The sequence below is a fragment of the Choloepus didactylus genome, chromosome 4 (genome assembly GCF_015220235.1).
Source record: "Choloepus didactylus isolate mChoDid1 chromosome 4, mChoDid1.pri, whole genome shotgun sequence".
Taxonomy (NCBI): Eukaryota; Metazoa; Chordata; class Mammalia; order Pilosa; family Megalonychidae; genus Choloepus; species Choloepus didactylus.
The window spans coordinates 53,833,018-53,936,215 of NC_051310.1; the positions used below are offsets into that span (position 1 = coordinate 53,833,018).

The following is a 103,198-nucleotide window of genomic DNA, read 5'->3' on the forward strand; positions in this document are numbered from 1 at the left end:
GGGAGTCATTTAAAATGATGATGTAGAATAATTATTCATTAATGTGAAAAAGTGTTCATTCCCTATCGACAAGTGAAAAAAACTGGCTTTAAAACCAGTGTACGACATAATCCTATTCATGTTTTAAGAAGTTAGTATGTTTACATGTGAGGTTTGATATTTTTATACACACAGCAAAAGACTTGGAAGTATACACACCAAAATGTTAACAGTGGTTATTTCTGGATGTTTATAGTTTTTAGTTTAAACTCACTTTTATAGTCTAAATTTTCTCTAATTAAAATGTATTACTTAAAAACTTGAGATGCTATCTACAGTTATATTACTATAACTCAAAATGAAGAATTGTGTTCAAACCAAAAAAAAAAAAATCTAGTTCAGTTAAATTAATGTTACTGAAATACTATGGAAAAAAAATTAATACATTGCCTGAATTTTACCACTGTCAACCAACAGTTGTGGTGTCACTAAATATTATCATGATAGATTTTGAAAAGAGCAATCAGAAATGGAAAGTGACGATGGATGAAAAGATAAAACTGATGATTTCTCTTTCTCCTCAAAATTTGGTACTCACCAGCACTCTGACTCATAAAAGGTTCTGGATGAGAGATTCAGTCTTTGGTCAAAATATAAACACTGCTCCAAGGAAGCAGAAGCTTCTTAAGACAGCACAGATGTAATCGAACACACATTGAACTTGGGAATCATAAATAACAGGTTTGAGTCCTAATTCTGCCACTTACTACTCCCTTGACCATGGAATGTTTTTCATGTATCAAAACAAAATACTACTTCTTTCATAGGGTTGAGATAATATGAATGGACACTGATCAACTGATAGGGTAATACTACCGATTATTTTCACCTTATTATGAAAGAGTTCATTGGGTGTTTTTTAATTATGAAATATTTCTAACACAGTAAAGGATAGAGAATAATATGATCAACACTCAGTTTATCAAATCTTAGCATTTTGTCATATTTGCTTCAGATTCTTTTGAACAGAATAAATGCCCCTTTGTATATCCTTCCTCAATCTTTCCCATTTCCTCCAAAGAGAATCATTATCCTGAACTTAGTGTTTATCATTCCCACTCATGTTTTTATACTTACAATTACATAAACAAAACCAATATGTTGCATTGTTTTGCATTTTCAAATTTTGTAGAAATGGTATTGTATTGTATGGATCATTTGGCAACTTGCTGTTTTCACTTGTTTATTTTTGAGATTCATGTTTATACATTTAGCTCTAGTTCATTCATTTTAACTGCTCTACAGTATTACATTTATTTACTAGACCACAATTTATTTATCCATCATTCTGTTGAATTTAAGGTGTTTCCCCCTTTTTTTGGCCAGCACAAACCATGCTGTAAGTAGTAGTCTAGCATACTAGTATACATAGATTTTCTCCAGGTTATACGGAACTGTTGGGCCAAAGGGTAAACTCATCTTCACTAGATATATTAATTTACACTTGCACTAGCAGTGTATAGAAGTTCCCATTTCTCTACACACTAACTCTGGAGACGGCTAGATATTAAAAATTCAATGCATGACATCATTAGTCATGGAGGAAATGCAAATTAAACCATGGTAGAATATCACTTCATACTTATTAGAATGGCTAAAAAAAATACAAACTGACAATATAAAATGAAGATGAGGATGCAGTGCAACTGGAATTCTTGTATATTGCAGACAGAAATGCAAAATGGTATAGCTTTACAATTCAGCAGTCTCACTCCTAGGTATTTACCCGACAGAAATGAAAACATAAGCTCACAAAAAAAAAAATATGAATATTTATAGTGGCTCATATACAAGTTTTTAATTTTAATGCAATCAGATTTGGTTAGCAGGTATGGATAGAAATGAAAGTTGAGAACTTCTGAGGGCAGTTTGCATTGATGAGAAATATGCTCGCCTCAGCAAAGATCACTCCCAGAAAAATCGGAGTGCATTCACAATTATCTTGTAAAAGCTTAGCTATTATATTATAGGGCAAATCCTGGAGATGATGACTACATCAAGGATATGATTAATTCTAAAAATAACTTACAGATTCCCCAGGGACATTTATCCTTGGAAACCAGGAGAATCTTCAGCAGTTTTAAATCCTCCATCAGTGACCAAGAAAAGGTTCTTTGGAGGACAATAAATATATGCCTTGGAATACGGCAGAAGAGAAATTACTGTAGTCATATAAAATGCAGGATGGCCAATTAAATTTGAATTTCAGATAAACAATGAATAATTTTTGCATAGGACACAGTTATACTAACATTATTATTTATCTGAAATTCAAATTTAAATGGATGTCCTGTATCTGTATTTGCTAAATCTGGCAATCCTAAACTGGCAAGACTTTTGAATTAGATTATCTTGTTCGATTTAACTTAGCCTTGAGAAGAAATTCAATTACTTGAGCAGAACAATCATTTATTATATTTCAATGGAAGTTCCATGGGCTTTTCAAAATAGAACTTTTCAAATTGAATTCTGCATGATACAGACTACAAAATGAAAACAGCTTCATAATTATGTTAATGACAGATATCAAAATTACAAACAATGCCCTTCTTACTCTGTTGAAAAAGATACATAATGGGTCTACATGAATAAAATTTTTTTGTGCTTCTCAACATGAAAAACATCATTTGATTTTATAATAAAATTTAAAGGATAAAAAACTACCTTCCTACTCTGGGAAAACACTAAGCACGTATTTGTTAGAAATTTCTCTTTAGTGCAGACAGTGTTCTAAGAATCACTCAAACTTTACTAATAAAGAATGCCATAACATATTCTTCTTTTCCTGTAATGAGATAAAATCTGTGTGTAACCTCATGAAATAATGGGAGAGGAAGAAGAAACAGGGAGAGAAGGAAGAATAATTCATTGGCTTAAGAATATTTTAAGTTGGGGATTATACTGTTAAATCTATTTTACAATTTTCAAATGATACTTTAATCTTATCACTTGTGAAAAGAACTCCAGGAAGACTTCTCTTAAATGTTTAGCTTTGTACCTGAGGATCACTCATAAAAAACATACAGTAGCAATTCAAAAGTAATTTTTCTCAAACACCATTTTTGACTACTATGTGTTTGATACTGGATGAGGCACTTCATGGGATACACCTATGACCAAGGAGCACTTAAGTAATCCTCTGTAGGGTAGAAAGATAATGCACAGGTAAACACACTGCAGGATAAGTTGTCAAATAAAATAATAATAGATTGAAGAAAAATGCTATGGGAACATAAAAGAGGGCAATATTCTGTTGGTGGTTACAAGTCAGCAAAAGCTTCATGGGAAAGTAGCTTTTGAGATAGCTCTGGACAAGCAGGAAGAAGAGTGGTGGAAGAAACAGAAGGAACAAAAGGCAGAGGTGGACAGGTGCATGGTTTGGGCAATGCAGGAATCAACCTGCTTGACCTGGCTCCTGCCTCATGTCTACTTTTGCCCTGCTCATTTTCACCAATCTCTGCCCCGCCTCCCCCCACCACATCCTTAGAACACTATACCCTCCTTTGCTTTCCTTCCATTTGCCTAGCTAATTCCTAATTTGTCCTGGGGTTCAATCTGTCACTTTCTCTGCAAAGCCTTCCCAGACCACCTTTGCCTTCCAACTAGCTGTGCTCTGTATCATCTCATGACACACCATAGTTTCATATGCTTATCACACACATGCAGTATTAAGAACTGCTTAAAAACTGTTCAACATCTACCTCATTGGGTTATACATTCCATGAAGGCAGAAGACAAAGACTCGTTCTGTTTTGTTCACAGTTGTGACTCCTTGGCCTTAGTATAATGCCTGTCACATAGAATATATTCAATAAATTGTTTATGAATGAATCCTGGCAATAGGTTGTATGTATGGTTCAATACACATCTGAATGCTTTCACAATGTTGACAATCACATTAAATTACATAGCTTAATCTGTATAGATTTCCATAATTTAGAGCAGTTTCATAGAAGACATAGTATGCATTAGTCTTTAAAAAGTGCTGAGTACAAACATTCTTTCTTAGTGAAGGAAAAGGAAAACCAGAAATTTAATACAAAACAAACAATACAAGCACATCTGAAAAACTAAAAGAGAAAACTCCATAATCTTTAAATAACTTAATTTCATAGATAGCACCTTCCATTTTAGACAGCACATATTAAAGACTATCTTTATACTTTTAATTTTCTTGATCACATGCAAGAGCTATCGTTTCAAAATATTTACTTACTAAACTCAAAATTACTTACTAAACTCAAAATACTTGTTTTATGAAAATGTACACCCTTTATGACTAATATTTAAATTGTAATAGCTAGACCATATTCACTTAATTTCATAATCTTACCAGCTACAAAAATAAAAGGATTTTAACAGTGCTTATATTTCTATTCAATGAATATATAATTTTAGCTCCCTGTAGCAAGAGCTCAATACTTCATTCTCAAATTTATTATATCAATCAGGAGGGACAATAGTCAAGGTGACAGTTATCCCAAATTTATTGACTTGTTACTGAAATAAATCATTAAAATATCAAATATATGAATCTAAGCTTGCCTGCTAGTTCCAACTGGATTCAAATGACACATTTCATTCCATTTTTATAATTAAAAACTGTAAATATTTTATTTTTTATTTAAATAAAGACTGAAGAATACACTGAAATGTTGTCTCATGAAATCTGGTTTTCCAACTATAAGTTACTGGCACTTAAGACAAAAACAATCACTTAAATGAAAACTAAAAATATAAAGCCTATGTTTAAAACATGGCCTTTATTAATACTATCTGCTGAGCTCCATTTTTATTTTACATTGTTAACACTTCTGCTTTGCAAAGAAAAGACAGAAAAGTGCATTTTACAAGAGTACTTTTTTGATTTTAATTCTCTGCAAAAATGGAAGGAATCTGAATCACAAGTTCACAATGTGCTAAAATAAAATTAAGAAACAATGATTTCAGTAAGCTATGCCATCACCAGTGTTTAGCTCTGGCTTTGTTCTTGTAAATCAGATCCTGATATACAGTCTAGAGCATCTAGGTTTTTAATCTACAGCATATTAAAGACAGAAAAAGAGGTTTAAAAAACCCCTTTCAATGTACAAACATGAATTTAAAAATTGATTTTAAAAAATCACCTTTTTACATAATGTATATGCAAAACTGCTTTAAATACATGATTTTGGAAGAATTATTTACAAAATGTATCAGTCTGTGGGACAATTCACAGACAAAGCACACATAGTTGCTTTACTTAGTTGTTGCATCTCAACTTTGGGAGATATAAATTTATTCGGCAGTATAGCAAACATAAAAACTGTGACAAAGTATCTTAAGGGCAACCAAAAATTTGATCCTCAGAACAGTTTAAACACTAGGACTGCCAAAGTTTCTAAAGGAGGACATGCTTTAATGATCCAGATGCCCATTTATAGTTCTAAACTGTCTGAAGGACTGAGACAAGCCCCCTTCAATCCAGGGAAGGCTGCTGGACACAACCTCCTGTAAAAGGGACAGCTGAGAGCTACTGTCATCCAAAGAGTGAATTAACCTAGAATTTTGTTTTTTTCAGTTTTATTAATATTTTTAAAAATACATAAAAATACAACATCCAATGTCTGAATAAATATATTTAACAAGTTGCAAGATAATACCTTATTTTACACAAAATTTTCAGCTTTAGAAATTTTGTTAAATAACTTCATTGTTGTTATATATTTCATTTTTGTCTTTTTGTAACAAAATAAAAACTCTGAAATTACATAGAAAAAAGACAAAATATTTTTGTCAAGGGATAAGATAGTCCACTGAAAACTTATTCACAATTCCACTGTAAACATTAATAAACATTAAAATATTTGCATAATTGTGTGCTCAAAAATCCTATAAAAAGTGGAAGACTTATTACAACTGTAGTTTTCAGTCAACTACACTTCCTTTCACAATTTATTTTGTCCCATTTACATCTTTAAAATTGGGCACACTGCTAAACAAATACTTTGGCAGTTCTAAATAGCAAGTGCTTCCACAAAAATAAAAAACAACAACAAAAATAAAACACAAAATAAACCCCCTACTCACCAAGTGTTCAAATACATCTTAGTGAAAGTGCAGCAATAACTATTCAGCTGGATAATATTTTGATGTTTATCATGTGCACCTGCTTGTCTATGATTTCTATAACACCTGAAAGCTTTAATATACAATTTCAAATTTACTAAGTGCCCTTTTACTATATTCACAAAAAAATGAAAAAAAAAAAAGGGAAAAATTATGACAAAATGGCAGGCTGCCTAACCTTCAATTATTAATCAGCTTATTTTTTGCAACAGGAAGAAAGAAAAGAAAAAGGAATAGATATAATCCAGCCTGGAAAAGTATACAGGATGTACTTGGCAATGTCAAACAACTGAGTGTTTTCTGTGGTTGTATTTCAGGGATTTGGAATTTATGTCCATGGCAGCAAACTGCTGGGAAGGCAGAGAAAACATTTATCACCTGCATTCTACAGCAAGTACATTTTGTGGGGGAGATGATGATGAGGGACTCATTCCAGTGTCTGATGAAGCAGATGACATGGAGGCTCCTGCATGAGACACTGTGGAATCAAAACAACTATGTTAGACTCACAAGCTATTGCACAAAGATACCAAGTCAATTTCATAAAATAAAATTCTTAACACATTATTCACTTCAATTATAGGCCTCTTAAAATGTTGCATGAAGGAACAACAAACTGCCAGCAAAAACTATGTGTGCCCCAATTAAGTGGGATCAGTCTTTAGTCAGTAAGTAATTAGTAGAATAATCTATTACTAAATACTCAAAAACTCAAACAAGGGACCATAAAATATAAAGTCTAAAGAGATCTAAATTCTTAACTCCTTACTTGGAAGGTCCCAAGAAGGAATTCAGCTTGTCCCAAATCAGAAAGAAGGGCAACCTGAGATAGGACCATAAGAGAATTCACTTATCCAGGAGAACTTCCTATAACCACCTAACCACTGGCTTCCTATCTTTATTCTGCCCCAACCCACCAGATGGACACAACTTTCCCAATAAGCAACAGTACTTATTCAAGGCAGGTATCAGAATCAGGGGGATCATGTGAGTAATTGAGAAGAAATCCTCAAATGGCTTTAAAATTAACTTGTCAGGAGGGCATAACACAAACTAAGGAGAACTACTCTATGCAGTAGGTGCTTTGCCATTTCAGTTTTGGTTTTTTCTTTCTTTGGAAAGCTCTCCTGTGTTCTGCTAACATTTTCCAAATTGTCCTATTTTACTTAAAGTTTTAATTTTTGTTCATTAAAGTACATCTATATGTGATATGTGTATACTACCAATATGACATGTAACTTCTTACATCAAACTCTTATATGTATGCCAGAAGTCACTTAATGTCTCAAATAGTAACTCACTTCATAATACAAAAAATTAAGAATATAAAAAAGGGAGTAAGACTACAATAAAAATCTTTTTAGTCATCTGAAACTCATAGGAAACTGACCCCAAAGCAGTTGAGCGTTCCCTGAAGACATTTAAATGCATTAATTTGCTCTTTTCTTCTTTTCATGTTTAAGAGTTCTATAAAGACTTCTTGCAATTTACAGTTTTTAAAGAAAAGGACAAACATGGAAAGTCTAATCTCTTTCCATTTGTCCCATCATATTTTCAGGAAACAAATGTTGGACCACTTCTCATCCACTAGGATGACTATTATTTAAAAAAATAGAAAATAAGTGTTGGCAAGGATGTGGAGAAATTAGAACCCTTGTGCATTGTTGGTAGGAATGCAAAATGGTTCAGCCCCTTAGAAAGCTTGGCTGTTCCTCAAAAAGTTAAACAGAATTAACATATGACCTAACAATTCCACTCTTAGGTCTATACCCCAAAGAACTGAAAATAGAGATGCAGAGAGATATATGTACATGAATGCTCATGGCAGCATTATTCACAATTGCCAAAAGGCGCAAGCAACCCAAGTCTCCATCAACAGATGAATGGATAAACAAAAAGGGGTCTACCCATACAATGAAATACTGTTCAGCCATAAAAAGGAATGAAGTTTTGATACATGCTACAATATGGATGAACCTTCAAAACATTATGCTAAGTGACATAAGCCAGATCAGATACAAAAGGAAAAATATTTGATGATCCACTTACATAAAATATCCAAAATATATAAACTCATAGATACAGAAAGATTAGAGATTACCAGGGAATGGTGGGAGAGAGGGAGGAGTAAGTAGTTATTATTTAATGGGTATACAGATTCTGTTTGGGGTGATAAAAGTTTTGGTAATAGATGGTGCTAATGGTAGCACAACACTGTAAATATAATTAATGCCATTGAATTGCACATTTAAAAATGGTTAAAATGGCAAACTATGTTATATATATGTTACCACAATAAAATAAAAAAAAAAAAAGAAAAAAAAAAGAACTGTTGGACTTGTAGTACAATGGTTTGAGACCATGTATGACACCAGTCATTACAACAGTAATTCATTCCCCAAATCTCTGCAAGAAGCAGAAAACTCCTCTCAATATGATCAAGCCTATCAGGTAATTATCTGTTCCATATATTTTTTTAGAGGCATCCTTCCTGGAGCCCTATCTTCCATTTCATCCTATTCCTGGACTAGTTGCTTTCTAGGCCTGATATGGAATGGTCATTGCTAGAACTTAATTTTATCATCACCTTGAGATTTCCTTAAAAATTGTGATCTGAGAAACCTTTTGCTGTCCTAAGTCCCATCTTTTTCATAAGTGCTTTTATATGGCAAGCCTTTAAAACCATCTCTTTATCCCTAGGGTTCTGAAATTTCATGATGTGCCTTGGTGTGATTTTGTTATATGGGATACAGCGAGTCCTATCAATCTTCCAGTGTTTATCCTTCAATTCTGGAAATTCTTCTTATTTCTTTGAGGAAACCTTACTCCTCTGCTTATCCAGTGCCCTTTTTATCCTTCTGTTCTGGAAATTTTTCTTAAAATATTTCTTTGAGAAAATTTCCTCCTCTGCTTATTCAGTGCTCTCTTTCTAGGAATTCTGATTCAGAAGTTAGACCTCCTGGCCAGATCCCATACCTCTTATGTCTTTTCTCCTATTGTCTTTCTGACTTTTTATTGGGATTTCTTCAGCTATATTTAGCCATCCCTTAAACTGATTTTTGTTTTTATTCCTGCTATCATATTTTTAATTTCTAAGAGATCCTTTTTTTTCCTAATTTTCTAATTTTTCATATCTTGTCTTAAGCTTATATCCTTTCCTCTATCTCTGGATATTAAAGTTTGGTGTTTTTTAAATATAGTATACTGTTTCTGTTTTTTTCAAAGTTCCTTTTAATTCTCTTCTTCCACCTTGATTGTTGTCTTTCATGTAGAGATTTTCCTCAAATATATGGTCATCTGTGGCTTCCACATTTAAGAGAGGGAGATTAAAAATCTGACTGGAAGCTGTGTGAGTCTGCGGAGCTTTTCAAATTTGGGCAATGCATATGCGGTGACTGGTCAATATCTACGTAAAGGTCATTTCTCTTGGTTGATGAGTTTCTCCAGAGTAGAATCCCCCAAACTCTTCCAGAAATGAATATAAGCCTGGCTGCCAGCTTTCAAGGTACAAGAGGATCAAGATCTTGGGTTGAAAAGGGATAGATTCAGTGTACAAACTTTCATTCAATCTCATTATTTTTGGTTTAGCATTCAACCCTTATCTTCATCCATAACAGTCTACAAGCCTACTGATTCACCCCACCCTCTGGTAATATAACCTCCTATTATCGGCAGGAGTTGGGAACAGGATAACCTAAGATAGGAGTAGAGGATACAATTGCTGTTTCCATTTTCAAGGAACCTCCATTTTTCAACCTGACTAAAAAGGTTAAGTGTGCCTTTAATTCCTGAGCCTTTCTGGGATCATATTAATTGACTTGCTTCTGGTTTTGTCCCACGGCAACTTAGGTTTTAGTATTCTCTCATCTGCTGGGACATTCCCTCTGCTTCTCAGCTCCCAGAAACAAATGCTGTTGGCATTTCTTATATGCTATTTATAGTCTGCTGCCCCATTCTCTTGTCTTTATGAGTACAGGCCTTTTAATTACCTTTATTGTTATTTTAGTGGAGTTTGGGATACAGTAGTTATGAACATGTCCGTATTTAACTAAATGTCAATCCTATACATTTTTAAAGTCTATGTCAGACACTACTCTCTCATTCACTCTTTGATTAACCCAAATTAATCTCTCTTCCCACTGAACTCCTTTACTTGTTAATTTCACTCTTAGGGCCCTCTTCACACATTGTCCCACTATACATTAAGACCACTGAGAGTAAGGTCTATATCTTACTCATCTCTAAATTTCTGCCACTTGGCAGAGGACCTAGCATATGGTAGGTACATGTTAATGTGTTGAGCTGAACTATCTTATATGGTAGTTATTCATTAAATCACTTATGAAACCAACAAGATAACTGCCTTGGGGATAAGTCTATGCCTTATCCATTATGGTGAATCACAAAACAACAAACAGAGTGCCTGATAATAGGAAACCAGTAAGTGTTTGCTGGGCAAACAATGAATCTCAGAGACAGTAAGCTCTTCTTAAGAACATACTACATTTAGTAAAATCAAATATTTCGTAAAAAAGTTTACATTTCTTTTCAAGGATCTCATTCTGCTTAATTCAACTGTTGACCCACTCACATCAACAATACCAACAGAACAAAACCTAAGAATTTAAAAACAACAATTAACAAATGTTTAAATGTACTATATTCAGTAGACCTGGCATCGTGGGACGGAGAACATCTTCTTGACCAAAAGGGGGATGTGAAAGGAAATGAAATAAGCTTCAGTGGCAGAGAGATTCCAAAAGGAGCCAAGAGGTCACTCTGGTGGGCACTCTTATGCACACTTTAGACAACCCTTTTTAGGTTCTAAAGAATTGGGGTAGCTGGTGGTGGATACCTGAAACTATCAAACTACAACCCAGAACCCATGAATCTCGAAGACAGTTGTATAAAAATGTAGCTTATGAGGGGTGACAATGGGATTGGGAAAGCCATAAGGACCACACTCCACCTTGTCTAGTTTATGGATGGATGAGTAGAAAAATAGGGGAAGGAAACAAACAGACAAAGGTACCCAGTGTTCTTTTTTACTTCAATTGCTCTTTTTCACTCTAATTATTATTCTTGTTATTTTTGTGTGTGTGCTAATGAAGGTGTCAGGGATTGATTTGGGTGATGAATGTACAACTATGTAATGGTACTGTAAACAATCGAAAATACGATTTGTTTTGTATGACTGCGTGGTATGTGAATATATCTCAATAAAATGAAGATAAAATAAATAAATAAATAAATGTACTATATTCAGAGTGACAAACCCTAAATTTTCTAAAATTATAGAATATAGATTTGACAAACAAGGGGAGAAATTATAATACAATTACCTTCTCTGTCTTTCTTTTTTAATCGTTTTCTCCTCCTGTCTATTGTTGCAACTTCAGACTTCAAAGACATGTAATATTTTCTGATTTCCTGTAGTTTTTCTTGGAGAAAAGAGATTCTTTCTGTACTGTTCATATTATCTAATTCATCTAAAAGGGAAAAAATTAATCTGGATTTTTAAAAAATTCTATGAGAAAAAAACATGTCAGTTCTATCAAAAGCCCAACTCATAAATCAACAACAGCCTTAGTTGATTAGAATCTGCTTTATTAAGCTAAAGAAGGTTCAACACACAGGAAGTCTTAAATTTATGAATAAGAGTTCTTTACATACCCAATATTTTCTATACAGAACATGTTACTTAAGTGATCAGAAAAAACTCAAGAAAACATAAACACGAAGCAACTGGATCTATAATTGTGGTATTTATCCAGTTTCTTTATAATGATCTTTCTTTATATATTAGTTATTTCTAATTGCCAGTACTAGAAAGGATGCTTCAGTTTCATTGATTTTTCTAAGTCACATCTTACTTCTTAACTGGGGGTCTTCCTTCATCAACAATGATGAAGTTAGTGTTATCAAAAGACACAGATTTAGTCTTGAAGGCCCCACCTTAATCAAGATGGCAGCGTGAGAAGCTTCAGGGCTCCATCTCCCACAGAAGCTTCGAACAACCAGCAACAACTGGCAGAAACATCTTTCTCAAGGCTCCAGAAACCAGTTAAAGGACTGCAGTAACAGGAAGAGCACCGTTATCAAGAAAAAGGCTACTTAAAAGCAGTAGGATCTCACGGCACCCTGGCTGGCCTCTGCCACACCCCTTTGGCTGGCACAGAGGCAGCCCGCTTTCCCAATGCAGATCTCTGGTCCAGGTTCCAGAGAGGGCAGAGGAACCCATGTGCACATGCTGAGAGCATGTGTATATCTGGCCCAATTTGTCTGGTGGTGGCCCGAGGGACTTACCCTCCCTGAAGTGGCCTTATGTATATAGAAAGTAGCTCACAAAACTCTCCTATTAGTGGCTGTCTGAGGCAAGTGATTGCTGGCTGTAGGTCATACAGTACAGTGCCAAGGACTACCCAGGCCCAAGATAAGGCACATGCTGAAAGGGGACAGGAGCGCTTCTCTAAATTCATTGCATAGATAAGCCCTGAAAACAGGGAAAGATGTTTTCTTTTTGCCCTCCTTTTTGGGGGGGGGTGGGTTGGCTCCTGTCATTCAAAGAAAGATCTGTCAAAAACACACTAGCTTGACACACAAGCTAAAGGAACAGATGCCTCAGAGTCTAAATTTCAGTAATAACTCACTAAAATATCAAAATATGCAGGTTCAAGAAAAGATTACAAAACATACAAAGAAACTGGAAGCAATGGCCCAGGCAAAGGAGAAGATTAAAGCATTAGAAATCATCAATAAGGATGACCAGACCTAGGTCACATCAGATAAAGACTTTTTAAAAATGGTCCTAAATATGCTCAAAGAGGTAAAGGAAAACATGGACAAAAAACCAAATCAAATAAGGAAAACGAGAGATGAATGCAAAAAGAATATCAGTGAGAGATGGAAATTATGAAAAGGAACCAAACAGAGCCAAAGACCACAGAAATAGAAATTAAAAATTCCTTAGAGGGGTTTGCTGGTTTGAATGTATTATGTCCCCCAAAACGCCATTATCTTTGATGTAATCTTGTGTGGGCAGATGCATCTATGTTGATCAGATTGTAACTCTTTGAGTGTTTCTGTGGAGATGCGCCCCACCCAACTGTGGGTGATGACTCTGGATAATTTCCATGGAGGTGTTGGCCCGCCCATTCACGGTGGGTTTAAATTAAATCACTGGAGCCATATAAATGAGCTCACAAACAGAAGGAATCAGTGCAGCTGAAAGTGACATTTCTGAGGAGGCGCTGCAGCCTAGAAAGGAACGTCCTGGGAGAAAGCCATTTAGAAACCAGAACTACAGAGCAGACGCCAGCCACGTGCCTTCTCAGCTAACACAGGTTTTCCGGACACCATTGGCCATCCTCCAGTGAAGGTACCCGATTGCTGATGTGTTACCTTGGACACTTTATGGCCTTCAGACTGTAACTGTGTAACCAAATAAACCCCCTTTTATAAAAGCCGATCCATTTCTGGTGTTTTGTATCCTGGCAGCACTAGCAAACTAGAACAAGGGGTTCAATAGCAGATTGAAGCAGGCAGAAGAATCAAGGAATTGGAAGTAAGACAACTGAAATCATCCAGTCTGAAGAGCAGAAAGAGTAAAGAATAAAGTGAACAGAGCCTAAGAAACCTGTGGGGCACCTTCAAGTGCACTGTGGGAGTCCCAGAAGGAGAAGAAAGGGGCAGCAAGAATATTCAAGAATGTTCAAAGAAATCATGGCTGACAACTTGCTAAACTTAACAAAAGACATGAATATACACATCCTAGATGCTCAGCAGACTCCAAATAGGATAAATCCAAATAGACCCACAAGGCGCAATGTTATAATCAAACTGTTGAATGCAAACGATAAAAAAGAGAATTCTGAAAGCTGCACGAGAAAGGCGGTGTGTCACGTACAAGTGAACCTCAATAAGATTAAGCACCAATTTCTCACTGGAAACCACAGAGGCAAGAGGGAACTGTAATAACATATTTAAAGTGGTGAACGTAAAAACTTGCCAACCAAGAATTCCATAACCAGCAAAAACGCCATTTAAAAATGAGGGCAGGATTAAGACATTCCCAGATAAACAAAAGCTGAGGGACTTTGTCACCATTAGAACAGCCCTACAAGAAATGCTAAAGGAAGTTCTGTTGGTTGAAAGCAAGGACACTAGAAAATTGACTGAAGTCACATAAAGAAATAAAGATCTCCAATAAAGATAATGACATGGGTAAATATAAATACCAGTACTATTATATTTTTAATTTATAACTTCCCTTTTTAGTTCCTACAGGATCTAAAAGGCAAAGACATAAAATTTGATGATAAATCAATGGTTTGGGACTCATAATATATAAATATGTCATTTGTGACAAGAACTACATAAAGGTGGGGTTTGAAAGAGTATAGGAATGAAGATTAGGTATGCTGTTGAATTCAAGTTGGTATCAAAGCAAATGAAATTGTTACAGATTTAGGATATTAAGCTTAAGCCCCATGGTAACCACAAAGAAAATATCAGAGAATATGCAAACTCATAGAGACAGAAAGTAGAGTACAGGTTACCAGGAGTGGAAGGCAAGGGCAATGCAGAATTAATGCAAAATGAGTATAGGGTTTCTGTCTGGGGCAAAAGGGAAAGTTCTAGTAATGGATGGTATGAATGTGATTAATCGCACTGAAGGGTATGCTTGGGAGGGGTTGGAATGGGAATTTTAATTTTGTTTATATATTTCCACTATTAAAATAAAAAAGAAAGAGATATGACAATTATATGCAATGCATGATACTGGATGGGATTTAAGAATGGAGAAGAAAAAGCTCAAAGGGACATTGGGAGAGAAAAAATTGGGAAACAGAATGTAAGTTTTATAACAACGTTAAGTCTCTGGAAGTTGATAATTGTACTGGAGGTGATTACATAAGTGAATACCCTTGTGCATAGGAAAGGTACACGGAGGTATTCTGTGTTCAAGGATTATGATACATGTAACCTTTTCTCAAATGTTCAGAAAAAAGGAAGGAAGGAAGAGGAGGAAGAGGAGGAAAGCAAGGAAGGGGAGAAAGGGTAAAGGCGATAAAAATGTTTAAATTTGTGGATCTGGGTATCTAGAGGGGTTGGGGTATGTTGGAGTCCTCTGTATGGTGTTTATATTATTTTTGCAACTGTCCTGTAAGTTTGAAATTATTTCAAATTAAAAAGTTAAAAAGATGCAGATTTGTATTTAAGGTAAGTGCCAATTATTAATAAGAAAATATTTGGGATATCTAAATACATGAGTTTGTTAGTCATTATTTCCTACTTATTAACATTAATCCAAGTTGATATTTTAAGATATATTCCTCTTTACAAATATACATTCAAGTTTTCTAGAAATTTCTTACTGAGTTGAAAGCTCCACTTATACGTCCTAGGGGATGAATTTGGGTGTTTTTCTCGGTGTTTATCTTTTTCTCCATCTTTGATGTGGGGGGATATTCTTGCAGGAGATCGTGCAAGCTTCTGTGGCTTAGATACACTAAGATGCTTTATTGGAGTACATTTACTTGAATTGTCTAGGACAGGAAGATCTTCACTATCACTGCTTTGTCCTATAATAAAAAGAGTTGACTCAGAAATTATAAATGATTAAAATCTCAAATACCAAAATGCAACATATCCAGCAATTATTTCTGTAGGACACCAAGAAGTATAAGTGCACAAATGTGCAAAGTTTATAACAGTAAACAAATTAGGAGACAACTAAATGCCCACCAATAGGGAAATGGTAGGAAAAAAAAAAAATTATATACTACTGAATATTTTGCTAAAGTTGGTAAAAGGAGTGAACTAGAGTTCATAAGAACTGGCAAAATACCCAATACATAGTTAAATGAAAAACAAAATTATACAATAATATGTATAGAATTCTCATTTATAGCTTAAAACATAAAAACAACCCATAAACCATATATGTGAAAAAGCTAGGAAAAGATTCTGATGTAAACACATCCAACTTTTCACATATAATAAAATTCAAGGAGCTATTTATTTGCAATTCTGCTCCCCCTTGTCACCAAATTAATACTAAGAGATACTGTGGGGTTTCAATTAATACAAAATCAGAATTCTCTTTCAATTTTATGTCCTTGTTTTCAAGCCCCACACCCTATGTCCCATCCTGTTCACTCTCAAAAGCCAACTTTGCCTTCAATCACAAAGGCAAAGTTGAGGGTTACATACTCAACATCCCAGCCCCTCCCTACCTGTACCTGTCCTAATTGCCTTTTATTTATTTATTTTGGTCTCAGAGGAGATTCTGTTTTAAGCATATTAATCTCTTCACCTATGCTCTTGAAACCTACTCTCACCTCCTCTGGAATATCCCACTGTTAATTATTGATGTTCTTTTATCTTCAATTTATTCTTTTCCCAGAAACTACCAACATGCTTAGGTCTTTTACACACTCAGAGAGAAAGAGGGAGGAAAGGAGAGGAAAGTCTTTACTTGGCACATCTTTCTCCTTTTTAGGGTCAAATTTCTTAACAGAGAAATCCCTTGCTACCCTGACTTCTATATATGGAAGTATTTAATGTATAGAAGCTTTAGACTCTCAAACACTTATTACTGGTCTAATTTGACAACTGTATTTTAATCGTACTTGAATATCTTATAGCATTTGGAACTTCTTTCTTATTCAAATTAAATAATGTTTACTATTTTAATTTATCTCTAGTCAGTTTCTACTCTATTCTTCCTGGCACATATAAAGGGATATCTCACATTACTGTATTTTTGGTCCTTTTTCTTCTCACTTTTCAACTGTTGCAAGGCAATCTCATCTTCTTACCAACCTGCAGCAACTGTCTTTTAAAAACAGACTTCCTCAAAACTCCAGACTCCTATTTCTGCTGGGAACCCAAAACTCAACATTCCCCAAATTATTCTTCCAACAACTGCTGCTATTCCTATATTCTATATTTCAGTTAACCAACTTCTCATATCTAACTAATAAAAATAAAGTCCTAGTGATTTTATTTCCCAAATCTCTTTAATTTGTCCCTTTTTTCATGGCCTTACTTAAAGCAAAGACTCTTTCCAAAAAGTAAAACTGATCATTTCCTTCCCCTGTTTAAATATTATAAAATCATACTACCTGGTCCAGCATTTTACAATCTGACTCCTGCTACTTTTCTATCCCTCTCTTTCTCTCTCTTTTTTCCTTTCTCTGTTTTTCAATCTTTTTAACTTATTTTGAAATAATCTCAAGCTTAGAAAAAAGTTGGAAGAACAATGCAAAACCTTTTTTTTTTTTCTGAACCATTTGAGGGTAAGTTGGCATGATGCCCTGTCACCCTTGACTACTTTAGAGTATAATTCTTACAAACAAGGACATTCTCCTTGTGTTAACTATCTACTGCTGTATTACAAATTAGCCCAGCACTCAGCAATTTAAAAATACAAATGTTAACTATCTCACACAGTTTCTGAGGGTCAGGAATCTGGGAGCAACTTGGCTGTGTGGCCTAGCTCAGGAACTCTTGGTGAGGTTGCAGTTAAGCCTTTCGCTGAGGTTGTGGTCTCTGAAGACTTGACAGGGGCTGGAAAACGTGCTTCCAAGATGGCTCACTTGCATGACTGTTTGTGGGACACCACAATTCCTCACTGGCTGTTGGCAGGATTGCCCTCAGTTCTCACCATGCAGGCCTTTCCATAGACTGCTTGAATGTCCTCACAACATGGCAGCTAACTTCCCCCAGAACAAGTAATTCAAAAGAGAGTAATGAGGAATTTTCAGTGCCTTTAAGACCTAATCTAAGAAGTCATACATCATCACTCCACTTTTTATGTTAGAAGTAAGTCACTAAGTCCAGCATACACTCAAGAGGAGAGAACGTAGGCTTCACCCTTTGAAGGGAGGAGTATCAAAGAATTTGTGAATATGTTTTTAAAACCACCACACTTATCAACCCATGTAATACAACCATCAAAATCAGGAAATTAGCAGATAAATTACTACCACCTAATCCTCAGATCCCACTCAAATTTCTCCACTTGATACAATGTCCTTTATAAAGCAAGCAAAAAATTTCAGGTAAGAATCATGTACTGCATTTAATTTTCATATCTCTTAAGTCTCCTTCAGTCTGGAACAGTTCTTCTGTCCTTCCTTTACAGCCCAATTACTTTATAGAATATCCCTCAGTTTGGATTTATCTGATGGTTCCTCATGATTAGATTCAAGTTACACATTCTTTTACAGGAGCATCACAGAAGTGACGCTATGTTCTTGTTGCATTCTGTCAGATGGTACATGATTTCATTCTTCCCATTACTGATGAAGTTCACGTTAATCATTCGACTAAGGTACTGTCTGCCAGGTTTATCCACTGTAAAATTATTTTCCCCCTTTGTAATTCCTGCTACCCTTCTAATCTCCCATTCTCTAGCTCTGCATTGTCTAGCCACTAGTCACATGTGCCACTGAAAACTTAAAATGTGGCTCCTTTGAAATGTCTTTTATATAAATTATATGCTCCTTTCTTGGTAATACATGTTCATGGTAACTTAGGATTTCCCTTTCAGCCTTAGAAGTTCTCTGCATATTTTGGAGGTAAAACTTTAATTTGTTAAAATTAATCATATTTATTTCTACTGTATTTTACTACTTAATTTATTCCTTACTGTATAGAAGTTTACTATGTAATCTATTCTATTCAGCTAGATTTAATAATTTCCTTTTCTGTTTCAGTAAGAATTGTCTTTATTTCCTCCGTTTTATAATGGTGTATCATCACCATGATACTGTTTAGAAACCAGCCTTTCAAACTTAAAGAAAAATTTTTCATTCAGAAATGTAAACTTTATGTGCTTTTAACCCACAGCAAATATTATTTTTCTTATATTCAAGATTCCCAAATATATACTTTTAATGGCAAAATAGCTACTATCAGGCCAAAATAAACCAAATTTATTTCAAAACTGACAAAAGTTATCCAGCCAACAAACTGCTGAAAATACTAACACTGCATTAAAGCTAGTGTTCAAAAGCACCAACCTGTTCCATTCTTTTCATTTTTGGCTACAGTACTCGTTCGCTTTGGGGTACGCTTTTGCTTTTTTGCCAACAATCCACCATTTCCATCACTTGGCCTTTTCTGACCTGAAATAAGAAGGCGGCGAAAACTTGAGAAAATAAATAAGGCAAGCCCATTTATTCACCTGTCTACATTTACTTTCTATATGTACATTAAAAAAAGAAAGAAAAGAATCAGGAAAAGCACTTTCCAGATCAATAGCTCCTAAAACTCATAACTAATTAATTTTTGGTTTCAATAGAAAGGCTAATTTTTTTCCTAGAAAGTCCTTACCCTTTTCTCTGGTCTCTCTTTCTTGTACAATTATACTACATGCACTCGAAGCAATGCTGGCTTCAAAACCATTTGCTGATTCCCTCTCACAGAGACCTTCTTGAGACTCTTCAGCAATACTATCAACTTCAATCGTTATGTCACTCTCACTTTTTATACTTCGAGATTCATCTTGACTGAGAGTAAGTGGTGAAGATACTGAAATGTTATGAAGTACTACAGGAGGTAGGGCAGGTGGGATTGAAACAAGAGAATTAGACTCAGAGCTTTCTACCACTACATCATCAAAACTGGTCTTATCCTTTTCATCTAAATCGTCCAAATCTACCTCATGACAAACCAAAGTTTCAGGCCCAATCAGAGGCATTGTATCCTCTTCTTCTTTCAGTGGAGTATTTACAGTTTCTTCAGCTGGACTATCAAATTTTTCACTAGTCAATTCTTGAATGCATTGGTTTGACTCTGCTATTAATGATGGCATTCCCTCATTTTCTGTTTCGAAGTGCTGTTCAAAATTTAAATTTTTCTTTCCCTCAGATCCAATACAATCACTGGTCCTTTCTTGAGATACATTATTTGTCATGTCCATTCCATTCTCAATTCTTGTTTTCTTCTCTGGTGATGACTGCCCTAGTATTTTCCGTTTCAACTTTTTTTCTTTTGCACATTGGTCAGTTTCATCTGCAGTGGTAGAAGAAAAGTCTTTCCTACCTAATGAAGGAAATTCAAGACTCTGAGTTTCTACATGAGGTTCACTTCCTGCTTCATCCTGGCTAAATGATGAAATCTTTATAATTTCTAAAGAAAGATCTTTTGTTTTGTTTCTTCTTCCTTTTCCTTTAGGAGATTTTTCTGCTTCTTTCTTAACTTCTTCTACTTGTTCAACTTTGTTTCCAAAAATTTGTACAATTTGTTCATTCTCTCCAACTTCTAACTTCAGGGTTTCTAAAGGCTGCAATTGAGTCCTATCATTTTCTTTTAATAGATGTGCAATCTTTGGATTTTCTTCATCTAGTTTATCATCATTTAAATTTTCATTTTTTTCTAATTCTTCTTTTATATCAGGAGAAAGTTCTTCATTCATCAAATTCTTTTCTAAAGGGTCTTCTGTTTCACTATCAGATGAACAAGAGTCTGTAAGAGGAAATATTGTTGTATTACAAAGATCTCTATTCTAGTTACAAATGTAATTACATAACAAAAAAATCCTATCCCAAAAACAAAACCCTTAATTATTCTCTGTAGGAATTTCTGATATAAAATAAATCATACATTTTTGCCAAAAATCTGGGAGGAAGGGATTCAAATTAAACTCCATGTGAAAATACATTACAGAGCAAATACAACTGTCTTGATTCTGTATAAAGAGCTATTTTGTAATTTTCGTTAGTATCCTATTTAGGCTACAACAGCTCTTAGAAAAATCAAAGAACTAGTACCAAGATAACAGAGTTAATATGTTAAGTGATTTGACCTGAGATCTAGTAGGTACTGATCAATAAATACGATGACCACTTTTATGGCCTAAGAAAGGATATCACATTTCACTTAAAATAAGAAAGAGATAGGCATTTTGAATTCTCAAAACTTTAAATATTCTTTTGATTAATAGACAAGAACATATAGGCAAGATACCTTCTTGGAAATTATTCCCTGTAAGACAGGAACTATTTTAAATAATAAAGTATGGTTCTAAGATTGTATAGAAGCTCTAAAATATAAAAATTGTGCCCACATGGTACTCATATCCTAAAGAAGTTCAAAAAGGCAAACAAATGAATTTAAGTGAAAAGTTTCATAGACAAAGTTTTATTTTGTGGCTTTATCATAAACAGAATATAAATTTAATTTGTTCTGCATTAAAAAAACACACTCCCTTTTATCTGATAGTTTAGAAGGGCTACTATTACAGTTTTGTAGGTTGTATATACAGGCGGGAACCCTTCACTTTATGGACTTCTTGCATTTGTGTACTACGAAAACCTTCCAGCAGATGGCAATAAAGAGCAGAAAGGATACCTTTTTTTTTCATTTGCACACAAGCGCTATACAGGATAATGGCAATCCTGTAGTTCAGAATAGTTTTTTTTCTTGAAGGGAGGGAAATTTTTGTATGAGAATCATATTTCTTAAATTACATGGAAAAACATACAAAGGTGGAAAAGAAGTAAAAGCAGAATAAAATATATTCACCTACACCCCACAAAACAGGCCAAGTATTAGTTTGTGATGTCTTTGAAAATGGTCTCAGCTTTGTGGAAAGATCCTGGGTGAACAGCAGTGTATTTCTATGAGACACTGGTACACACTTAGAAGGACAGATAGTACAGCACAAACTAGGGTATATGCCTTGTCAACTCACCTCTATTAAAACAGAATATTCCTAAGATGTTTACAAGAAAAGGTACTTCTAAATTAAAGAAAAACATCACTAAATTTTAAATAAAAATGATTTGGTAAAATAAACATTATCTTCAAATCAAACTTTGTAGTTTCAATCACATGGGATTAAAAACCTAGATGATTTACTATGAATCTCCCACACAATTGGAGTTTTATTATTTATTTGTATTATTGATTTTTTTAAAAAATCAGTGAGCCTCAAAATTGAGCACTTTCTATTTTATTTGACAGAGGTGAGCTGTTTGGCATATTGGTGGGAGCACTTCTGGTACCTGATTTTCCTTCGCTGTTTGGTGTCTTAGACAAACCATATGGCATGTTCGGTGAAAGGGCAGATTTTAAAGGAGGTCGTCCACGTTTTGACTTCTGTCTCTCCTCATCCCTCTTTTCATCATCTTCTTTATTCTGGGCAAGAACAACAAAATGTATGAGGGGGGCCAGTGCTTACAAAAATGAACCTATCTTTTCGCCAAGGTAAACTAAAACTCAAAAGGTTAGATATTTTATATGTCAACTTCTAATCTGAGCTTATAGAAAAAGTAAAAACATTTTTCTAACATATTTTATATTTATATTACAATTTGTAATTCTGCAATTATATTGTATATTAGAAAGCTGTATAACTACTCAGCACTCCCCCATGTTCCTTACTATCCTATGGAAAAGAAAGATATCTGGAGAGACAAAACACTAGGCTAGTCTATATGGCACAGGCTGAAAATTGAGAGTGTGGGTGAGGGTACAATACACCAGCAGACATATAGCTTCAAATTTCAGTATTAGTTTCTAGAACATTTAAAAATCAGAATTCACATTTTAAAAATCCAGACATCTCAAAAAATCCTAAGATCTGGCAGCCCTGGGTCTGTATTCCCACAATGGAGCTGGTTGGTTCCACCCTCTCTAGATGAAAAATCCATGTCCTCTAGTTTGTCACTATCAGTCTTATTTTACCTTTTTCCTATATAGCCTTTATAGGCATTTGAGCTTGAAACCCCTGACCTAGGATTCACTGTTTTTCATCTTTTCTGAGAATCTGGTAATATGGTTTGAAATTTTAGCTCTTTAGCTTCTTCTGGGTTACAACACAGAAAATCACAATTATCTTAAAAGAGTCAAGATGATTATTACAATGAGAAAACAAGGTTTATAAAAACATACAATACCATTTGAATAATTCCTATACCTATCAAATAAAGGATATGAATCTATGAACATACTTTAGCTTTTTTCTTCTGTTTTTTCTTTGGTCCACCTTTGTCCAAAGGCCAGATTATCCTATCAGCTTTCACCCACTCATCATACCTTAAAATAAAGAATATGTAAAGATTTCACAATAGTATTCTGTTGAAATATATTTACCAAATAAAAACAACAGTGCGATGGACTAAAGAGTGTGTTTCTAGTATTGGCAGACATGTGAAAGGCACAGGGACTGGTTTGCTAGTAATGTGTGCCAGCCACTGCATTAAGTGCTTGGTATACCTATTGCCAAGAGGGCAAAGGTAGAGAATTCCTTAGTGTAAACAGGCTTAGAGGAGAAGCTGAGCAAAAATACTGTTTTAACAGATTCAAGACTATGTGAGTTGCTTCCAACCCCCACCCTCACCCCCACCCCCAACTCCTACAGATCTGAGCTTATGGAAATAAGCTGACTCTTAACTGGGATTCATTCTATTGTTCAAAATAATGCAAAGCTAAGTCAGATAAATTCAAATTTGCAGTACTGTCAGTTCTAATCACCCAGATTATTTTATCAAGTCCTCTTCAACTCTCTTTTCCTCCCTAGAACTTTCTCTAGCCTCTAATATTTCTAATCAAATTTTATTCTGAACTATGTCACCTCTGAGATTTTAGAGGTTTAGAGTTTTCAGAGATACTTCATTTCCTTTAAGTTTATTCTGTTTGGCTTGAGATACAAACTTGAACTCCTCACTTTCCCTGTACCTTTTCCCAAAAAGTTGACCTCAATTTTGAATTTCAATATAGTAAGTCCAAGTTATTAGTCAGAGCAAATAAAAAACTAAAAATTAGCCAGAGAACTAAAAAACATTTCTAACATTATGTAAATATATAGCTTATAGAGCTCAATCAAAAATAAAAATCCGAATAAGTAAAAAAACTACAGGTGGTCCTCACTTTTGATGGCACTGTGTTAACAGAAACTCGTGCATATGGAAACCTTGCCCTTGTTTTGTATCTTGGTTACCAACTGAACCGTGCAAAGTGAGGACAGAGTTCTAATATGTGGGGGTTTCAGTTAGCACTGCACCATGACTCCCTGTACTATGGTTTGAAAATTGTCTCCTCCTGGATTAACCCAATATCCCAAACTGCTAAAACAGAACCATCTATGAGCATTTTATCAAGCTTTTAAGCATCTGAGTCTCTTGCTTACCTGATTCAGAAATATTAATTCATTTGGAAATTAATTATTTTGCACTGAGGGCCTACTAATACAATAGGCACTGCATCAAGAAATATGTTGAGAAAAATAAAGAAGACAAAACCCTTGACCTGAAGCAACTCACAGTCTGATGTGAAAGACAGATATACAGTAAGATCAAGTATAAGCTGATGAATACAATAAAAGTTTTGTATCTGGCCAGAGCTAAACAGAAGAAATAACTCTACTCAATTCCAGAATTCCACAGTGAGTGATGGAGAAGCACAAGCCTGATCTGAACCATGCCTGGTCCAGGCTACACTGTCCTGGTCAATGCACTACCTCACACAGATAATTCAATCTCAACTAGAGACCAGAACTCCCTTTACACTTGCAAATGCTCTCGTTTTAGAAATCAGACTAGATTTTCTAGAAACTATAATGGTACTGTCTCATTGAGCAGGTCAGAATTATATTTGCTTTTAGGGGGACAGGAAGACAATGAAAAATCATGTGAGTAACCAGTTGGGGAACTAGTTAGGAAGGTAACTAGTTAGGAAGAACCAGAGCATATAATAAATTGACTGTTGAGCAGAGTCATAGAGCAAAACATGAAAAAGATAACAATGATGTTAGGGAGGAGAAATCCTAGAAAGCAGAATGCAGGCACACACAAAGATGGCAAATAAGAGTGGATGGCTGTGGGCTGAATAAAATCTGAGACAAAGGGAAGGCTCATGTGCTGCCACTAATTCAACAACATAATATAAAGAGAAAAATGATTTTAAGTTCAGTAAATTCACAGCCTTTAAAATGATGAAAGAGAAAAGAAACCAAATTCTCCCTCACTAAAGAAAACAGTTAACATTTACTGAGCACTTTACTAAGTGCCAGATGTTGTTTCTATGCACTTGACATGTTAATACGGGTGTCACTATTTCTCACAACATCTCTAAGTAGGTACTTTATTTTCCTCAATTTAGAGATAAGGAGGAAATTGAAGCATAACAGCACAGCTGTAGCATGGAAGGAAACCTTGGAGCAGTCTGGCTCCAAATAAATACAGAGATATTTAACACAAAAGACTTTCTGAGGGAGAGAGAGAGAAGTAGCCCCTGACATCCAGGAGCTGGCCTGGTACTACCAGCTGGGCCTCGGTGTTGCTACAACCTGATCTGGCTCTCTCAGCTTGGCCGTGATGTTCTCCTATTGAACAATTTCACAGAACATCAACATCAGACCAGGCCACTCCATGACCATGATGCATCAAGACAAAAAGCAAGAACACTCCCTAATCACGTCTAAACATAGAGAAGCGGAACATTGTCCAAGCCCCAAAAATGACCAAACACTCTCCTTTCCTGACTAATATGAGTGAATGCTGTTTCTCTACCTATTACAATGCTAGCCTTGATGTAGGCTTCCCTCTTCCTAGATAAAATTTATTAAAATAACCAATCATAGAAGTACCTGTTTCCTGATAGCATCCAAAGCCTCACTTCCCCCAAATCACCTAACAGAAGCTCAAATCTAAGTCCTAACACTCTTTTTGTATGAATCAACCTATTTAGATTTATTAAAATGCTTGACACAGTTTTGATTTATGGTAAACAAAACAAAAATAATTTAAAAAACTGTTGGAATCTCTGGTCCCAAGTTCCTGCCCGTGTTCTGCTGAAGGTTTCTGCAGAATCCTGGGCTACTGCTGCTCTTCAGGTGGTGCCCCACACATTCACTGCTTTGTCTGAGACATACCAGGGGTCCCCATGGTGTATGTTTTCTCATACTGAAAATGAATAATAAACTCAATTTGTTCAACTATAGGTGTGCTTCTGGTGGAATACAGCTGGAAGAACTGTCATAGCTAGTAAAAGAGTGAAAATGTAGAGGACTTGTAAAATTCAGAATCAAGGTGAGCACTGCAAATGTATGCTATCTGCTTTAGTCCTTCACAACATTAACTTGATCTTTTTCTCACCACTGGAAGAAATTTTCAATGGTAAGAACATACTTTCTTGCTTACCTGACATTCCATCCATAGTAATGTACCAAGTATAAAACTTCTCCATCATCAATTTCAGTGCTTTTAATACTGGCTTCATAAATTTTCTGCGTTTTTCCTCGTCCATATTTTACTTTTACTTTGGTTCCTGTTAAGCAGGGTTCCATGTCTTCCTCATCTTCCTCCCCTTCAGAATCACATTTGCTTTCAGTTTCTTCCCTGCAATAAGTTTTAACATTGATAATGCCACTCATAACTTAATGGAGAACAAAATAATATATGATAACCCAACGTGCAGAATATTCACAAACTAAGCATTACCTCAATAGCGTGTCAGTGGAGGAGGAGGAGAAGAAGGAGGAGAAGGAGAAGATTTTTATGGACTACTTACTAAGGAATTTATTTATTATGTAATGGTGCACTGTACCAAAAATAAAATTCATACTTCTTAAAGCCCAATCACAGTCACAGTTAATGATGAGGTGAAGTCTCACAAATTACTTTTGATAAAATAAAATGAGTACAATATTCTCTGAAAAAGTCATTAGGATTCATACCCAAGTGCCACCGTATAAGTGAAAATGATCTACAGATATTTTGTATCCTGCCACTAAACTGTCTTTAATCCAATTAATTATTACTTTCTGCTCAATTCAGAATGATTCTTAGTAAGAGTCTAGTTTTATGGTGGGCAAAATAACAAAAAGGTCTATCTACATTATTAAACCATGTCTTTTAAGTTAGTTTATATTTCATAGGTTTCCCCATCCCCCCTACAAAAAAAACAAAAGGAATTTGAATATTAGTCACTTGCTGAAACTGTAGGAGAGCACTCGGATTACAAAGCTTTACATATCTTGTGTTGGTTACTAGAGTTTTTATTCATCTCTCAGCAGCTTTTCTTTGTTTCGATAATCAAGTATAAAAAGATTCATGCAGAGAGGTCTAACAATATTTTTAAATATTTTTATGATAAAACATTCTATATTAACCCTGCAAAGATGCAGAACAGATCATTCTTGTGTCACAAGAATTTCAAAAACTTAACAAGAGGTACTGTGTTCTAGAGTAAGTACAAATTATTTTGGTGACCACTATGGGACCTAACACGAAGAAGCTTTGACAACCCACTGGGAGTGGGTATGTTTTCTCTCCAAGGGCACCTCCCAATTATAACCTCATGTGGTCATCTCAAAATACTGTAAGAAAAACTATTTATAACAGAAATATATATAGATTAAAAAGTTTCCTCATTTCCATGATTCCTGATATAGAATAATAATACAGACTATGTTTGTTGTCTTTATATTCACTTCTTAATTAACAAAAGAGAATACAGATTTTCATACTCAAATCTGTGAAATTTTCTCTCTAAAGCCATTCTTTCTCTTTATATATCAATTATATAACTTTATAAATTGTGTTATTTATAGATATACATGCATTATATACATACTTTGATGCTTATTTGTAACAACACTTCAACTATAACTAGCCCCTACGTTTTACGTAGTTCACCTTTGCTTACATTTATTGTCCAAATATTTAAAATTCTATACCCACATCATTATTCTTCAATTATTGCCTCTACCTAATCCTAATTATATTTTACTACAGAACTTTCTTTATTCACTAACCTAGTTCAAATGTAATTGTGATAGCTCTTGTACCTATTGGTATTGAATCACAAAATAATCTCTCCCACCCACTAATCATTCTATTTTTCCAACTACTTTCTCAATGATTAATTTTGACACTGGTATCAACCACAAGTTGGTTGCAGCAAGCCACTTTTCCCAAATTTTAACAACTCAAATATCTAGAAAATGTAGCATCATATAATAACACAGGTGAAAAGTAATTATGGAGGATAGTTTATATCACAAGTAAGTGTGTTACGTTGTTGCTGATTTAAATTCATTTTTTTAGTAGTATCTCAAAAATTAGTAAGTCCATTTGACAACACTTATTTACAGAAATGGCCAACTAAATAACAAGGTCTGACATTACACTGATCTAGCTAAACTACCTAATCTTTGGTTATTTTTAAGTCAATTCAGACCATACACGTACAATACATGGGGTAAAAAAATACAGTTTTAACTCAACAGCAAACAGATGGACACTAAAAAGCTGAAATTTCTTGGTGTGATGTGGGGCAAACTAGAATCAGGGGTGCATGCCACTTACTCAAATACAGTAACTTGAAAAAGAAAAATGTCTTAGATAAAGCTAACACACAGAAACATCTGCTAGTACTGTGCACCCATGTGTTTGTTAGCTTTCCCACATTGTACCTTTTTTAAAATGGATTTTTTGCTGTCGCTGTTTCCTCTTGTCCACTTCCTCCATTTTTCTCCAGCTCCCTTCCCTGCTGTCAACTGCAGGACCTTTCTTTTGACTGGGTGGCGCAGCCTTCTTTGAGGCCACTGTTTAGGGCACAAGTGCTATTAAAATGGTGCGACCAGTATATTCTCCAATTCCGAAAGGCGATACACATCATCTTCACAATGTGTCTCACCTTCATTAGACAAGAGGAACGGAAGTCCCAATAAGAAAACATTCCCTCAAACCTGAACCTCTAAGCAGGAACAAAGCTGCTGCACCCCAGACAGATGACTCTGGAGAACAAACGTAAGATAATATACCTCTCTTGGCTTTTCTCTTCCTCTTCATCTGAGTCTTTGTCAGAATCCTCCTGCTTTTTAATCTTCTTCTCTTTTTGCTTTGGTGTATTTTTTCTCCCCAGGAGGAGCTCATTTTCTTTTTTCTCTGCAGTTTCATAGTCATCATCTACATCCCTATTTTCTGTATCGTCATCTTTTAGTTTGTCTTCTGTTTTCTCCTCTTCAATTTCCTTTTTAATAGAATTTGCATCTCGAGCAATTCTCCTTCGTCCCTAGCAGAGGGAATAAAAGCTTTGAAACAGCAATCATCACAAAGAGAAAAGAAGCAGAAAAAGGTAATTTTTTAAACTTTCACAGCAATGACAAGTCTTCTCTCTCGCTTATGATATGACCTTGACAACCAATCAATGCATATGTACTTTTCTCTTCCTCTCTAAAGTATGAGAATAACTAATATAAATTATGTCCAGGTCTACTAAGATCTTTGCCTATACATTGCAAAAGAAATTAAAAAAAAAAATTCTCCAATGTTTACTACATTGTTTTATCTCACCTTTAATACTTGACTACAATAAAAATTTTAAAAGAATAATCTAAATGTCAATGATAAAAGCTGTTAATAATAATTTTTTAAAAGTTAACTCACTAGGGATGAGCTTGGCCCTGGCATCGTGGGATTGAGAAAGCCTTCTTGGACCGAAAAGGGGAAGAGAAATGAAACAAAGTAAGGTTCCAGTGGGTGAGAGATTTCAAACAGATTCAAGAGGTCATTCTGGAGGTTATTCTTATGTGTTATATAGATATCCCTTTTTAGTTTTAGTGTATTGGAATAGCTAGAAGGAAAAACCTGAAACTGTTGAACTGCAACCCAATAGCCTTGATTCTTGTAGAATCAACTATAGCTTACACTGTGTGACTGTGAAAACCTGTGGCGAGACTCCTTTTACCCAGTGCATGGACAGATGAGTAGAAAAATGAGGACAAAAAGTAAATGAATAATAGGGAGGGAAGGAGGGTATGGGATGCTTTGGGTGTTCTTGTTTACTTTTATTTTTATTTTTATTCTTATTCTTGTTTTGTGTGGTAATGAAAATGTTCAAAAATTGATTGTGGTAATAAATGCATTATATAATGGTATTGTGAACAACTGACTGTACACTGTGGATGACTATATGGTTTGTGAACATATCTCAATAAAACTGAATTAAAAAAAAAAAAGGTAAGCAGCTAAGTTGGGGACTCTTTAAAAGCTCTGTGGTCACTTCTGGTTCTACTGTTTATTAAGACAAAACTTACATTATTTGCTATTACGTAATATTGTAAAGGGATTCAATTGCATCAATGGCCAAGAGGTAGGCAGATTTTCTGGGATGAGTATTTGGGGAGCTCACTGGGCCAACAGTAACTTTTATCTCTGGTATGTTCTATTCAGCCTCCTGCCAAAAACTCAATGGACCATGAAACAGGTGTGTCTTCTCCCTATCTCCTAAATTCTTCTTCAAATCAACCTCTACAAAGTGGCAGAATTCCCCTCTACTTGGAATAAAGTAAGGGTAAAAAAATAATAATAATAAAATAAAAGAGAGCCTGTGGCCTAGGAAGCACAGAATACTTCATAATTAATACCTCAGTATAATAAATGTTTCCCTAGTTCCCATGTGCTATTTATACTTCAAAGGCCAAAAAAAAAGAAGAAATTTATATTCCTTATTACAAAGCACTAGAATGGGAGTTCTATGAGGGCAGGGACTTTGTCTTATTCACTTCTGAATCCTCAATCTAGACTGTGCCTGCCACATAGCAAGTGCTCTTTAAATACTTGTAGGTAAATGAATGAAAGCAATTGTTTTCTATCAAAATTTGAATTTAAGTCTGTATACTTTTGACCCAAAAATGGCTTATATATTCACATAAATTCATAGGATATTTTATGAATTTATATTTTACATTTATGACAACACTTTTTGCAATATTAAAAAATTGGAGCAAATCTTAGGAAGGTAAATCTGTGGTACATCCATATTATGAGTACTTTCAGATGTTTTACATAGGATGAGGTAGATCTTTATGTAGTGACAAGAAAGTGTGTCTACAATGTACTCGCTGAATGAAAATAGAAATAGAATATAAATAATACAATTACTTTTTTAAGTAAAAAGAAAACATGACTAGCATACCTGTTATATAGATAGAAAATATTTAGATAGATGATAAATGAGAGGGGGTGGAAAGAAAGAGAGGGACAAAAAAAGAGAGACAGAGAGAGAGAGGGAAAGAGATAGGGGATGGTCAGGTCATTGCCAATAGTTAGACCTCAGGGAAATGAGTATGGTAGAGAGAAGGAGGGGCACACTACCACTTTTTCCTTTATACCTGTCTACAAAATTTGCAAAAAGCACACACTTCTTTAAAAAAAAATCCAATAAGACTGTAGATATGTTTTTAAAATGCATTCTGCTACTTTTTTTACTACTCAGGTAAAAAAAAAAAAGAATAAAATATATCGAAATATTAACACCGCAGTTCACTCCGGGATGGACATTATAAATGGATTCTTTTTTATTCTTTTCTGATTATACTGATCATGTATAATTTTTTAGAAGAAAAATGCCAATTTTTAAAAAAGCAATAAACTTATTAAACACATCATCTCCCCTCACCTATTCCTATATCTATTATTTAGTAATAGAAAAGCTAAAACAACTAAATATCCATATTTAATCACCTAAATAATACACATACATACTTCCAGAGATTAAAGGAAAAAATGCTGGGGATGACTACACTTAATAACATTTTTCCACATAAAGTTCCAGTTACTGGTTTTCACTTGCCAACTTACTTTAAACACCGAATTTTATAAAAACAGACTATAGGTATTGAAATAGATTCTAGCACTTCAATTCAGCTATATATATACGGAACTTTTTGAGTATGGAATTTACAAAGATTTTATCTACTGTACTTGTTATAAAATGGAGAGTTAAAAGAAAGGTTTCTGAGCAATTAAGTAAAGACAAGAAGCAATCACTAGGACCCAATATGCTTCCCTTAAAAAAAAAATGAATTTCTTCTTTGAAAAGGTGAAATATTTTCTTTCTCTTTCTAATTTATATAAGTCTTTCTACTCTTTTGGGATATTTTAATATTTCTTTTTTCTTCTCCTTTGAGGTATCCTCCACAATCTTACAATTCTAAGATTCCCTTTTCCTTCAAGCTGATAGCTAAGTAAATTTCTAGATTATATGACACTATTTATAGTGTATAAGAAGATATCCATCTCAGTCTTTCATAAACTTTAGTATTGACACTAAGGAGCACACATTTCCAATGTACTAAAAATACAGATTCAGTGCTGACAGAAGTCTATAGATTTTTGTTTCTAGGATACTTTTATGATAGACATCCAGGTTTTCCTTTAATCTCAGCATAAACATACTGATCAAACCACACTGCTTTCTGTCCATCATATAATCAAAAAACTGCAGAACTTTCAAGTTAGAAGAGATTTAAGAGATCACATATTTCCAAATTAGCTTACTCAGAGAATTTCAATCCAAATTGCACAGGAAGCTAGTAGCAGAAGATACATAACAAAACCCTTAGAAAGGTTCAAAGCCTTTGACCCAGTCATAGCAAAGTTATAGACAGAGGCATGGTCACCCCAGCATTATTAGTGAAAAATCGGAGGCAATATATAATGCACAAAAACAAAGAAATAAACAGCTTGATACTCTCGTAAAATGATATATTCAACAATTATTAAAATAATTTTTTCAAAAAATTGGCACATTATTCTCATGAGCATTCTTCTACTTAAAATATAAAAATCTGACTATAAATACTATACTGTTACTTACATCACTTAAAAATTGAAATCAAACTCATTAAAATGTTACTTTCTAGATCGTAGGTTAAGGATGGTGTGCCAGTTTGGATGTATTATGTCCCCCAAAACGGCATGTTCTTTGATACAATCTTGTGGGTGCACACATATTAGTGTTGATTAGGTTGGAACCTTCTGATTGAGTGTTTCCATGGAGATGTGACCCACCCAACTATGAGTGGCACCTTTCATCAAGGTGTGACCTCTTGATTGAATGTTTCCATGGAAATGTGGCTTTGCCCATTGAGGGTGGGTCTTGATTAGTTCACTGGAGTCCTATAAAAAGAGCTCACAAACAAAGGGACCTCAGAGCAGCTGAGACAGACATTTTAAAGATGGCCATTGCCTTGGGAAGACTGTTGCTCCAAAGGAGAGGCTAGGCCTCCCTATAATTGTGCCTAAGAGCCTCCTCCCAAATGCCTCTTTGTTGCTCAGATGTGGCCCTCTCCTAGCTAACACAACTTGAAAGGTGAAATCACTGCCCTCCCCACTACGTGGGATCAGACATCCAGAGGAGTGAATCTCCCTGGCAACGTGGAATATGACTCCCGGGGAGGAATGCAGACCCTGCATCGTGGGATGGAGAACATCTTCCTGACCAAAAGGGGGATGTGAATGGAAATGAAATAAACTTCAGTGGCAGAGAGATTCCAAAAGGAGCCGAAAGGTCACTCTGGTGGGCACTCTTATGCACAATATAGACAACCCTTTTTAGGTTCTAATGAATTGGGGTAGCTGGTGGTAGATATCTGAAACTATAAAACTACAACCCAGAACCCATGAATCTTGAAGACAATTGTATAAAAATGTAGCTTATGAGAGGTGACAATGGGATTGGGAAAGCCATAAAGACCACACTCCCCTTTGTCTAGTTTATGGATGGATGAGTAGAAAAATAGGGGAAGGAAACAAACAAACAAACAGACAAAGGCACCCAGTGTTCTTTTTTACTTTAATTGCTCTTTTTCACTTTAATTATTATTCTTGTTATTTTTGTGTGTATGGTAATGAAGGTGTCAGGGATTGATTTTGGTGATGAATGTACAACTATGTAATGGTACTGTGAACAATCGAGTGTACGATTTGTTTTGTATGACTGTGTGGTATTGAATATATCTCAATAAAATGAATATTAAATAAATAAATAAATAAATAAATAAATAAATAAATAAATAAAGATGGCCATTGGAAGCTGACGCAGACATTTTGGAGTATGCCATTTTGAAACACCACCTGGGAGCAAGCAGACACCAGCAATGTGCCTTCCCAGCTAACAGAGGTTTTCCGGATGCCAATGGCCTTTCTCCAGTGAAGGTACCCTATGGCTGATGCCTTACCTCAGACACTTTATGGCCTTAAGACCTTAACTTTGTAACCAAATAAACCTCCTTTACAAAAGCCAATCCATTTCTGGTATTTTGCATAACGGCAGCATTAGCAAACCAGAACAGATGGTTTTTAAATTTCCTTGTTTATACACTCCTCCCTCTCTATAGTTTCCAAGTTATAAAAAAGAAGTTAGTAACACAGCCTTGAACCCAGGTCTACTGTCAGTGTTCAGTGTTCCCTGTACCATACTATGCTATCTTTAAGATGAATCACTATCTTATTTTAAGCATCAGAGGAAAAAGAAAGCTTTTTATTGCTCTATAAAGAGAAATAATTTAAAAAAATTGATTATCCTTCATAAAAAATATCAAATACTTAATTTTGTATTCACTTTACTATAAGTGAATAAAGATACTTATTTTTCTAAAATGCCTCCTCAAAGTATGTTTTTTTATTCCAGTCAGCTTTCTGATTCTTTAAAAAGAGGAAAAAAAGACAGATTTGCAACAACGTTTAACTTCAAAAACAATTTGGATATTTCGTGAAGGCACTAGAAGTTTCCACTTACTACACTTAAAAGAATAATAATCAGAACAGAAAATTTTTAAAAATGGTTTCTGAACCTTCTCTTTCACTAAATGACCTCACTAAAAATAAATATAATAACTGAACTTCTTTGATAGTTCTCATTCTATTTAATAAGTACTATCATTTGACAATGATCAGAATGGTGGATGACAATTCCTGCAAAGAAGTTACATCCTAATAGAAAAGAAGAATAGAGGAAGAAGATAAAACCAGTGTATCTATGACTAGAAAATAAGACAGAGCATAAAATAACTGCCACAAGAGCTGAACAGTGAGTGTAGTGGTTTGAAGCTGTATGTTCCCAAGAAAAATAGGTTCTTAAATCTAATCCATTCCTGTGGATGTGAACCCATTGTAAGTAGGATCTTACAATGATGAGGCTACTTTGGTTAAGGTGTGACCCACCTGTGCGGGTTTGAATCTTTTATGTACCCCACAAAAGCCATGTTCTTTTAATCCAATCTTGTGGATGCAGACTTATTGTGGGTGGGATCTTTTGATTAGGTTGTTTCCGTGGAGATGTGACTCACCCAGTTGTAGGCGGTACCTTTTGATTAGATTATTTCCATGGAGATGTAACCCTGCCCATTCAAGGTGGGTCTTAGTTTACTGGAGTCCTTAAGAGAGCTCAGGGGGGAGACAGAGAGAGAGCTCAGAACCAACACAGACCCAGATGCTTGGAGATGCAGGCAGAAAGACGTTTGGAGATGATAAGCTAAGAAACGAAGCCCAGAGTTTGCCCCGGAGGAACCAAGTGAGAACCCACAGACACTTAAAGAGAAAGCCACTGGAGTCAGAAGCTGAAAGCAATGCAACCTGGGAGCAAAGGACCAGAAATACCAGACACATGCCCTCCCATGTGATGAAGGTGTTCCAAATGCCATCGGCCTTTCTTTAGTGAAGGTATCCTCTTGTTGATGCCTTAGTTTGGACACTTTTATGGTCTTAGAACTGTAAATATGCAATCTAATAAATCCCCATTGAAAAAGCCAATCCATTTCTGATATACTGTACTTTGGCAGCTTTAGCAAACTAGAAACACCTCACTCAGGACAGGTCTAAATCCTATTACTAGAGTCCTTTATGAACAGAAGCAAGACAAAGAGAAAAAGCCATGGAAGCAAGAAGCTGAAACCAACACCTGGAAAAGAAGGGAGAAACTAGCAGGCACCGCCATGTGCCTTGCCAGGTGTCAGAGAAGCCAACGATCGCCGGCAACCAGTCTTCAGGAAGAAAGCATTGCCCTGATGAAGACTTGATTTGGACATTTTCTCAGCCTTAAAGTGCAAGCTAATAAATTCCCATTGTTTAAGCCAATCCTTTTCATGGTATCTGCTTTAAACAGCCTAGGAAACTAAAACAGTGTGCTATGGCATTATAAAGTCAAGATACCATCTGGTTGGGGTCATAGGTACTAATAGTATAGAGGGGAGGAGATTCATTCATTCAGTAATATTTATTAAGGACCTGCTAGGTGCTTAGGATCTGTCAACATAATAAACAATCGTGCTTGCCCTCATGGAGTATAATTCTAGTGAAGGGTGAGAGGAATGAGAAAATAAATAATAAGCAGAATAAATAAGCAAATTGTAGATAAGATGAGTTAACATTAGCGGGACTGAGTGTGCTGAAAAGAGGAAGTTTCGATTATAGATAAGGTAACATTTGGCAACAGACTTGAAGAAAGTGAATATTTCAGACTGATCCCAAATGAGAATAATTTGAATGGACATAAATAGAAAATAATAGGAGGAAGGGTTTTTTGCAAAGAGGAAATAATGTGTGATATATTTAGAAAACAGCAATAAGGTGTGTCTGACTGAAGCATACTTAACTACTGAGAAATGAACCAGAAAGTTAGGCCATGGGCCATACTGTCAAGGGCCTGAAATATCAGTGGGCAAAATTACCCTATGCTTGGCTTTAATAACATAGGTTTATATAGGTGATGGGCACATGGGGATTCCTTGTAATACATCTGTGTATACCTGGTAATGTCCACAATAAATTTCTTTTTTAAAGTAATTCTGAAAATAAACCAGATAAAACTAGCACTAATGACTTACCCTTGGAGATTTTAATTCTGTTTCTTCTCTTTCACTTTCACTGTTTGAATCAATATTTTCATCAGGTTCACTCTTTACTTCTACTAGAGGCATTTCTTGATCTACTTTTAAAGCCTCTTCCATTGATTCTTCTAAGTCTTTTTTTTCTTCTTTTACTTTTGGTTCATGGTGGTGAATAGTTCTGAATTGAATATTTGCTGAACGGCAGTACTCTTCAAAACCATAGAGATACCTAAACAAACAATATTTCAAGAAATCTTACACACACACTATTAAACATAACATACACATATTAAAAGTGCTTTATCTATGCTATTAATGTCTTGATGTTTTACACAGTTATTAACAAAAATACCATTCATAAAATAAAATGTCTTCCTAAGAAATGTGAGCTTGTGATAACCGAACACAACTATCATAGCTTTTGATAAGAAGGTTGTTCACTGTAAAAGATAGAGCTCTTTAACATATATCATAATATCACACTGTAAACCCTGCCTATATCCCTGATTTTGAAAAAGAAATCAGGACAACATTAGAAATGGGGTAATGCAGACAATGAGCTGAATCGGTTTCAATTGTAAGTATCTATTAACTAAATCTGTTTACAGACTCTCTAATGTTCTATGATTGATGAATTCTTGTTCAATTGTTAACAAATTAAATGGAAAATATTCTTAGTAAATATGTATTCTTTGATAAACAAACTATACTACTTACTTTCTATAAGCAGTTTTTACATTGTAGGAAGCAGCTGAATTCAAAATGGGAATGCCAAGGTCCATATAAATTTGCTTCCATACAGCACCACTATCAATCTGGAAAATTAAGTTTTTATTTATTAACATCTGCAAAGGGAAATAACCTTTACACTAATATTCTATACCCACTAAGAAAATGTATTTATTACCTTGCATAAAACAAGGCAATATTAGGCGATTTAACTTTTCATTACATTAATACACATTTCAAGGAGAAGTGTTACACTTACATTGTCACATCCACCCTGATGATAAACCAGTCGGAAGAGTTTGAAGAGATTGAGATCTTTATAGCCCAAAACAGGTGGTTTGTTGATTGGAGTACCTTTTTAATATCAGAGGGTAGAAATAAAACATTTATTCAACTGAAAAATGCTAATTTGAAAAGAAAGCTATCAACTTGTACTTTCCCAACTTCCATTAATTAGATGCATATAGCTCAAGAATTTTAAATTATATAAGACAACATAAAATAGTCACTATATTCTTTATACAGCTTTGCGGGGTTCATTAGATTCTAGGTGTTTTACTTCTAGAACTAATAAACTTACCTCTCTAATTTCCACTGAATTAGGTAAAACTGAATTAAACCTTGGGCCTGCAAGGTGTGGCCAACAATGTGGCTGGTTCAAGAAGCCTAGGCAAGAACCACCACACTGGGATGCCATGGCTTAGCACAAATGTTGAACCATTAGGAGTAATTTGAAGGATGACTTCTGAAGGCCACAGTATGAACAGGACCAACATATCTGAGAAGTTTTCAAGACTAATATAATGTCAAGAAGTATGATGATACATACACCAGTCCCTTTCTATTTCTAAAATATTATTATAATATTTTTAGTTTTATAAGTCCCAAGAAGACTAAATTTAATTATATTAAAACTATTTTTCTACACATTTCTACTCAAAATAGATAGCAATAGTTTGTTTTTATTCCAATATTTAACCATTGTCAAATGTAACTGATCCTTAGGGCTTTACTTGAAATTTACATCCATACACCCATGATACAAACAAAAACAGTGAATAAAGCTAAAATGTAAAACTATAAAAGTAACTACTTTTATATAATTAGCATGGAAATACCTCTGTCTTCCATAAACTTATAAAGCTGTTGGAGGAAGTTGTCCCTCTCTTCAGGATCAAGTTCTTCCTCAGGCTGTAAAAGTAAAACATATAAATGTATAGCACAATGAATAGGAAGAGATAAAATTTCTTTTTTTCTTTTTTCTGGGACCCAAATACAAGGGGTCAAATTTTAATGAAACTGCCAGTTCTGAATTTTCTCAAACTCCCTACACTGCAAGAGATGAAGCTGTATTTTGATACAGCTGATTTGATGAAACTATCATGATATACAATCTCTACCCTTCACCACATTTATTCCTCTAACCCTACCCCGTTCATACCAACATAGGGAAGGACATTAGCCAATAAGAAAAGACAGGAATGAGGAAGGGTATTAAGTTTTTCCTTACTTGGTATCTAGAAAAACAATCTATCAAAATATGTAGCCCATACAAATACACTGGAAGATGAGCAAAATAATAATAAAAGTATTCATTATATAGAAATAATCCATATACAAACATTATATTTTTGCTGTGGTTGAATGAATATAAACCAGGAGTTGCAAAGTCACAATGGTAGTGCTTTTTTGGTTTGGATGGCACAATGCTTTAAAGAAATTTAAATGCATTTAAGTGAGTCACAGAACTTCTATTTTGCTCCAAACCCCACTACTCTCTCTTGCCTCACACCAGCCTGCTTTTCTCATTTTGCCTTTCCCACATGGCCTCTGCAGATGACTTTGCAACCACTGAAAAAAACAGCAGTGAGAATTACTTCTCAGGGAAGGAAATTAGATACATAATTCTTCCTAAGAAAAACTCCTAATTCCTAAGAAGAAAGATTAATGGAAACACTCCTGTAAAAACAAATATTTCTAAAACTACAAATTACTATTTTTAAGTTTACTATTTTTTATATATTTTATGCAATTTTACTATTTTTTATATAAATTTTACTATTTATATAACCCTAGAGATTTCTTCCTATACTGTCAAGGTCTTGCTTTTAGGTAAAAAAATAAATAAATATATATATATATATATATATATATGGGTTATAGGCTTTAACAAAATATTCACTTTTCTGATAGACTCCTTCTAAACTAATGTTTGGGGAAATTCTTGCTTAATGTTTAGCAATTGTATAGAAAAACAAACACTGATATGTTTCTTCCATATAAATCATTAGAATTTAATTTCAGAGTACTACTTTTCTATGTTCTAAAAGAAGAATTCAGATTTTTATCTTTACAAAGCCATGTCTAAAGCAAAGGCAATAAATACTGAGTGTTCATTGTCCAGAGGCAATAGGCACTTTAAAATTACCTATCCTTCAAGAATTTTAATAGCTAATAACACAGCCAGGATCAATAAATGTGAAGTCAATTAAAATATACAGTAATAAAAAGCATGAGGCAATCAAGGGAAAGGAAGTAAAATCTTTTAGGACATCCTCTTTTTTTTCTTTTTCCTCTAGTACATTCATTCAGAATGATTTAGAACAATGGAATACTTCCCATTTTACCCAATGAAAAGAAACTTCAGACAAAGCTCTCATAAGCTTCAAAAATCAACAATTTACTGAGTTAATAATCACTACAAAATTAGTAGATGTCACTACTTAATGCTTACAAGAGACAGCAACTTTTTCCCCACATGCATTTAAAAATTCTTGCTTTTACACAGTTATGAAAACAACTGCCAGTGAGTTAGATCAAGAAAAACAATAAGCCAATAGCTCAAGAATCACCTAAAATATTAATTCAAGGGCTTCTCTAGGGGAAAACAAAAAACAAAAAAAAATGAAAAAAAAAACAGCTGTGCCAGACTGGCTCTATGCTTTTGCCTGTCCCTGTAATCACAATATTCATTCCTCAATCTAGAATCTCATTTCCAGTTTTTATGATCTTACAAATCAAATAAGACTATTGTATCTAACGCATGCAAAAACAATTTTTAAAAAGGCTCTGATTTAAAATCGATGTTTCTTTCAAAAATAATTAAACAAAATAAATCCATGAATTGCAAATTAGGTATATATTAAGATTGTACTAAATAAATATTTGATAAATTCTTAATGACTAAGACTATATTTTCATAGACAAAAATTGGTGGTTTAAGTGCATTTTCTTTAAAAAGTAGTGAATATCCAAGAATAATTTAAGTCCCATGAGAAACTATGTCCCTAAAACTTTTAGGTGCAGTTATCAGAAGTCAGAAAGGAAGGAAGGAAAGATTGATTCTGCTTACAAAGAAATGCGTGCTTGAGGAGAAATTTATTTTCCACAAAAAAAAAGATGAAGCTATGAACAAAGTTTTAAATTCACCTGATGGTGTTTACAAAAATTAAAAAATAGATTACAAAAATCTCTTATAAAGATAAGCAATTCTTCAGAATTATTCTTGGAAAGTAGCCCTGTTGCGAGTCACTTTAAAGTAAAACTGCGTATATTAGAAAACCCCCACAACTAGAAGAATCTGCCTTTCTGACTCTTGTTTGGGGGCTCATATTCGGTATCACTGCTTTCTCTGTCCATGGAATTTTCATACCCATAGCATCTCTCTCCTGGTCATGGGCCACAGTGTTTTGCATTACTGAAGGTGTAAGAGTGGGAGAGTGTTGTAACAATGGGAGGTAGAGGATCTACTACACTGCGCTTTAATAAGCCTTCTCCCCTTCATTTAGTCAAGCATGTAAAGAGTAATTATGTACCCAGCAAAAGGTCAGGGCAAGGAAAAGGATGAAAGACATGGGGATGTAACATGATCATAATTTCAATATATTTAAATTTTAGTTAGAATCAGTACACACTGCCTAGTATTATAATCTATCTATCTAGTTACATTATCAAATTATGAATTTTCTGACTTCAAGCACTTATGTCTTCAAATTAAGTTCAAACACTTACTGATGGCTACCATGAGTAAGGGACTGTGCAGAAACATTGTGGATTAATATAAGAAACACATGGTGCCTTCTACTTTCGGCTCTCTGAATCTAGCTGGGGGGAGGGAGAAGAAGAAATATAAAATAAACCAATACAACACAAGGTGACATGTTATAGTGAGGGAATGAATAGTTCTTCTGGAGATGGAGCGATGGCAGTGATATTAAAGAAAGCCTCAAATTGTGAATAGTATATAGCTCTGGAGCTGGAGCAAACATAAGCATGAGACTGCAAAGGCAGATTATGATTAGGAAAGGACTTTGTAAATTATATTTACATATTATTCTTCCTGCTAAAGAATGTGAACTTGATACTATGGGTAGATGTGACTTTTGAGAGAGTTAAAAAGGAATACAGATGTGTGTTTTAAAAAATTATCTGCCTATTTAGAATGTAAATAATTATAAATTTTAGATGTATATTGTTATCTCTTAAATATCTATATCAAGATTAGTGGAAAAAACAAACAAACAAAAGATTAGTGGAGCAGACCCATATACTGCAGAACATCCAAAAATGCCTATAGGATTCTTTCTACCTCTGTACCCCTAGGAAAGGTGAATTAAATAGAAACTGTTACTTTTATTTTTAAATATATATATTAACATGTTTAAAAAAAAAAAAGTTATCGGGCAAGAATGAGTTTGATGGATTGGAAGAGAAAGTGAAGCTACCACAACAGTCTAGAAGGAGAAACATGAAATAGTCTTGCCATTTGGTGATGGAAAAGTCATCTCTCCCCCTGAAGGAGCAAATGAGAAAGGGAGAGAGAAAGAAATGAAAGTAGTTAATGTGGGATTTTTTCATTTAAGTCTTAAGTATGTTTCAATCCTCAAAGATACAACACATTATAAGCATTCAGTACATTCTCTAAGGTTAAGAATCATGCCCATTTTACTCACAATTTTATCACTAATGACTGGCAACTAGTTTAAACACTATTATTATTATCATGTGAATGAAAACGAGGTCTGTGAAATGAACTGGGGGGGGAGGATTTCCTTCAACTGTTTCACATGCATTAAGTTTAACTGATAACATTAATGAAAATTAATATAAATGCAATAGGAGTCAGAGAGAAGAAATAAGAATAGCTGAGGATGTTCTAAAGATACAGGTAGTATTCCTTTCCTAAATACATATCTTTAAATGAACGGTCATTCACTGAGAAATGGCACAAATTCTAGTGAATGGACTTCCTGCCATTTTGCTGGGATGGGAGATGAATGCATTTTGTTACTTATTTTTTTAAATAAGGCAATATCTTGTTTATGCTAAGTTATTAACTTACAGAGCTAGCAACTTTACTATCCAAAACACAAATAAGGAATGTGTACAGAAAAAGGTGTCCAAATTGTCAAAACATATGTCACTACACAAAGCTCCTCGGACCCATGTAACTTGTACATAGTTCTAATGAGTGGCTTGCAGTAGCTGTTAGCACAAAAACTGACACTTTGAGAGTAGAATGGGTGTAACTAAATTCGATCTTTGTTATTTCCCTGCATTGTGCATTGTATATGAAGATATACATCTTTTATTGATAAGTATCATATCTTTCAAGAACCCCTACAGGTATCCTTAAGAAGTTATCCTTGATACAACAAACCCCCCTCCAATTTCTCTTTTTGGTATTTCAGTATATCATGCTTATTTTTCAATACCAAAATACAGGTTTTGTGAAATAATGTTATTTTGTGCAACAGAAGTGTCATTCACCCTCTCCAAACCTCTCTGTTGGCTCCCCTTCTCACCACAACCCTGACGCTCCATCACAAATCCTCCCAACTCCTCTATCATTCATCTCTTACAATTCCTTTGATCTCCCCTTCCCCACCCCACCACCTTCAAAACAAAGAGGTTTAGGATGGAGCCAGCAGTCCTTTTAAGTGGGCAAATCTCTCTGTTGGGGAAGACCCAACTCCTAGACTGGTATAAGCACTTCTGAGTAACTGGCCAGAGTCAGTGCACTGAAAGCTCCACTCAGGGAGTAAGGAACGGTAAGAAGTACAGCAGAACTGGCAGCTCTTAGGACACCTTTGGGCTGGAGGACTAACATGAAGGAAGCAGTGATATCAGTAGCTGTTCACTCTTTTAAATTGTGATTCTGAAATGTATTAAATAATCTCATGGATTTTTTTTTAATGTGAAAAAAATACCAAAACAACTTACTAAGGTAAGCCTAGAACATTTGTGAGCCATACTTAACCACTTTTATTCAGAGTTCTCTTACATAGTAGTCTCCTTGACTTTTTAAATCCCATTTTCTTAGTTTTTTTTAAACTTTCACTTCATTTTCCCTATTATATTTAATACTTATTATGAGATTAGGTGACGCAAAGGGATACTCAAAAAATTATTCTGTGTGGTCATCTTTACTTCTTTATATCTCTTACAAGAGCTAAATATTTTAGCAGTGGTATAGAGAAAGGTACTCTTACTAACTAGTGATATATGCATGGGTTTGCAGATATATTTTGCTGTCACAACACCACAGTGAAATATGCAAATAAAAGTTTAAATTTAAAAAGTAAAAAAGTAACACTAAGTCTGGTAACTCAGGTGATTCAAAGGTAAAAGTGACTCCCTAGGGTATCAGCAGGGTCAGGCCCAAGTAGAACTCTGAACAATGTCCAGGAAAGGTATCATACGCAAAAACTGACAGCTGGCATCAAGATTTTAGAAGAAACAGGAAGAAAAATTCTCCATCTTAATTTGATATAAGAGCTAAGTTCCATGTCAGCACTGTATTACAAGAATGCAATAATTAAATCTTGAGTAAATATGAAGTCAAATAATGTTCAGTACACTACTTTGAGAAAGGGATGGCATCATACAATACATTTTAGAAGCATTCCAATCCAAAAGAATAAAAGTTACAACCGCTTATATGCTCTAAAATTATTTTATTCCTAGAGGAATCACATTTATGTTTTCAGTTAAAAAAAAAAAATCTAAGTCATTATTGTAGCATTTTGACCTACTACTTAATTTTTTCCTTATCTTCTAAATAATCTGAAGTTTTAAGAAGATGATATCATCCAACTTGTTTTTTAAAAAACTACTTTAGTTGCAGAAGAGAGAACAGATTGGAGGAGGGCAAGCATGGGCATGGGATGACTAGTAAGGATGCTACTGCATTCATCTAGGTAAAAGAGAATAGTGGTTTCAATTACAGTGTCAGAGTATAGAAACCAAGAGAAGTAGACAAATCTGAGAGCTATTCAAGTAAGTAGAAGAGATAGGATTTAGTGTCTCACTGGATATGCGAGTAACAGAGGGAAGAATCAAGGAGACTTCCATGTATCGGTCTGGGCGACTGCACAGATGATGCCTCTATTCAACCAAATTAGGGACAACCAAAGAATGGACAGAGTTGTGGGTAAAAATGAGTGCAGTCTTGCACATACTGAATTTGAGAACTTAAAAGATAAGAAGAAATTCTCAACAGGCAATTTGATATAAGTGTCTGGGGCAAAGAAGAGTTATCTTTGATACACATATATATCTGGCATAATTATATTAAGTTAAGAAGAAAAAACAAAGTAATGGCATAGATGCCAAGTGTTTTAAGAAGGTAGGCATATCAAGGGGCACCTCCAGAGACCTCTTTTGTTGCTTAGATGTGGCCTTTCTCTCTCTAAGAGCAACTTGGCAAATAAATCCATTAAACACCCCCACCCCCCAAATGGGACAAGACTCCCAGGGGAATCAATCTCCCTGGTGATGTAGGACACGATGCCCAGGAATGAGCCCGGCCCTGGCAGCAAGAGACTGAAAATGCCTACTTCACCAAAAGGGGAGAAAAGAAAGGCAACAAAATAAGGTTACAGTGGCTAAGAGATGTCAAATAGAGTTGAGAGGCTATTCTGGAAGTTTTATGCAAGCTCCAGCTAGATATCCCAAATGGCCATAGTATGCCATGCCCTTACCAACAGGAGTCCCGAAAAATCTAGGTCCCTATCCAAGATTCTATACAAGATTCACTCACTAAGTTTTCACTCTCAGAAACTTAAATCCACCAGTGTTCCTATGCCAGACAAGTCCTAAAACCCAGAGACAACAGCCTCTTTAAAAACAGTGATCAGACTTCTGGAAGATGGTGGCTAGGCAAGACAGGGCAAAAAAACACCCCTGTGAAAAATACTAAATAACAGCCAGAAAGTGACCCAGAACATCAGTTCCAGTGATGAACCAGCTGGACAAGGTCTGCTAAATCCACAGGGACCACGCACTTGGTGAAACCGGGAGCCTATGTTCTGAAACAAGTGAGTAAGCCTGCTGAATATCTGGCAGCCAGGCTGTGGTGTGGGGAAACCATGGGCTGGCATTTGGAGTCGGACTAGTTCTTTTTTAAAAAAACCCAAAAGCAGCTGTGGATATGGCAGCGAGAACTGCACAGTGAAGCGCAGCAGGAATGGGCTGTGCCAATACCTCAATATCTGGTGTGGACGATAGCCTTTCGTGCACCCACAGCTAATTGTCCTGGAGCTAGGAAGGCGGAGCTGTGTGAAAAGGGAGAAATTAACAGGCCCCATACAGTCATCCTTACAGCAGGCTGGGAACGCCCCTACACGGCCTGGTGGCCCAGAACTTCCCTTGAGGGACAGGGCGCACTTGTGACATAGCACAATCTTCCCTCAGCAGAGGCCCTGGGAGGGCATGGCTTGGAAGAGGGACCCACTCAGAAATCCCAGGGACCATATGCCAATACCAAGGACTTGTGGGTCAGAACCAGAGACAATCTGTGGTGAGACTGAACTGAAGGTTTAGACTCTTGCAACAGCCTTAAATCTCCAGGAACACCTGGGAGGTTTGATTATTAAAGTCGCCCTCCCTCCCTATCCGCTCAGACACACGCCCCACATTCAGGGCAGACAGCACCAACAACACACTCAAATTTGGTGCACCAATTGGAACCCCACAAGAATCAGACCGCCACATACCACAAAAACAAAACTGGGGAGAACTGGCTTGAGGGGAATAGGTGGCTCACGGATGCCACCTGCTGGTTAGTTAGAGAAAGCGTACACTACCAAGCTGTAGATCTGACAAATTAGAGATCAGTTTTTGAATTAGCCTACGTATCTTAAAAGAACCCTATCAAGTTAAGCAAATGCCAAGAGGCCAAAAACAGCAGAAAATTTTAAAGCATGTGAAAAAAACAGACAATATGGATAACCCAAATACAAATACCCAAATCAAAAGATCAGAGGAGACACAGTACTTGGAGCAATTAATCAAAGAACTAAAGACAAACAACAAGAGCATGGCACAGGATATAAAGGACATGAAGAAGAGCATGGCACAGGATATAAAGGACATGAAGAAGACCCTAGAAGAGCATAAAGAAGAAATTGCAAGGGTAAATAAAAAAACAGATGATCTTATGGAAATAAAAGAGACTGTTGACCAAGTTAAAAAGATTATGGATACTCAAAGTACAAGACTAGAGGAAGTTGAACAACCAATCAGTGACAAAACGGAAAATGAAAGAACAAAAGAAAGAATGGGAAAAAAAAAATCGAAAAAATCGAAATGGACCTCAGGAATATGACAGATAAAATAAAACGTCCAAATATAAGACTCATTGGTGTCCCAGAAGGGGAAGAGAAGGGCAAAGGTCTAGAAAGAGTATTCAAAAAAATTGTTGGGGAAAAATTTCCAAACCTTCTACACAAGAACAATGATCAGATGCATCTCCCTTCCCCACACTGTCAACACCCCCTTGCAACATGAACAAGTTAGGGTGGTAACTGCCTAGACACTCCTGAAGATCGAGAAAGTTATTAAACAAGAGGAAAAGGAAGCAACATACAAGATAGGATTTAACAAAGGATTATGAATACTGAAACTTAATATAAATACATATATATTTTTGTAGATGCTAGGGTATTAGAATAGCTAGAAGGAATTAACTGAAATGGTGGAAGTGTAACCTATAACATTCTTTGAAATCTGCTCTATAGCTATTCATTGAATTGTACTTTGAAAGTTTTCACCTTTCTGTATATTCCCTATATATCACAATAATGAAAAAAAGCAAACTGCGGAACTGTAACCCATAACATTTTTTGAAATTACCTATATAACTGCTTGTTGAACTATACTTTGAAAGTTAATACCTTTCTGTATATATTTTACAATAATGGAAATAACTGAAATTGCGGAACCGTAACCAAAACATTCTTTGAAATTTGCTAACTACTTGTTAAACTGTACTTTGAAAGTACTGTTATGTATATATGTTAAAGTTCACAATAAAAAAAATGCCTTAAAAAAAAAAGTGTAAGGTGACACTCCCCCCACCCTGCCAAAAAAAAAAGATGGTAGCCATTTCAAAAGTGCTAATGTTACTAAGTAGTAAAATGAGATCACAACTAAAATTTGTTGGATTTAGCCCCCAAATTTTTGGAGGTCACTGATGATCTTAGTAAATTTGTTTTAGCTCTAGTGGGAGTTAGAAGCCCACTACCTTGAATTAAGAGGGAATGGGAAGTCAGGAAATAGAGCAGTGTCTATAACTCTGAACAATCTGGCCATGAAGAAGAGGAAAGGGAGTGTGGCATTGCCAGAAGGCTGGGAGAGATGTATTTATTTTTTGAAAAGCTAATGGGAATGGTACAACAGAAAGAAAGAGGTTAAAAATGCTGAAAGAATAGGGATAGCTGACAGTCTAAAGATTTCCTCAAAGACAGAAGGGAATGAGATCCAGAGCAAAAACTGAGGGATTGGTCTTACAGAGGAGAACAAAGAATTTTCAATTGTACCGTGAGGGAAGGAGAGCAGGCAGGTGGGGTTTAGAGCATGTTCCCCTCTGAAACTCCTAGTTTCTTTCTGAAGTTATAGTGGAGCAGCAGCAGGACTGTGGTTTAAGAGGAGATAATAATCATTTGATTTTAAAAACTGGAATTGACAAATAGTGTCAAGGCCCAGCAAATTTTGGTAATCATAAAATTTAGAGTGGTACCATTCTTCCCTGCTGTACATATACAAAAAATCTGAGGGATCATATATCATGACAGCTTATATATTATGTGTTAAGATACTGTTTTATAATTTCAGAAAATAGCTTAACAACAACCTGCCTGAAATAAATTATTACATGACTCTTGCACTACATCAGAGTTAACTGATACTGATAACATTATTTTCCCCATTTGAAAAGGTACACACACCCTACTTTTAGTTGTGACTTGGATTCTACCAAATCCAAGTTTTTAAAATCAGTCAATCCTCATACTACCATAACAATAAAATACTTTTGTATGAGAAGTGTTTTCTTAAGATTCACTAACATTTTTAAAACTTTTTAAAAGCATATCTGTATTTGTACATACAAATGTGCAATCCTCATTAACCTGAGTAGGTGACTACAAATTGGCTAAAGTCTTACCCTAACACTGTGAAGAAAGATTTTGTTAAACGCATTGAGACATTTTTGTTTGCTTGTTTAATAAGCTAAACTTTAGCATAAGTTGTTACATGTAAATGCAAGTTAAACTCTCAATTATTCACTGAAGTTTTATAGGGCCTTCTTAAAAACATATGATTAGCAGCTGGAGTTATTAGATATACCAGTATTTTTTAATTATATATATATTTTTAATTTTATTAACTTAGCATGGTTTTTCTCAGTTACAAAGCATATTTAATGTGTATGTACACATGCACACTGCATGTTCACTCCCAAAATTATCCTGAGTGATCACTGAAAAATGGCTTTACAAATGATCTACAAAAAGGCATAAATTACTGGGCAGAAACAACACTTGATTTAGACATCAAAAAAGTGATATTCATGTTCCCATCAATAAAAAACAAACAAACAAAAAACTCAAGCACATAATTTTTTTTTAATAGTGGAATATAGCCATAGACATTAAATTTAATGGTGACCCACGGAAAATTCACCAGGTTGGAAAAATGGGTGACAATACTTCTAAACTAAAAATTTTTTCTTATAAAATTCAAAAATTCTAACTTTCATTACTACACATGAAATTAGTAGAAATTTTTGAAAGGGCCCCAAAACATAAAGCATACTTATAGAAAACCAGAAAGGTAAAAAAACTAAAATTAGACAAACTCCTCCTGAAATTCAGTCCTCTAAACAACCATCTATTTATTTTACCTTCAGAGAACTCTTTTATATTCATCCAAAGTTAATACAAGTCAAGAGTAAATGAATAATTGACATCTTTCTTATTTTTATACAGGCATTCCAATCAATTTCAAAGCTCAAAAAAATACAGTAATATTATTTCTAATATAAAATTTAATTAGAAAAGAAAATTTAAGAAATATCATCAAAATATTCTCCAGGGCTTTTTTCAATATAATTACTGGTTAGTTAAAATTTAAAGTCATCAATATAGATAGGGCCTACTTCCTCTCAGAATCCCAAGTCTTTCCTACTCAGTAACAGTACGAGATTTATTTCTTATACTGAAATCCTGAAATACTAATACCTAGAAATTCAAATACTAAATAAAAGAGATAGTCCTCCATGATGAAGCCATGTAACCTCAAACTCCCTTATTAAGGCTATGTTAGGGTACCTAAAGTATCAAATATAAAAACAGTGTCCACTGCCCATTAACATGACAGAAGTATCTAACACTTGTATGATTCTACTGCATAAAATCTGCTTGCTATACTACAAACACTAAATGAGAGGCTAAATATTATTATAATGGTTTACAGAATGTTATAAAAGACCTTTCTGATCATTGTAGGCAGCATTAAATCTTCATGAAAAGCAGATCATCATTACATTTCAGAAAGAATATGATCTTCTATAATGTAATATAACAGCTTAGCCTCACTTCTGTAGTAAAGGCCTGTAATGACTAAGCCAGGTAGGCCCTGGATTAACAGATTTTTATTCACTTTATACCATATTCTTTTATTTTCCTTTCCTGTATGTAGATTAAAGTGGTTTTCAGTTTATCAATGTATTAAATTTTAAAAATATTATTAAGACAAGTTAGAATGATTCAGCAATTGAATCTTAAATCCAAGAGCAAGAAATACAGCTCATTTCTTTCTAAAACAAACAAAATCCCACTTAAGAAAATGTACATGTATGGTCAAAAGAAAAAGAATTAGTTTCTACCTAGTAATTCAATAAAGTATATGATACGAAACCGACCATCTGAAAAATAATTAAAAATAACCATGTAAATCAGTGCCTGAATTTTATAGTTTTGCTGTTATTTTTTAGTAGATGAAAAGCATCCTGGTTCACCTATTTAACAGGTTCATAATTTAAGTAATATATTACAAAAAGATACTTTCAAAAGAAGGGTCCTTCCCTTTTAAAATTTCTTTACTTATTACCTACAAACAATAGGTAACAGAGCTTTGCCTCTGTTCTTCATTCTTTTTTTAAACTAAGGTTTACTCAGCTGGGATAAAACATTGTAATATTTATGGAATTAATATTTGTAATAAAAGTACTATTTACTTAGATTTTATATCTACCCTCTCCAACCTTACTACAGAGCTCTTTTTACCTTCTTTGTTAAAAATTTCAGGGTTTTTAAAGGGTTTTTTTGGGGTGTAGGGGGAGGGTAAGAAACATGCATTCTGAAAGGGACACCAATTAAAAGTATTAGCAAAAATAAACAGACTAATCTTTTTTCAATATTTGGCATTACAGGATCCTAACTAATGTTAATTAAAAAAAACAAAAGCAAAAACCAGACTGCCAACAGTTCACACCCTGAAAATGTGGCCTGTTTACCTTGAAAACATGATCAATAAGTAAATACAGATAAAATACAAAAATCACATTTAGTATTCAGATTTTAAATCCTGAATTTTGACAAACCGTCTCGTCGTTTTCATTTCAAAATCTATCTTATGTCTCAGAAAAATAGCCTTCATTTTGGTATCCTAAAAATAGACTCCTACTGTCTTCTATACAAGAAACAATTACGCTTGATTATGAGTACTGCCATATCAGCCACATCAATACATAAAATTCTTATTTAACCCCACTTTTGGCAATCAAAAAGGTAACTAGATATACCATAACAACAAAAAATTCTTACCTATATGCTGCATTTTCTTTCAAATGCAAAATGGTTAGATTCCCCTTCTACTTAATCAGTACAGTGTCTGGACATTTTTCAGTCTGACTTGCAAATATTTGCTTTCCCTCTTAGGGCATAGCATCCGCAGGGTTATACAGCATTACTTACATTCTCTTTCACATAAAAATCAGACATTACATGAAAGGAAAAGAAAGACAGCCCATTTCAAAGCATCTGGCAAACCTCCATTGGCAACCTGCCAAGCCTCTGCTAAACCTTCCTGCCTTTCCGAGCATGCTCACTTAAAACCACCAGCGTGTTACTATGGCAACTCTGTAGGCAGCCTGTAAGTACCAACCGCCATTCTGATTTCTGAGTGCAAAAAAACCAAATACTGCAGGGGAAGTAGAAGGAAAGAAATATTATATGCCCTTTATCACATATACAAGTATACTCATTTTATTTCATAAATTCATATTTGTGTCAGTAAAACAGAAACAATCATCCCCAGTTTTCCAAAGAAATGTTTTCCATATTCAATACATACCCTTTTTCAGTGAACTCAATGTCTTTGTCTTGCCCCTAAAACCTTTTACCCCATAACAAAAAAAAATATAATGGACACTATATCCCATATGACAAAACATTTGTGAATAAACAGACAATATTCACATAACCAATTACATGGTATTCAATGGATTATTTCCTACAATGTTTTATATATATATATTAAATGACATGGCAATATTACAAAGAAAACCATTAATATTTATAAAATACAATCTAAATCTTTTCTACGAATTATACTGCCAAATGAAATATTCTTTGGGTTTGGAAAAGATTTTGTATCCCTATTATCTTTGGAATATTGTGAAATATTTCAAAAGGGTGAGGTTTTTTAAGTTAAGACAGGCCAGACCTGAGTTCAAATCCCTGTTCTCCACATTTTAGCAAGCCACCTTTGGAAAGTTATTTCATCTTTTTTGAGCCTCACTATCCTTACCTTTAAAATGAGGATAGTAATAGCTACTTTACATGGTAGTAGTTTTAATGTCACACCTAAAAGTGATATTTCTTTCCTCTTTGATTGTTTTGAAAAGACCCTAAAAAATTCTATTTGCACTTGTTGATTATTTTACCTGAAAGTTCATCTTTGTAACTTCTTACCCACTAAAAATTGGCTCTGATTTTCCCACTAAGTTACAAGCCAAAAAGCTTCCAAAAAATCAAGTAGAGCTAGAAAAAGACAGAGGAAAATAACAGAGAATCTACATAGAAGGGAAATATATGAAGATACTATTTTTACTAAGGAGTATTAAAATGTCTTTGTTACAAACATGAAATTTCACCTACCACCTCTTCTTCTTCCTTTTTAGCCTCTTTTTCCTTCTCTTCATCATTTTCTTCAGCTGGGCCAGCTTCATCATCACTACTGGATGACTCAAGGATTTCACTTATATCCATTTTCCAATTATCAGGAACAACTCTTGTTTTTATGAAGATACTTGCTTTCTGCAGCTCTAGGAGTGAAAATACACTTCACTAGGTGTTATGGAATTCACAGCATAGAATAATAGAAAAAGCATGACATTCAAGGCCTAGATTCAAATTCAGCTGTCACTTATTAACACTGCCCTCCAACCAGGACCTTTGGTTTCTCTCCTCAGTTTCGTATTTCAAAAATACCAATGCTAATAATACCTATCTCAGAGAGTTGTTTTAAGGATATAATGATACCATAAACTTGACCGTATTTCATAAGTTACTCTAGGGGATATTGTCAGAAGCCTTATGGTAAAACATGAAAAGTTAAACTTTTCTAAAAATTACAAATAAAATATCTCATCTAGACATTTAGAAAATGACATCAAATAAGAGTGTATGTCAACTCCAAACAGTTAAATGGCAGTCTTTAGTCACTATTCAGTCTTTAGTCACTATTCAGTCTTTAGTCACTATTTCCCAAATACAGTCACATCTTGAAATGATGGTCTGATTTATCCTTATTTTACCTGGTTTCGCAGAGAGGTCAGATTCGGGTAGATTGAAAATGTCTACTTCCTTGATGTCCTTTCTTGCTATTGAGTAACTAATTACGGAGAAAAATAATGGGGGGAGGAGCCATTTACTTAATAAAAATTGTTACTAAAATAGTCTACATTAACACACAGAAAAATATAAACCTAAAAATCAAAATTATTTTGCTCGACTATTTTTTTTTAAAAAAGAAGACCCATGTATATCCTAATACTTAATAAAGGGCCAGAGATAACCCATACAAAGCTAATGTTCTAATTATGAAGAGTCACATATTCAGAAGTACACTAACACCAGGGTTCACAGTCACAATATTTCAATGTATACAATTCTCCTATAGACAGTATGGGATAATTTATATCCACATGGTATTTTCAATATTCATAGACAACAATGTCTATTTTGATGCTTAAAATCTCTTAAATATGTATTCATTTCAGCAAAAAAAATTTACTGGAAGGTAAATATTTTAAAATCTATCATTGTCAGATATATTATGGTATTAAAATTTTTTTTACAGAGAAATACAACTCAATGAATTTTTTTTTATTTTACATTGTTTCTTTTGGAAACAAAGCCAATATGAGGTTAGAAAAAGTTTATAAAAATCTAGTTTTCAATCAGAATAAAGTAAAAATAATTATTCTAGTAATATAAATAATATGAAAAAATAAGTATGAATTCATAATAAGAGCACACATGAATAAAAATATAGAATTTTTATAATTAAAGAGAAAATCAATACTATGCCTTATTTTTAACAAACCCTTTTTTTATTGTTTTCACACATTGTTCACAGTTTTTATATAAAATTTATCAGTAAAAAATAATCTACATTACAAAAAGTCAAAACATTAGAAAACTTCTCAGTTCACCAAATGATTCGATTTCTAAAAATAATAACTTGGAGGGGTCTATCATTGTAATTCAAATTTTTTTCCTCCCATGTAACACTATTAAATAGTTCATTACTCACAATTTGGAATCAGTAAATGATCGAACCAAACACTGGTCTTTTTTCACTGTGATGTCATCATTACAGCTGGGAGATATTACCTGAAGTAAAAAATAAGAACAAATTTATTCCTATTTAGCTTGCTCAGAAAAAGAATATATTTTTAAAAAGAACAACTCTGGGTCCTCTACCTCCTCAAAGGGATTATATTTTACAAAGAATACTATCATTATCAGTGGATGATTGCTTAAAATGGTCTCCTTATATTTCTCCTTTAACACTGGTATTCTAGATATTTAATCTATCCACAGTTATTAGATTATAAAACGAGTAATGAAATGTAAGTTACAATGTCAACACTTTTTAGAAAGTCAGGATTCAGTATAAGCTAAATAATAATTAATATATTGTTCAAAAAATAAAGTGTATGCTCTGCAATGAAAGTTTGGCATATTACAATTTTTTAAAATATACTTGAATCACAGCATTTTGTAATCTGGCTATTTATTTAAAATAAACACCCAAGTTTCCTTTATTACCACAGTATGTACAAATTTTAGTAATTAAAACAGATCAGAAAATATCTGAGCAAGGAACTTTTTAATTTTTTAACTTCTGAAAATAACCAATATCTTAACAGTATCATTAGTAAATAACTAATCCCTGTATACCTTTAGAGGACTTGGTATTTTTTAAAAACTAAAGTCTATTATAAATTGCTGAACTGTTGTTCCTGCTCATCACCACCCTTAACATTAGCTCCTCTGCTACAACCTAGATCAGCACTATCAACATAACTTCGGGCACAATGGAAATGTTCTAAATTTGCACTGTCCAGTACAGTTGCCACAAGCTACATGGGGCTCCGCACATGAAATATGTTTAGTGCAACTGAGAAATTCAATTCTTAATTCTATTTAATTTTAATTAAGTTGCATTTAAAATTAAATGAGCACATATGTCTCATGGTTATGGTATAGGATAGCACCTATCCAGATAATTAACTATTCTTGATAGTCACATCAGCCATCTTAACACTTGATGGAAGTAAATGTGTTTTTGTCTGTCTGCTAGGTGCTAGTAATTATAAGACTGTCATAATTGTCTTTGTCCTAACAGTGTAATGGAGAGGCAAACACAAAAAGATACTTAAACACAACGGGGAGTAAGCATAATGATACCACTGGACACAGGATAATATGAAAACACCTAGGAGGGAGATTTAATCCACTGTAGGAAAGGAAAAGGTGTCACAGCAAAGGTGTAAGGTAAGTCTTAAAGGATGAGTAGGCACAATCCAAGACCTAATTACCTGTGAACTATCCTTATGGCCTCCAAATTGATTCCTGCCACCACCAGTCTTTCCAACAACAATCCATCCAATATACTACAATCTCATTAACATTCCTAAACATGCAGCTCAACTGTTGTCACTCTTCTGCCAAATTCTCTACAGAATTATGCTCCTACTTCTACTCACATCTAATACTTTAGTCAAAATGAATTCTCTCAACAAAAAATTCCCTAAACAAATCCTTGCTTTTCTACTTTTATTCTAAGGACTCCTCTAGTGAAACTCTGCCCCACTAACTTTATATCCATCAAGCCTTCTTCATGAAGGCTTCCTGGCTTTCCTTCAAATAAATGTAATCTCTATAGCCAGGAAGTCCCATTACTGGACATGTATCATTTTATATTATAGTTACTTGGATTATTCTCTGCATTAGACTATGAAGTTGTCAAATGTAAGAATCATGTCTTTCTCATCTTTTATCTTCTACATCGTCTGGAAAATGATTAATCTGTTAAGTAAATAAAGGCATTTGTAAAAATACACACACACACACATCTCTGGGCAATCTATGGTCTGAACATACTGAATCCAAACCCATTTACCTGTCTGTGCAGCTGAAAAAGTTGAAAGACTTTTCAGAATGCAAACAAATCCACAATATAGGAATTGAATAACGTATTTAACATGCACATAAGGACCTAAAAAAGGGCCTCAGCTCTATAAGGGATTATAATCAAAGTAGGGACATATTTTGTGCCAAAATTATTAAAGATAAGTGATATCAAAACTCAGAAAAGAGGGTATGTACTGATGTACTTATGTTAGAGTGGTTAGGGGAAGCCACACAGAGGAAGTAAGATGAGCTAAACCTTAAAGAGATATGTAAGAGATGGCAAATAGGTGTTATCAAATACTACATATCCTCTTATGAAATAACTCTCTTGCCCATCTCTTTTTACCATTCCTTCCCAATGAAGCAAGATTAGCTTTCTCTACCAAACCACCTAAGACATGCCATTTCCAAAACCTTCTTTAAAATTTAGGTGCACTCTTCCTTTCCCCAATACTCCCTGTTTTATTCCAGTGCCTGCACCACACATTTTTTTACTTATTTACTATTAAATCTTTTAGATGTACTTCTTGAGGGCAATGTATTACAAATATACTTCTCTCTCTTCTAAGGAATCTAATAAAAACTGAACTCACTGTAGAGCTTTAGTAAATACTGACTAAATGATTTAAAGCAGGGGTAAAGGCTTGGAGGAGTAAAGTGTCTTACTTACATGGCAGTTAAGAAAGAACCTAAATAGAGAGTTTATGCTGAAAACGCTAAATAGAGCTAGCAATAGCCTCAAATATCCACCTGAAGAATGCATACGGTTTGATCCATTAAGGAGAGTCACTGAAGGTTTTTGAGAACAGGGCTATCGTGATTAAATGAGCATTTTAAAAATATTTCTCTATAAAGGTTATTCCTGGAAAATTAGCCTGCATTAGGAAAGAAAGAATTCAGAGTCAAATTAATGAAACCTGGGGTAGTTACTATAGATCAGGTATAAAAGGGTAATGGGAACCAGAGAATAAAGACAGACCATTGGACACATTCTGAAGGAAGAATCGAAAGATCCCAATAAATGATTAATTACAGAGAATTAAAGAAAGAGAATAACAGAAGAAGACAGTGAAATATTCTGGACCTGAGTATGACTGCTCAATCCTTTAACAATCTGTAATGAGGTCCAAGTTAAACTTGTTTAATACTTTCAAAACATTTTAAATGCTTTATATTTAAATGGTTCATTAATCCTGCAAAGAACCTTACTTACCAAAGCAGGATACCATTCATTCTTCTCAGACGTAGATATCACACTTACAACTTTTCCTAATAATTCATCGTTGAGACGTCTCTTATCTTCATCTTCCTCCTCACTACTTTCTTCTTCCTTTTCATCTTCCGTACTAAAAGTTAAAATAACATTATCATGATCCTATCACAAACCAGTATAATACAGAAAGGGTGGTGTGAATTTAATATGTACAGTTCAATTTCTAATCTGGATTCTCCTAGAACAGTAGCCTCTACATACTTTCCCAGCCCCACAGAAATAGTCCTGAGCTGACCATCTTCACTAGATTAATGAGTACTTGAACTCTGGCTCTCATGACCATCACAGACTGAGGCAGAAATGCCTAATTATACTACCATCAAGTAGTTATTCTGCCAAACACATTTTTAAAAAAGACAGCCCTTCTCCTTTATATGGCAGACATCAGATAGTCTAACTTCAATTTCCTAAAAGGTTATAAAAAGATTTCATTTAAACACATGGGGGTTTATATAGGTAACTATATATATATATATATATATATATATATATATATATATTGATCTGGATAACAAAGGTTACCCTTCACTGACAACTATATACACACACACACACACACACACACACACACACACATACACACACATATATTCATTTTAAACCTATACTATCATTTTTTAAATAAAAAATGATTATATATTCCCATGTGACTTCTTGAGGAGTACATACATAAATAATTTCACCCATTCTTGAAGACATCCTGCAATTTATAGATACCTTCAGGGTCTACTAGGGTATGCAGGTTTATAACACCTCTACACTAGCTCAAACCCATTTAGTTTATCTTTTTTTTGGTTTTATTCCTTTATTTCATTCCATAGGTTTATCAGCTGGCAAACTCCACCGTGCTCTTTTATTGTCTGTGTCTACTATGTCTGTGTGTACTATTCCTTCTGTTTTTCCTTCTGACTCCTCTATTTGTTTTTTCCAATCTGTTGCAGTCTAAAAAACCACATGACTCAACTTGTTAAAATTTATGCAAAATATATGTATAAGTGAGCTTTCAGTAAAAGTCTATGTGGCTAGCTTATGAATAAAATCATTATGAGGGCTAATGATTTATTAAATAAATACCATATACTGAGTACTTCTGGCAAACTGATAAATGTACACATATCATCTAATCCTCACAAAAACTTGCAAGATATTATCATTCCCATTTTCCTCAATCTAAACTGGGATTAATATTACCTTGCCAGTTTTTGTGAAGACTAGATATATTATATGTAAATGATCTATTTAGTAAGTGATTGAGCCCAGATTTCCATTTACGGTCCATTTATGGCCCTTCCATTTAGGGTTTTTCCTCAAATTTCTGGTTTGTCCCAAGGTTTTTTAATCAACAGCGTTTTGCCATAAAAGTTAGGAATTATTTTTTAATTTGGATTTCGCCTTTTTAAATCTTTTAAAAACATGTACCTCCTGGCAACAGTGAGTGCATCTAATACCTGGATCTTGGTTTCTAAATATTATCTGCTACTGAAAGGAACCAATGTCCCTTGGAGACATGGCCAGTTCCAAGGCTGGGGGCAGGAAAAATTTAAGATGAACCTAGAACACCTTGTTGTGCCAGAAAGTAAGAAAGTGCTCAAAAACTGGTAGGCACGTATCAAAAGAGCATAGAAGCCAGCCTGAAGAGGCTCCCACTGGCTAAATCTGGGACAATTTGAGCACCAAAATGAATAAAGCAAATAATAAATGATAACTCATTGAATATGTAAGACTCCACGAATCAATACTGATAAGAAGGAAAAGATTTTCCTTAGAGCTGAATAACTAATAAATGTAGAAGGAATGAAAAATTAGAAAACCATCAGAGTAATAATCGATTCAGGCAAGAATTATTAGTGAATGCTAAAAACAATGAATGAAATTTTGGTAGTAAATAGGATACTTAAACAGTCTCAAAGTATTTCCAAATTGATTATTTATAAATCATTAAGAGAAAAATAACTATTACTTTAAAATGGGAAATCTGATAGCTCACCTTGACTAGGTGATCAAAGTTTTATCAGTTATGAGACAAACTGATAAAATCCAATTCTTGATGTGCATGCACTGAAAAGGACACCACATCACTCAGACAATATTAGTGTCAAAAATGTATAACATGTGAATCTAATAATGACGAACAATCAAACAAACCCATATTGAAGAAGAGTCTACAAATAATTGGCCTGCACTCTTCAAAAAGGTTAGTGTTATGAAAAGTTTAAAAAAGGCCAATAAGCCTTTCCAGACTGAAGGAGATTTAAGAACCATAGAAACTAAATGCTATGTGTGATAGTGGGTTGGATCCTAGACTTAAGGAAGGGGAGAAGATATGCTATAAAGGATATTACTGGGACAATTAACAAAATTTAAAACACTGACTACATATTATTAGATAACAGTATTTTATCAATGTTAAATATCCTGAATCATGTTTTGGTTATGTAAGAAAATCCTCGTTCTTAGGTAGAGCATTCAGGGGTAAAGAGTCATGACATTTACAATTACCTCTCAAATGGTTTCACAATAATTATTAATATGAAACTTAAAATAATTGTAATCTGTATATTTAAAGAGAGGGACAGGTAAATGTGGCCAAAGTATGTTAACAACTGGTGAATATAGGTGAAGAGTGTATGAGAGTTCACTGAATTAGTCTTGTAATTTTTAAGTTTGAAATGTTTTATAAAATCAAAAAGGGTAAAAACTAAATAATATAGTCACTTACAATAAGAAAACCATCACATCATTAAGGAATTTGGCAAAGTAGTTTAAAACAACCACCTTTTTAAAAAAGGAGTTGTGATAGTTCTTGGCAAATTAATGAGAATAATTAAGAACAAAGTCTTCTCAAAGTAAAATGTCTAAACAAGTACAAGATTCATGGAATGGTAACACAAACTTAGCCATCTCATAGAAATCACTTGTTTAATGTTATAAATTATAATTTTAATGTTACCAGTATATGAAAAAACTCACACAGGAAGAGAGGACCTCCTTCCTCTGTTTGTCTTCTTTGCAATTACTGGAGTTCCAAAGTGCTCTGGATTTGTTAATGGAAGTTGGTCAAGTGTCTAGGTAAGAAACAGATGAATTTATACTACATTTACCTGTATGTCAGTACATGTTCAATCCAAATAATTTATTCATGTTACCCTACCTCACTCTCTGCAAAATGTCTCTCCCCTTTCAGGCAAAGTGAGGTGCGTCTCAATGTTCTCTCATCACCGTCATCAAACACTACAATAAGCAAAAGATACCAGAGAATTTATGCACACCAAGCAAATAAAAATTTAACTACATGGAATGCTATTACTGCTATTATTTAGGACTTAATATTTAAAGGAATCATTATTAGTCATTTTTCAAAACCTTTTAAAATGTACAAACTACATGTTTCACTCTGTTAACCACCAAACAAACACAGACTAAATGGCTGGCCCCAACGAATTGTCACTCCTCTCTTTTCCAATTTCTATCACAATAGAACCATGTTCTTAACCCATAAGCAACCTAGTCAACATACAAATACTAAATTACCTTCAATCCTAAAAGAATGACCACATACCTAGTTTTAAAAAAAGTATTAGGGGTTTTTTCTTCAATGGTTATCAGTGGAGTACCTCTAACCTCCAGAAACTCTTTACTTCCTAGTAATGTTGTTGGATTATTTTATTGCTTGTGCTTCTTTGCATAATTACCTACAGTAGTGGAACTACTGGCTGCCAAATTCTAAAGATACAAGATTCAATTTTTTTCTTTTGCTAGAAAAGGATGTAAGTATTTTAGAAATAAATGTTGAAACAAGGAAATATCAGGAAGAATTTTTTTTAAAACACTATAAAAAAGAAGTCATAATTGCACAGAAGATTTCTCAAAAGTATTTTACTTTTACTAGATTTTTAAAAATTATACTACTTCACATTATGTTTAAATCTTTCAAGAAATGGAGCTGAGGAATTTGACAATATATCACTAATATTCTCCATATAACTAGCTATATCATTTTAATAATTTTTATAGATTTAATTTTTCAGAAGTATACTCTGGTTTTAGCATTTAACATTTACTAAGTTTATTAAAAAGAAAATCCTCTCAGAAGACACCTAATTGCCTAGGATTATGAAGAAATAAAATATAAGAAGAAAGAAACCTTACCTCAGATACTTGAAATGCATATTCATTCAACAAATATTTATAGGTCTTATGAAAATAAAATATATACAGGAAAGCATGTATACACAAAGAAGATTATGACTGAGTTTTTAATCTTAATTTCCATAATTCTAGATGCTTTTTCATTCTAATAGAATATATTATTCTTACTGTTTAAAAATTCTACACTTTAATAATATCTTCGGATCTTTTAACTGGTTGCCTAAATAATTACAATCCTGCTTTTTTTTTTAGCAAATATTTTGCCTTCGAATCATAAACTTATTTTTTATGCTAGAAACTTAATTACATAAAAACATTCAACTTCTTCAAAATTTATTTACTTCCATCAGTTCTTCCTCTTAAACTAAAAGTCATCTAGCTTAAATTCTTTTACATGAAGGAGACAACACAGAGAAAATTAAAAGCTCCTGAAACACACATTCAAAGAACTGTAGCGATTTCACAAAATCAGCTCTGCTACACACTGTCAGTGATCCAGAAATTAATGACTACCTAAAGACACAATAACAGGATAAAACACAACATCCTACAATAATTATATCACTGATTTGTACTTGCTTAAGAGCACCCTAAATATTTGTATCAAAATTACAATTCAAATAGCATTAAGTGTAATGAATAAAGTTCTTATTTTAAAAATTTAAAATCACAAAATTATAATAAACCAAAGTTGAAATAATTTTTCATTTTGTATTAATATCCATAAACATACTAAGAATAAAGCCTCATAGGCTCTGGTTTTCCTTAATGCCTACAATACAAAGATAGTGACACTGGACACACACACATAATCATACACTCATAAACACACTTAAATGGAGGTATGAAGAAGGAAAATGACAATAAAAGACAAATTAATACTATCAAATTTATATAATAAAATTTTGTCCATGGTGTTTTATCATTAATCAACAGCAACCCCAAATCAAAATGTTCTAAGAAATTTCAACAATTGGATTTCTTAGTTTTTTAAATAGTCACTTTGAGATAAAATCAATAAGATATTTGAAGAAAAAAATCCCTTTCACTTACATACTTTATTATGGGTAAAAATAACATAAAAACCAAAGGAATTTCCCAAAAGGAGACTATGATACAAACAGAAATTTTATAGTTTTACCTAGGAACCCTCCATCCTCAATTTCAAAGATAAATTGTTTAAGATTTTTTTTTTAATTTACAAAACTACACAACTGTCTGTATTTTAGTGAGTACCTTATACAACTTAGGTAAGCTAAGTAACTTTTCAAGATTTTCTAAACAAATAGAAAACCTATTAACATAGCAGACATAATCATGACATGTCTGATTAACAAAACTATGAAGAAGTTCCTTTTATAAGTTTCCTCAAAAAAACAGGCACTGAAAAGCAACTCTGGCATTTTGGTAAGGATGAAATAAGTAACTAATATATACAGTAAACAGCTTCTTTTTAGTATAAGATCTACACTATGGCATATTAAGAGAAAACAGACTATAAAGATTTAGTAATTCTGTGTAATGTCTTATACTTGCCAACATGGCATTTGAATAGATTATATAGTATAACAGAAAATACATATGACCAAAGTAGTATTTCCATTATTATAATATTAGATATGAATACTAAAACCTAACTTGAGGAAAATGATAAAGCTGACACTTTCATAGTAACATTTATTCACACAAGACAAACTAGACAAAATAATACAGAATGCAAACAAATATAAAAACCGAAGTCCTAATCTGTTAGAATTCAAAGACACAAAAGCAACAGGGATCTAATGAACTACTAAATACAAAATATATGTCTACCTGTTATCAAAGCACTGTTAGATGCTGGAGGAAAATCAGATAATAGTAAATTAAGTTTATCTACCTAAAGACATAACTGCCTATCACTTATGGAGCATCCACCATATCCTGGCGCTCACAACAGCCTCAGCAAGGTAGGAATTGTTACCTTCCTTTCACAGATAAAGAAACTGAAGATTAGAATGTTAACCGATGAGCAACAGCTTAGTTAAAGGGAATGGAAAGATAAAACAACAAACAGGTATGAAGCAAAAGTACAAAGTAAACAGTGAGGAGAATGTCAAAAATTCTGACTTTGGAAAAATAAGTATTGTTGTTGTACCTGTGCACCACAGTTACAACAAAATTATATTAAGTAAAACATTAAAATAAAAAATAATTACACTCTAGATAAAACCAATAGTTCTTTTATTCATAGAATCATTTGTGTTAATTAGAGAAGTCCCCCAGCAGCTATTGTCAAAAATTTGAAGGATTGTGGGAAGATGGCAAAGTAGGAAGCTCTGGTAATCAGTCCCTCCACCAAAGCAACTATTGAATGGTCAGGAACTATCTGAGTCAACTATTTTGAAACTTTGGAGTCTAGTGGAACACTGGGCAGCATCCAGGAAGAGTTGGATGAAAAAGCTTGGAAACTAGGTTAAATATTGGGAATTTTAACTGTCATGCTGTGGCCACCATATCTCATTCCCAACAGCCTGACCGGCAGCAGGGGGGCTCCTGATGCAGCTTTCTGGTGTCAGGATGGGCTATAAGGACGTAGATCTCTAAAATCTGGGGGTATATGATCTGATCGCTGATCACTGCTTTTGATCAGCTACTTTGAGTCTCTAGAGCTAGCTGTTGTTCCAACTTCCCTCAGGCAAAAGTGGCATAGTCATCTTACATAGGCAGTACACCTATATATCTTCCTCTTTTCTCTTTCCACTCCCTGACTGGGAACAAAAGCAGTTTGAAAAAGTTACAAAATGACAGCTTAAGCCCTCAACAACAACATAACACAAAATACCTAGCAATACTAGAGGAATGGGAGAACTAGATCTCCAGAGTTAAAACAACATAATACTTAGAATGCCAAGTTCTCAATAAAAAATTACAAAACACACAAAAAAATAGGAAAGTACAGCCTATTCATAGGAAAAGAAGAATTTTCCAGAAACCATTCCTGGGAAGTTCATACAGTGGATCTATCTGTCAAAGACCACAAACTAACTGTCTTAAATATGTTCAATGAGCTAAAGGAATCCACATACAGAGAACTGAAGGAAATTAGGAAAACACTGTCTGAACAAAATAAAGAGACGGAAATTGTAAGAAGGGACCAAACAGAAATTTTGGAACTGCAGAGTACAGTATTTAAAATGAAAAACTCAAATGACAGATTCAACAGTAAATCTGAACAGATGGAAGAAAGGATCAGCAAACCTGAAGGCAAGAGAATTGAAATTATCCAGGGTCAAGAGCAGAAAGAAAATTATGAAGAAAAATGAAGAGAGACTGAGGAACATATGGGACACTATCAAGTGTACTAACATACACATCATTTGAATGCCAGAGATAAAAGAAAGATAAAGGAGCAGAAAAAGAATTTGAAGAAATAATGGCCAAAACTTCCCAAATCTGACGAAAGACATGAACAGACATGCTCAAGATGCTTAAGGAACTTTAAGCAGTGTACACTTTAAGAGATCCACACCAAGACACATTTATAAGCAAAACTGTAAAAATACAGACAGAGAAAGATTTTGAAAGGAGCAAGAAAGGAGAATGATCACATATAAGGAATCTCCAATAAGAATAACAATGGATTTCTCATCAAAAAACCATTAAAGCCAGAAGGCAGTAGGATGGTATATTTAAAGTCCTTAAAGAAGAAAACTGTCAACCAAGAATTCCATATCCAGCAAAAATCATCTTTCAAAATGAAGGAGAGATGTACAGACACAGGGGAGAAGGCCATATGAAAATTGAGGCAGAGAAGGGAGCGATGCAGCCACAGGCCAAGAAAAGGCTGGAGCCACCAGAAGCTGGAAGGGGCAAGGAAGTATTCTCCCCTATAGCCTCTGGAGGGAGCACAGACATGCTGACACCTTGATTCCGGACTTCTGGTCTCAAAAACTTCTAATTTGAGGCAAAGAAGACAAATGTTTCATTGCAGCAGAAAGCTTTGCTCCCAGCCACTTGAGTCATCCTCCAGCCAGGTCCCAAGGGAAGAGCCAGCTGAAGCTCTAACCCTGATGCCTTGCCATGGTGTGGGTACCAGGGCTGTATACCTCCAAAGACAACAATGTATCACTAAAGCCAGGAGAACTTTTGGGTATAAGTACAGATGTCTGTTCATGATGCACAAACACCTCCCTTACCAGGTAACAGGAGCGTAAAGTGCTTGAGGCTCAAATGGGTGTCTGAAAAGAACAATATTCCTACCTTTTGTCGTACTGCACTTAACAGTGAGATTTCTCGTTAGGCCTCACAACTCTGTGAAGCAAGTAAGGAAATTATCACTTCCATTTTAGAGATGAGGAAATTGAGGCTCTGCAACTGGAAAACACTCTCTTTGGGAGACACAGCTGGTCAACGGAGTTGATGGGACATGAATACACAGACCTTCTTAGCTCAAAGCCATTGTACTTTCTCCTTACAGCACAGCTGCTCTCAGTATATCCTTGGAGTATATGATATCTCGACTCCAGGACAGCAAGGACTTGAAGGTGATTTCACACCTTCCCTCCCACCCCTGCAACTCCATGGAGAGAAACTAGCATCCTGTCCTCAGACTTTGCAATTCCTTTTTTACATCCTCTTTTAGGCCACCCTGGGGGTGCCAGAGAAAAGGGTCTTGAGGAACTAAATCACAATGAACCCTCCGTATAGCAACAACTCAATATAATGATTTACTATTTGTGGGATTTAAGGCAACAGCAAGAGATATTTTGGAAAGAGCTTCCCAGAAGCCCTCAAATTGTATTCCATCTAGATGTAAGGTTAGTCTTTGAAGTCAGAGACATCTGAAAATAAATTCCAGTATCATCACTAACTAGCTGTGCCCTTAGGCAGGCCACTTAATCTCTCAAGACCTGGGCTTCTCTCACTGTTTGGTTTGCTAATGCTACCATTATGCAAAATACCAGAAATGGATTGGCTTTTATAAAGGGGGTTTATTTGGTTAAAAATTTACAGTCCTAAGGCCATAAAGTGTCCAAACCAAGGCATCAACAAGAGGATACCTTCACTGAAGAACAGCCAATGGCGTCCAGAACAACTCTGATGGCTGTGAAGGCATGTGGCTGGCACCTGCTGGTCCTTTGCTCCTGGGTTGCCTTTCAAAATGGTGTTCTCCAAAATGTCTCTGGGTCTCTCTTAGCTTCTCAGGAGCAAATTTTGGGCTTCATCTCTTAGCTTCACGTCTCCAAACATCCTTCTATCTGAATCTCCAAGTATCTCCAAGAGTTAGAAAGCATCAGCAAGCATCTGGGTCTGTGTTGGCTCTTAGCTTCTCTCTCAAATATGCCAGTGAACTAATTAAGACCCATGCTGAATGGGCAGGGCCACACCTCCATGGAAATAATCTATTCAAAAGTATCACCCACAGTCGGGTGAGTTACATTTCCATGGAAACACTCAATCGAAAGGTTCCCACCTCAATCAAAAGACTAATAAATCTAGCCCCACTAGACTGCACTAAAGAACAAGGCTTTTTGGGGGACATAATATATCCAAACTGGCACACTCCACCCACTGGGCCGCAAAAAGACATATTCTTTTTTTTTTTTTTTTTTTTTAATCATCATTTTATTGAGATATATTCACATACCACGCAGTCATACAAAACAAATTGTACTTTCGATTGTTTACAGTACCATTACATAGTTGTACATTCATCACCTAAATCAATCCCTGAGACCTTCATTAGCACACACACAAAAATAACAAGAATAATAATTAGAGTGAAAAAGAGCAATTGAAGTAAAAAAGAACACTGGGTACCTTTGTCTGTTTGTTTCCTTCCCCTACTTTTCTACACATCCATCCATAAACTAGACAAAGTGGTGTTTGGTCCTTATGGCTTTCCCAATCCCATTGTCACCCCTCATAAGCTACATTTTTATACAACTGTCTTCGAGATTCATGGGTTCTGGGTTGTAGTTTGATAGTTTCAGGTATCCACCACCAGCTACCCCAATTCTTTAGAACCTAAAAAGGGTTGTCTAAAGTGTGCATAAGAGTGCCCACCAGAGTGACCTCTCGGCTCCTTTTGGAATCTCTCTGCCACTGAAGCTTATTTCATTTCCTTTTACATCCCCCTTTTGGTCAAGAAGATGTTCTCCGTCCCACGGTGCCAGGTCTACATTCCTCCCTGGGAGTCATATTCCACGTTGCCAGGGAGATTCACTTCCCTGGGTGTCTGATCCCACGTAGGGGGGAGGGCAGTGATTTCACCTTTCAAGTTGGCTTAGCCAGAGAGAGAGGGCCACATCTGAGCAACAAAGAGGCATTCAGGAGGAGACTCTTAGGCACAAATATAGGGAGGCCTAGCCTCTCCTTTGCAGCAACCGTCTTCCCAAGGGTAAAACTTATGGTAGAGGGCTCAACCCATCAAACCACCAGTCCCCTATGTCTGTGGTCATGTTAGCAACCATGGAGGTGGGGTAGGCGAATACCCCTGCATTCTCCACAGGCTCCTCAAGGGGGCACTACATCTTTTTTTTTTTTTTTTTTTTTTTTTAACTTTCCCTTATTTTTTAAAATCACCTGTATGAAAAAAAAATTTAAAAAGAAAACAAACATACAATAAAAGAGCATTTCAAAGAGACCATAGCAAGGGAGTAAGAAAAAGACAACTAACCTAAGATAACTGCTTAACTTCCAACATGTTCCTACTTTACCCCAAGAAAGTTACATAATATAGCAACATTTCAGTGAACTTGTTCCTACTACAACCATCAGAAATTAACAGACCATAGTCATTTCTGGGCATCCCCAGAACGTTAAATAGCTTATCTGTTCTTCCTGGATTATTGTTCCCCCTTCCTTAATTGCTCTCTACTGCTAGTTCCCCTACATTCTACATTATAAACCATTTGTTTTACATTTTTCAAAGTTCACATTAGTGGTAGCATATAATATTTCTCTTTTTGTGCCTGGCTTATTTCGCTCAGCATTATGTCTTCAAGGTTCATCCATGTTGTCATATGTTTCACCAGATCGTTCCTTCTTACTGCCGCGTAGTATTCCATCGTGTGTATATACCACATTTTATTTATCCACTCATCTGTTGAAGGACATTTGGGTTGTTTCCATCTCTTGGCAATTGTGAATAATGCTGCTATGAACATTGGCGTGCAGATATCTGTTCGTGTCACTGCTTTCCGATCTTCCGGGTATATACCGAGGAGTGCAATCGCTGGATCGAATGGTAGCTCTATATCTAGTTTTCTAAGGAACTGCCAGACTGACTTCCAGAGTGGCTGAACCATTATACAGTCCCACCAACAATGAATAAGAGTTCCAATTTCTCCACATCCCCTCCAGCATTTGTAGTTTCCTGTTTGTTTAATGGCAGCCATTCTAACCGGTGTTAGATGGTATCTCATTGTGGTCTTAATTTGCATCTCTCTAATAGCTAGTGAAGCTGAACATTTTTTCATGTGTTTCTTGGTCATTTGTATTTCCTCTTCAGAGAACTGTCTTTTCATATCTTTTGCCCATTTTATAATTGGGCTGTCTGTACTATTGTCATTGAGTTGTAAGATTTCTTTGTATATGCAAGATATCAGTCTTTTGTCAGATACATGGTTTCCAAAAATTTTTTCCCATTGAGTTGGCTGCCTCTTTACCTTTTTGAGAAATTCCTTTGAGGTGCAGAAACTTCTAAGCTTGAGGAGTTCCCATTTATCTATTTTCTCTTTTGTTGCTTGTGCTTTGGGTGTAAAGTCTAGGAAGTGGCCTCCTAATACAAGGTCTTGAAGATGTTTTCCTACATTATCTTCTAGGAGTTTTATGGTACTTTCTTTTATATTGAGATCTTTGGTCCATTTTGAGTTAATTTTTGTGTAGGGGGTGAGGTAGGGGTCCTCTTTCATTCTTTTGGATATGGATATCCAACTGTCCCAGCCCCATTTGTTGAAAAGACCATTATGGCTCAGTTCGGTGACTTTGGGGGCCTTATCAAAGATCAGTCGGCCATAGATCTGAGGGTCTATCTCTGAATTCTCAATTCGATTCCATTGATCTATATGTCTATCTTTGTGCCAGTACCATGCTGTCTTGGCAACTGTGGCTTTATAATAAGCTTCAAAGTCAGGGAGTGTAAGTCCTCCCACTTCGTTTTTCTTTTTTAGAGTGTCTTTAGCAATTCGAGGCATCTTCCCTTTCCAAATAAATTTGATAACTAGCTTTTCCAAGTCTGCAAAGTAGGTTGTTGGAATTTTGATTGGGATTGCATTGAATCTGTAGATGAGTTTGGGTAGAATTGACATCTTAATGACATTTAGCCTTCCTATCCATGAACATGGAATATTTTTCCATCTTTTAAGGTCCCCTTCTATTTCTTTTAGTAGAGTTATGTAGTTTTCTTTGTATAGGTCTTTTACATCTTTGGTTAAGTTGATTCCTAGGTACTTGATTTTTTTAGTTGCTATTGAAAATGGTATCTTTTTCTTGAGTGTCTCTTCAGTTTGTTCATTTCTAGCATATAGAAACATTACTGACTTATGTGCATTAATCTTGTATCCCGCTACTTTGCCAAATTTGTTTATTAGTTCTAGTAGGTGTATCGTTGATTTCTCAGGGTTTTCTAGATATAAGATCATATCATCTGCAAACAATGACAGTTTTACTTCTTCTTTTCCAATTTGGATGCCTTTTATTTCTTTGTCTTGCCGGATTGCCCTGGCTAGCACTTCCAGCACAATGTTGAATAACAGTGGTGACAGCGGGCATCCTTGTCTTGTTCCTGATCTTAGAGGGAAGGCTTTCAGTCTCTCACCATGGAGTACTATGCTGGCTGTGGGTTTTTCATATATGCTCTTTATCATGTTGAGGAAGTTTCCTTCACTTCCTACCTTTTGAAGTGTTTTTATCAAAAAGGGATGTTGGATTTTGTCAAATGCTTTTTCAGCATCTATTGAGATGATCAATTGATTTTTCCCTTTCGAGTTTTTAATGTGTTGTAATACATTGATTGTTTTTCTGATGTTGAACCATCCTTGCATGCCTGGAATGAACCCCACTTGGTCATGGTGTATGATTTTTTTAATGTGTCTTTGGATTCGATTTGCAAGTATTTTGTTGAGGATTTTTGCATCTATATTCATTAGGGAGATTGGCCGGTAGTTTTCCTTTTTTGTAGCATCTTTGCCTGGTTTTGGTATTAGATTGATGTTAGCTTCATAAAATGAGTTAGGTAGTGTTCCATTTTTTTCAATGTTTTGAAAGAGTTTGAGTAAGATTGGTGTCAGTTGTTTCTGGAAAGTTTGGTAGAATTCCCCTGTGAAGCCATCTGGCCCTGGGCATTTATTTGTGGGAAGATTTTTGATGACTGATTGGATCTCTTTGCTTGTGATGGGTTGGTTGAGGTCTTCTATTTCTTCTCTGGTCAGTCTAGGTTGTTCATATGTTTCCAGGAAATTGTCCATTTCTTCTACATTATCCAGTTTGTTGCCATACAGTTGTTCATAATATCCTCTTATAATTTTTTTAATTTCTTCAGGATCTGCAGTTATGTCACCTTTTTCATTCATTATTTTGTTTATATGGGTCTTCTCTCTTTTTGATTTTGTCAGTCTAGCTAGGGGCTTGTCAATCTTGTTGATCTTCTCAAAGAACCAACTTTTGGTGATATTTATCCTCTCTATTGTTTTTTTGTTCTCTATGTCATTTATTTCTGCTTTAATCCTTGTTATTTCTTTTCTTCTACTTGGTTTAGGATTGGTTTGCTGTTCATTTTCTAGCTTCTTCAGTTGATCCATTAGTTCTTTGATTTTGGCTCTTTCTTCCTTTTTAATATATGCGTTTAGTGCTATAAATTTCCCCCTTAGCACTGCTTTTGCTGCATCCCATAGGTTTTGGTATGTTGTGTTCTCATTTTCATTCGTCTCTATATATTTAGCAATTTCTCTTGCTATTTCTTCTTTAACCCACTGATTGTTTAGGAGTGTGTTGTTTAACCTCCAGGTATTTGTGAATTTTCTAAGTCTCTGATGGTTATTGACTTCTAATTGTATTCCATTGTGGTCAGAGAATGTGCTTTGAATAATTTCAATCTTTTTAAATTTATTGAGGCTTGTTTTATGTCCCAGCATATGATCTATTCTGGAGAAAGTTCCGTGAGCACTAGAAAAGTATGTGTATCCTGGTGATTTGGGATGTAATGTCCTGTAGATGTCTGTTAAATCTAATTCATTTATCAGATTGTTTAGGTTTTCAGTTTCCTTATTGGTCTTCTGTCTGGTTGATCTATCTATGGGAGAGAGTGATGTGTTGAAGTCTCCCACAATTATTGTGGAAACATCAATTGCTTCCTTTAGTTTTGCCAGTGTTTCTTTCATGTATTTTGTGGCACCTTGATTGGGTGCATAGACATTTACGATTGTTATTTCTTCTTGCTGAATTGCCCCTTTTATTAGTATGTAGTGGCCTTCTTTGTCTCTCAAAACATCCCTGCATTTGAAGTCTATTTTATCTGAGATTAATATTGCTACACCTGCTTTCTTTTGGCTGTAGCTTGCATGAAATATTTTTTTCCATCCTTTCACTTTCAGTTTCTTTGTGTCCCTGTGTCTAAGATGAGTCTCTTGTATGCAACATATTGATGGTTCATTTTTTTTGATCCATTCTGCTAATCTATATCTTTTAATTGGGGAGTTTAATCCATTTACATTCAACGTTAAAACCGTGAAGGCATTTCTTGAATCGGCCATCTTATCCTTTGGATTATGTTTGCCATATTTTTCCCTCTCTCTATTAATATCCTTTATTGTACCCATACCGAATCTCTTTAGTACTGAACCTTTCTCCAAGTCTCTCTGTCCTGTCTTTGTTTCTCTGTCTGTAGGGCCCCCTTTAGTATCTCCAGTAGGGCAGGTCTCTTGTTAGCAAATTCTCTCAGCATTTCTTTGTCTGTGAAAAATTTAAGCTCTCCCTCAAATTTGAAGGAGAGCTTTGCTGGATAAAGTATTCTTGGCTGGAAATTCCTCTCACTCAGAATTTTAAATATATCGTGCCACTGCCTTCTTGCCTCCATGGTGGCTGCTGAGTAGTCACTACTTAGTCTTATGCTGTTTCCTTTGTATGTGGTGAATTGCTTTTCTCTTGCTGCTTTCAGAACTTGCTCCTTCTCTTCTATGTTTGACAGTGTGATCAGTATATGTCTCGAAGTGGGTTTTTTTGGATTTATTCTATTTGGAGTTCGCTGAGCATTTATGATTTGTGTATTTATGTTGTTTAGAAGATTTGGGAAGTTTTCCCCAACAATTTCTTTGAATATTCTTCCTAGACCTTTACCCTTTTCTTCCCCTTCTGGGACACCAATGAGTCTTATATTCGGACGTTTCATATTATCTATCATAGCCCTGAGGTCCATTTCGAGTTTTTCAATTTTTTTCCCCATTCTTTCTTTTATGCTTTCATTTTCCATTCTGTCATCTTCCAGGTCACTGATTCGTTGTTCAACTTCCTCTAGTCTTGTACTATGAGTGTCCAGAATCTTTTTAATTTGGTCAACAGTTTCTTTAATTTCCATAAGATCATCCATTTTTTTATTTAGTCTTGCAATGTCTTCTTTATGCTCTTCTAGGGTCTTCTTGATTTCCTTCATATCCCGTACTAGGGTCTCATTGTTCATCTTTAGTTCTTTGAGTAGCTGCTCTAGGTGCTGTGTCTCTTCTGGTCTTTTGATTTGGGTGCTTGGGCTTGGGTTATCCATATCGTCTGGTTTTTTCATATGCTTTAAAATTTTCTGTTGTTTTTGGCCTCGTGGCATTTGCTGTCCTTGATAGGGGTCTTTTAGGGTTTGTAGACCAGTTGAAGTCCTTATCTCTAATTTATCAGATCTACAGCTTCGTGGAGTACACTTTCTCTAACTAACCAGCAGGTGGCGTCCACGAGCCACCTGTTCTCCACAAGCCAGATCTCCCCTGCTTAGCCTTTTTGGTGAGTGGGGGAGTGAGTCTTGTGGGGCCCAATTGGTGTCCCAAGCTTGTGTGTGTAGTTGGTGTTGCCTGCCCTGTATGTGGGGCGTGTTTCTGGGCAGTCGGGGAGGGGGGGTGGCCCTAACAATCAAATCTCCCTGATGATCCTAGAGTTTTAAAGCTACTGCAATAGTCTAATCCTTCAGTTCAGTCCTGCCACAGTTTGTCTCTGCCACTGACCCACAAGTCTTTGGTATTGGCGTATGGCTCCTGAGACTTGCAAGTGGGCCCCTCTTCCAGGCTGTGCACCCCGGGTCCTCTGTTGAGGGATGACTGTGCTATGTCACAGGTGAGTGCCGTCCCCCCAGGGCAGTTCTGGGCTGCTGGGCTGTGTTGGGAGGCTCCCAGTCTGCTCAAATGATGGCTGAATGGGGCTCTGTTAATTCACACTGCTCCCCCTTCCCAGCTCTGGGACATTCAGCTGAGGTTGCAGGGAAGGCTAATGTCCACGCCCAGTTTTGTGGTGTGTGCCTGTTATTTGAAGCACTTCCGTCACACTGGGTTGTCTGGGGCAGCTCTGGGCTATGGGGCTGGCGATGGGCAGGAGTGTTTCCTGTCCACCAGGATGGTGGCTGTGAGCGGACACCCCCCTTTTCTTGGGAAGTTGTGTTGTTTAGTGAATTTTCTCAGCCACTGGATTATTGCCTTTTGTCTCAGAGCTCTCTTAGTTCTGCTCTTGACTTGACGTGCCCAAATTTCAATTCTTTGAAGCTTTCTGTATTGAGCTTCTTAGAGTAATTGTTTTAGAAAAAGCAAAAAGGATTTAAAAAAAAAAAAAAAAAACAAAAAAAAAAAAACGGCCCTCCTCAGAGATCTAATGGGTTATTGAAATGCTAATAGACAAAGCAACCAGGGCCATTAAGGAAAGGTGCCCTGGGCAGAGAGATCAGCCTTGCTTCGGGATTTGCATATGCGCCTCAAGGCCTGATCTCCGCCCTTCCCCTTTCTGTGTTCACCAGAACTCCAAAAATCCTCTGCGTTTACTTTGGAGCTTCTCGTGTTGTTTTCCTTCTATGCCCGTCTCCTCTCTGCTGGGCTGGCTGCTCTCAGAGTCTCTGGTGTCTGGCCTCAGTCTATCTATGGTTGGAGTTTGAATCAGTAGAATGAGTTTCCGATGAGAGCAGCCACTGCAATTCTCCCTTCTCCTTCCTGGAGCTGACAGCCCCTCCTCCCCCGGGACTGAGCCTGGCAGGGAGGGGCGCGGGTCCCCTGGCCGCAAAAACTTACAGATTTCGCTGATCTCAGCAGTTCCACGTTTTCATGAGTGTTGTATGAAGTATGCCCAAAGACAGATTGCTCTGTGGTGTCCAGTCCACGCAGTTCCTGGCTTTTTACCTACTTTCCTGGAGGAGTAACTAAAACATACAGCTCACCAGTCTGCCATCTTGCCCCGCCTCCGACATATTCTTTCCAAATACAAAAATACATTCATTCCGTTACAATACAGATAAGTACAAAGTGCTAACATTCTCCTCGGGCTATGAACCTGTGAAACTCAGAACAAGTTATCTGCTGCCAATATACAAAGGAGGGACAGTCATAGGATAAACATTCCCATTGCCATAGGGAGAAATTGAAAGGAAAATAGGGTTCACAGGACCGAAACACTTCCGAAAACCCACAGGGCAAACTCCATTAGATTTCAAAGTCTGAGAGTCATTTAGAGAAGGACATTTTATCCTTGGGGCTTGAGAGAGTGAGAGCCCCAACCTTTCCAAGGGCCTTTGCAGCAGTCCCTTTCTCTCCAAAAGCTGAGGTGAGAGTGTTCCAACATAGCCACGCATTGGGGAGACCACTTTCTTCTCACACATTGGCGCAGCACCTGGACTCTCTTCCAGCTCTGGGGCACACACTCAACCCCTTCAGAACAATGGAGTGGCAGCCAGCCTCTCCTCAATCTCTGGAGGATGTGCTCCATCCTCTCTGCAGCCTGGGGTGGCAGCACTCTTTGTGAGCATCAAGGCAGAAGGTCCGCCCTCTGCCTCCAGGAAAAACTCACCCTTTCCACATGCATGGGTAGGTCCACTCTCCTGGCCCTCGATTTCTTGGCTCCAGACCTTAGCTTCCTGGTTCTGTCTTAGAAGAAATTTTTCCTTCAACTATCCCTTTTCTGTCCCTTTTAGTCCATACTGGCAGTGGTTCTGTTTATATAGATCTCGCAAAACACTTCTTGGTTTGGCAAGAAGTATTCAGGGATCAGAACCGGCAGACAACAGGATTTTTCACAAATCCTTCCTGGGTAACTCCATCTCCAATCCTGGCTTGTACTAAAATGGCAGGCTGGTTCCAGGTTTCATTATGTCTTCACATGGGGTACTATTCTCTGTGGTCTCAATTTCTGGAAGCCCAGAATTTTCCAGACCATCAATTTCTGGTTTCCAAAAATTCAGTTCTCAGCTTATTATCTTTCCTCTTGCTTTTTACTACAAGCTGCAAGGAGAAGCCAGGCTGCATTTTCCACTTTTAGTTTGGAGATCTCTTCAGCTAAGTATTCCAGTTCATTGCTTTCAAATTCTGCCTTCCATCCAAAACCAGGACTCAATTTTGCCAAATTCTCGGCCACTTTGAAACAAGGATCACCTTTCTTCCAGACAGCAATAACACGTTCATCATTTCTGTTAAAGGCCTCATCAGAAGTATCTTTAGATCCCATACCCCCAAAAGTCTCTTCAAAGCAATCTAGGACTTTTCTATGAAGCTCCTCACAATTCTTCCAGAATCTTCCCCTTATACATTTAAAAAGACATTCCAAACTTAGCAAACTCAGCAGCTCCCCACTTCTCTGGTAGCAAAATCTGTTCCAGTTTGCTAATGCTGCCATTATGCAAAATACCAGAAATGGATCGACTTTTATACAGAGGGCTTATCTGGTTACAAATTTACAGTCCTAAGGCCATAAAGTGTCCAAACTAAGGCATCAACAAGACGATACCCTCACTGAAGAAAGGCCAATGGCATCTAGAACAACTCTGCCAGCTGGGAAGGCACGTGGATGGCATCTGCTGTTCCTTTGCTCCTGGGTTGCCTTTCAAAATGGTGTTCTCCAAAATGTCTCTGGGTCTCTCTCAGCTTCTTCTGGGCAAACTGTGGGCTTCATCTCTTAGCGTCACATCTCCAAACATTCTTCTGTCTGAATCTCCAAGTATCTCCAAGCATTAGCAAGCATCAGCAAGCATCTGGGTCTGTGTTGGCTCTTAGCTTCTCTCTCAAATACTCTAGTAAGCTAATCAAGACCCACACTGAATTGGCGGGGCTATACTTTCATGGAAATAATCTAATCAAAAGTACCACCCACAAGTTGGGTGAGTCACTTCTCCATGAAAACACTCAATCAAAAGGCCCTAATCAATAGACTAACAAATCTGCCCCCACAACACTGCATTAAAGAACATGGTTTTTTGGGGGTCATAATATATCCAAACTGGTACACCCATCAATAAAATAAAAATAATTCTTTTAAAAAAGGGAAAAAATAAGACAATTACAGATAAAAGCTGGAAAGAGTTCAATAACAAAAGACCTGCCCTTCAAGAAATGCCAAAGAGAATCTTCAAGAATAAAACCATAAGAAGAAATAAGGAACATTGGTGTTCCAGTTTGCTAATGCTGCCATGTTGCAAAACACCAGAAATGGATTGGCTTTTATAAAGTGGGTTTATTTGGTTACAAAGTTAGTCTTAAGGCCATTAAGTGTCCAAGGTAAGGCATCAACAATAGGGTACCTTCACTGAAGGATGGCCATTGGCATTTGGAAAACCTCTGGTAGCTGGGAAGGCACATGGCTGGCATCTGTTTGCTCCCAGGTTGCCTTTCAAATGGCATTCTTCAAAATGTCAGCTTTCAACAGCCATCTTCAAAATGTGTCCCTCAACTGCAGCTATCTCCAAAATGTCACTCTCAGTTGCTCTGAGGTCCCTCTGTCTGTGAACTCCTTCACAGGACTCCAGTGATCCAATTAACAGACCCCTTGCATGGGCGGGGTAACACCTCCATGGAAATTACCCAAACATTTCACTCACAGTTGACTGAGTCATACCTCCATGGAAACATTCAATCAAAGAATTCCAGTCTAATCAATAGTAATACATCTGCCCCCACAAGATTGCATCAAAGAACAAGGCATTTTGGGGGACATAATAGAAACAAACTGGCAAAATTGGTAAAGGTAATTACATAGGTAAATATAAAATCCTATTATTGTACTTCTGGTTTGTAACTGCTTCCCTTCCCCCGACCCCACATATGACAACAGGCAAAATGTGTAAAATAACATTTGAAATCTACGTTAATGGGCAAACAAAGTATAAAGATATAATGTGAGTCAATAATAATATAAAGAAGGAGGGAAGGAGATTAGGATTAGAGAGATTGTATAATACTAAACTAGGTTGATATTAGTCAAACTAGGTTGTTATTTTGCAGAAAGCAAAAAAGCCACCATCCAAAAATTCTATATCCAGCAAAACTGTCTTAAAAATGCAGACCAGATTAAGACATTCCCAGATAAACAAAAGCTAAGGGACTCCATCATCACTCAAATAGCCCTAACAGGACATGCTAAAGAGAGTTCTGCAGGTTGAAAAGAAAGGATAATAAACAATAGATTGAAGCCACTTGAAGAAATAAAGATCCAGAAAGAGTAATGGCATGGGTAAACATAAATGCCAATACTACTGAATTTTTGGTTTAAAACTGCACTTTTTACTTCCTACAGGATCTAAAAAGCAAATGCATAAAATGTAGTAATAACCCAGTGGTTCTGAACTCATAATGTATAAACATGTAATATGTGCCAAGAACTACATACAGGTGGGAGACAGAGGGGTATAGGAGCATAGTTTGTTTATACTATTGAAGTTAAATTGGTATCAAAGCAAATGAGATTATTATAGATCTAGGACATTAAATTTAAGCTCCATGGTAACTACAAAGGAAACTCTGGAGAATATGCAAGCACAGAAAGACAAAAATTAGAGTACAGGTTGCCAGGGCAGAGAAGAGGGGAAATAGTGAGTTAATGTATAATGTTTTTCTGATGGGGGAGGTGGGAAAATTTTAGTAATGGAAGGTAGTGAGGGTACCGCAATATTGTGACGGTGATGAATCCCACTGAATGATATGCTGGGAATGGCTGAGATGATAAAGTTTATGTCATATACGTGTTCCCACAAGGGAGCGGAGAGTTGGGGGAGGGGGAGGGAAGAGATGGGAAGGGAGCAACTGAAGAGACTATGACAAATTCAATACATGATCCTGGATGGGATCCTGCAAGGGAGGAGAAAAGGCTCAAAGGGCCATTATTGGGATGTATGAAAAACTGGAATGTAGACTGTAAGCTTTATATCAATGTTAAATTTCTTGAAATTGGTAACTGCACTTAAGGTGGACATGTAAGTGAATATACTTATTTTTAGGAAATGTACATGGCAGTAATAACTGTTTAAGGAAAATGATGTATACAACCTACACTCAAGTTTTCAGAAAATAGGCTGATAGACAGACTGACGGATTGACAGACAGACAGACAGATAGCTAGAATGACATGACAAATGAGGCAAAATGTGAAAATTGGTGAATTGGGTATCAGGGTGGGGAGGGATTATTAATGGAGTTCTCTGTATGGGGTTTCTATTACTTTTGTATGTTTGAAAGTATTTCAAAATAAAAAGTTAAAAAAAAAAAAGTAGTTACATAAAGCAATTGCTTATACAAATAGAGGCCACAGAGTGAAATACAGGAAGCTCAACTTTTAACCAAAGCATATTCTCAGCTTTGAGCATGAAATGGAGATCAATGATTTTTATTCAAAGCCAAAAAAATCAAGTAAACCAAAATGAAAGCCTAATTCTTAATAATAATAATAACCTTGCATCTCTAAGATAGCACTAAATCTACCAAGTATAGTTTCTGGTTCCACAGACTAAACCTAAATGGTCATTTCTTTTCCTTTCACAAGGAAACCACAATACTGTAATTAAACCACTCATAAAAAAAAAAAAATGTAGAACCAAACAACACTATAGCAGTCCAATGTAAAACAAAGAATTGTATGTTATCCACAGGATTATGTAGTTTGAAAGTACTGAGAAGAGATTTAGAAATATTAACCACTGTTATTCACGTCAACAAAATAACAGCAACTATTTAAGTACTATTTTAGGCTTTAATTTAAACGTATCATGACACTTGTTGCTATTCACAACAGTAAAGTTTTTAGACTCAACGAAAGCTTATGGATGGAGTGCTAAGAATGTGTTCACATTAACTGCAAATATATCTTTCTTGAAAGCTGTTACTAAATGGGCCCTTACTGTATCAAAAATTAAAAACTAAGCTATGATCACCTAGGTGTGAATCTATTCTGGTCATAATATTTTTAGTTTGATATGGTAGTATCTACATTATCCTTATATAAAACAGGCAACACTACAATAAAAGATTGCAAATTACGCAGTTTTAATTGCAATGTAAGAAAAAGTGAAAAAGTCTGATTGTCTATAATACTAAGTTTTATTGACTTTTCTTATGGAAGAAAAATAACCATGTAATTTAATTTCCTTGAAGAAAAACATGAAAGTAACCTAAAAAAGAAGTGCATGCATGGATGAAATAGCCTTTAAGTGGGAAGTTATTATAACAGATAATTATTTTTATTACCAACAGGGCATCATTAAAATTTTAGCCACATACATCCAGCAAATTGACAGGAAAGAATAATACATATTTTCTCTGCCAAGACAATGATTCTGTGTATCCACAAAATGTGGTTAAATGCAACCCCCAACTCAAATCTGTATGTTAAATTACTCGACTACTTACCCACAGTATACCAACTAGCATCTGTCAACTTGCTGATAATAGCTTCCTGAAAGGATCCATCAGATGTCCTTGTTTCAACAATAGCTCCAACCTAAAACACAAAACGTAAATTTCATTACCAAATTTAAATAAACAAACCAAATCACTCCCACCAACTACATGATATGGATAAAAAATAATACAATCCTTATGATAATTCTACCTTATATTGGCTTAGATCTTTATCATTTATAGTACTTTTATATTTATTATGTAATTTGGGCCCCAAAACACTGTGGCAAAAGTAAGGTAGCTAAATCACCCTTATTTTATACATTAGAAATTTTAACCTGGAAAGAGACAAACACTTGCAAATAGTCCTGGATGGGAGAACCTAGTCTCTCAAGTCTTACTTCAAGGCTTTTTTACTACGTCACACTGCCTTTGAGAAAAAATTTGAATATTAGAACCACAAAAATGTAAGATGGCAAAAATCGCCACAATTTTCTTTCATAGAAGTATTGAATGTTAGATTCATCATTTGTCTTTAAGGGACCTTTTAGATAAAGGTTCACCAAGACACAGAGGGATGGACCAATTGACTTTCTTTCACTTTCCAAACCTCTGTATGTCAGATATTAACTGAAGTGGTACTCCGACACAGCGAAGATTTATTATATAAATAAATGGCCCAAAATGAATGGTAAACATAATGTAGGTATTCATTAAATTCAATTATGAATGAAGATGTTTATTTGTTAAATTAGAACAATAAAAGATTCAGGTTCATGATACAAGTATATAATTTAGCAAACTAAATGTCTCAGATATCACAACAATGTAATAAAGTGAGGTATTCAGTCTATGAATGCAAAACAAAAGGTGACTAAAATTTAATATGTCTATGTAATCAAATTACCCTCCGTAAGATGTTTAATACTCTTAAACTAAGGACACGGTCATTGCACTATCACAATTTATTCTAAATATACAAATACCTATTTGTACTTTTATTTTCTGATTAAGAGTCTTATACAGTTTTAAAACTACATCTACAAATGTAAAATTCAGTAAATTACTGTACAAATTTATGATTCCTCATTTCAGATTTTAAACTGTAGAATACACGTACTCGTAAAGGACCCTTTACTTGGTCATCTTGCACCAACTGTGTAGTATTATCCTGTTTCAGAAGTACCTGAAAAATATTTTTGCACAATAATTCACATTAGCTTTTAAAATAATACATTTATGTGGTAAAACTGTAACAATGTCTTTAGCATATATATGCTTTCTTAGCACCTTGTGGTTACCTCTAGTATACTTATTACATTGTCTTGTATTGATGTTTATTATCTCTCTCATTAACTGTGAGCTCCTTGGGGGCTGGAGTCTTCATTTTTATAACCCCAGCAGTTACCAAGTGTCAATGAATATCACAGGCACTTAAGAATAGTTTGCTGAATGAATGAACAAACTATAGATTTATAATCTGTAATGATTACTGTAAAAACCTAAAACTACCTTTACTGCTTTTTATTAACAAATCATAAAAGGTTCTGATTGTCACCAAGTATATAAAAAACGCTATCAAACTTTATTGCCTACATGCAAGGTAAACAAATTAAAAACAAAAGTTCTCTTTTGGTCCCTTATAAAGTAAACCTAATTAATAATTGTGATATGTGATCCAGTTACAAATAAGTGAGCTTTTTCTACTATAGTTCCTCCCTAAATATATAGGGTAACTAACCATACTTGGGCAATTATCCAAATAAGAAAATTCAAATTCTAGAAAATGTATGTAAGATAAAAACCTCCCCCAAACAAGTATTGTTATCTACTCAAAATAAACATTAATACCTACAATATTAACTAAAAGTTAAAAGCCTCAAAGAACTCCAAATAAATATTTCATAATCCTGTATGGTTCACATAGTAAAAAGGCTATATAAAACTGTCCAACAAAAGTAAAAAGAAATCAAAAGGAAAACACATCAAATGATATTCTAATAATACTTGAAGAAAAGTTTCATAGCAGATTTGAAGTTTAAACAGAAATTTTATAATCACAAATAAATTATTTATCTATCACACAAATGACACTCCTCTATATCAGTGGTTCTCAAACTTTAACTTGTATCAGAAACCCTTGGAGCGCTTGTTAAATTACTGGACCTCCACCCCCAGAGTTTCTGATTCTGTAGGTGTGGGTGGGGCTGAAGAATTTTCATTTTGAAAAATTTCCGGCTGAGTTTCACGGTGCTGGTCTGAGGCCACATTTTGATAATCACTTCTCTACTCTATTCACTCACTCAACAAATTCTGAGTGACCACTATGTATCAGGTACTGCTCTAGGTGTTAGGAATAGAATAAGTCAAATATTCCCTCTGTCATGGTTTTTAATTCTGGTAGTAAAACATCCAATATGTTACATGAAAAAAGCAAATTACAAAACTGCAGGTACAGTGTGACTCAATAATAACAAGAACAACAATAATGTTATGACCAGCACAGTACAAAATCTGGAGGACTACACCAAATTTCTTAGGAGTGGTATCAAGGAGAACGTTCATGAACTACATTATATAACTCTATATTAAAATGTTTATAATAAGCATGGGTTACTTTGGCAAACCCAGTAACAAAGATTATTAAAAATATACCTGTCTTGGAAAATTCCTAGAAAGAAACAAAACATTAATAGTAGTATTTCTGAGAGATAAGCTATAGGTATTAATCCTTCTGTACTTTTTTCTTTTATTTCTAGATGTTTTCCAAGTGTAAAAAGTAAACTTTTTTCTGGTCCTAAAAGCATCTTAAAAATAAGGTTCTTCACGATTGTATAGCAATGTAGCTTACAAGGGGTGACAGTGTGATTGTGAAAGCCTTGTGGATCACACTCCCTTTATCCAGTGTATGGATGGATGAGTAGAAAAATGGGGACAAAAAACTAAATGAAAAATAGGGTGGAAGAGAGGGGATGATTTGGGTGTTCTTTTTTACTTTTATTTTTTATTCTTATTTTTATTTTTTCTGGCATAAGGAAAATGTTCAAAAGATAGATTGGGGTGATGAATGCACACCTATATGATGGTACTGTGAACAACTGTACACTTTGGATGACTGTATGGTGAATATATCTCAATAAAAATGAATTAAAAAATCAACAAAATTGAGTATCTGATAGCAGAAAAAAAATTTTTTAAATAAGGTTCTTCAGTCATTTTTGACTTGACTTGAAAATATAATTCCCACTGTATTGTTTTTCCTAAACACTGAAATACTCTCTACCTAAACATTACGAAAGGGGGAAAAACAGATTACAGTTTAAGTAAATAAAGCTGTCATAACCAAGAAATAACAAAGTAATAGGAAATATCATCAGCCAAATATTGTGCCAGAAATACTTTGGAAAGATTTCTTATTTTTGATTTATTTCTCCATTCTTAATGTGTTTTCTTTATAGCACAATATATAATATTGTTTTCACACAATAATGATCCAGTAAATAAAATATGACGGTTTTCAGTTTTCCCCTCTGCAACTTTCTTCAATCCCAATTTAATAAATCTGTTATTTATATTTTAAAAATTACCTTAACTTTTACCAGCCTTTTCACAGTCTTAATCTTTGCCTCACAAAAGGCACCTCGGTACTTGGCACTGACATCAGTTCCCACTGTCAGGTAGGCAGGCTCATCGGCCGCCTGGATGAAAGGAAAATAAAATTGAAATGTCGTTATTCTTTTTCCCCATTCCAGCTTCAACTCACATTTAAAAGTTCTACATTTAAAATAGTAAAAACACTAAAATCATTTACTTATTAACATCACTGATAATTTGAAATACACCCTTGAAGAAGAACTTCATTAAAAGCCCTTCAGTTTATATACTGATGTCATTATCAAACATAAAATGTTTCAAAGTTGTAAATGAAAAGCATCAGTAAGGAAATATGATAATGTTCTTTTCCATACATAAAATAGTTCAACAATTTATATAAGAAATGGGAAAATAAACAGTAAAAGTATATTCACCTTAAATTTCTCACAAAACTTTAAGCTATTCATTTAGGACTTGAAAATTCTACCATTAAAATCAACACTAACAATATATAAGAAGTCTCTAGTATAGCTACATAAAGGCAACATCTTTTGGATACAATGTAACTCTACAGGTAAGGTAAGAAATGAAGTCAAACCTTCTGATAAGGAGAGCATTACCTGTAAAATCTATTGGCCAAAAGCTCTATTTGAAAGATTTAGTCTGAATTCAGCTGATGAATACAGAGATGTGAACTGATGACTCAAGACTTAAAACCCTACCTACTTTTTAGTACCAATCTTCCTGGCATTAAAAAAAAAGAAGCTTCATTGAAAAATGTATACTTTTAATAAATGGTCATGATCAGAACAATACATTGAAAGATGTGAGAAATTGCATTCTATTGTTAATTTTAATCTTCATGGTAGCAAAATCACTGCTATCTCAATCTGTCATTTTACCTAAGTTTTTCAAAAGTTCAGTATATTCATACAAGCTCAGTTCAGCAGTCTCAGGGACAAAGACAGTTTACACCTTAGAGATATATTTTTTTTTTTTTTTTTTTTTTTTTTTTAATTTTTAACTTTTTATTATGGATACTTTCAAATGTACACAACCATAAAGAGAAGAGTATAAGAACCCACATGTATCAATCACCCAGCTGCAATAACTATCAATATTTTCCAATTTTGTTTCATCCACCATCCCCCCCAATTTTAATATTTGCTGGAGTATTTTTAAATCAAATCCCAGTCATCCTGTTAGATGAATTCTTAGACTGCCATGAACCTCAATTTTTCTTATTCAAAAACTGGGAATAATGAGACTTCTTCCATAGATGTCTTTCATTCCTTCAACAAAAATTTATGGTGCTGCTCCCAGGAGCCAGCCCAGTTCCTGGTTTGGGGGCTGTCACTGTGACAATGCAAAGCATTTGCTCTCGTGGAGCTCACGCTGCAGTGGCAGAGGTGTGGGTAAAATAATGCATAAGCCCATTTCAGAGAGGATCCACAGAGGCACAGCAAGTGCAAAGCCCCTAAGGCAGGGACGGGCTGGGCTGCTTAAGAATTATTTTCATATTAGATGAGCTAACACATTCAAAGCACTTAGCACAGTGCCTGGCACGCAGCAAGGACTCCTTAAATGTTCATTATGATTCCTCCTACAGGAGTACTTACCACAAGAACAGATAAATTGGAGCATATTTTGGAAACTGCTCTCTTTCCTAGAGTGCCAAATGATCTTTGAGTTCACTTGGCATATCCTTCAACCATTTCTATTCCTGGGGCAAAACTAACCCACTCTGCAAATGGGTGGTGTTGGAGAGTGGTTGAAAGCACACATAGAGATATATTTTTAAGTAGAAAAATGATTTTTTATTTTCCATTAAGTTTTCCCAAATAACATTTAAGAAAATTAGGAATGTCACTTACTTCGGAAAGATAAGGAAAGCAAGAGAAAGTTTTGGAAAATGCTACATGTATTTCAGAGCTTAATACATTAAAACAGTGAAAGAATCAGGAATCAGGTACCTTTTAAAGTTACTGCATTTACAAATAAGGGAAACTGAAGAGGAATACTTTTGGCAAATAAATATCTGACCTGAAACACTCAATGACACGGCACACCCGAATGCTAGAGTATCTTCCTTCACCTTTAAACATTAGAGACTAACCTTTGTGAGAATAATTGTTTTAAGAATATGTATTTTTTAGGTTGTAGATATGTTTTAAATGAAAGTTCAAATTCAAACTAAACATTGTTTGGTTCAACTTAAAATATTTTAGCGTCAAAATTACACTTTACACCCAGAAGAATGATATCTTCCTTACTCAGTCTACCTTCATCTTACCAGATTACATTGGCACTGGGGAAGAAAAAAAAATTTTTTTAAAAATCCCCCAAAGAACCAAAGTAGGACAAAAGCTTTACTTCTGCGAAGGTTACTGCCAACACAGGAAGTGCTTAAAATACACTAGCCCAATGGACAATTGAAAAGCTGCACCAGCCTTTCTAGAGTGCTAACTGCTACCAGAAAGGAGCCGGACCTACTGCCTGCAGACACACTGATCATTTCTCACCCATTCAACACACCCTCATTCTCAGAAACTGCTGCTTAGGACAGGAATCAATTTTGAGTAACAAAAACTGACATTCCACAGTACCAGCCTCACTACAGAGATCTCTCGAGGTCCAGAACAGCGTTGACTTTACTTACCTTCATTTTTATTGGTGATCTGTGGGGTTCCAGCTCAGCGAGCTATCTTCACCGTCGCTAGAACCACGGGAAGAGGAAAGACAGTCAGAATCAACCAACAGCTTGGAGCGACCCAGGATAAGAAAGTAAACAAACGCCAGCGGGGAGGGGCAAAACCCACACCAGCAAAGGGATAAGATCCCCTCGGAGGGCAACCAGAACGCAGGGGCAGAGGAGGCAGCGAGAACCCCACAGGCGCCAAAGGGCAGCCCGTTCCGCCCCGGAGTTCGCCAGCGGCCCACCGCGCCCCCGCCTCGCTCGCCACTTGGACCGGGAATGTTCAAGGAGGAACCCCAGAACTGATAGCGGTGGAAAAGGGCAGACCGCCGTTTCGGCTCCCCGGGGTCATCCCGCGGTGGGGGCGGTAGCCGAGTCTCCGCTCGCCCCCGGGATACTCCTACTTTCGGCCCGTGCCCCGCCTCCGCCGCTCAGCCCCCTCGGCCCGCCCCGGCGGCAACCGAGTGTCACGGCGCCATTGCTCTCCCTCCTCCGTTCTGCACCATGTCAGAAGGGAGAAGCACTCCTTCAGCCCGAAGGGACAGGGGCTGTGGCCTTGAGCGGAGAGCCCCGAGAGGGAGGAGCAGATTCGGGAGGAGGAGGGGGCTCGGGGGGCGGGGAGGAGAGGGGAGGTGGCCGGGACAGGGTGTGGGAGGGGAGGGGAGCCACACAGCAGCAGCCACCTCCTCCCCGCGCCCGCCTCAACTTTTTGTACAGCTCACAGAGGCAGCAGGCACCAGCACCCCCAGCCCCTCCAGTCCTGCCACGGACTCCACAGGAAAAGACGCACCGCGGAGCTGGGGGCCGGCTCCCCAAAGCAGCCAGCTCCTCACGCACGGAAGCAAACTTAGCGGCGCGGCCAGCCCCACAGCCATTTTCCCGGGGAACCCGGGGAGGCGGCCAAGGAGGTGGCTGCGGCGGCGGTTCCTGCAGTTGCTGCCGCGGCTCCACGACTTGCCCCTTCCCCTGAGCTCGCCGGACCTCTTGCGTACACCCCCCTCCCCACCTTCAAAGCTTCTAACTGCACCGGGACCCCGAGCAGTAGCACCAGCTGCTAATACCGCTTCGTCCATTCAGTATCCCCGACTTCCCTCTTCCCCGCCTACCAACTGCAGGTGAAGTGCGCGCTGTCACCCCCCGAATCCTCCGCCTCAGTGACCCCCGCGGGCCCCTGTCCGGGCAGTACCACTCCCGGCCGCGGCGGCAGCTCTTGCGCCCGGTCCCCCACTCTCCCGATTTACTGCCACAATCCACCAAATAACAAGCTGTTGAGCAGACTCGTTTCTACACGAACACCTATTGGCTGCTCATGACGCCGAAGAGCTTCGGATTGGTGACAGCTACCTGCCGTCCTCATTGGATGTAGCTCTGAAACTTCACGGATTGGTGTGAAAAACAGCAGGTAGGACATCTTCCACTTATGATTGGCTGCCTTCGAAGACCAACGTTATTGGAGAATAAGGTATTGAGTAAGCAAGTCCTGAAAAATGATTGGTAGAGACGACTCCGGATGTGCTTGGCTGAGCACTGATTGGTGAAATGAAGGGTCAGGAAGAGCAGTTCGGCACGAGGATTGGCGGTGGAATGTCCCATGGAAACGGAATCTAGAGCTGCGGCCAGCGGCCAGCACGGGGGGCGGGGCAGGGCCCTTCCACAGCGCCTGCGCTAAAGAGGCTTTTCGGCGCCATTTTGTTTCGGCAGCAGTGGCGGCGGCTCTATTGCATTTTGTGTTTTCAGTAAGAAGGGAGCAGAGTTTCCAGCCGGTAGATAAGTTTTACTGCGGTATCCATTCACCGTTCTCTCCAGGGCAGCACGTAGTGAGTGTCGGAAGAGTCAAAGACCCGTCAAAAAGGTGAGTTGGAGGTTATGGTTGTGTGGTTGACTGGGGGATGGCGCAGCTCTAGCGGCACCGGCACCGGCACCGGAAGTGAAGGGGCTGCTCGGCAGCCATAGCAAAGTAAGTTCTCCCTGCTGTGGGGGGGAGGAAGGCGGGATGAAAGGGGGCGAGGCTTCCTCTCCCGCCGAGAAAAAGAGAGAGAGACAGAGGAGACGCTGAACGTCTCTTTCTGGATGGAGATCCTTTGAACTAGCGAGTCTGAGAGGTTTTCTTCATTCTGCTGTTCTCGGAGCAGTTCTTCCTCCCTTTGGAATTGATTTCGGGAACTCGGCCCTGATCTCCAGCCGAGTGGCACCGGCTGTGAGGCCACTTAAAACGGGAAAGGAATGATTCTTAGATGCGTTCTGCGTGGGGAGAGGGTATTCCCGCGTGCTCCTCACACGACAAAGCTATGAGGAAACTGAAGAAAGCGCTGGGTATTGGAAGACAGGAATTTGCATGCCAGCGCTGTTGCTGTTACTCTGACCTTGGACAAGTGGCTGTGGGTATGCCATTTGCTCGAGGATCCTGCAACTTTTTGAAAGGAAACCAATGGTTTTGCAGGGTCTCAAACATCCTACATAAAAGGACCTCTCCCAGAGAATTAGATTAGGGCAGCCTTAGCAAAAGGCTTCTCTTAGCAAAATCTGTTAAATGAAACAAAAACTTACACATTTTAAATAGAAATGGAGTGTGTATTGGCTAGTTATTTTAAAGAGTGAAATAAGAATGTGAAGTATTGTCGATAATCCACGTGAACTAAGTTTATTCAGCAAGAAAACATCTTAACTAAAACAGCATCAACTTTTCATTTATAGCAGTGGTTTTTCTCAGTTATTCATTAAAGAAATGAAATGTATGTCAGTATTTTCTCTTTAGTGATCTGGTCACACGTATCTGGATAGATGTTTATAGTTATCCTCATTATACCTCTTTTAAACCATATTGTATTGGTGGGGCTGAAGACTAGAGAACTATTGAGTGATTTAACAGTTTACTGTTTCTTTTTGACAGTTGTGCTGAAGAAAATGTAGGACATCTCAATGACGAAAATCCAAAAGTGTTACTGAGGTGAGCCCTAATCTCTGTAAAGATTAGAATCGGGGAGACTGTCTGGAAAAGTTTTCTCTGGACCAGTTAATACTGTGTACCAGTAGAGTAGAGCAGAAAATATGAGAATAAAAGAGTAGTAATTGAAAGAATTTTTGTTTGGCTGTAAAATTAGCCTCCTTAATTTTTCAAAATCGCAAAATTAAGGACTTCCTTATTAATTTGTTTATCCATTCATTGGTTCCCATTTCTGGGTTTTTTAGTGCTTAATATTTTTATCATGGAACACTAGGAAGGTTTTATGAAATTTTTTTCTAGCCCTGCATAAAAACTTGACATAAAGAGATCTTTTCAATAAGAGTATTTAGTAGTGAACCAATTTTTTTTTTTTTTTAATTGAATCCATGAAGCCAGTGTACTACTACTGAACTTCCAGGGAGTAATCACCTATAGTTCTACTACCCAACATTAAATTGTTACCATCGGATGCAAATAATGCACATCAGTAAGCATTTGAAAATTAGAAAAAAGCCCAGAGACAAAAACAAAAATCTCTTGTATTCCCTTCACTGAGAGATAATCACAGTACTTACAAAATGTGTAAGTACTGTACTTACATATTTTACAGAGAGCTGTTTTGTTCTGTTTTACAAACTATAGATCATTCTAGTTGTTCCCCTTTTGTCACCCACATTTTTCTCTTTACAGAAAACGTTGGGAATATGGAAAATATTATCCATAGGGTATCTTTATGTCGGAATAGTGTTAGGTAGATAGGTATAGTGTAATTTATACAGCCTGTCTTAATGTCTCTGTAATAGCAATAAGGTGTCAGTGAATATCCTTGCACATGTTTTGCAAAACATTTTCCCTGAGAACTGATAATCTGTGGCTAAAATTTCTGGGCATCTAGCTCTTCCTTCATATCGCTAATTATTTCTTTGGAATAAATTAAGTACTTGTACAATTGTGCAGCAAAAAGCTTTGGCTCCTACTGAACTTTTGTTACCCTGCTCTGTTTTTGTTTAAATTTATTTTTAATTCTCTCCTGTGTCTCTGTTTAAAATGTTAAGCTCTTTTTTTTCTTTGTTAATTAATGCATTGGTACCTTTTTCTATACTTTCGCTTACTAATTATCATACAGGTTGTGTGTTAAAGACTTCTGTCCATTTATCTATTAGCGTTTTATTTATTTCTTCATTGTTTTGAGTTTATTATTTAATACTTCGTAGTAATTTGCTGCAGATATTTTTCCATATAGATTACTCTTCCCTTTTGTTGAGAGTTTTCAAGTAGACACAGAAGGATATGATGTGCACAAAATGTATTGTTGGAAAATTATTTAGAAACAGTGTCCAGTATAACTGAATAAAGGACAGAGAATTGGAAGTAGGGAGACAAGTAAAGATACTGTTGCAGTGTTGTCCCCATGAGGTAAAACTAGAGTAGGAGCTGGAGGAAGAAAAAGGAATAAATGAGCAGTGGACTGTGAGAAAAAGAATTGACAGCATTTGATCTCTGATTAAATACAGGGATAAAGAGAAAAAGACAAAAAACCCTAAAGGTTTTAAGAGCACAGTAAATTACTATTAACCAGTTTGGAAAGTCCGGAGAGGCCACTGGTTGATCAGAAAGATGAAATTGGTTTTAAGTATGCATGTTAGAACTTGAAATGTCCAGTAAGCATCTATTCTTATTTTGTTAAATTACTTTTAGGATCCCTAATTGGGGCAAGACATAATGCTAAACCTTTTATTGCTTACATATTTTAATTTTTAATTCCGTTCTGTTAGACTTAGGTGCTTTTATCAGGACTTTTCTTACTTATTTAAAATATTTAAAGTACAACTTGAATTTAGAAAAATTAAAGTGGATTAATAAATGATGTGCAGGAAAATCAAATAATTCACTAAGTATTGAGAAAATACAGTTCTAAAAGAACATCTTACAAAATATGTGTATATTTTAAAACTGTTCAGAACTATGGTGTGAAATATCTTTTCCCTTCCCTTCTTCCTGAGTGGACTAATTTTTGTGTTTTCTTATAGTTTGAGTAATAAAACAGAGAGGTAACAGAAGTATCTTTGTGGAACAGTGTTTTAGTCAAGATTCTTTAAATATCTGAAATCTAAGTAAAGTTCTTAATTGTCTTGTTTTAAGAAATCACTTTATTTCAACACATAAAATTAAAATGTTCATTATAAGGGAGGACTTCAATGATTAGAAATATCAAAACATGGAATAGGCTAACTTTTAAGTATTCCTCAAGAAGAGCCTGGTTTCACCAGTTAATCTATGGTTTGTTTTTTTAACCCACCTTTTAGACTTAAAAACTTTTTTTTTTCCCCTGCTGTTCAGCAAAGAAAAAGTTCTCATTCTGTTTTAGAATCACAATATTAGCATTTTAACAACTATTTTTTCCTCTTTTTTTTTTTCTTTTTAATTCATCTTTTTAATCTGCTTTTGTAAAACCTAACTCTTGGAGCTTTCCTTTTGGGATAATATATTAGCTTACAGAATTTAAGCTAATTTGTTACATGTATCAAGACTCGTTATATCTCACCGAAATAGTTAGGTATTTAAAAAATATCTTTTCACATCATAGTGGTAGTTTTGAGTTATGAAGATATAATCATTTTACAGATAGAGGAAAAAGGTAATTCATTCAGAAACTTAATATTTTCATTACTTTTCCAATACATTCTGAGTTTTTAATGGATTTGTGGTCATCCATATGTTTTAATTGCTTCACTTTTCTAATCCCCTGCCTTTGACATCTTTTATTTTTCAAGGATTCTTAAGTCATTTGAGTTACTTTCAGAATTTAGGTCTTCCCCAAACACTCACAAGAATGAGAGCCTTAAAAAATAATTCAGTGATAGCAAAAAAGGTATTTCTACCTTTAGGTGTGGGCAGAGTTTTTTTGTGGGGAGGGTTTAGGGCAAATTTGTTTTTTGTATCTCTGCTGCGTCTATAAGATGAGGATAATAGGAGAACTGACTTGATGACTTGGTATGAATATTAGATGAGTTAATATGTAAAGTGCTTAGAGTGCTGCCATGTTATTTAGGAATAACTCAGATAGTAGACAGTGGTGTTAGAATGTGTAATACTATTAGTGTCTGTCAGTCCAGGAGTTTTAAAGACCATCATATTTACATACAGAAATAAAATATCCAGACTTTTTTGCCTTGTCATTCAAGACCATCCTAAAGATCATAACAATCTCTTTTCCAGCCTCACCTCCTACTTGTTCCATTCATAAGCCCTGTGTTTTCCCAGTTCTTTACCTTTTATTCATACTATTCCCACCTTCTGGAATGTTGCCGTGTCTCCACATTTCAAATGCTACCTTTTAAGTGATTTTCCTTGATAGTTACACAACTCGAGGTAATCTTTCTGTATGAATTTCATATGTTTCCTTTTTTATGAATTGCTTACACCTTTTATATTGTATTTTAGTTTTTTATTTACTTACATGTCCCTCACTAAGTTATGAGTTCCTTACAGGCAGATAACTGTACCTTACCTTGAGAGGAGGTCAAAATATCAACGTTACAGGAGTTTGGTAGAAGTTGATTGCAACACTCATGGATGACTTTGAAGGGTTAAAATTGCAGTGGAGAAAGTGACTGCAGATGTGGTAGACATAGCAAGAGAATTAGAATTAGAAGTGGAGCTTGAAGATGTGACTGCATTGCTGCAGTCTCGTGATAAAACTTTAATGGATGAGCAGTTGCATCTTACAGATAAGCCAAAAAGTGATTTCTTGAGATGGAATCTGCTCCTGGTACAGATGCTGTGAACATTGTTGAAATGACAACAAAGAATTTAGAATATTACATCAACTTAGTTGATAAAGCAGCTCAGGATTTGAGAAGATTGACTCCAATTTTGAAAGAAGTTCTGTGGGTAAAATGCTATCAAACAGCATTGCATGCTACAGAGAAATCTTTTATGAAAAGAAGAATCAGTCAACGCTTTCAGGCTCGTTGTTTTCTTATGTTAAGAAGTTGCCACAGCCACCCCAACCTTAAGCAACCACCACCCTGAGCAGTCAGCAGCCATCAACATGGAGGGAGGCAAGACCCTCAATCAGAAAAAACATTACAACTTACTGAAGGGTCAGATGATGGCTAGCATTGAATGAAGTATTTTTTAAATTAATGTTTGTACATTGGTTTTTTTTTTTTCAGACATAATGCTATTTCACATCTAATGTAGACTACATTATAGTATAAACATAACTTACAGCTCTAGGAAACCAAACATTCGTGTGACCCCTTTTATTATAACTGCTTTGTTGTGGTGATCTGGAACCAAACTCCCAATTTCTTCAAGGTATGCCTTTTGTTTGTAGGTCCACATACATAACAAATAAAAGTGCCACATGACTTCAATATTTTTTACTATACTTCATTTAAAATAAAAATCTTACATGATCTTCAAAGTTTATTTCATGATTCATTGTCGGTCTCAACGTCCTTTTTAGGGGAGAAAAAACAGATAATACTTTGCATGTGTTCGGTATTTTAGTGTTTACGAGGGACTTGGATACACCTTTAAATATTAACATACAATTAATTGTTACCCGAAAATGCTTGTTGTCATTTCAGCCGCAGTGGCAAAGGGTGAAAAGTCATGGAGGACGAATTCATTTTCTTTTTTCCTTTGCTGTCTGGTGATGTGTTTGTGTAATATGTTATTGAGCCTGCCAATCCTAAGGGCTCACTTAGGTGTAATTTACTTTGGGGTTACCTCAAATCCTATGGCGAGCAAAGCAAAACAAAACAAAAATAAACTCAATCCAAATTCTTTTTTTTTTTTTTTTTAACTGCTTTTTATATAAAACTGCATTTGTGTAATTTGGATGACTTAGATTATGGTCAGTTGGGAAGGGGATTTTTTTTCTGTGAAGGAACATAACACAAAAAGAAAAGCCATCTTCCTGTTCTTTATTCCTCTGTGTCTCTTGTGATACTGAATTTAAGAACTTAAAATTGCCAAGGAAGCCTTGGCAACCAAGACAAACTTTTGCTGTTTTCCTTTCAAATTTGAAGTTTTGCATTTTATTATGCAGCCATGAAGAACTCGTCTGTCACCAGTGAATACTTAAGCCTCCAAATGCAAGAAGCAATTCTCTATGCTGCTGTGTACTTCCTGTTTTGTTAGATTTCCATTTAGGGAAAAGAATGGATTTAGAGAAACCTAGCCTAAGTTTCATGTTTAAAGCTTCTCACAAACTGCAGTTTGAAATCTGTCCAAGTACCTGGGGGGTTGGGAAGGCACATCATGTCTGCACATGAAGTCATTTGTCATAAAGCTTGTTTGGCTTTGTATTATGAAAGGGGGGGGGGTGCCAGGAAGAGAAACTTTTTGCTGTCAGAAATACTTGGTATATGACTTGCCAACATTGTGGCTTGCCTTAAGGCTTTCCATGGTGAACGTATTTGAGTGTGAATGAATCATTACATTGCCTGTGAAGGATCTATGTTCATTTCTAGTAGACATGTCCTCTAGAAATATGTAAGAAATGCATTCAGCCATATTTGCTCTCTTTTCAGTAGGGACAGGTGAAAGGTCATATGGTGATTAGAATAGAAAAACGGCTACATTGTGAATGTTGAATGTCTGGGAAAAAAGAATTTTTTGTAATTAGTATGGTGAATAAATAGAACATTTAGCTATAAATGATGAATTATGTGTCACATTTTTGTCTTATGAAATAAACTTATAAGTAGGTGTTAATGGGACATAAGTCAGTAGAATATAATGTTTATGTATACTTGAATCCCCCAAATATTGCTGGTAATAAAATCTTGTTAACATTCTTCTGCAGTAGAAGGAAGCAAGCCTTATATAAATTTTTTTTTAACCAGATTGACTTGGCCTGCCTTATTTTCTCTTTCTTGACCTGTCAGTAAAATATGAAAGATGCTTTATCCCTGATCATTAATGAACAGTGATGCAGCAGCTTCTTTATTAACTCCCTGGCTCTTGTCCACCCTCATGTTGGAAATGATCTCTTAAGACTTCTATGCTGTCCTCTTTTGCAGCAGCTGATATTGAATAGGAAGATGTTTGAAATCATCTACCAAATACTTCCCTTTCTTTTTCATCTATCTCGGAGACAAACTCCTTATAAAATCAAGTGGGAAAAACAAAAGTTCTAAATACTACACCTTTCATCCCTACTCCTTCATCCCCCATTTTACTTTATAACAGAAGCCTCATCTCTTAAAACCCTTTAAGTAACCTTTTCTACTGCCCTTTTAATCTGTATCTAAATTAGTGATTCTCAAATTTTAGTACCTTCATAAGAGTTATCCCAGATACTTGTTAAAAATACAAATTCCTCGGCCCCATTTCAGACCTGTCAAATCTATGGAGAATTCTTATGCAGGGTGGTCTCTGAATCAGTTTGAGAAAACAGTGATCTACCACATGTATTCCCTCTGTCATTTAAAGTCTATCCTTCATATTATATATATTATGTAGTCTTTTTTACTTTGTTTCAATTACTGGTATTTCAGCAGCTTTACTGTCTTTATACCTCTACTTCTCTTTTACCATTTTCCTTTCTTTAAATTATCATTATTTTCTTGACTCTGTCTTACAAATATCTTACCTCAGTTCTTCCATATGATGTTGGTCTTGAATCCTGTGGCTTTTTTCCTTTAATCTCCCATTCCCATATGTAATTGTATCACATTTGTATCATACTTTACAATTATAAAAGTGGAGTAGTCGAGGTATAAAAGTACTGTCATTCATTTTTTTACATAGATGAGGAAATTGAAGCTCAGAGAAGTGGAGTCTTGCCAAACTGTACATCATTTAGAAGAATTCGGAATGAAACTGGGGAATGCCAACCAGTGCTGGGCTTTCAACATTATAATTTAAATGAATTTTCCTACCATTCCATTTTGTGGTGCCATGTAGTAAAATTCAAGTATTTTACTTTTGTAGAAATCAAGTTGAACAGTAAGTCATTGAAGGCTTTTCACTGTTTGCCTTCTCAGTACCCCTAATTATACCCCAGAGGGTCTGCTTTTTTCTTAATACCACTTCTACAAATCCTATTTGTGACATTTAACGACCTTTTCTCTTTTATAAATCCAAATCATACACATTAAAAACAAACTAAAGATGTACAAGTAAAGAACACACTCTGCAACATTATACCAGTGTAATGTTTATAAACGTTTTATCAGGTTTTTTTCAGAGATGCTATTTATGTACTGGAAGGCAACCGATTAAATGCAAAATGTGATTATCTTTGAAGAGGTAGAGTGGTCAAAGAAGGAACATTAGTTTTATTTATAATGTTCTAATATATAAATATTTTTTAAAGTATATGCATTGAAAAAACCAGAATCAAGTATTTTAAAATATTAGTTATTCTAGGTTGTGAGAATATGAATGAATGAAGGTTTTCTGTATCTTTTTTTTTTTTTTTAATTCACCCTAATTAAAAGAGGGGAGCAAAACATTATCACTTAGTGGTTTTATAAGTGAGAGGCTGGCTTCTCAAAGTATTGTAATTTGAAGGGGCAAGTCATGTTTTCTATTTTTTTTCTCCTAACAATTCCCATAGGCAATTAATCAAAGATGGGGTTTTTTTTTTTTTATTAAAAATGCCCCTTTACTCAAGTTGTAAAATAAGGTGTTTTATAGTTTAATATATAAGCTTATTTAATGTCCTTGCAGTATTAGTAAGAAGAAAAGGATCCTAAGTGACATGCATGCTAGTGTGCTGCTTAGATGCCCAATTGAATTGAAAGGAATGCCTTGCACTTCACTGTGACCACCAATACAATCAATATATAGAACATTTTCATCACTATGAAAAGTTGACTTGTGCCCCCTTAAAATAGTTACTCTCTCTTATCCCCAGCTCCTGACAACTACTGATCTGTTTTCTGATCCTGTAGTTTTATCTTTTCCAAAATGCCTTACAGTTGGAATCATTGCATAGTCTTAAGTTTTCATTTCACTTAGGCAAATCCCTAGTAAGTCTGCTGGGCTGTATGCCAAACTGTTTAAATATATGCCAAATTCCATAACTTGATAAGAAACTAACAAACTGTCTTCCATAGCAGCTGAACTTTTTGCATTCTCAACAGCAATGAGTTACTGTTGTTCTAAATCTGGACCAGTGCCTTCTGTGGTCTCTTTTTTTAAGTGTCATACAAGACAATACATCAGTAAGGACAGAAAACAACATGTGGTCAGTCTTTTTAATTGTAGACATTCTAATACATGTGCAGTGGTATCTCATTGTGGTTTTAATTTGATTCCCTGATGACTGATTAGCATTTAACGTACATATTTGCCACCTGTATATCTTCTTTGGTAGATTGTCTATTCAAAAATTTTGTCCTCCTCTTTAAAAAGAGGGTTGTTTTCATCCCAGAGTAATTTGGGCAGATAATAAAAAACATATTTACAGCCTCCCCCTCCCCAGCCCCGAGGATCTGGGGGAAGGTGCGGATGTGTTGGACATCCTCACCTGGACTGGTGTTGATGTTGTCACAAACATTGGGACTGGCGGTTTGATGTGCTGAGCCCTCGAGCATGGGACTTGCCCTTAGGAAGCTCATTACCACAAAGGAGTCTAAACTTGCATGTAACGATACCTAAGAGTCTCCCCGAGTACCTCTTTGTTGCTCAGATGTGGCCCTCTCTCTCTAACTGAGCCATCTCGACAGGTAAACTCGCTGCCCTCCCCCCTACGTGGGACCCAACTCCCAGGGGTGTAAATCTCCCTGGCAATGCAGAATATGACTCCCGGGGATGAATGTGGACCCGGCATCCTGGGACTGAGAGTATCTTCTTGACCAAAAGGGGGATGCAAAGTGAGACGAAATAGTTTCAGTGGCTGAGAGATTTCAAATGGAGTCGAGAGGTCACTCTGGTGGACATTCTTATGCACTATATAGATAACACCTCTTAGGTTTTAATGTATTGGAATAGCTAGAAGTAAATACCTGAAACTACCAAACTCCAACCCAGCAGTCTGGACTCCTGAAGACAATTATAATGTAGACAAGGGGTGACAGTGTGACTGTGAAGACCTTGTGGATCACACCCCCTTTATCTAGTGTATGGATGAGTAGAAAAATGGGGATAAAAACTAAAGGACAAATGGGGTGGGATGGGGGGATGATTTGGGTGTTCTTTTTTCACTTTTATTTTTTATTCTTGTTCTGGTTCTTTCTGATGTAAGGAAAATGTTCAGAGAGAGATTGTGGTGATGAACGCGTAACTATGTTATCATATTGTGGACAGTGGATTGTATACCATGGATGATTGTATGGTGTGTGAATGTATTTCAGTAAAACTGAGTTTAGTTAAAAAAAAATAAGAGGGTTGTTTTAATTTTGAGAATTCTTTATATATTCTGAACACAAGTCCTTTATCAGATATGTGATTTGCAAATATGTCCCCCCAGAGTTTTTCCTTTTCTTTTCATTTTCCTAACAGTGTTTTTAGTGGAGCAGCTTTTAATTGTGATGGAATACAATTTGTCAGTTTTCCTCTTTCGGTGTAGTAATGGGAACTCTCTTCTTTTTTTTTTTTTTTTTTTTTTTTAATGTTGCAAAATACCTTTTTATTTGCTTTATTAGTAGGTTATATTCATTTACTATTCACCCATTCTTGGTAATAGGTAATTTTTTTTTTTGCTTTATTTATTTATTTTTTTTTTTCCTTCATTTTTATTATCTAAAGATCCAAAGTGTACAATCACTTGCCCCTGGTACCCTCATACAGCTGTGCATCCATCACACTTAATTTTTGTTCAATTTTTAGAAACTTTTCATTACTCCAGACAACAAATAAAGTGAAAGATGAAAAAAGAAAAAAAGAAAAGGAAACTGTAATCCTCCCCTATCCCGAACCAACCCCCCTCAATTGTTGACTCGTAGTATTGATATAGTACATTTGTTACTGTTTATGAAAAAATGTTGAAATACTACTAACTGTAGTATATAGTTTGTAATAGGTAGATAGTTCTTCCCTATATGCCCCTCTATTATTAACTTCTAATTGTATTGTCATACATTTGTTCTGGTTCATGGAAGTGATTTCTAGTATTTGTACAGTTGATCATGGACATTGCCCACCATAGGATTCAGTTTTATACATTCCCATCTTTTGACCTCCAACTTTCCTTCTGGTGACATATATGACTCTGAGCTTCCCCTTTCCACCTCATTCACACACCATTCGGCACTGTTAGTTATTCTCACATCTTGCTACCAACACCTCTGTTCATTTCCAAACATTTCAGTTCATCCTAATTGAACATTCTGTTCATACTAAGCAATCACTCCCCATTCTTAAGCCTTGTCCTATATCTTGGTACCTTATATTTCATGTCTATGAGTTTACATATTATAATTAGTTCCTATCAGTGAGACCCTGCCATAATTGTCCTTACGTGTCTGGCTTATTTCACTCAGTATATTGCCCTCGAGGTTTTGTCATCAACCCATTTTTTTTTTAGGAACTCTTTTCTTAAACCAAAGTCACAAAGATTTTCTTCTGTGTTTACTTCTGGAAGTTTTACAGTTTACAGTATGTTTTGGGCTATGATTGCTTTTGAGTTAATTTATACATGGTGCATAAAGGTATGGTATTTGAGGTGGTTTGTTTTCGCATATGGATATCCAGTTGTTAAAAAGGATATCCTTTCTCCATTTTTTGTCTTTGCACTTTTGGCAGAAATCAGTTAACAATGCTTGAGTCTGTTTCTGGATTCCATTCTGTTCCATTGATAATGTTTCTATTACATTAACATTATAGTAGTAAGTCTTGAAATTAGGTAGCTTGAGTTGTCTTTGTTCTTCTACAAAATTGTTTTGGCTGTTCCAATTCCTTTGCTTTTTCCACATAAATTTTAGAAGTAGCTTGTTACTTTATACCCAACAAATGCCTGTTGGGAATTTGATTGGGTTTACATTGACTTCATAAAGTATTTTGTGGTAATTGATATCTTAACAATATTCCATTTTCCAATCGATTTCTCTCATCAGTGTTTTACAATTTACCACATAAAATCTTGCATAAATATAGATTTACATCTTTGTATTTCATGTTTTTGGTTGCTATTATAAATGGTACATACTCTTGTCCTCATTTTATAAATGAGGAAATTAAGTGACCTGCCCAAGGTCTCACAGTTAATACATGACAAAGGCAGGTTGAAATCTATATAGTTTATAAACCACTATCCCAGCTTAATTTACAGTGCTAGTTTTATTATGATACTGTGATTGTTATGGTATAGAGAGGAATTCCTAACTTTTAAAAAATCCATTACTGTGCTTCTATAGAAGAATTGACCCCCCAGATTTTAAATATTTTCTAAGCTTGAATTTTCCAAATGTGTTCAGATAATTAACTATACACTATGCTGTTCTAATTTAGAACACACTGATTAATACATTTTTGAGTTAATGTTTTAAATACTGTATCTTGCCCTGTGGTGAAAGATTATAAAAGAAAGGTCATACTTGATGAAAGGTCAGTGGTGAAAGAAAAAAGAAAAAGCTTTACTTAATTGGGGCAGGTGCACTCTGGAGTCCCCTCCCCACACTCCCTCCTTTTTTAAAAAAAAAAAAAAACACTTTGATAGCTATTAAATGAGATATACTCAAAGGACTTTGAGGTGGGGAAAAATCTGATAATCATTTTAGAAGGCTTTTCTTTGGCAGGTTGATGGGAATCCTTAGCTTAGGAAAGACCAATTCCTTAAATAGTCTGGAAAGTTAAATAAAGATCAAGTTTCAGTTCTATTTCCAAAGGTAAAACAATTCAAAGGAAGAGAAACATTGGGATTTAGTGCTGTACATTAATAAGTATTTTATTTGGGCATTTCTTCTGGTTTCTTACAATATTCTGATAACTGGTTACTGTTATACAATGAGAAAAAAAAAGGAAGGTTACTTTGTAATCTTAAATTTGCTGCCTGTCATATGATTTTTTTCATTCATTCAAACATTTGATTTGATTTTCTTGTTTAAATTTCTTTATGAGTAATAAAAATAAAGCAAATGGATAGTTTTATCAATATGTACTTTCATACCTTAAATATATTTTACTGTTGGAATCTCTAAAGCAAAACTTTATTCTTTAAAACATTTTTGATTTATTTATTTTTTTTAGGTACCAGTGTCAAAGGTTTTAAGGTAATTAAGTACTCATAGTTTTTTGTTTTTTGTTTTTAATAAATCTTGTGATGTCAAAGTAAAATGTACCAGTTTTTTTTTTACTATTGTACTAATTTAACACCATGTCTTATATCTACAGTCAGTTACAAGTGGGTTATCTGCTATCTGGGTTTCTTTAGAATTGTCTACTCTTTTTAAAGATTATTAGCTATGATAGGGGGAATTTAAGAATAGACATGCCCAAAACACGAAAAGATTTGTGTACCATTCATGAAAGGAAGAGTATAGGAAAGGCCACAAATTTTGGCTTAGTTTCTTAATTATCTATCTGCAGATAGTTCTAGTTTAGCATTATTTAGGTGTTTGTCCAAGGCCAGCACTTGTGTCACTGGATTCAATGGATGAGTTGTAAAATGTAGAAAGCAATTTCACATAAATGAAGCCATAATAAAATAGTGGTTTCCAATTGTTTGTATGGTAGTTAGCTATTCAAGTATAATAATTTACTGTTTAAACTAAACAAGTGTTCAAAGTCCAGCAGTACCCTGCAGCTAAACTCAGTGACTAGATTACCTTCTTAGGAAAGCATAGCAGTTGAATGGAGTGATACTGGCATGAGCCCAGTAAAGGGTGTGTGTACTTGACATACCTGGCCTGAGCTCAGAATTGTTTCTTCCTGCTGAGTGTTGTTGTTCAGGTTATGACAGTTGTTGTTCCAGGCCACAAAAATACCAGCATACCTTGGAGATATTGCGGTTTCGGTTCCAGACCATTGCAATAAAGCAAGTCACAAGGATTTTTTTGTTTCCCGGTGCATATAAAAGTTGGTTACACCATACTGTAGTTTATTAAGTGTGAAATAGCATTATGACTAAAATAAGACAATGCACATACCTTAATTGAAATGTGACACTGAGACATGAAGTGATCACGTGCTGTTGGAAAAATGGCACCTGCGGACCTTCAATTTTTAAAAAACACAGTATCTGCAAAGCACAATAAAATGCCTGTACTAAGTATGCCACTTACAACAGTTCTGTTTACAGGGGACTTTGATACATATTCTAATTT

General features: G+C 35.6%; 1 protein-coding gene across 3 annotated transcripts; it reads right to left on the minus strand.

Annotated features, from left to right (window-relative positions):
* Positions 1-437: 437 nt before the first annotated feature.
* ARID4A (AT-rich interaction domain 4A) lies at positions 438-88,259 on the minus strand. Of its 3 annotated transcripts, XM_037832624.1 has the most exons (24): positions 88,132-88,259; positions 86,990-87,046; positions 84,324-84,434; positions 81,857-81,922; positions 80,746-80,836; positions 60,924-61,003; positions 60,743-60,837; positions 57,713-57,845; positions 54,614-54,693; positions 53,613-53,689; positions 52,954-53,120; positions 38,629-38,701; positions 37,770-37,864; positions 37,499-37,596; positions 36,779-37,010; positions 28,931-29,181; positions 26,304-26,501; positions 23,115-23,199; positions 22,167-22,299; positions 19,492-20,625; positions 19,179-19,283; positions 15,525-15,731; positions 11,490-11,636; positions 439-6,625 (listed from the first exon to the last, which is right to left on the minus strand). In XM_037832624.1, the coding sequence occupies exons 2-24, from the start codon at positions 86,993-86,995 to the stop codon at positions 6,522-6,524; spliced, it is 3,768 nt and encodes a 1,255-aa protein (XP_037688552.1). In that variant the 5' UTR covers positions 86,996-87,046; positions 88,132-88,259; the 3' UTR covers positions 439-6,521. The 3 variants fall into 3 exon arrangements, 2 of the variants coding, with proteins under 2 accessions (XP_037688553.1, XP_037688552.1); XR_005216316.1 differs by lacking the exons at positions 439-6,625; positions 11,490-11,636 and adding an exon at positions 17,601-17,870 and having other exon boundaries at positions 15,648-15,731; XM_037832625.1 differs by lacking the exons at positions 57,713-57,845; positions 60,743-60,837; positions 60,924-61,003; ... (3 more) ...; positions 86,990-87,046; positions 88,132-88,259 and adding an exon at positions 56,299-57,597 and having other exon boundaries at positions 438-6,625.
* Positions 88,260-103,198: the final 14,939 nt, after the last annotated feature.

Excerpts from the sequence above, each read along its gene's own strand:
- ARID4A (XM_037832624.1), bottom strand. Across the intron at positions 81,923-84,323 it reads AAAGGCTGGTAAAAGTTAAG|GTACTTCTGAAACAGGATAA; the intron begins GTAATTTTTAAA and ends AATATTTTTCAG. Across the intron at positions 15,732-19,178 it reads AAATGAAAAGAATGGAACAG|GACAAAGCAGTGATAGTGAA; the intron begins GTTGGTGCTTTT and ends TTTTTATTATAG.